The following is a 144,179-nucleotide window of genomic DNA, read 5'->3' on the forward strand; positions in this document are numbered from 1 at the left end:
ACAAATATGTAAGTGAAACTGACGAAGAATTAAATACTATTATGTGGAATTTCTTAATTTAAAAAATCAACACATGACCAAATATTAAACCAATACCTTCTAACACATGTAAAATATATAGACGTGAATATTATTCCATATCTTATAAACTGATTTAACTATACATGTCAAGAGATTACATTTAATGACTCATATTTCTGATTTAAGAGAATCGTATCTTCAACAAGATAAATATGTTTCAACAGTCGTCAGTGTGAACATCAATGTCTTTCCCTTAATCTGTATGAACATTGCGAATATCAGTGTACTTCTTTTTCTTTGAATGAGCAATGTGTGTTACTGTGTAATGCAAGGTGGAAGCCACAACATAAACTTTTATATTACGGTTGCTTTGAAAATTGTAGTATTTTAGATAAGCATGAATGCATTACTTTAGACTATGATATGTTATGCTATAACACGTTTCGTGCTATAGTTAATATACACACCTTTGATGACTTATATGAAGAATTTGTATCATTGCATAGGGATATTGAAATTGATGATTAGACATTTACATATGCATTATATAATATATTATTAAGTAAGAATTATATTCAATTAATTACGGAGTTATTCTTACAAAAGAATTTACAATATAATATACATTTTGAAAGTTGTAAATAATAATGGAAAATCAAAACTCTTCTGTAAATCAATTACAAAATTTATTAAATACTGAAAACAATGTGTGTAATTTAATAAAAAAGTGATAAAAGACTCAGCATTAAATTGGCCAGCACGTAATTGTACATATCTATATATATAAAAGAGAACGTACAAATCCTTTGTGAACTCATCACGCTAATACGGCTGAACCGATTTCTTTCATTTTTGGGGGGTTGTTAGGATTTGGACCCTAGATGGTTTTTATCATATCACTTTAATTTTTAATTACCAGTGTCTTGAGATAATGGACCATTCAAGTCTCCATAGTTCATCATAGGTAAAAATAAACGTATGTATATGCAACCCGCATGACCACGTGACTCGGCGGGTTAACATAAATGACAGGCGCTTGCAATTTGAAAGCGAAAAAGTAAAAATTATCTAAGTAACAAAGTTTATTGCGTTCCGGGGTGACCGCAGCGAAGCGGGGTGAACGCTGCTAGTAATATTATAAATATTGATTATGTTAAACAACATTTAACCCTTTGGGGATCCTATGGTACAATTTGTACCATACGCGTTTTTCATGGTACATTGCGTTATTTCTCTTCTATTTGAGCTTTTTCGTCCGGTTTTTTTTTTCCAAGTCCAGAGGCCTTGTAGAAGACATTACGTATGGTTTCAGACTGTCCTGCGTCCAGACATAGAGATGATGACGTCATAAGTCAAAAATTTCTTTTCTCATTTTCTAAGCCTATGTTCAATATTTTTGGCGGGCTTATTTTTCTATGTAGAAGATTGAAATTTTGCACAAACATTCAGTCCACGAGTAGTATTTACCAGATTTTTTGTTCCGATGTCAGTGCTAAAACAGGGGGGGAACCAGAGGGGCAAAGGGGTAAAAAAAGGGATTTTTAACCCCAAAAATCGCGTTTTTCGTCATTTTCCCGCCTTACATAAATGATAGGACCACGTGAGTCATACCGTCTGAAAGACAGTTCCATTCTGAAGAGAACGACGGTCGAATTATTATTCTAGGGTAATTAGGACCGTCTCAGTGAATTTTTATTCAAATATACTTCTGTATAGGGTAAAAGTGGGGCATGGTGGGGAAATTTTTTCTGGCGGGCCTATTTTTTCACGTAGAAGATTGAAATTTTGCACAAACATTCAGTCCACCGAGTAGTATTTACCAGAAGTTTTTTTTCCGATTTCTGCGTAAAAACAGGGGGAGTCCAGAGGGGCAAAAGTTGAAAAAGGGAAATGTTGCCCCCAAAAATCCCTTTTTTCAGGAATTTCCCGCCTTAGATACATGATGGAGACATGTGAATGGTACCGTCTGAAAGACAGTTTTATTCTGAGAGAGAATGATTGGCGGATTATAGTCCTAGGGTAATTAGGGATGTCTCAGGATTTTTTTCCCCTGAGATCATAGTGTTTTATTGTAATTTGGGGCATTGTGGGAATTTTTGATAAAAATTCTCCCGCCCTTACTATTCAAGATAGAAACTTGAAATTTGGCACACACATTCAGTATACCAAGTACTATTTATCAGATTTTCTTAGATGACTACGATCACACAGTGGGGGTCCAGGGGGGGCCAAAATTCAAGAAAAAATTTTTCCCTCCGAAATTTTCACTTTGACATTTTTTTCCGCTTCTGGTATATGATATGAGCATGCAAGTGGTACCATTTGAAAGCCAGCTCTATTCTGAAGAGAATGAGGTATGAACCATGATCCTAAGATAAATAGTGACGATACAGTAGCTGCTTGACTGAAAGTCTAAAAAATAGCCCAAAAAGCCAGGATCCTTTAAGGGTTAAAGGAATGTTATATGAAATTTGTAAATAAAAATTTTATTACTTTATATTACTTTTTAATATTATTTTTATTTACTTACATGACTTTTTAAAAGTTTCTTATGTATGTATGAATACGATTTACAATATCGTATTTGAAAAATTGTGTAAAGGATTACTCCTTGCAACAAAACTTTAACATTTGTATATGACAAAGAGTTTTCTGCATTTTATAAAGCAAGTATATATAAAGATAAACTCCTAAGACCAGATACGCTGTAAAATCTACAAGTAATTCGTGTTATTTATAATCTCATTCAATGTTAGTTCATAAGAACACTCTATAAGTGTGAGCCAATAAACAAATATTTCGATTTCTGTTTGTATTTCGTTAAAAAAATCAATAACAATTTTAATTGAATTGCTTCACCAGAGGGTCTTTGTTAATTATTAACTGGTTCGTTTACTACGTAAACCCCTAACATCAGCTGTGCTATGAACGAATAAATAATTCGTTTTATTTATTTTTAATGGTTCACTTGAATACTAACTTATTTATTGTGTCGTATGCACAGAATACTCGTTGTTTAAAATTGCGAAACAATAAAGTAGTTGTTAAATGCATACTATAAACTTTTAAATAATTCAGAGTAAGAGCAAAAAAATTAAGAAAATAAAAAATAGTCATCAAACTTGCAGGAATGAATAAAACCGTGTACCATAATTTTAAGGGTATAAAAATAAACTTATGTATGGGAAGTTTCACTTTGTAAATAAAAATCATATACCAGTAGTATATATATATATATATGTTCTTTTTATTTGGGAAAAGTTTTTTAATAAATAAAAATCAAGAAATGAATTTTCTGTATATATACATATTTATTTATTTGAATATAAAGACATAATATATATATATAAGTAAACATACGAAAACAATATATATATATATATATATATATATATATATATATAAAACAATAATAATACCACTATAGAAAAAATAATATATACAAGTATAGAAAAATAATGTGTACATGCACAGAAAAAAGGAAACAAAACATTATCATGATACTATATACAGAAAAATTACACATTATAACTGACTTCTGTCTTTCTCTAGAGTAAATTTACCAAATCTTCAATATATTCAGAATTTCTTAATAGTTGTTGATATTGTCCATCAAACATGTGTCCACTTATTTCACTATTCAAATGCGATTTGACATAAACATTATGCACTTCGTTTCTCATACTTTTACTTGGCATAATATGCCAGGCTTCTGTCTCCAGTGTTAATTTGTTTGTAAAAGACACCTGTGTGCAAACTGGTTGAAATGATTTAAGCTGCAGGAATCACAAAGAAATACACTCTTTGCTTTCCAACTTATAACACAATTTTAAATACACTTTTCATCTACAAAATCACTGTCACAGTTGCACCGTTTAGATTGTACACGCAAATCGAATGGGAACTTTTGTGGTGAGGGTGGATTTGGAAAATCCACTGGAGAAACAGTTGCTTCTGGCGAGTTCGGCTTGCAATTATCCAGTTCAGCAAATAATCGAAGAATTTCTTCTTCATCCCCGTCACTAAATAAGTCAGGAGATGCTGCTCTTTCTTCCGCTAGGGTCCATTTCATTGTATGAATTTGTGTTGGTGGTGGTGGTGCTGCTGGACCTACTGCTGGAGCTACTGGTGTTGGACCTACTGCTGGATCTGCTGCTGATGGTGATCCTGCTGGACCTACTGCTGATAATACTGATAGCGGTGCTGCTAGATCTTCTTCTGGAGCTACTGCTGATAATAGTGATGGTGATGCTGCTGGTGATCCTACTGGAGACGTAGGAATTAATATATTGTCCTCACTTAAATCTATTATCTCCTCCTCTATAATAATGACTGGAGATTCCTATTCCAATGAGGACTTCTTCTTCATCTTCTTCTTCGCGGATTCAGTACATTCAAAGGGTTAATCCATCCCAGTCAATTTCAGAGCAGAATGCTATGTCACGTCCTGTTTGACTGAAAGACTCCATGACGATTCCATGCCAGTCTTCTCTTCAAACCACATATATAAAGAAAATTTTACCTACGACGTCATAACACGTGATACATTATAACGAATTTTTCAAACGGTTTCCCTATTACTATGTTTAAAATATTTTTTTCAAAACAAACAACTTTCACTTGTACTTTGTCAATTCTCTATACAATTTTCATAACTATAGGGTATAAGGAAAACACATATTTACATTTCATTTATACGGTTACTTCATGCCGTCATATGTTATTCACGTGATCAGGCCAATTACTTATTCTCTTAAATCAACAACATTCCATGTTTAATATTATTCACATCATGTTCTGTTCATTCACATCTTTTCAAAATTAAATCTATGCTACTCTATTACAACAACATTCCTTCATTTTTGTAATTCAGGTAAACATATCGTATCCCGTCCATTCACATGTTCTATTACAGCAACAATTCATCAATAATGTTATTCACATGATCATATGCTCCCATCATTCAAATATCATCCATTTACAGATAAATGGTTTACATGTTTTCAAAAGGTAATCTATGTTATTCTATACCACCATTAATGTTATTCAGGTACAAATAAGTTTTTTTTTACAAGTAATAATCTTTTAACAAATTCTTTTACAATACCAAACTTCTTTTCTATTCCAGGTCAGAATTCTTTGATGTCTACCCATTGCGGTGCCAAACTTCTTTTCTGTTCTCCGTTGATATTCTGTGGCATCAACCTTCTTTTTATTCTGCACTGGTATTCTGTCATATCAAAGTTCTTTTTTATTCCCCGCCGCACAGTGCGAAATTTCAGCAATCTAGCAGAACTTAAATATTGCGTGCTATTTTCACATAGTCTTTTATGGGGTTCAGAGAAATTCATTGTATAAGTAGTTTGGGTATATTTGGAAGCTTTATATGTGCAGATACATACATGCAGTTCTCTGCGATAACTATGCATCATTTGGTCAGAAACCTAGACTTTGTGTTGGGTTATGAAATACACCTGCAGATACATGATGACTATGTTATAAACAATATGAAAGAAACTGAAGTATCAATAGGGAGCATTGCATGCTTGTTGTCTAATGTCCTGGATAGAATAGTAGGATAAAAGTGATTGATGTACACTTGAAACAAAACAGTATTACCTTTATAGATGAGGAAAATAATTGAATACAGTATTATTTCCAGTTCTTGTACACCATGGCGTATATGTAACAGTTATTCAGAATCAGTAGTATCTGAGTGATCTAAGGGCTCGAAATTTCCATCATCAACATCGTCAGGGAGGTTGTAAGGCGGTTCTTTTAACAAACACAGAACGTGAGACACGAGTTTACTCCTTTAAGTCTTTCGAGATACTGGATGCAATTAGCTAAGGATAGAAGTCAGTGGAGAGCTTTTGTGAACGCGGCACTGAACCTCCGGGTTCCATAGGCCATAGAGTTAGTTAGTTAGTTAGTTAGTTAGTCTTTCGAGATATCCGGAGACGGTTGACAAGTAGATCTGAAGTAAATAGTAGTCGATGCATTAAGTCTGTATTAGTGTCAAGTCTATTTGTTTCCCTCGAGAAAAGTTCACGATATTTCCTATAGTTTTTGTTCCTTGCCTCTAGACCTTCTTCCGAATATTGTCCTATTGGTAGTATACTAGCTGATATTATATCTTTACAATGAAACAGCACTTTATGCACAGTCACGGGCATTAAATACCAAGAGTAATGTTGTAGATACAAATTTAAAGTGTCGTTAGTATGATCACCAAATTTATCTGCATCTACATGAAACCCACAGTTCCGGCATTCCAAATGACGTGCAAATGTTTTATCAAATCAACAGGAATACCTGTTATTTCTGCGGCTTTTTCTGCATTTCCAAAAAACTTTCTTGCCGTGTTGCAGTCATTAGTATTTACAGTGTCTTGTTTTGGCATATCTAATAATAATTCCAGTTCGCTCCTGGCCTGTTCTTGTACTTGTTTCTTTTTCTGTTCCATTTTTGTTTTCATTATCACCGCTAGCTGGCCATAATTCAAAGTCCAGTCTGTATGAAATGTGCAAAAATACATTTCATAAAGTTTATCCAAGAGTGAAGAGGTGATAATCCAAACGATAGTAAATTCTTATCCACGCATTTTCTGGAAAGGATATGTAAGGAATTTATGTCACTGGGCTTTGCGCAGCACAAATAACATGTTTGAGACGAAGCACAAGATGACACAGCATTGCAAACTTTGCCATGAATCATGCAGAAGATCATTGCGGTACTAATAACAAACGTTTTATCGTCCACAGTTACAACTGTTGAAAAGAAAAATGAAAAATGAAATGAAATATTTGAGTTTTACGTCCCACGCTTATGCCGGTTAGGCTAAAGGAGACGGTGATTATGAGAAATGAATGAAAACGGTGGAATGAAGAAAGTGGGAGGAAACGGGAGAACCCCGAGAAAACCCACGCACGCGGTGTTTGTCCACCACAAAGTTCACTTGGCGGGAGCAGGGTTTGAACCCGGAACCCCAAGCACCAGAGGTGAACGCTCTACCACTGAGCCACCGCGGCCCCTAACTGTTGAAAAGAGTTCAATAATCTGTTGTTTAATTTTGTCTACTTCTACAGTTATGAAATCAACAAGCTCTTTATGGAAGTCAAATTTTATGGGACGACAATATCGCGTAGAGGATGGACCCATATTTTGTCATATTATGGTTCTTAAGTTCCTATTTACAGAGTACATTTGAATTGGTACCAGAGCTATGCTGAAAAGGCTTTCGTCAGTAGATTGCCTTTCAGTAAAGTTCTGTTTATACCTACTTTCTTGTGCACCACCACATCACCACTTTACAATCATCTTCACATTATCACTATCGCACAAAGTCTGGAAAACGTTTTCTTTCACTTGGCTTAGTCGTGTCACAGTGTATTGCATTGATACTTCCGCTGACGTTTCTGTTATTAGTATACCAGTAGATAGCACAACGTTTTACTTCTCTAACTTTATAGTAAGGAAGATATAATTTTCACTTAATTTGTTCAGCTTGCGTGCGCATAATATTGTATTGATTTGAGAAGAAGATCACAGTCGAACAATGGCCCTACATGTGAGGAACTAACTAACTAACTCTATGGCCTATGGAACCCGGAGGTTCAATGCAGCGTTCACAAAAGCTCTCCACTGACTTCTATCCTTAGCCAATTGGATCCAGTTTCTACTTTGTATTCCAATAACGTTTCTACTTTCTCCCATTCTAGCTACATGACCTGCCCACCTAAGCCTCCTAGACTTGACGACCCTAACAATGTTGGGTAAACCGTGTAAATTATGTAGTTCCTCGTTATGAAGTTTCCGCCATTCCCCATTCCGGTTCCTCTTGAGTCCGAATATTCTTCTCAGGATCTTGTTCTCAAATGCTTTCAGTCTCTGTTCTACCCTCAGAGTAAGCGGCCGTGTTTCGCAACCATACAAAACAACAGGGATGATTATCGTTTTATATATTTTAAGCTTCAAATTCCTCGACAGAATTCGCGATGACAAGAGATTTTGAACCGAATAGTAACACGAATTCCCTGCTTTGAGACGACATTTAATTTCTTCGTGAATATGATTTTCGTCTGTTAATATTGATCCTAAATATTTAAAACTATCCACTTTATCAAAAGTATTATTTAAGATTTTAACGCATCCACAATTTGCCGTATTACGGTCCCGACGCACTTCAATGTATTTAGTTTTCTCTGCATTTACTTCTAAACCCATGTCCCTGCAAGCGTTTAATAAGATCTCTGCATTTCTTTCTATTGTTCTCCTATCATTCCCTATTAAATTTACATCATCAGCATATGCCATAACCTGGTGAATGCCGTTCAACTCTAGGTCCTGGTTGCTATCTTTGATTGAACGATGTGAATGAGAAAAACTTTTTTTATTGCTTATAGCGAGGGCGGGGCTGAAGAACCAGGGGCAGATTAAGCCCTGAGGTTACCCGGTCACGGGAGACGAACGCAAGCCTGCTTTCTCTGGTTGCATTTTTTGAACAGAGTCATCTAACGGGAAAATGCTGAACTTTTTAAACAGTAATTACTACGAGAATATGCACTCTTTAATTTAATTAGCATTTTCTCTGTACATCATAATTAATAAGAAATAAGAAAATTATAGATTGATTAAAGACAAATCAAATATTATGAAGGTATGCACCTTAATTGGTAATTCTCATTACTTTCTCTAAAAATCGGAGTCGAGTTTAGTGGTAAATCGTTATTTCCTTATGGGAAATTAAAAAATATTACTAATTTTGTGCAAATTACACACACATACTTTATAAATACTTCATGAATTTCAAATGAGCAGTGTAGGACGTAGTATAACGCAAAATTGAAAAAATCCCATGTTAAATTTGTCATTTTTTTCACGGTATCCTAGCATAGCTCCAGTCCACTCTGTAGCCTACGTGAATTATGTCTGAGGACAATAATGCTGATCACCTTAGCTCAACCTTACTATATGGTAGATAATGGAAGTGATATATATATTTGAATTTGATTTCGCTTCTACTGGATGTACACCTGTGACAGGACTACAGCAGATTCCAAGTGATTTCAAGTTCTTATTTGGTGGATTTATAGTGTACTTGACTTGTGTACTGTTCACCACATTTTATTTTTTCCGTGTGTTGTGTATTAGTGAAAGGTTTTTTAATTTTTTTTTCTCTTTCGTCGCTGCCTAACATGGCAGCCTCATCAGACGGACACGTACTTCGATCCACTAATATGGATACTTCTCCGCCTACAAATTCTTCCAATTCTCACGTACCAAATGTGCCCTATGCACATACTAATAATAACAATTATAAAGAACATAATTCCTAGGACCTTATGTCGTCCACGTTTCCTCCACTTCTTCTTTTAGCAAACAGCATCCTATGAAACTAGATAGACTCTTATACAATAATAATCTTACAGATGTAACTGATATTCGTACTCTTGGCCCTCAGGGCTTAAAGGTCTTTTTTCGTACTGGCAAAGCTGCCAACGATTTTCTCCAACATCCTTTATTGATGGCACATAATTGGCGTGCTTACATTCCAAATTATGCCGTTTCTTGTCAGGGTTTATTACAAGGAGTCGATCCGTCCTTAACGGACGATGAACTTCTCATGCGTTGCGATGTAGCGCTCCAATTTTACATGTTCGCCGCATGTTTCGTAAACGTTCTTCCTCTGATGAATCCTCAGTTCCCCCTACATCTGACACTTCTTTACCTCCAACCTCCCATTCTCTCCCTTCTGTTACGGACTCTACCTCCTCTTCCATCCCCACCGGAACAATCGTATTAAATAGTTACTTTCGATGCCAACACTCTCCCCTCCCATTGCACCCTTTTCTATTTTCACCTTCCCGTTGAAACATATATTCCCCGGCTAAAGCAATGTACCAACTGCCTATTTTACGGCCTTTTTAAGCAGGTCTGCCGTGGTAAACAATCTTGTGTCACGTGCTGCCTACCCGGCCACCCTTCTTCCTCCTGCTCTGCACCTCCCAAGTGCAAGCACTTTGCTGGCGACCACGTGGCAACTTTCCCTCAGTGTCCTGAACGCCTCATACAAATTCAAATTAATACCCTGAACCGATGCTAAACGACGCTATTTGACCACGACTCCTGCACAACGCTCCTTAAAGGAAGATCCACCTCCCCATTCTACTTGGACCTCTCTTGCCACTCCTAGCTTTACTTCGTCCTCTATCCCTACTTCTGCTTCCTTTTCATATTCAGCTGTTATCTCTCGGCCTTCCACTTCTCATTCTCCTTCCGGTGTTATAAAAAAGTCCTAAGTCCTCACTCATTGCCTTTTCTTTCTGCCCGGTCCCCATCTCTTCCAACTGAACGATCCCCTTTAGCATTTTCTCCCCTTCCCAGCACCGTCACAGCTTTTCAGAAACCGTCACATGCGGCAGATCCTATACCTTCTTTTTCCTCTGCTGTTTCTTCTATCCTTTATATTTAAAAAAAATCTCAACATAAATTTTCTCCTCCCGACTATAAATCTTGCATCACCATACTCAAGCTATTACAATCACATTCACTATAACATCATCTGGTCACTCTTTTCTAATCTCTTACAATGGAACATTAGGAGTTCTCCCAGTAAAATGTATACCTTATATCACCTCATATCTTTATTCCATCCATCTTTTCTCTTACTCCAAGAAACTTGGCTTACAAATTCCTACCGTTTTAACATCCCTTCCTACCATTGGCTTCATGATGCTCGCCCAGACGCTTGAAGTGGACTCTCTCTCGGCATTCATCATACTTTACCTTACGTTCTACACCCTCCTCCCATCCAATATCCAGAAGTTCAATGCCAAATGTTCACCGTTCCATCTCACCCTGGTTAACCTTTATATTCCCCTCACGTTCATCTTCCTGATCATCTCTGGCTCTATCTTTTTATTTTCCTTTCCCCTTCGTGGATTGTTGTCGGTGACGTAAATTGTAACCACCCGTTCTGGAAAGCTCTCTTTCCCAACCCAGCTGGCTCTGCCCTGTATCGCCCACTTCCTACCGTACCCCGTACTCTTTTGAATACTGGCACTCCTACACGTCTTCCCCGTCCCCGCGAACTTCCTACCGCTCCTGATCTTACCTTTTGTTCTCCTGCTTACTCTAGCCATCTTACATGGACTGTTTCTTCCGACTCCTACGGCAGTGGTCACTTCCCCATCATTTTACACAACTCTACTTCTCCTCCCTTTCCTTCCTTATCCCCTATAGGTCGCCCATATTCTACTAACCTTGATTGGTCCCTTTATTCTTCCTGCTTTGATCGTTTCTCTCCCCCTCCCTCGTCCAGCGATCCTTTACATCTTCACACTGCTTTCTGTTCTAGCCTTTCCCAGGCAGTATCACACTCCCACCCTGATCTCCCTCCCTCACTTCGTTCCTCCATTGCCCATTCTCCTTATCCTAAATGTGGACTAGGGAATGTCAGCAATGGATTTTCCGATGGCGTCAAGCCCTTAAAACGTACCTCGCCACTCGCTCCTATTCCAATTTCCTGGCATATCAACAAACACAAGCCACCACGACCCGTATTCTTCAAGAAACCCGTCGTAATGCCTGGCGACAATTTTGTTCTACCTTACGTTGTGGTTCCTCTTTATCCTCCATTAGGAAATTCTACCGGTCCCTTCGTAACAAGGCGTGTCGTCTTCCCTCTGGTGAATCTATTTCCTCTCCCTGGCTCCATCAATTCCATTCCCAATTAGCCCCATTAACGTGCCTCTCTGGCTGTCTCCTCTTTTTTCTCCAGAACCATCCCCCCTATCCATCTTCCTTTCACCATGTCTGAACTCTCTCTCATCTTATCCCGTCTACCCAACTCTTCAGCTGGCAAAGACGGCATACATTACCGACACCAACATCTTCCTCCACTGTACCAGCAATTCCTATTCACCCTACATAACACTGTATGGTCTTCTGAACGAATTCCCCCTCCGTGGAAAGACTGCATTATTACTCCCATCCTCAAGCCCACAAAACAACCTGGTATCGCTGAACATTACCGCCCTATTGCCCTCTCCTCATGTCTCTTAAAGGTTTACGAACATCTCCTGAAACAACGCCTCCAATGGTTCTCTGAACACCACCTTTCATTTTACAAACAACAATACGGTTGTGGACTTGTTTCCAGCGTTTTTGACTGTCTGTCTGTTCTTATCTCCGATATTTTGCTTGCTTTTTCCCGTACCCAGTTTGATTTTGCCGTATTCATTGACCTTTCTCAGGCTTATGACTCTGTTCCCTTTTATGACCTCATACATATACTTTGGCAACAAGGCATTCCTCCGAAATATCTCCGTATTATTTACAACCTTCTGGTGCAACGTACCTTGTTTCTTGCCTCCGTTCCCAACTCTCTGAAGGTTGCACACCTTTCAAGGTCTTCCTCAAGGTTCTTTATTATATCCTCTTTTGTTCAATCTCTTTCTGACCCCTGTTCTTCGCCAAAGAAGTAACACTGTACGGGTTCTTTCCTATTGTGATGATTTAGCCTTCCATATTACTTCTCCCTCCCCTCGACTTGCTATACCCCAACTCATTTCAGCTCTCATCACATTCTCCACCTGGTGTTCCAAACATGGCTTAAGAATAAACTGGAACAAAACCTCCTTTCTCGTTTTTACCCGCAAACGCACTCCCTTCCTACCCACCCTTACTTTTACCGGTATTACCCTTCCTCGCCGTTCCTCTGTTAAATTCCTCGGAATCGTATTAGACTCTTCTTTACGCTGGACCTTCCATTAACAACTTCTACATCAAAAACATCATCCTTCTTACGTTTAATTTGCTCTATTTCCACTTCTACTTGGTCTACAGATTTCCGTGTCCTTCTCCTGTTATATAAACAGGTTTACTTACCGATTTTAATGTATGGTATTTTTTTTCTATCTCAGTCTCCTTCTAGGGTCTTTCAAAAATTCCAATCCCTTCAATATGTACTCTCTGCTGTACTCTTAGCCTTCCTTCAACTGCTGCTGCTATTGCGCATTATTCCGAGACTCGAGTTCCACCCTCAGCAATTCAGTTGAAACAAGTCTCCGACAAATTCTGTCTTCAACGTTTCCAGTTTACCCGATCCGCTCTCCTCCCGAATTTCACTCTGCTCCGACATCTTCATACAGCCCGTAACTGTTCTCCATATTTCGCATGTCTCCCTTTCATATACACCAGCTACCTAGATCTTGCACCACCTCTATTACACATCCAGCGCACGTATACACTCCCTTGCTACTTGCATGACTATCCAGTTTTTTTCAATCTTTTTCTATCATTTTCCCCCAATACCCTCCAGCCCACCTTTTAACTCCCGTTTCTTACCAACATTGTTTCTCCTCATCCATTCCTCCTCTCCCTTAGCACATTGTGCATTTGTACTGCGACGGTTCTGGCCAGGGCTTGCATTTGGGATCAGCCTTTTACGATTGCTCTCTTCAGCAATGTTTCAGCTCTAAACTGCCCCATTATGTCTCTACCTTTCTCACTGAAGCTTATGTCTTGTTTGCGACTCTTCTTCATTCTCTTCAGCATCAGTATACTGTATATCTATCTGTATCGCCACTGATTCTAAATCTCTCCTCCAATCTCTACAATTTTCCCCCTGGACTTTAAAATCCTCCTGGATTCTTTATGAAATTCGTCTTCTTCTATACCGCCGGACTTCCCTCAGCTATACTACTTGCTTAATTTGGTCCAAAAGTCATGTCGACATCCTTGGGAATTCTCTAGCTGATCCCGCAGCCCGTATCGGCGCCCTGCACGGCACTCCCATAGATCTTTCAGTCTCGCTTATTGACCTTTTTCCATGACTTATTACACTTCATTATCAACGCAGGACTGCTTATAATGCCTCATTTACAAAGGCACGTTGGTATTGGTACCATCCTTGTTCTCTCCGCTCTCCATCTTGGTTCATTCAACATACTTTCTCTCCCTTTTACCTCCATTTTGTACTCCGTAACAGACTTCACATTCTGTATACTCCCCAACACTTATATCTGCTCCGAAAACGCACTAATCCACTTTGTAACTGTGGTCTCAATACAGGCTCCATCAATCATCTCATTTTCTCTTGTCCTCTCTATCAACAATATCGCCAGCCATTTCTCTCTATTCTTCACAAATTTCACGATTGCGGTCCATTTAATGTAGATTGTCAATTTTCACGTTATCCCCACCTGTTCTTACTACCTATTACCTTTATTTACAATGATCTACATTATTTAGCATCTTATAAGCATAGTAAGACTATTCATGGCTTTGGATTAATTGTTTTAACAAAAGAGACACTGACCAAAGCTTAAAACTTTACTTTATTTTAAATTATAATTTGTAACTGTTTCGGATATCTAGCATATCCTTCTTCAGACACGATCGAAATTAATGAAAATACAGACATATATATAAATGTTGTTATAACAGAGTTTAAATTCTTTAACCGTCATATATATATTCATTGTTATAAAAAATTTTAAATTCTTTTAACAGTCATATATAGAGTCATTGTTGTACTTTTTATTTTTATTTATTTATTTATTTTTCTTATTTACCGAGGCCTTCAGCATCTTTAAAGATTCATCTCAATTCGGCATCTGTTTCATTTGGAAACACCGTCTATAATTTCCGGGAGAGCATTCTTCGCTAAGACAAGTACCAACTGAAGAAATAGAAGAAGAACCGCAGAAGAAGAAGAAGAAGTTCTGCATTGTAATAAACAGCAACTTTTATTGTTTGTTTATAGAAGTATTTTAAAAGTTGTGATAATTAAAATGGGATCATCACCATTTCCAGATAAGTCATGTCGCCTATGCCTGATCGAAAAAACAGGTGTGATTATATTGTTCCCTCAAGATGTTTCCAATACACGGTGGTCTTTGTTGAAAATGGTTGAAGAGAATCTTGGGATAAGTGTAAGTAGTGGGATTCTACAAATTTACATGTAATAATTACAAGTATAATAGGTTTGAAACTGATTTTTTTTTTTTTTTGGGGTGAACTTTACAATACAAGCTCCAGTTGCCAATAGATGTTTCATGTGTAGTTTTAGCGCACCACATTTTGGAAGACACAGGTAAAATTCAACACTTTGCATGAAAAGACATGTTTATAAAGAACAAATTTTTGCAGGCGACAGAATTAAATACAAAGTACTATAGGTGTATTTTATGTTTACATATGTAGGATTACTGGTGTTAAATCATTACACGTGGTTTACGACGGATAACATAGGTGAGTTCATGATATTAGATGCTATTTTCTCCCGCGGCATGTTTCTGTACAGTACAGAACCTGTATTTTGTGTACAAGTAGAGCATTACCAGTATGAAACCATGATAAGTGCTATTCAAACTCGTATCATTGCCAACACCCACTTCTTTCCACTACCCGCGCTTGCACACATGCCCACCATCGCTGACGTGCGTGCTCCTTTCACACACACCAATAATACGTAGCCCAAAATTATGACTTGAGTTTTAAACTTTATTTTTTTTTTAATTATAATGTTGAAAGTTTAGACAGTGACCTCGAATTGAACAAAATGACATGCTTGAAGGTAAAAAGTTTCATTTCGAAAAAAACGAATATTTATGGCGCTGAAAATATGTCGTTACTTGCCAGTAATAATTGGTTTCTGGAACACGTATTTTATTTAATTATACAGGGTTATTACAAATGATTGATCCAATTTCATATGTTCACTGTCCCAAGGAAGTAGCCTGGGACCTGTAAGTTAGGTACCACCCCGGCATTTGCCTGGTGTGAATATGGAAAACCTCATTCAGGGTGGCTGGCCTGAAAAAGTGCTTTACAATTTTTCCACAAAGTGTCCCCACCGGGAATCGAACATGGGACCGCTCGTACCGAAGGCGAGAGCGTTAAGGATTACGCTACGCGGGGCCACCAAGTAGCTGGTTGTGTCTGTTGTAGTCTTCTAACGGTGTTGTACATACTACTAGTAACTATACTGAAAGGTACAATAAAGGAACTACTCCATTGTTGCTCTTGTTCATCTTTGCTAATCTCTTTGTATACTTAGCCATTTTCTTATTATTGATTGGACACGGATGTTAGCGTAGTATTCGAATTACGTGAGTTCTGTCGGGAAACAAACCCGGGTTTCCCGCAATAATAATAATAATAATAATAATAATAATAAAACTTATGATCAGCATCATCATAATGTTACAAGTAGTATATCAGGTACTCATGAAACAACTGAGTTGATATTTTGAAAGATCGTGATAATGGGAGCTTGTGGAACTCTATTAGTAATTGAAATTACTTAGGAAATTTATTTATTCTTTTTATTAGATTAAGAAGGAGGACTTTTACCCGAAAGTGTTGTGTCTAAACTGTGTGACAAAACTGCAAAGAGTGCATAGTTTCCGTCAGCAATGCCAAGACAACCAGAAGCGTCTTCGGGACATAGCCAAAGCGAAAGGACTCCTAAAGGAAGATTCCGAAGAAGAGGGAGACAAAAAGGTTGGTAAACAAAAAGAAAAGAACAGAAAAAGGATTCTAATAGTACATTAACTATTCATATTTTAGCTTATTTCTTTCTTGTTTCTGTGATAATTTTTCAGTCAGTTTTGCCCATTTTGAAGTTAATTCCGGCAATTCGCTACGTAGGAAATAAGCACATAATACTTAGCTATAGATATGCTACATTGACTTGATCCATAGTCTTCCGTTGCAAGCGCTACTATCGGCTGAAGGAATTCCACTCGCTTTCTCTCGCTTAGCAACAGCTGAACCCTTATTGGCTCAACGCGTGGGTGTGTGAGGGTGTGAGCGTTAGTTCGCATTTTTGCCACGGCTCAAGACATTCTGGCAACACAATAAATACCGTATTGGCCCGAATACAATACGTTGTTCTTAATATTAAAATAGTTTCGTAAAATCTACAGTCGTTATCGCAGCCAAGCTATTTATATTTCAAAACAAACTTTATTTTATACTACGCAGGATTGTTCCATCTGTATCATTCTCGTACGACCGTGGCGTACCGTGGCGTGATTCGTCAAGATCAGAAATAGGAAGGTAGGAAATTGGTAACAGTAATGCGTCGTGTTATGATTCGATTTGTTGACTCCTCAAATTTGATATTAATATATTTTCAATAAGGAACTCCTTCGTGGCTAAGCGGTTAGCGTACGCGCCTTTGGCGTGGGACACCCGGGTTCTATTCCCGGCGGGAGCTCATGTGGCTCGGATTCCACGTTAATCAGTTGGTCCACGTCTTTTATAGCCTCGCTGTTGAAACGGACGTTAAACTCAAAATCATCATCAACCACTTATTTTCAATAGGCTTCCACGGGGCAAAGTGTGTGTGTGTCATACTGTATGCCGGATACTTTGATTTTTTCATTAAAAGTATCTCAAAACTTTGTAGATTCTAACTGTATTCTGGCTAGGGGACACGGTGGCTCAGTAGTAGAGCGTCCATCTCTGGTGTGTGGGGTCCCTGGTTCGATCCCAGTTCGCGCCAAGTGGGTTTTGTGGTGGTCAAACACCGTGTTCGTGGACTTTCTCAAGGTTCCGTTTCCTCCTACTTTATTCATTCCGCCGTTGCATTCAATTCTCAACATCACCGTTTCCTTTAGCCTAACCTGCATACGCGTGGGACATAAAACTGAAAGATTTCATTTCATTGTTTTTGTATTCAGGCTATACTGGAAGTCTCTGAGTTTGAATGTTTTCCAGTCTGACTGAACCATGTCTTAGGTACAAATTAAGAAATTACCTTTTTTATTATTCCTTTTTTATTTGATACCTACAAGCTTACAAAGTGGAAATAAGAGATACTACAATTAATATACTACAGAAAGTGATTAACAATTTTTAATACTTTATTTGCTTTTCACTTACGAGTGATGATGGTGATCTTAAAACAATCAAATTCGAGATTTTAATGCATTTATACGTTTCATCGCTCCTCTGTGTCAAGAAAATTATATATATATATATATATATATATATATATATATATGTAATATCTTTATGTGCTCGTCCATTTATCCCGATGCGTCTACATTCGCCTAGAGGTCATACTGTTCAATGTATCTGGACCATTTTTAAAGTTAAGGTTTTTATAACATTCCGTAGAGGAGTTCTTGCATTTCTTTCTTACCGCAAAAAATAAAGAATAGTTTACTGGAAAGTGAAGATAAAATATGCGATTTAAAAAAAAAAAATACTATTTTGTTTCGTTTCGTAAGTCAGGATTTCATTAAGCTACGTACAACATGGTGTAAGTAATTTTTCTATGGAAAATCCAGAAGTAATTGCTTTATTCTTTGTAGTGAATTATGTCAAGATGATTGTTTCAAAAGCAACTCATGCGATTTTGTTCATATTTTATTAATAAATGTTTCATAACCAATCCCACAAAGAAAGCGTTTCTCCTGAAAGAATGTTCTCGTCTTCTCTTTGTAGTGCCAGGTTTTGGGGATGAGTTATTTTCTGAAACTGTATTTCATTAATAAGTTTACAATCAGTAATTTCTCTTGAAAAAAAAAGTAATTTTTACTTATTGAAGCTATAGGATGTTTAACATTTAGAGGAGAAAATACTATTCGCACGTTGCCTCCTGGAAATAAATAAGTATCCAGAATCGCTGCGCCTTTGTCAATGTGTCTTCTTAACACTGTTAGTGAAATTGCCTTCTTCTTTTCTGATATTTCACAATTAACGGCACTTCCATAAAGCACTTAGTTAACATTAAGATGTGATATACTTTACTACCTTTTATCGGCTTTCTATGGGATGCAATTCCAACATTTTTAGCAATGTATTTAAAAAGTGTGGTTTAAACTTTCTTATTTTCTCTTTGCAAATGTGATGTTCTTTCAGATAAGCAGCACTTACCTCTGTGTTTCAGTTTGTTAACATAGCAGAAAAAGATACATTGATGAAACTACAAGCTGTGGCTTGAAAGTTATTTTGCTACTAGCGTCAATTAGCCGCTTCACTGGGTTGAAATAAGAAAAATTAGTAATATGTTCCGTTAGTCAGTCACTTTTTACTATTACTGAAGCGCTGTCTGATACAATAACTAGCGTCAATTACCCACTTCGCTGGGATTAAAATAAGAAAAATTAATAATATGTTCCGTTAGTCAGTCACTTTTCACTATTACTGTAGCACTGTCTGATACAATAACTAGCGTCAATTATCCGCTTCGCTGGATTAAAATAAGAGAAATTAGTAATATGTTCCGTTAGTCAGTCACTTTTTACTATAACTGAAGCGTTCTGTGATAGACAATGTTTTCTGTCTTGCATTCTTCAACCAGAACATATAAATTTTTGGGTTTTCCAACTGAAGACATTGCCACATAAAGTTGGCCATGTGAGAAGCAAGTTTTCTTTCCTCTCCGCCTTCCCCAAGTTACGTCGTTGAATTTTTATTTAAACGGCATCGTAAGTGTCACTGATCATCTCAGCGACTCTGAAACTTGTGGATTCGGGACTAATATCGTTCATTTTCGATCATTTATATATATCTCCTTTCTCCCTCTCCCCTAACTTGCACCGTCAAAGTGAAATGTTAAAAAACTATCCCAGGCCCGAACCTCATGTATGTTGAAAATTTGATCGAGATCGGTCGGGTGGTTCAAGAGTTATTAAGACACAAATACAGTCACTTTCATTTTTATTTATATAGATTTATTTTCAAGATGCAAGATACGAAAGATTTTTTTTTTCCTCTATATATCCACAAGTAGTTTACTTTTACGATGAGTTTCTCTCTTTTTCTCGTCTTTGTCCGTGCCTCTGCTTCCAAAACGAATTAGGCTGTTTTGTTCATATTTCGTAAATAAATATCTTACTAATAGCTCTACAAAACTGCACTTCTCGTGGGAATTTCCGCAAGCGGAGTTTTTTTTCTTTCTTTCGTTTTTTTTCTACTGGCTTTTCTGTAACAGGGTGTCTATCGGTCACGAAAGTAATGAAAAAGTCACGAAATCAGAAAACGGTCACGAAAGTCAAGAAATTTAGCTTTTGGGTCACAATTTTTTTTCCATCTGTACAAATATAAGTAGAGAATTTAATATTTTGTTCTATAAAACGTCAAAATTCACCGTCAGAAATGTCTATGGTCGAGTTTAGCCTACCAAACCGCAAACAAAGCACATTTCTATCGCATGCATAAAAATTCGGCCTAATTCGCACCTAAATTCGCTCTTGAGATTGTTCTTTAGCTGGCATCATTAAGAGGTGGCGATGCAAATAGCATCGCATCGCCGAAATCACCCACGCATCTAACTAGTTTATTCAACTGTGAGAAGACACCAAGTTTTTATCGCTCCGGAAAGCAGCCTGGATAAGTGCTGAGGTACTGTTCTTAGTTTTTGAATCTCGAAACTTTATAGTTTGGTAAAGAAAAGGTTACGAAAAAGTCATGAAATTTAATTTTGGAATTTTAGTAGACACCCTGTTTAAACGACTCAGCTGATTTTGTTTATATTTAATAAATATTTCATTATAAACCCTATAGAGTAGCTTAAGTGAATTATTATGAAGAAATTCACGAGGTGTAATTTTGTAAAAATAAGTCGTTCACTTCCCCTTTTTTTGTATTTATTGCGTCTCAAGTTTAATGTACTATTAAATGCACTCAGTTGTTTCGGAATAAACGATCAGTTACATATCAGCATGCAAGAATCTGTTACATTAATATCACAACGTTTTGTATACGTCGTAGTTTTCAGCAAAATTATTTGGTTACAAACAGTGGTTGTGTCTAGGGATGACAGTCGTGATAATAAGAGATGATGTATTTAAAGTGATAATCTTGATACTTCTATAAGATGTGTCTTCTGATTTTGCTGGTAGTCAGCTTTATTTATTTTACCACTTAGGGATCAACTTTTATTAAAAAGTAATCCAAAAAAAGTCATTTTTAAAAAAATTTCATATTTTAAATCTTTAATAAATATGTCTTTTCATGACCAATTCTAATTTTCATTTAGAGTGAAATTTAGAGTATTTAGCAGCTGAAAAAAATTGCTGGATTGTTTCGAGTTATTTCTGATAAATTAAAAATACAGTAACTACAAGAATAGAATGAAATACGCATTGAAAAGAATATCTATCTTTGGTTAAAAAAAAAAAAAAAAAAAACTTCAGCCATTTGTTATTGAATATAAAAAAGCAAAAGTACATTTTTAACAAACCGCTCGAAGGAAAGAGTATCGCTAATCTTCCTGGCTACGATAACACTAAAGAGTAGCACAGATTTTGTTGCAATAAGATGCTTTCACCTGGTGTTAAATTAACAAACTTCAACTGAGTGCATAAAGCCGCTGTGTGCAATGATTTATATCATAAGAAAATATTTCGAATTAATTCAAATCAAGACGTAGAATTAAACAATGCTCAAAATTATTTTTGTTGATCCATTTTCAACATATGTTGATCCATTTTCAAAGAAAAGAGTATCGCTAATCTTCCTGGCTACGATAACACTAAAGAGTAGCACAGATTTTGTTGCAATAAGATGCTTTCACCTGGTGTTAAATTAACAAACTTCAACTGAGTGCATAAAGCCGCTGTGTGCAATGATTTATATCATAAGAAAATATTTCGAATTAATTCAAATCAGGACGTAGGATTAAACAATGCTCAAAATTATTTTTGTTGATCCATTTTCAACATATCTGTAAACATAATAATTCGGATTAATCCGGGAAGTGGTTAAAACGTCAGTAATTTTCATTACTTTGTTGGGAGACTAAATTCTCTTTATGTGTAATGTTGGGTTTGTGGTTCTGATGTGTAAGTCTTGTATGTGAGCTGCTTTGTAAGGTTTAGATAAGTTTCTAATTCTATTCGATCCTAATTATTATTTAATTATTACATTTAGGCTCAAGTAGTAATTTTCTGAATTGATCTTTCAGTGTAGCGACGATTCCGATTCCGATTGGGGTTTTAGTGATTCTGAAAGCAATGAACCCCCGAAAAGGAGTAATACTCAGCCGATTGCTGTAAACGACTACCCTTCTTCCGTTAAGAAATTGAAACTGTCCTCAGAAAAAACAGCGGAGAACACTTCGACGAATACACGTATAGAAACATTGTCACCAGAATCAAACAGTGGTAGTAAAATTACTAATACAAAGACAAGTAATAATCAAATTCACAGTATATCTTCACAAAATGCAATAACAGTGCCATCTGGTAACGTGAACGATAGCAAGAAGACAAGTGACAATAGTGAAGTGGAATGTGTGTTTAATCGTGACCAGAATAGTGAGAAGCAAAATAATTCTGACAATATAGTACTTGTGTCACGAACTAATGATACTGATTATAATGATAGAAACGAAGGCACTGCGAAGGTAGGAACGATCGAACCTACAACAGAGACCTCTGCTGAACCAACTGAAGACATGATAACTGAAATCAAAGTGGAAATCGAACCGATAGAAATGACTGAAGAATTAGAAGTAGGCGATACAAGCGAAGAGCAGCAAATAGCACCCGAACCTTGTTCAGTGTTTTTAGATTCGATCAAAGAGGAAGAGACTGCTCCGGTTCTTTCAGATTCTGTCAAAGAAGAAGAGACTCCCACGACAAAAGATGATTCAGAAGAAGCCAAACTTGAAGGTGAGCTATTGTGCTTATTTTATTTACTTTATTTACTTGTAACATATATAAGAATAATGATTTAATGCTTTGATCATCATTTTTTTTTTTTTTTTTTAAACTTCTGAGCACTTTTTGGCATACAATAATAAATGAAAGTGCCTTATCATTTTTAAATTATGCTTGAGGATACCGTAGAGTATAATACCAGATCTTTGGAATAATAATATTAATATATTATTTACACATTTCATTAAAAGTAAGAACCTGGCTGATATGAGAACAAAAAGTGATTGTTTGTTGAATTCGAATTGAAGGTTCATTTACATGGATTTGAAATTCTTTTGTTGCTACATATTTTCAATATGTTCCAGAACATAATTTTTCTAAGAAGGTGGCTGTTAGGATTGTTCGTATTTTATGTAAACTACTACACAAGATCTTAAAGGAATGCACCAGGTTACACGGAATATTACAGTTGGATGAATTTGGTGTTGAACTGATCCTTTTCTCCATATTTGGAAATTTATGTCTCCGCTAGCATGCCACAATTATGAGTAGCATCTTACAGGTATATTACGGTTCAACATTATAGCGCAGCAGTAGGGCCAAGGTGAAGCATTCATCCTATTGGATCATGAAAAGTAGGAAAAAACATATTCCACAGATATGTATATATACAGGGTGTCTCAAAAGTCTCCCTGACATAGGATAAATGTTATTATCAGAGTTACAACAGAACGTAAGAAGGGAAACCGTCTCCAAATAAGTGAATGAAATTACTGTCTTTACGTTAACGTGTCGATGACCAGTCTCCATTTCAAACAGTAACTTCATTCACTTATGTTATGGTCCCAGGTAAATGGCAACGTTGCATTTTTATTTAATATTGGGCGCTTAAAGGGTATACAGCCCAAATGGCTCGTCCAATTAAAAAAGAAAAAAATCCTTCACTTTAGATTGAAAACATCATATTTGGAGAGGGTTTTCCCTCTTATATTTTGTTGTAACTCTGATAATAACATAGTTATCCTATGTCAGAGGAATTTCGAGACACCCAGTATATATATATATATATATATATATATATATCGAACGAGCGAATTGTGTATCATTCACAGAACCGTTGATAACTGAATAATTCTCGTTGCTATGGTAACGATAACAACAGTACATTTACAATCCGCAACAAAGTCAACGTTACCAACAATGGAATTTGTTAGAAATTCCTATGCACATAATAATAGAACACTGTCAGAGGTGAGCCTACATCATTTTTGCCACTTCGAATTTCGGATCACACACTGATATGAATACCAAAGAGTAGAAGGAGCTCAGTGTTATAATTTGCTCCTTAAAGAACGAAATTAAAAATTAGTTCAAAGTTTTTAAGTATCAAAAGTATGAATTCTCTAAAAGAATGAAGAAACATAACAGTACAGCAGTTCCTCCGAGTCGAATTCTAATTGCTAATCATCACTGTAAAATCATCGTTTTATTTTCACAGAAACTTGAACAGTAACTCTTACATATCAAAATAAGATAAATGCACGAAACTTACAGGCTGATAAGGTCGATGTTATGAGACTTTAGGTTTGTGATCGCTAAACCTGGCCCGTCGCGGGTTCAAATCCCTCTCAGACCATAGGTGTTATGTATATCCCTTCGCTTCAGTGTTGTCATTCGTTTCGTATCGTTTCATTTACCCTAAAGTTTTTTAAGGGAAGCCGTACTCCCAGCACCCTCAAATGTTATAGTTTTTCACTTGTGTCGTCTGCAAAAGAGTTTTCATTTGGCTGTTACAATACTATCGCACTCAGCGTACTTCCTGGGAACTTCAGTATCAAATTCTTCCGACGGATTAAGAGACGAATAAAGAAATGAGAAAATTGCACAGCAAGCCAAAAAGAAAAGTAATCTTCAAAATAACTTAAAATAAAAGTATTACTAAGTTTCACTGAACTTTTTTTTTTCATCTGCTGTTAGGCCTCGTCTTATATGAAAATAGAAAATGTGTACGCTTATTGGGATAATAAAAAAAAAAGTAAATTGTTTGCCTTATATATATGTAAAATAATGTTTACAAGGTGTATACATTATCAGGGAAATAACAGATTGGTCAGGGAAAAATCAATTTAGATCGATTGTTCAGTTATTGAATTTATGAAATAGTAAGTGTAATATCGGCCAAAGAAAGAAACAGAAGTGGAGAGAGCATACGACCAGCATTGGGAAAGGGAGACGGGGGTTTCTTTTTCTTTCTTTTTCCTTTTTTTAAAATTATTCAGTTGTCAGGGAAATCTGAAACTTTGGTCATGGAAAGTAAGGGATTTTTTCGCCAAATTTTATGAACACCCTGTGTTTAGATACAACTACTATCCATTTCATAAAGATAGGCCCCTGACTTGGCGGTGCTGCCGTGACGTCCAGTCATAACTTATATTACATTGTCGTACCTCGTTGGAATTGTTGGAATGTTGTCTTTTCAATACTTAAGACATACAAATTTTCTTTGTACTGTGTAGTGAGAAAAAAATAGAAATTAATGAAAAAGTGCGTATTTTTTCGTACTTTTTTGGTAAATCAATGTTTATAGGACTATATCTCGGAAAGGAGATAACATAAAATAATTTCCTGTGCACCATATGTAGATGCATATGTTACCTGTAAGTTGTGAAAATTTCATTACTGAACACGTAGTAGTTTTCTTGTTATTCAGTAAAAAGTGAGACATCATTATCTCTGAATTGCTGTGGTGTATTAACAATCTTAAAAAAACTTTTAGAAAGATCTTAAAGTAGCTTTTTCAACCAAACTGTTTTGACTTGTTTTAAAAGATAAACAATCACAAATATGACATTATGATTTTCTCAGCTTTGCGCCCTTCGCTATCGCAGTTTATACGGAGTGCTACGTTGCCACATTTTCCTGGCGCGTATACACTCTCAGACGGACGGGTATTTAAACTTGTCACGCACACTGTCCGGCACTTTTTAGATATATTTTTAAAATTTTATGTCTCCACAGATTTTAAACCAATTTCTTAGAAATTAACAGGATATACAGAAAATGTGCCAAATGTTCAAAATTAGAAAAGCGAACTCTTATTTTGTTGTGATTTGCATGTGATGGTCTTCGAAAATTTGTTGCTTTTTGTCAGTTTTTCACTTACTGCACGCAGTACAAAATACACTTGCACAGAAACAAATACAAGCATAAACTTTATTATATGATACAACCTTAGTTGATATGTAATATTGAGTTTACACTTCACAGAAGATCTGTTCCACCACTTGACAGACATACTAATAGCTCTTGCGTAGTTGATTTGTAAAAATCGCGTAAAGCTGGCTTCCGTGCAAGGCTTATGTGAATAATTAGTGTAAAAAGTTCCTGGTTTTTAATTAAAGTAACACGCTTTCATTTAGAAAACAAAGATTTTTGTTTTAGTATTTTTTCTTTTTCTCAATCTGCTGTTTTGCGTATTGATTCATAACTTTTACTACTATTCCTTGAGAGCTCATGTAGTTTGGATTTCACGTTAATCAGTAGGTCGACGTCTCATATAGCCTTACTGCTGAACAGGACGTTCAACTCAAAATCAATTCAACTTTTTTTTTTTTACTATAAAACTTCATCGGTAAAAACAGCTGAAACACTTTATATGCGGAATTCTCTGTAGATAACCCAGCATTTTGATCAATTCCCGGGATACCACTAAACAGGGGTTTTGCATTTACTTGAATTTTATCGCTCCAAGCTACATCAGAATCTGTCTTTGAATAGGAACGACACGTTTTTTCTCTCTTTCCCGGCGCAGCCGCAGGTTCACTTGAAACAGAGTTACTATCTTGTTCACTCCCGAATACGCCACTGAACACAGAATAATCAATGTCATTACTATTCATTACTAACTCATAACCGTCTGAGTCGGAGTCATTCATCAGTTCTGCAATTTCATTATCGCTAAAAATTTTGCCTCTTCTTTTTGTAATACCGCCGCTCGTAAAGGAATATCCATATATATATATTTTTTAAATCAAAAACCACGACATATACTAAGGAAAATATAAATGCCCATTCGTCCGTCTCATTGCAATGAACCCATATGGTGTGAGTGCATGTCTAAGTTTTTGACGCCTACGAACCGAAGGGAAGTGTTGAAGGCGTAATCAGTGCAACGTGATTAGACGCAAATACAGCCCTCGTCACCTACACATTGCATAGTTTTCTTTCGTTGAAAGAAAACAAAGGACCCATTCTGTGTTATTGTATACATTCGGCAGGGGAATTGATCGCAGAACTTGGGTGAACACGTGATTGCCAAGGATACATTTCTTTTTAACCTTTATCATGTTCGTAAGCTGGAAAGTGTGTATACTGATAGATCTTGAGGTAAAAATGGAGCCATTGTTAATAAGTGTACAGGAAGATAACAGGAGCAGCGATGAGTCAACAAACCCATTACGACAGTGAATGAAGTAAATAGATTAAGAGATGAGTTTTTGGATGTTTTACTTCAACGTTTTATTTCGATTAAATTGAGATGTGTAATGCATTATTATTATTTTTATGATGTTGTGAAAGGTTATAATAAATACTTTTTCCTATTACATTCTTATGAAGTAAGCTTCGCGCTACAAGCTTCCTGAACGCGACAACACTGCACGACAGCGTTGCCGCACTTCCACTTACTGTATGCTGTTTCTTCATATAAGCGCGGGGAATTTAAAGATTGGGCTGCAACATGGCTCACCGCTTAACGCAGAGAACATGTTGAAGTAAAAGAATTTTTTTAAAAAATAAATACTCTACAACTAAACCCTTTTTTGTTAATAGTTCCAAATATTTGGAACACTAGACTTCCAAATTTTCGAGCAGTGTTTTGTACGTTTCTCTAACTACCATGGTAAAGGAGATCAGAGCGTCGTACATTTGTTTTAATTACACAAAAAGTATCAAGTGATGAAAATTGAAATTCTCACAACTTACAGTTAATGGATGCATTTACGTATTGTACACAGGAAATTATTTCACGTGATCTCTTTTCTGAGATATAGTACTATAAACATTGATCTACCAAAAAAGTACGAAAAAATACGCACTTTTTCATTAATTTTTATTTTTTTTCTCACTACATAGTACAAAGAAAATTTTTATGTCTTAAGTATTGAAAAGACAACATTTCAGGAATTCCAACGAGGTACGACAATGCAATATAAGTTTTGACTGAACGTCACGGCAGCACCACGAAGTCAGGGGCCTATCTTTATGAAATAGATAGTAGTTGGATTTGCAGGTAATATAAAAATACCATGACAGGAAGAGACTGGATAAAATTTGCTAAAATGTTTCGCATTTAGCCCTAAGTCAGTGATAGCCCAGTTCTTCTAAATGAAGTGTGAAGGTTCAGCCTTGACCAAAGTAAATGGAAACGAGTAATGACAAACAGCTATTTGGGGAGTATCTGGCGATTTTCTGGAAAATGAGCTTTCCATTTCTACAAAATTCATTTACTATGGCGATAACTAGAAGAATTTCCCTCTACAATAGTCCTCTTCTATTATTGTACGTAAATTAGCTCATAATTACGATCTTTTTCTGCTTCTAATTTAATTATTTGATGCTATTACTAAACAAATGTAATAAAAATGTATCTTCCAGTAATGTTTACTTTTTTTGAAGTCTTGTTATTTATCTTGTTCAAAGTTAGAAAGTTTTGAATAAATATAAAAAAAGGAAGGTACTTTGGAAAACTTTTTTACAGGATACGCGATTTTTTATTTATTTATTTAGTTTTTTTTTACACGTAAATATACTGTAATTCTACAGGCAAGAAATTCAATATTTTAAATTTAAAACCATAACTTTCGGACTGAATCGGCTGCTTCCAGATTTGGTTGGTTGCTCGCGAATTCTCGGTAAAATTGAGGAATGATTGTAGGTAGGAGGTAGTTTATATAAGTTGATTTGTTTTGCAAATATATGACAATTATTTAAAATTAACCATATGACTTAAAGAGCTTGAAGATTCATTGCCACAGAAGTAGAAGCTTTTTATTGAATTTCACTTTACGTATAGGAATCTTAATTTTAGAATTATTAAAATCTTTCATGCAACGTTGTGTATGCTTACTTTATCCTTGCATATTTCTTGGAAAACCAAAGATCTGTTTTATCCACTTCCTACGTAAAACTGCAAGTATCTTTCCACCTAAAAAGAAATGTATTTACCCGTGTATGTTTTTAATTTCATACGTGTGACATACGTCTCAGTTGAATATCTATATTACATTAAGTGCCGCTTGAAATAATTAAAAACAGTCTACTGTAAATAATCATGACGAAAGATAATTATTAAATATAAATTTCAAAATAACTAGCATCTGTGACAGCATTATATTTCTACTCCGAATATCACTTATACAGGGTGGCCCAAAAGTAGGTATACAGTCCGGCTCATGACATTTTATAAAATTTTCTTATTGTTATCCATTCAGGTAGTGACTTAGTTTCTTAATTATTTGTTGGTAACTATCTTCACTCATACCTTAAGCTTGAAACAGACAGAAGCAAATAAACTAACTATCTTATAAAAACTAACATGTCATACTTTGTAGGATTGTATATCTACTTTTGGGCCACCCTATATATTACATATCTCAGTGGCGTCAACAGAAATTCTCTCTCTTAACGGAATTAATCTTAAATCATGCGTACTCCTCGTCCTCCTCTAAAGATGATTACCTGAAACGTTCTTATGATTAAAAGGACCTTCACATCATCTTGCAGAGTATGTGACCACGAATGACTCACAGGAAAGACAGGTTGCATAAGAATCTGTGATATGGGTTTTATTTTGACTAGAGAAATAAGAAACAAATGTATATAGTTAAGGCCTAGATTGGCAACATCAATGTAATATCTCTGAAAAGATTCGGATTCTCAATTCCTCGATTTTTTTGTCCGATATGTTAAGGGGGCAGACTACTAAATATTTTTCAAAGGCTAACAATTTTTCTTGTGCCCGTTTTTCCTTAAGTGAAAAAAGATAATGAAATATAACTTACCATGATGATAGATAATGTTGTTCTACACCCGAAAATACGAATCGGAAGAATTTTTTGTGTTGCCATCCATAGAAATCACAGTGTGACCAGAATTTGAATTACCCAAAAATCTAGGTTAAGGCAGCGACTAGAAAAATGAACTCAACAATAATTGATGACTTATCATGTTGTCTTAGTTCCTTGTTAATTAATTTTTAAATCACATATGGGTTTATTTTGTAATAACTTACATAAGTTATTACAAAATAAATACAAATATTATTTAAAATGTGGTTAACAAGGAACCAAGACAACATGATACGTCATCAATTACCGTTGAGGTCATTTTTCTAGTCGCTGCCTTTACCTAGATTTTTGAGTAATTCAAATTCTGGTCACACTGTGATTTCTATGGATGGCAACACTGAAAGTTCTTCCGATTCGTCATTTTTGGGTGTAGAATAACATTATCTATTATTGTGGTAAGTTACATTTCATTATCTCTTTTCACTTATGAGAAACGGGCAAAAGAAACATTGTTAGCTTTTAAAAAATATTTAGTAGACTGCCCCCTTAAGCTAAGCACTACAATATGTATCAGTGACTGTACAGTGTGCACATTGTCTTATTTATTTATTTTCTAATCGATTCTGCAGCATATTTGTCGGAACATTCATCTCCAAAGATTATGTATAGAGAAGAGAAAGAGAGATGCAACGTTTATTTGATCACTGAAACACTATGGAAATTAGAATATTCTAGGTAAAAGAAATGAAGCAAGAACTTACAGTCAGAACGCTTAATATTTGTCCTAGAGAAGCACAAATATTAAAATTCTCACTATAATAATGTATTATAATAATGTATTTTCTCTCTTTTCGTAAATTGTACTATACTTATCTAAGCATTCTGCACTTAATACATTTCTACTTGAAGACTTAAATAAAAAATCCCTACCAGGCTTGAATATACGACGTTTCGATTTTTAGTATTCACTGGCGTGGCGTCCCAGGTTCAGTTCCCGGCAGGTACTCATGTAGTTCGGAACCCACATTAAACTGTAGGTCCACGTCTCATATAGTCTTGCTACCGAAAGGACGCTAAACTTAAAATCAACTCAAAACTAGTCCAACACTACACCCCTGAGCTAAATACAACTGTGCTTTGCGATACCTCAAGTATAATAATCCGTCATGAAAGCGTATTCGGTATTCCGTGTGTTCTTTAAACATGTATTGCTAGCTTGTCAGATTTATCGTATTTATCATCACCTATTCGCAAAATGGGAAATTTTATTAATTACTTATTACTCTGTAAGTTGGCCACCTGTCTATCTTGGAAGTTGACCGCAGTGAAGTAATGTTTACCCTATGATGATAATGTTAAATTTACTTGCGTTTCTTAGTCACGCAAAATACTGTTTTTTTTTTTTTTTTAAATTTATTTATTTAACTTTTTTTTTAACTCTTTCGTATTCCCATATAAGACGTAGATGTTCTGTATTTGTCACTCAGACAAAGAAGCATGAATTTCGACGATTTGTTCTTGAAGATCAATGGCCAGAACACTGTCCTGATAAAGGGATGGTAAAGGAAGGTGTTTATAAGAAAAAGCACGTATAGGAATTCAGAAAATAGTTATACTTATTTGTTTACCCTGTCTGGTTTTCCATACAACCATTAGCTATATTGGCTCCTCTCATCAGTGGGGAGCTTTTGTAATTCCGGAAAATTCTCAAGGTTAAAACTAACCATCTCAATTGTCAACTATTGGCAGCTGATGGCTTGTCGAAAGGTAGCGGTGGTTTTGAAATATGAATCCCCTAAAGATTTTTTCAAAACATCTTTTGCTCCAAGGGAAACACTTGTAGCTCATTAACAAGAGGTAGACGATACTATACAAGAACTACAAAATTAGAATATGCATATGTGCCAAAAAGAATAAAAGATGTACAGTACATTATTTAAAAATAGCTGTCGTGCCATTGCTTATTAAAATTTGACAATCAAGTAATACTAAAAATCCTATTCTAAAAATACACTGATCACACTTATTTTCTATGAGTTGGCCACTTTTGAGTGGAACCGATGGTGGCCAACATAGACAGTTTTCACTGTATATTTGATTGTCCCTTATCTCCCCCTTTTACAAACAGAAGTTTCGTAATCGCTAATTACGTATTGAATTATTTTTTAGATAAGAGGTCAAAATTGTTTTCTGAGTAAACAATGGAGAAAGTTTAACGTTGTAAAAACTGTTACCTTTCACCCACTTTGAAACGGAAGTTTCGAAACCGCTAAAGCACGTATCCCGGTTATTTTTAGGAGTTTTAGTGCCAAATTTCACACCTCCAACTTCACCTAATCTTTTTTCTTCCTTTTTTTTTTTTTTTTTTGTTATTGTTTTTAAAGACAAAAAGTATTCACAAATGCACGCTTCCATAATGAGCGTGTATGAACGTCAGGAAGCTCTCCATACGAAAGTTGACAAAATTATGGAATTCCTGTCGAGAATCACGGGCTATGGAATTGAAGAAAAAAAAAGAAGAATTTGGTGACGAATTATCAATTTTGCCCATTAATTCCGTCGACGGGTTTGAAAAAATGTGCAATGCAGTTGAAACAAACAAGAAGTTTGCTAAAGTATTGGTAAGTATAGATTATATTTACAAATCTTATTGTATTTATTTAGAACTAATAAATATTGGAAATCTAGATTGTACTCCGTCTTTCGGGGTCCACCAGTTATTTTGATCTACGTTTGAGATACCTAATTATTGCATTTCCCTGCTGCTTGTGCAATTGAACACGTCTATAATGGGCTGTGGTTGTACAGTTACTCAGGATAATGTCTTTTTCTTCCACAATGTTCACCATATCATTACATAGCACCTTCTGGAATGAGTTTCTGAATACAGTGTCCGTAATCTATTAAGAAAAATCAACCACGTACAATTCTCCGTTTCTTTCTTTAAGCTCTTCAGGGTCAGTTTCGAAATATTGCATCATCATATTTACAACGATGAACCACATTCACTGTATACCGAAAATTTGCTGGTTAACCCTCTTGGGATTTATGGTGTATATGTCCACGAATAATACTAAGGCCCGTCTCCTGAAGAAACCAAGGCAGATAAAAACATGAAACCTTGTGTAACCTTCAAAGGACATAAAAGACATTATGCTGATAAGCAGAACCCCCCATGCGGGGGACCCAAAGGGGTTATGGGGGGTAACTCCAAAATTTTAAATAATATCCCCCATCGTGTGGTAGCTCGTTTGAAAGGTTGAGATGAGTTGAATTGATTTTGAGTTTACATCTCCTCGCCTGCAAGAGAAGCAGTTCGTCAGTAGCGCAGTGGTAACGCGTGCGTTCAGTGCATGTGCGGTCCGAGGTTAGAGCCACGGAGGGTGTTTTTTTAATAATGTTATGGTACTCTCTTTTCTATCCGTTTCACTTCAATTTGCATGTTTTGTATTTACAATACTGTTACACTGCTAAATGCGTGGTACGTGTATTGTGTGTTCGTTCCGAACTAGGCTTACGTTAGACTTTAGAGTTGGTTGTGAACATGGTCTGATCTCTACATGTGATTACCTTTCAAACGAGATACCACACGACAGAGGTTGCTATTTCAACTTTTGTAGTTACCACCCGTAACCCCCTTAGGCCCCGTTCATAGGAGATTCTCCTTATCAGCATAATGTTGCCTTTTATGTCTCTTGAAGATTACAAAAGGTTTCATATTTCTATCTGCCTTAGTTTCTTCAGGAGTTATTCGTGGAACGCACTATAGATATATATATATATATATATATATATATATATATATATATATATATATACCATACATGTATATTGTTTTAAAATGCTCATTTAACATCTGTTGTTGCATTTCATGATTGTTCAGTTGTACATACATTGCGAAACAGGTCACGTGTTTTGAGGAGCTGGTCAAGTTGATGGGTGTCATGACGTCATCTATTTGACCTTCAAGAGTACAACGCAAAAGGCTTATTTTGTTTTCCCGCAAATGCTGTCTAAAATGTTTTATAGAATCCAAGAACACATATATATGTCGTCGACATGACCATCAGAGTACACGTGTGATGGATTCTTTTCTCCTTCGTCTCTCGTTAACACAGGGCCGGTCCAAAAGTGCCTAAACTTTTAAAAATGGATTTTTCAGAATAAATTCCCTGTTTTTCTCTAATTCCTCTTTTCAGGTGTATGATACGAACATGCAAATGGTCCTGCTTTATTCTGAAGAGAATGAGATATGAACTAGAATCCTAGAATAGTGATAATGCAGTAGCTGTTTGATTGAAAGTCTAAAATTTACCTTTAAAAAAGTCCCAAAAGAATAAATCTTCATACCAAAGGAACAAATCACTCTTTAACATGGGTGTGATTTGTAATGTTTCGAAGTTGTCAGATATCGAAAATCCACATTTTAAAAAAATATCTGGCTTGAAAACAAGGACTTTATCAGTGACAGTTCAAGGACTGAGATTTATCTCAAGATGTGTTCTAGAATCTGTTGCCAACTGCGATACGAATTTTATAAAAGAAGTGTCAGTACTTAGTTTTGTTTCAGTATCTAGATATCCTATATACAAATTTTGTTTCGCAAGCAGTGGGAGATTCTGAAACATGGCCATTAAAGTCCCATTCTTTTTTTCTTTTTTGTTGTTTTTTTTGTTTTTTGTTTCACTTTGTTTATTTAACGTCACGTTTTATGTATAAAATAGTATGTAGAGTAGATTTGTGTTTTATTTTTAGTGATTTCAATGAAACAAATTTATTAATTAAATTGGACCTGTCTTGTACTTTAAATTAAAATTATGGCATGTATTACGTTGATTTTTAAGATTTAAATCTTGGTTTACGTTCATATTAAACTATTAGTTTAGTTATTCTTAATGTTCCTTATTTATTTTTTATTTTTTATTTTTTTTAACAGAAAAATCACTTGCTGCTGGGGTACGTGGGAAAGAAGACGAGAGCATTAGTGAACCGCATATTGGGAAGACTCATAAACAATGAGTTCGCTTTGACTATGTCCTACTCAGGAAAAGGTCATGGGAATAGATTTGGAAAGAGGCAGTTTGCTAGAACACCTCTTTGCAAGAAAGTACTGGGTAAGTTTACTGATTACTTTATTCCAATTTTTCTTGTACTCTGCTGGTGTTCAATTACCCACTCTTAATATTAATTCTTTCACTTCTATCTACAAAATATTTTCCACCGCGATTGTAAAGACTATTTGCCAATTATATATATATATATATATATATATATATATATATATATATATATATATATATATATATATATATATATATATATATATATATATATATATATATATTGTTAAAAACCTGGTAATTTTTAGTGCTTCTATGATTAGATTCTTCATTGTTTCTTCCTATTTTTACGAAGTATAATCCAAGGGGGGTCTTTTCGTTGTATTATACACTTTCTACAATTATAAAATTAAAGGTAGTTACATGCGTACTATATCATGTGTTTGTCGTGCCTTTTGAGGCTTACTGGATACTATGTATTGTTTCAAGGTATCAAGATGATTTCTTTTGACAAAATCTTTAGTACCTATCTCCAACAAAGTTGTTTACCATTTTAAGAAAATGGTAAAAATAAGTTCAGATAAGTGCAAGATGTAAAACTCAAAGTTGTGAAGTTAACACGATGACACTTGTACCATTGTAACCTGTCATAATTTATAATGTGAAGTCTAAAAGAAATCAGTTTTCTTTTTCCATAATTAGGAGAGCTCAATTTGTAGCAAGGTAATCAAATGTAATCAAATCGCGGTGGCTCAGTGGTAGAGCGTTCGCCTCTGGTGCTTGGGGTCCCTAGTTCGATCCCAGCTCGCGCCATGTGGACTTTGTGGTGGACAAACACCGTGCTCGTGGATTTTCTCGGAGTTCTCCCGTTTCCTCCCACTTTCTTCATTCCACCATTTCATTCATTTCTCATAATAACCGTCTCCTTTTGCCTAACCGGCTTAACCGTGAGACGTAAAACTCAAGGATTTCATTTTATTTTCTTTAAAATTATAAATAATGCGTTTTTTCTTTCAGTTTTCATACTATTATGTATCTTCAATCATGAGCTATAAAATCACATATTTAAAGAAATGCAGCGGATGTTGAACTGTAAAAATGAAGACCTCGATGCAAGAAGGAGGTAGCTCCAATTTTACTTGATAAACATAAAGAAATAAAAATCTGTTTAATTTAGTATAAAACGGAACGTCAAGAAATAGCCCCTAATATATTAAAGAAAAGGTGTACCACTGTTCACTCTTAGGTGAAAACGAGACTGCTCTCAGAGCTATTCCATTCTTGCATCAAATCTTGTATAAACTGGAGCTGTCGTCTTCTTGTACCGACGTCTTCAATTTAGGAAACCACACTCACTCAGAGCTTTCAAAAATTAGCCATGTAGTGTACTACCGAAAGAGGCTTTTAAAGTTGTTAGTCATTTATAAATATATATATATATATATATAAATAAAAGGCCGCGGTGGCTCAGTGGTATAGCGTTCACCTCTGGTGCATGGGGTCCTTGGTTCGATCCCATCTTACGCCAAGTGAACTTTGTGATGGACAAACACCGTGTGCGTGGATTTTCTCAGGGTTCTACCGTTTCCTCCCATTTTTTTCATTTCACCATTTCATTCATTTCTCATCATCATCGTATTCTTTAGCCTAGCCGGCATAACCGTAGGACGTAAAACTTAAATATTTCATTTTCATGTTGTTTAAATACCTTATTTCTAGTCGTAGGGAGGGTACTCGAAAAGAATATCTTATCAAGACCTTAAGCGTAATATAGTTAGCCTAATACTATAAAATAAACCGGAACGTTCCGCAGACAATTAAAGCCCCAAATGACCACTAATTAAAATCAAATAAAGCCGCAACTGAGGTATGAGCAGTGTTCCTGCCTTCTCGACCACCTCTATCGAATGTCGAGAAAAGTGACATAAAAGCGAGCCAACAATCTAAAAGAAGTACAGGTGTAAGACATGTTGTTTAATAGAACAATTTGTTTCCATACTCATTTTCTCCACACTAAATATACTTACTTTCGTGTAGATATCATGGCAGCGAGAACAGAGGATGACACGGACAGGCATAATGTAAAAGTATACATCCAGTGTTGGTTTCAGCAAGCACAGAGCAGAATAAATACAATGTAAGTGTTCGACGTTATGTTCTTTCCGATTAGAAATAATTGTCCATATATATATATATATATCCATGTTCTATGTGATGCACTGTAGTAAGATACTTGGGCTTAAATAATTACGTCATCCATTCTGACTATTTTTTTCTCGCCATCGAAACTGACGAGGTGATCGGCTCATTGTTCAAGTCAACATTCGTTAATTTTATTTCAGATTTATCTCTCTCTCTCTCTCTCTCTCTCTCTCTCTCTCTCTCTCTCTCTCTCTCTCTCTCTCTCTCTTTTCCTTTTTTTTCCTACAGAACATGAGCCCTGGTCATTAATGTGGGTAAGAGAGTAGAGTAGAATACCTTTGAAAGTTTGAATTGTTTTCAACACATTGAAGCACTGACAAAGATTGATCAATGGTTTATTTTTAAAGAAGAAAAACTTGAATTTTATTCCTGGTATTACAGTTTCATTCTTTTTATCATTTAAAGAAACTTTATATGGTTAAGTTTATTTCGTACATGTGTAAGAGAGGGTTTCAATTTTTTATATACTGACTTCCAACAATATTCTTCACTTAGGTTGCATCCAGGTATAACGAGAATTACGTACTAATTTTGATTTGAAGGTATTGTAAAGAAAAGCCAATCAGTGCAGAATATATAGTTGGGTAAAGGTTGGAATCTTTGTACGCTGCTGTTGCATATTTGACTCAGCCTGCCAATAGGGTAACAGCACAGGAATGTATTGTGCATCAAAAAGCTGACTCAAGACTTACGCTTATCGTACGGCCGTCGCAACTTATCATTTGTGACCTGATTATATTTCTTGCTTTTATGCTATTATTTGATGTTTAAAAATCGGTGTACGACAAGAAGGGAGGGGTACAGTAACATGTGTATAGTTTTAATTTTTTTCCAAGATGTAAAGATTAAGTTTTTTCTCTCCCCCCCCCCCCTTCCCATGCGAATTTTTTTGTGGAATGAACTTCATCATTGGAGCAGAACTTGTGGAATCAATTGCATGGAACTCGTGCTAATCCTGTAAAGATTTGCAAGAATAAAACTAAATTATTATCCAAATACTAACTATTGATCAAGATAGCAATCTTTTGATTTTTTTTTTTTTAATCATTCCGAAAATTCTTGTCATTTGTTCTGCACTGAGTTACGAGACAGAGACATATACAGTAGCTGGTATTCGAACTTCTGTAGCGCGTTCAGAAAATTCCCAACTGGAGTCGATCGGATATCATGTATAAAGACTGGCCTTTGGAAAAGCAACGTAGACTAGTTCCAAAAAAAAAAAAAAAAAAAAAGTAAATTTGAACACGATAGTTATAGGTAGTTCCATCGTAACTTATTTCAGAAAAGAAGTTAAAATATACTGTAAATGTTGAAGAGGTTGCTTTATTTATTGGAATTTCTTATTTTTCAGGTTGAAAAGACAATGAGCTGCTTTTCTTCGTGAAGACGTGAAGATATAATGTGTATATAAATTTAAATATTTTTAATCAAAATACAATGTATATATGTATATTTTAAAATTATTTTCAAAATAAAATATAACTCAAAATTCTTTTTCGCTTGATTAAACGTTGATTTAACCATGGATATAGACGCATGGCCTTGTTTTAGTATTTTTTGAGTTTCTGTAGGTTAAGAGTGGCGTAAAGTTTTCAATATAATACATCGTTGGCTGACCTTGAATTACGTTCAATGAACTCGCGAATTGAGAGGTGTGATCGAAAAAAATTGATAAATCACAGGAACAGTTTTTTAAAGCCGTTTGAAATTTGAAATTAACGCGCAAAACTGCATTTTCTTAGAACCTGCTCGAATTTCCCTTCAATATTACTTATTCAGGGACTTTGTGCTTAAATTTTTAATAATTATTATAATGATTAAATTATTGTCAGGTAAAATGCGTTGGTAGATTTTGAGTACAGTGGGCTATCAAGTTTCTAGACCACACTTCACCTCAATTCTCATTACATAGTACTGGAATGAAGTTGTATTTTGGAGTTAATTGAAATCATTCTGTAGATGTAAAGAATAATACTAAGAGAGTAAAAGGCTTTAAGAAAGTTTCAATTTGCGTCAAAACTTGAAGATATCTTTGGATCGAAATATTAATGTATTGAAAGTCTAATGCTAAGCTTTTAGGAGCCTATAAATATACTGAAGTTCAGGGATAGCTTCACATTAGCTGTTGAATGTGGGATAAATGAGGCCAGCTATGGATTATGTATTAAATTCTTGGAGAAATAAATGCGTTTCCAGTTTAGCTACAGGGTTCAGGGAAGCTACAGGGTATTCTTTAGCCTAGCTGGCATATCCGTGGGACGTAAAACTCAAAAATTTCATTTCATTTTTCATCTTGGAGCACGTGGGTTGTACCAGACCCCTGCTGTGCTTGGACAATCCTGTGTTCATATATCGAGCACCTTATGACGGTTGTGATTTCAAACATACTAACGAAAGAAGGAAACAACTGATAATTAATTTATACACTAGATCCTCTATAGGTGTGAATTCTAACGCAAAGAGCGAAAAAGTGGCTGACTGGACTGAAGCTCGAACCCGAGACTTCTGGCATACCGGCACACTAATTTTATACATATTTCGTAGTGGTTAACGTATCGTCACGGTAGGATGGACATGTAAGTAAACGCCAATCCTACAACAAAACTTGGAAGAAGCAGAAAGGGCACATTTTATTTTTTCTCAACTTCAAACGGACGTTGTAGCTTTCATCATCACTGGAAAATGGCTGATCGTTCTTAATGGATTATTGAGCTTAGCTTATTTTCGAATTCTGTTTCTGTCATGATACTTTTCATTAAAATGTGTGATAATGAGAAGGTAGTAGTTTAAGTGTCTCACGAGACCCTAAAGTGAGGGAGATGAAACCTGATTTCTATAAAATTCCTTATTAAAATTAAATGGATAAGTACCCTAGCATTTTTTAAAATTCCATTTCTAAGAAGCTATGTGTTTAATATTTTGTAAACATATAAAAATGACAACGACCTTGTCTGTGTCATCATCATTTGAAAACAACTGAATCGTTTGAAATGAATTTCCGAACATAGCCCTTGGCTAGGCAAGGGCTTTTATTATGCAATTTCTATTAAAATGCGTATCCTAAAGGGGAAAAATTAACATATACACCAAAAATTAAATATCTCAGGAGCTTCTCATTTTAGTGAGATTAATCTAGTTAGGTCAATTCCCAATTTAAAGAAGTGGCCATGTTTTCGAACGTTCTGCTCGTAAAGGGGGTAATTTTCTAAAATATTTTAATTTCCCATTTTGTATTCATAAAATGACCGAAATGTATAAGACTTTGAACCGTTCCGTTGAAACTTAGTTTTTGACCATGATTAACTTTTTTTATAGTCAGCTTATCTTGATTGAAGAAGAAAATTATCTTAAGGGAAGAAGAAAGTTTAAATTACTTGCACTGCATGAAGTGCACTTCTGAAGATAGTTATCACTTGATAGATAATTATCGTTGTATTTTTTCTTTCTCTTCTCTGTACCTTATCTCTGGAGACGAATGTTTTGAAAAATAGACATGCAGTAGTAAGGGCCTGACTATAGGAAACTTTTTGGCCCCTGGGTCCCTGCCTCAGGACCCATGGTCCCTGGCCGGGGTCAATGACCTAGGGGTACATAGGACCACCCCCTCTAAATTTTGGCAGGGTACCTTGGCCCACCCCCTAAATTTTGGCAGGGGTACATAGGACCACCCCCCTTAAATTTTGGAAATTGCCAAATCTAAAAATTTGGTGTGGTAGCCTAGGACCATAGTATGTACCTCTATCAGTATTGGGTGTCTATGTCGTTCCCTTTCATGGGTAAAAAATTGCCAAAAATTTAAATTTCGGGTTTTTTTGACCTAATTTATCCCCTTTGATGAGGTATTATTACCCTATATAGTTATATGGGCGTATACAGGGGTCCATTACCTTTCATAACATATGGGTATATTAATGCACCCCTTGAAAAATTTGGGAGGGGTACCTAGGCCCACCCCTTAAATTTTTGGAAATTGCCCAATTTAAACATTGGGTATTATAGTACAGGACCCTAATATGTATCATGATAAATTTGGGCGGTCCACCTCGTTCCCTTCTAGGGGTACAAAATTGCCAAAATATAAACGTAAGCAATACGTTATACCACGTGTTTGGTTTTTGGTCGATTTTATCCCCTTTGATGAGGTGTTATTACCTTATATGGTTATATGGTCATGTATAGGGGTCCATTACCTTTCATAAGATATCGGTATATTTGTAGACTCCTTTAAAAATTTGGGAGGGGTACTTTGGCCCACCCCTTAAATTTTGGAAATTGCCCAATTTAAACATTTGGTATTATAGTACCGGACCCTAACATGTATTATGATAAATTTGGGTGGTCCACCTCGTTCCCTTTTAGGGGTACAAAATTGTCAAAATATAAACGTAAGCAATACGTTGTACCACGTGTTTGGTCTTTTGGCCCAATTTATCCTCTTGGATGAGGTTCTATTACCTTATATGGTTATATGGTTATGTATAGGGGTCTATTCCCTATCATAAGACATAGGTACATTTGTGCAATCCTTTAAAAATTTGGGAGGGGTACTTTGGCCCACCCCTTAAATTTTAGAAATTGCTCATTTTATATATTTGGTATTATAGTACTGGACCCTAACATGTATTATTATGATAAATTTGAGTGGTTCACCTCGTTCCCTTTTAGGGGTACGAAATTGCCAAATTTTACTACAACCACGTGTTTGGTATTTTGGTTCACCCCTTGGATGAGGTCCTATTACCTTATATGATTATATGGTTATGTATATTGGTCCATTCCCTATTATAAGACATGGGTATATTGATGCACCCCGGGAGGGGTACCTTGGCCCACCTCTTTATTTTGGAAATTGCCCAATTTAAACATTTGGTATAATAGTATAAGACCCTAATATATATTACTATAAATTTGGGTGGTCCATCTCGTTCCCTTTCATGGGTACGAAATTGCCAAATTTTAGTACAACCACGTGTTTCGTTTTGACCTAATTTATTCACTTGGATGAGGTCCTATTACCTAATATGATTATATGGTCATGTATAGGGGTCCATTTTCTATCATAAGACATAGGTACATTGATGCACCCCGGGATGGGTACCATAGCCAATCCCTTAAATTTTGGAAATTTTTCAATTTAAGCATTCGCTATCATAGTACATGACCTCAATATGTATCATGATAAATTTGGGTGGTCCACCTTGTTCTCTTTCATGAGTAAAAAAAAAAATGCCAAAATATAAACATAAGCAATATGTTGTATCACGTGTTTGGTTTTTGGCCCAATTTATCCCGTTTGATGCGGTCTTATACCGTATATGGTCATATGGTCATGTATATAGGTTCATTTCCTTTCATAAGACATGAGTACATTGATGCACCCTTTAAAAAATTTGGGAGGGTATCTTGACTCATCCACTCAGTTTAGAAATTGTTTAATATAAGCATTTGGTATCTTCGTACAGGTCTTCAATATGTACCACTATAAATTTGGATGGTCCACATCGTTCCCTTTCATGGGTAAAGAACTACCAAAAATTAAATTTCGGAGGTTATTGACCCTTTGATAAGTATTTAGCACGTTATATGGTTTATTACCCTTATATGTTTATGTGCCCTTTTAAATTTGGGAATTATCAAATAACAACATTCTAGGACCCATTGGTGTTCCTCTTATGGCCAAATATTCAAAATTTAAAGGTTATTGACCGGCTTTATTATTAAATGCGTACAGGATTTATTACTTTTTCATAAGACATAGGTGTATTTGTGTACCAATCTTAAATTTTGGAAGGGATACATTTCTTATTGTCATATCAATAATTGGTAATTGTTCTTTGGGTAAATCATTGTCAAATATGAGTATGATCACGTGATCAGTTATTGACCTATGATGGGATTAGGAGTCCAGGACATTGGTACATTGAAACTTTGTAGGATAATTTGAGAATGCGTCATTGGTATTGATTATTACAGCCAAATATAAACGTAAGCAATACGATGTACCACGTGATTGACCTTGATGAGGTAGTGTACAGGGATACATAGCTAACCTTATTGAATCTTATGACTCATAGTCTTAAGGGAATACATGCTACAACACTGGCAAAGTTATTGTTGATGCAATTTCATTGGTTGATCACTATCTTTCGTGCAATCTGATTGGTTGATCACTATCTTTCGTGCAATCTGATTGGTTGATGAATTTCAAATCTTTGCTGTATTCAGTTTTAAGTTTTGTTTAACATTTAAAAATCTTGGTTTCATTCAACATTTTGCACTCACTGATAAATATGATCAAAACCGTTTATTTGTTAACCGAATAATTAAAAAACCGGATAAAGTTTGACGGTTAACCGTGAAACGTAAAATTTTTAGTTTGAAATTTTTTTGCTTGAAACTTTTTGTTTGAATTTTTTTTTGTTTAAAATTTTTTGTTTGAAAATTTTTTCGTTTGAAATTTTTTCGTTTCAAAATTTTTCGTTTCCAAATTTTTTGTTTAAATTCTTTTTGTTTCGAAAGTTTTGTTTGAAATTTTTTTTCGTTTCAAAATTTTGTTTAAATTTTTTGTTTGAATTTTTTTCGTTTCAAAATTTTGTTTCAAAGATTTTTGTTTGAAATTTTTTGTTTCAAAGTTTGTGCACTCATTAGTAAAGAACCGGAACTGTTTAGAACTAAAACCTCTGGCAACATTGTGGTGCAATAGTACACGTCAGAACATGATAATGAAACGTCATCAGTTTTGCGTCATCGTTCGCGTTAGTATTCATGATAACATCATCATGGCTACTTGTCTGCAGTTTCTAAACACACGTGATGTGATGAAATCATTTACCAAGATTACTGATTTACAACAGAATGTACCTTATAGAATCTTAGCTAGCCAAATGATCCCTACAAAGTTTGGATTAAGAATCGTAGTGAAGCTTGAAAATGATAAGAATATAATTTTACCAGCAAGATATTTATCCATGGAAGCATCAAAACAAGAAGAACTGCTACGTTTCTTAAATACTGGATCTGTATCTTTATGTTACAAAGGATTCTTGGGTCGAAGTCATCAACTTGAATTTAGTACACAGCCAGATTCGTCAGCCATTGTGATGAAATCATGAATCATCACGTCAGACGTAGTTGTATGAATTTGGTTGGTCGGCATGACGTCAGCAACTGTGATGAAATCATGAATTCAAACGTCAGCACATTCCTTACCAATGACGTCAGCAATAACTATAAACCAGCAAATACAGTGTCATCCCACGAAATCATTTGAGCAAGTGCTTTTCAGGAGGAAAGATGTGTACTTCTAACGATAAAGAGTTCATCTTCGCAAGCTATTATCCAATAAATATATTTCAAACAAAACATGTGATGATTGGTATCAGTGCTAGAACATTTGAACCTGTGATTCGATTGGGCAAAGCAGAACAATTTGGTGTACAACTGACCTGTGAAGAATGGCAAATATTATGTTCACGAATCGACCAAATGAACGATTATTTTCATGATGAGCTAAATGTGACCATAGTCAAATCATTAGGCTCAAATCATGAAGTGGTGCTGCGTACAGTCCTCGAAGAGAAGATGGTGCTGTTACGTAAAAAGAGTACATTTCATGTCCCTCGCAATATGGTGTATCTAACACAAACGGAATGGAACAAATTTATCAGCGTATTTCAGTGTGTGAAACATGCAGTGGAAGTGTGCAACAAAACAAGTATATTCTTGAAAAAGTACTATTTTGAAAAATGTGTTATGCATATTGTACAACATGTATCTAGATATTGTGATGGTTGTCAACATCGTTCGTGGGTGCATACCTGTATTGATAAACAGTTTATTTGTGATCAAATGGACATTGAGTTTCCACCAATTGATATTGCATTAGACCTTAAAAGACTTCAATTGGAGTTAAAATTATACGCTAAAGACAAACTAGTGCAAGAAGTTCAAAATACATTGTATCGACAATATCCAGAACCACTATCTGGTATGGATGTATGTGGAGTGGAATAAAATGATCCATTTCAATGAATTGTGTTTTTTCATTTCAAGTACAACCCCAGGTTCTGACGTGTACTATTGCACCATAATGTTGCCAGAGGTTTTAGTTCTAAACAGTTCCGGTTCTTTACTAATGAGTGCACAAACTTTTAAAAATGTCAAACCAAACTTTGAAACAAAAATCTTTGAAACAAAATTTTGAAACGAAAAAAATTCAAACAAAAAAATTTCAAACGAAAAAAATTCAAACAAAATTTTGAAGCAAAAAATTTTCAAACAAAATTTTGAAACAAAAAATTTGGAAACGAAAAAATTTCAACAAAATTTTGAAACAAAAAATTTCAAACAAAAAATTTGGAAACGAAAAATTTCAAACAAAAAATTTTAAACAAAATTTTCGAACAAAAATTTTCAAACAAAAAATTTCAAACGAAAAAATTTGGAAACGAAAAATTCAAACAAAAATTTTAAACAAAATTTTGAAACGAAAAAAATTTAAAAAATTTCAAACGAAAAATTTTTAAACAAAAAAAATTTTGAAACGAAAAAATTTCAAACGAAAAAAATTTCAAACAAAAAATTTTAAACAAAAAAAATTCAAACAAAAAGTTTCAAACAAAAAAATTTCAAACTAAAAATTTTACGTTTCACGGTTAACCGTCAAACTTTATCCGGTTTTTTAATTATTCGGTTAACAAATAAACGGTTTTGATCATATTTATCAGTGAGTGCAAAATGTTGAATGAAACCAAGATTTTTAAATGTTAAACAAAACTTAAAACTGAATACAGCAAAGATTTGAAATTCATCAACCAATCAGATTGCACGAAAGATAGTGATCAACCAATCAGATTGCAGGAAAGATAGTGATCAACCAATGAAATTGCATCAACAATAACTTTGCCAGTGTTGTAGCATGTATTCCCTTAAGACTATGAGTCATAAGATTCAATAAGGTTAGCTATGTATCCCTGTACACTACCTCATCAAGGTCAATCACGTGGTACATCGTATTGCTTACGTTTATATTTGGCTGTAATAATCAATACCAATGACGCATTCTCAAATTATCCTACAAAGTTTCAATGTACCAATGTCCTGGACTCCTAATCCCATCATAGGTCAATAACTGATCACGTGATCATACTCATATTTGACAATGATTTACCCAAAGAACAATTACCAATTATTGATATGACAATAAGAAATGTATCCCTTCCAAAATTTAAGATTGGTACACAAATACACCTATGTCTTATGAAAAAGTAATAAATCCTGTACGCATTTAATAATAAAGCCGGTCAATAACCTTTAAATTTTGAATATTTGGCCATAAGAGGAACACCAATGGGTCCTAGAATGTTGTTATTTGATAATTCCCAAATTTAAAAGGGCACATAAACATATAAGGGTAATAAACCATATAACGTGCTAAATACTTATCAAAGGGTCAATAACCTCCGAAATTTAATTTTTGGTAGTTCTTTACCCATGAAAGGGAACGATGTGGACCATCCAAATTTATAGTGGTACATATTGAAGACCTGTACGAAGATACCAAATGCTTATATTAAACAATTTCTAAAACTGAGTGGATGAGTCAAGATACCCTCCCAAATTTTTTAAAGGGTGCATCAATGTACTCATGTCTTATGAAAGGAAATGAACCTATATACATGACCATATGACCATATACGGTATAAGACCGCATCAAACGGGATAAATTGGGCCAAAAACCAAACACGTGATACAACATATTGCTTATGTTTATATTTTGGCATTTTTTTTTTACTCATGAAAGGGAACAAGGTGGACCACCCAAATTTATCATGATACATATTGAGGTCATGTACTATGATAGCGAATGCTTAAATTGAAAAATTTCCAAAATTTAAGGGATTGGCTATGGTACCCATCCCGGGGTGCATCAATGTACCTATGTCTTATGATAGAAAATGGACCCCTATACATGACCATATAATCATATTAGGTAATAGGACCTCATCCAAGTGAATAAATTAGGTCAAAACGAAACACGTGGTTGTACTAAAATTTGGCAATTTCGTACCCATGAAAGGGAACGAGATGGACCACCCAAATTTATAGTAATATATATTAGGGTCTTATACTATTATACCAAATGTTTAAATTGGGCAATTTCCAAAATAAAGAGGTGGGCCAAGGTACCCCTCCCGGGGTGCATCAATATACCCATGTCTTATAATAGGGAATGGACCAATATACATAACCATATAATCATATAAGGTAATAGGACCTCATCCAAGGGGTGAACCAAAATACCAAACACGTGGTTGTAGTAAAATTTGGCAATTTCGTACCCCTAAAAGGGAACGAGGTGAACCACTCAAATTTATCATAATAATACATGTTAGGGTCCAGTACTATAATACCAAATATATAAAATGAGCAATTTCTAAAATTTAAGGGGTGGGCCAAAGTACCCCTCCCAAATTTTTAAAGGATTGCACAAATGTACCTATGTCTTATGATAGGGAATAGACCCCTATACATAACCATATAACCATATAAGGTAATAGAACCTCATCCAAGAGGATAAATTGGGCCAAAAGACCAAACACGTGGTACAACGTATTGCTTACGTTTATATTTTGACAATTTTGTACCCCTAAAAGGGAACGAGGTGGACCACCCAAATTTATCATAATACATGTTAGGGTCCGGTACTATAATACCAAATGTTTAAATTGGGCAATTTCCAAAATTTAAGGGGTGGGCCAAAGTACCCCTCCCAAATTTTTAAAGGAGTCTACAAATATACCGATATCTTATGAAAGGTAATGGACCCCTATACATGACCATATAACCATATAAGGTAATAACACCTCATCAAAGGGGATAAAATCGACCAAAAACCAAACACGTGGTATAACGTATTGCTTACGTTTATATTTTGGCAATTTTGTACCCCTAGAAGGGAACGAGGTGGACCGCCCAAATTTATCATGATACATATTAGGGTCCTGTACTATAATACCCAATGTTTAAATTGGGCAATTTCCAAAAATTTAAGGGGTGGGCCTAGGTACCCCTCCCAAATTTTTCAAGGGGTGCATTAATATACCCATATGTTATGAAAGGTAATGGACCCCTGTATACGCCCATATAACTATATAGGGTAATAATACCTCATCAAAGGGGATAAATTAGGTCAAAAAAACCCGAAATTTAAATTTTTGGCTATTTTTTACCCATGAAAGGGAACGACATAGACACCCAATACTGATAGAGGTACATACTATGGTCCTAGGCTACCACACCAAATTTTTAGATTTGGCAATTTCCAAAATTTAAGGGGGGTGGTCCTATGTACCCCTGCCAAAATTTAGGGGGTGGGCCAAGGTACCCCTGCCAAAATTTAGAGGGGGTGGTCCTATGTACCCCTAGGTCATTGACCCCGGCCAGGGACCATGGGTCCTGAGGCAGGGACCCAGGGGCCAAAAAGTTTCCTATAGTCAGGCCCTTACTACTCATGCATAATCGATTTTTAAAAATTAAAAAAAAATATATCTAACCAGTTACCGATACATATTGTGGTGCTTACCTTAACGTATCAGACAAGAAATCGAGAAACTGAGAATCCGAATCTCTTCAGACACAATATTGCACCGATGCTGCGAATCAGAGGCTCCGCAGACTTGCTCCTTAATTATCTAGCCAAAATAAAAACTATATCACAGATTTTTATGCAATCTTATCTGCCGAGACGTAAGTCGTAATCACATACTCTGCAACAAGATGTGAACGCACTTTTGATTGTGAGGATACCTGATAAATTGCTCAAACTGTAACAATATTATTAATATATATGAGGTGGTATCAAATAATTTCGAGACTAGTTCTGTAATACGTCAACAAATGGCAGCAGAAAACTGCACGCACAAGCACAGGGAGCACCGACGGGGAATGGTTTTGACATTTTCGGGTGTTGTACTCGTTGAAGGTTGTCCTGATTTCCGGTGGTCTTCCAGTGATGTTCTTCCACTCTTGAAACACGTATGCCACTCAAATCATCTCGAACGATTCATTGCAGTAGCACCGTGCCCTTGAATCTTGTGAAGTGGCTCTGTGGTGGACTTGCCTAGTTTCACGTCCGCTTGTCTTTCTAACTTGCTATCCATGGTGAAATCGTAGACGTGACGTGATAACGCATATGGTCAGAATAACACCAGCTGCACATCTCCCGATGTATACAGGACAATATCTGGTGGCACACTGACTTATGAAGGTCAATGCTCCCTGTACCTGTGCATGCATCTCTTGGCATGTTACAGAACTATTTTCGAAACTTTTTGACCACTTCGTAGTTACTTCTTTAGTCATATTTATTTTAAAAGCTGCAAACTTTGGTCAGGCACACATACTTGGATATAGGTCTTGTTAAGGCAAACATCGTGTGCGTGCGCTGTCTCATGACTCTTCCATTTCATGCTACTTCCTTCATTCTATTCTTTCATCGCCATTTCCTTTAGCCTACACGGCGTAATCAGGGGACGCAAAACTCAAATAAAAGTACCACCAGTATATTTTGCGTTATACGCCCTTATAAACACGTTCCCTAGCGATACTTGTGTTTCTTTACATAGGCAGATTTCCCCATCGTCTTCCCAGTAATTCGAACACTGAGTACAGTATTTCGATATAGCGTTTATTTACATTTATAGTGATTGCGTTTACTGTATACTGCATACAAGTGCTCATAAGCTATGAGTAATCTATATTTGTAACCTCTGTGGGGTGGACAAATTTCATTTATGGATAAGTAATCACGTTCCACCGATTTTCATCATTCAAAGATTTCGCTGTATAAGTTCATAAGGTTTGAAACATTGTCAGTCAGGTTATCTTTAAAAATATTGTATATTTCTGTAGAAAACTGAAAATTTTCAGCACCCTTTCGTATAAACTAGAATATTCTGTTCAATCAGAGTAACTAAATTTGTTTCTGTATACACATATTTATTTATATAATAGAGTAATAAGAATGAGAAAAACTGTTGAAGTATGTAAAGTAGCACTTACCTTAGACGCTGAAGAGGGACGTCCCGGGAAACTATAGTGTAAAAGGTTCGAATGAAAAAATGAAGATCATTATATTGCTAATTTAAGAATAAGTAGGAATCAAAGGTCTATTACCTTTGTAATGTATTCGTGTATTTTCTTTTGTTGCAAAATTACCAGTAATGCTTCCTTTGTATTTGCCAACAGACAACGGTCGTGCAGTGCGGCACTTCTCGGTCGGTGACTGGGAAAATATTAAGAAAATTATTCAGAAAAATATGCGTCCAGAAAGTAGTGACTATTATAAAATGCATAGGTACCTGTTCTTCTGCCCGTACGTACAACGATTAACATGCCAAATTTGTGATTTAGTGATTGAAGGACCTGCAAAAAACTATGAAAATCATGTTTCCAAGGTGCATAACGTATCACCAGTAACATACCCTTGTGAAGTGTGTGGAATGTATTTGGCGATGGACTCTTACGTCACGCATTGGTGTGAACATCAGATGAAATTCAGGTAAGTCTGGTTAATTATCACTTTGATCAGTTACTCCTTGTATAGTGAGTGGGAATTGCATACTCAAGTTTCTCGAAGAGACGAAATATGTTTTATATTCATATAGTTATGAAAGCAGAACTCGTCTTTCCCTAATAATTCAAATTTCTAACCGTTGAATTAATAAAGAATCAAAGAATCTTGTGATAAAATCTTCCATCTAAGACGCTTAAAAATAAGGCCAAATATAACCTTAATGAAACGTAAAACTCATAAGAAAAATATTGACCTTATGTTCTATTACATAGCTGTTACTTTCCAACTAACTAAATACCGTAACAAACTTGGAAGCTTAATCACCGTAAAAACTGAAGTTCATCTGTTCCAAGGTAGTCCGATTATTATGGTTATTACCCACCTGCCTAAAGCATCTGTCTATTTATTCTTGCATGTTCTTCCTGGTCTACCTAAAAAAAAAAAAAAAAAAAAAAAAATCCAAAAGGCTACCCAGCTAGAATTTACCTGTCTGTCAGATTTCTCATGTATCTTGCCCACCTTAGGGTACAATTATACCAAAATTTTCCCATTTCACCCTTTCCTTTTCCTTCTTCAATGGGGCGGAAAAAGCAAAACAAACACGTTGTTTTAAATGAAACTTGTTAATATCGTATGATAAAGTGGACAGCACGCTGATTGGCTACTCTCTCTTATACACACACACACACACACACACAGATGAACAGCAGTTATGCTTGCTCAGTGACATGTAAACTAGGGTTGCAGGTGTTCTCTCTACTGCAGATATGCTGATGGCACCGAACCGCTTTGAAGCCAACCCTGATTTGTCTCTCAGTGAGAAAAATTGGTCGCTAAACTCGACATAAACACGCTGTTCTATGAAGGATGAAGGGTGATTCAAGATAGGAAAATTGAAAAGAGAATGATGAAATAGGAGTATTTCGGTATAACCTTACCCTTAGATGTTTCACAAAATATACAATAACGTTTAGTCTTTTTTGAAAACAACCTGACCACCCATCTTTCCTTAGAATAGTGTATTATCTAACACATTCCGGACGAGCGATGCGCTATGTCCCTCGTAGAATTAATGTCCACTAAGCATGAGAACGGGCATAGCCTTCCCTTTTCTTTTCATTCTTATAGCAAGCTTTGTAGTTTTCAAAAATGTCTTTAAAATAAAAATTATTTAAATGGGTCTTTTCTGCGAAGAAATAAACTGTCTGTTGGGAAAAACGTTCGTCCGTAAAGTGCTCTGACATGCCATTACATGTTACTTAATTGCTTTTACTTGTTTGTAATTTGTCCCTTTTCAGCTTCGAGGTTATACGAGACGTTTACTTTCGATTTAGTGTAGCATCCAATGCATATATTCTAACACTGGAAATCATATCTGTACCTCATAGATTAAAAGTGAGAACTTTAACCATTTAGGCATGAAGAGGCTCTTGGTGCTTATTTCTGATGCGTTTCCAAAGTACTGTGTCGTGCAAATCATTATCAAATTAAACGTGACTCGATGGAGTGCGATGTTGGTCTATCATCGTCAGGGAGCCGGTAGTGGTAGCGGTGGCAAGGTTTGTAATTATTCATAAAGTATGATATTATCAGTCCGTTACTAATGTCAAGCAAAATAAAACAAAGAAGAAAATAAAACTCACGTATGAACTGATCAGTGAGGGTAATTAATTACATTCAGTCGGGGTAGAATCAAGTTTCTGTAAAGTAAATAAATAAATAAAATAAAATAAAAATAAAAACTTCAGAATCAAGTTTAGAAGGTATTTCATAGAACAGTGCTTTTACTCTGTTGAAGAATATGTTCAAAATAATTCGTATACGTAAAAGTAAAATGTATTATAAGGTATTAGTGAATGTAGAGTATTCTAAATGTAATAGTTGTATATATGTTTATGTATATTGTGAAGTTCTCTTTTAGGGTAGAGCATAAAAATAGTACACGAAAATTTCGACTTTCCAATCACCTTTTATTATAAAATTCCTCTTATGTATAATAACAACAATTACAGTGTCAAATAATAAATCTTCTTTAGATGTTTGATGAGATTTGTAGGGAGCCAGATACCGAGCGTCCTAGGGTGATAGGGTCCAAAGTTTTTTGGCAAAGGAGTAGACGTAAGGTACCTCTCAGAGATCGAGCGTCTAAAGAGGACGATAAAACTCAAAGACCAGACTGGTAAGGTTAATGGAAGGACGAGGCGTTCAAGCGAAGGATCTCTCGAAGATCGAGCGTCCTAAAGAATGAATGCTGAGGTTATTGCGAGGACCAGACGTCCAAGCGAGGGGAAGCTATCAGAGACCAAGCGTCTTAGAAAGTAGTGGCAGTGATCAATCGGTGAAGATTGATGCTTTTATAACCGCTACCAGGTTATAGAAGTATTTTTTGTGGACGCTCTGTATATTTCGTAAAGACAGTGATTATTATTTCCGATTTATACTTTATTCTGCGATGCAAATCAGTTCTTTCTTCGGTGGGAATTGCTTCTTTCCCACACAACTGGACAAAGAAGTCTCTCATTGTTTATTCATATATATATTTAAAACATTGCTTTTTGGTGAGAACATTTCACTGAGCGACGAACCTTCTCAGTGTTTCTCCCTGACTTATTATATGTACAGTATATATTCTGCAGTTATTTGGAACTGAATTAAGTGCTTTCTTTAATCATTTATGGAAATACTAGCTACCAGATCTTCATACACCAGAGAGACGCCAAGTTCATAGCTTTTGTAGTTCCTTATCTGTACTTTCTCACGCCCGAGTTATCGCAATGTCTCGTGCATCGTGGCCAGTTGACTAAAATTAACATAAATTATTTTCCGTATTCTGTTTGCATGTGCATACAGGTGCTTTAACTGAGTGGTTTTTGGAATGAACTGCCAACACTCTTCAGTCAACCACTGCAGCTCGTATTTAGAACTTTTGTACTCAGCGAGTTTGACTCCGGAATTGTGTGCAGCCACCACGCACGTTGCGTCGGGAATTAAGTCTGACTTTGTGTTAAGGGCACAAGCTATTAGCCGGCGAAGGACGTTTTATTACGGCTAGCCCAAACTAGTGAAGTCCCAGGTTCACATACCTTGTGCGTACCTGTCAGTTATAAACGTGCCCTCCAACATTAGCATTCTACTTTGGATACTTTTTTTTTTAATTTATCCTAACTCATCTTAACGCTTCAGGATTGTTTGACGCAGCAACTGGATTTCTGCGTGGGATTATCCTGGCAACTTTTCCCTCAGTGCTAATCCCCCAAGTGCGTCAATGGTGTGAGAAAAGTATTTATAGTGTAATCTCAGTCATAATCTCGTGTATATATATATATATATATATATATATATATATATATACATATAATAAAAAAGGCTACAGTGCATTAAAAAGGCAAAATGTGATTTTAGTAATGAAGATTATTATGCATATCCTGTGTTAAATGTTGTGTTCATTTCTCTTCGTTATTTTATTTTTTTATATAATAGTATTCTAATAAATAAGTATAGTGTTATTTAATCCAGTGTGTTTTCGTTGTTTGTGTGAATGATGTTTGTGTGCGTTATGGTCTGGATGACCGTCTGATCGTTCGTGAGGTTTTCGAGACGAGATATCCGTACCTCTCGGCGCCTAATGCTCATCTCATCATTGAGACCGACGAGCGATTTGGAAACAATTTGTGATCCCTTCTTGGAGAGGTCCTTCATCGTCCTATCCAGGTAAGATCACGTCTCAGGAGAATACTTATTGGCAGGACCACGGAGGACAGAACCACGAACAGCGACACGATCCCCGGGTGGTTACAAATAAAACACACAGAGACCACGAACCGAACTGGTTACACTTTCTGCGGTGCTGTATCTTCTTTTATCCTAAAATGTCGGCTGACATCGTTGATCTTCGGCGATGGTCGACAGCGTCTTCTTCGTGGTTCTCGTCTGAAGTTGTTTACAGCTAACACGTGTAGAACATTGCAATATATTTCAAACTGACATGTCCAGTTTTGTTGTATGACGGTTAAGTGGTGCAATAAATCAATGAATATGAGATTATTTCTGAATATAAAGAGAACTACATATAACAAGGCAACGTAGGGTAGTGGGGCACAGAAGGGACTCAAAATGGCAATTACGGTCAATTCAGGAGTATCAAAGTTTTTTTTTTTTTTTTTAAGTAAACGTATAATAGATAAAGTGAAAAAGGCGTATTTCGCAAAACTACTAGTCTACTACTTTACAAACTATAAGCTGCGAGTTTGAGTTTGACAAGTTTTTGTAATTTGTGTTTCTCAGAAGTTTTAAAAGAACTTGTGAACACAATAACCTTTTCACTAGACACGTAATCAAATCTACAAGTCAGCTGACAAATACGTAGAAAGCCTAGTACTGCATGAAATACTGCCGGTTTGGCTATTTCCTGTGGTGCTATAGATATACCACATTGACTTGACACTTAGTCTTCCGAGTACTGCTATTGGCTGAAGGAGTTACACTCCCTTTCTCTCGCTAAGCAACAGCTGAACTCTTATTGGCTCAGCGCGTAGGTATGTCGAGGGTGTGAGCTTTAGTTTGCATTTTTCTCACGGCTCAAGACATTTTGGCAGCACTATAGTTAATTCATTTTTTTTTTAAAAAAATGACATGATTTAAAAAAATGAAAAACTGAAATCTTTGAATTTTACGTCCCACGGTTATGCCGGTTAGGCTAAAGGAGACGGTGGTGATGATAAATGAGTGAAATGAAGAAAGTGGGAGGAAACGGGATAACCCCGAGAAAACCCACGAGCTGGGATCCACCACAAAGTCCACACCACACAGCACGAGCTGGGATCGAACCAGGGACCCCAAGCACCGGAGGTGAACGCTCTACCACTGAGCCACCTCGTCCCCCCCATGATATGATTTAAGTCAAATATTTGAACGTGATCAGAGAATCAAAGGGTAGTCAGTTTGGCGCGTTCTTTAGTAATTTTGACACAAAAAGATGAAATAAAATGGATAGACAAAAATATTGAGAAGATCCAGATCTATGAACTCGTTGCAGCGCACAAAATTATTGGGGACATGTATAGCAAACATCATTAAAAGTACAGCAATAAATATTAATGCTATTATCTGGGACACGATATATATTTATCATAGCAAGCAAATAAAAAATAATACTAAATGTTTTAACAATTTTGATAGGCTGAATTCCAGTTGCTTTGCCATAAATATCATGTAGCTACTCGCAACATTTAGAAAATAAATGCTGTAAAATTATTCCAAATCTTCACTTTTCTTTTATATATATATATAAAACTGGAATTTGAAAATTTTAAACGTAAAATTAAGTAGCTACTTGGTATTGATATAAGGAACAATTTTTTGCACACATCAGAAATAAACATTAAATATTAAGGGGAAGATAAAATATAAACTTGCGTAATTTGTCACACTGCAATACGCAGCACCTTAGATAGATTGTATATTAGATATTTAAACATCTAATTACCGTAAAAGGAAGCAATCTCTTTTAAGAAAAATCCATTTCCTCCTCGCATTTCAAATAAGCACGACGAAAAAGACTACGTAGTTCGTCTTTTTTTTCTTCAGGAAAGTGGATACGTTTATGTATAACAATGTACTCGTAGGATTTAAATTAATTTTGGTTTCTTTATATTGATATTATCATTATTATTTCAGCTGTCCAGAATGTAGTAAACGATTTCCAGATAAGGAACTCATGGTGCAACACTCAAAACAATTTCATGCGAACAAATTTCTTCGGTTAGGATGTGATATGTGTGGTGTTAAGTTCCGATGTGAAGAAGCCCTCCAAACCCATATGAAATCTCATAGGAGTACAAAAGAGTAAGTTTCATTTTTCTTCTTTATTTTATTTATTTATTTATTTATTTATTTATTGGAATGATTGATTGAATAGGGGATTGAATTCTGGATCTAGTTTACGGAAGGTTCTCTAGCTTGGCAGCATTCGTGGGACGTTAAACTGAAAGAAAGATTTTTGAGTTCTAAAATTTATGGGTCAGACTGTGTATGTTAGGACACTCACTCTGGCAAAATTTAACCAAAGGTGCTGATAGCCAGCCTACGTTGTACACAAGTGTGATAGATATACCAGGTGTAATGAAGTCAGTAGTACTCTTACAGAAAGTCTAGAATCTAAATATAAGCTGAAAGTCGATCCTTTAAGCATGTAGCCTCCCATATACTTTAGTGACTTCATCGCCTAGTTTTAAGTTTAGTGTGGGTATTTAAAGGAACGCGTGGCGTGTAATAGGAAACTTAAAACCCAATATTTTTTATATCTGTAACATTCACTTCCATGTTACGTGAAGACATGTAATAGGTTGATGCGTAATTCCGTAGCGTTTTAAATATAGGTTTGTTAAGTTTGTTTGTTTATGTTTTATTTATGAAATTCAGTAAAAGTCATTTACAAACTTGATCAAGTCAAAGAAGCGGTTATTCAACAATGTAATCTCCGTCATTGCTAATAACTTCCTCCCAACGTTGGGGTAGTTTTTGGTTCCCTCGTCTGTAGAAGTCTGTTGGTTTTGAGTTTAAAAAGTCTTCAATCCAAGTTTGGAGAGCAGTTTCATCTTCGAAGTTGTGTCCTTGAAGCACAGCAAGAAAATGGAACGATGGTTGCTTGGTCACATTCCATCACACTAGCCAATTCTGTGGTTGTCTGGCGTGGATTTTCGCGGATCAAACTGTTTAAACGTTCCTCATCAAAATCGGATGTTTTTTCTATGCGTTTTCCATCATGCAAATCAAACTGATACGCTTTAACCTACTACGGGATATTTCGTTTTCGAAATACCCTGTTGCTTGTCTTAACTACGGATATTTCGATTTCGAAATGGTACTACAATAACGTTTATAACACTTTTTGTTTCATGTGTCTTCGATAAATAGGAGTGAAGAAATGGACTTCTTTGTAAACCCTTACGAAAACGCTTTAAATATAGTTTAAAGGTTAAATGTAAATTACCTCCGTAGTTTAAAGGTTAAAGAATTTACCTCCGTAGTTTAAAGGTTAAAACGAGAAAAACATTTCCTTCCCTGTGCTTTCACCGACGGCATTAGTTCCGTACGCTTTACAGATGTTCCTAGCTGCATTTGCTGCGCTTGGACCTTGGTTAAACTTGTACAGCAGAATATGTCGGAAAATGTTCTCTTTTCTCGACCTGGCACTCCATCTTCAATAGCGAAGAAATAACAGTCGTTTGTAATAATCTTGCTGACAACTCGTATTCCACAAGACAATACTCCAAAGTAAACAGTGGCAATATAAAAATAGTAAACAAATGAACAGCAGTGCAGTGTTACCAGGTCAAATCATAACGCTACGGAATTATGCCTCAACCCAATATTATGAATAATCATCTGCAATATTTGAAAGTCTAATCGGACAGCAAATAATTCTGTGAATTTTACATCTTTTTATCGTTTCTTTGATTTTGGATTCGTTGAAATCCGTAGACATGTGTATCTTGTATCAAACGTGCGAAGAAGACAAACATATTAATAGGTTCATTGTTTCCAGTTATACTTCTCGTCACCAGAATTGGCGTATGGCGTCAGCCAATAAGCTCGCAGTGCGTTGTTACTAAACCTTCAGGAAGGAATCTAATCATTCATAATTGTCCACAAATACGAACAAAATCAATTGTGAATGATTAGATTCCTCCCTGAAGGTTTCATAACAGCGCACTGCGAATTTATTAGCTGATTCCATACGCCAATTCGGGTGAGGAGAAGTATAGCTGGATAATAAATGGAGAATATAGTTAGATAATAAATGCAAATTATTATTTTTAAAATAACCACTTTCTACACAGCAACTGTTATATATTTTTTAAACGTTTTTAATTTTTTTTTCAGTTATACCGCACAGTTTAAATTGGAAGTAATTCATCATGCAGAAGAACATGGGAATCTGTCTGCAGAACGCGTCTTTGGTGTTCCAGAATTTCGCATACGATATTGGAGAGGACAAAAACGATATTTACAAACAGGGAGACGAGTTTCATACAATGTACGGAAAGAAGTATTGTCACGGTACTTAGAAATGGATTCTCAGAGTGTTGTGAAGTAAGTGCATTGTACTGCGCCTTCATGCTTTATTTTTCAATATTAGGAAGAAGTTATTTGATTAGGGAGCCTGTTTCTCGCAAATAATAATAATAATAATAATAATAATAATAATAATAATAATAATAATAATAATAATAATAATAATATGATGATGATGATGATGATGATGATGATGATGATGATGATGATGATGATGATGATGATGATGATGATGATGATGATGATGATGATGATGATGATGATGATGATGATGATGATGATGATGATGATGATGATGATGATGATGATGATGATGATGATGATGATGATGATGATGATGATGATGATGATGATGATGATGATGATGATGATGATGATGATGATGATGATGATGATGATGATGATGATGATGATGATGATGATGATGATGATGATGATGATGATGATGATGATGATGATGATGATGATGATGATGATGATGATGATGATGATGATGATGATGATGATGATGATGATGATGATGATGATGATGATGATGTTGTTGTTGTTGTTGTTGTTGTTGTTGTTGTTGTTGTTGTTGTTTGGAATATGCGTTAAGCTATAGATCCACCTTCCATGTAGCTGAGGTGTTGAAGAGGAACGTTAAACTCGTAGATATTAATTCATTGAAAAGTTTAACTCCTGTCAACATAAGTGTGCAGCAGATACCTTGATAAGTTAACATCGGCTGTTTGAACATGACATTCAAAACTAAATGACTGGTGGTAACTGTTCTCGGCGACAATTCTGCAGTAATATAATCAGGAATATGCAGATGAAATTTGAGTTGAGTTGATTTAAAACGTCCGTTTCAGCAGCGAGGCTATATGAGACGGGACGAACCCGGGTCTGCCACACCAAAGGCGCGTACGCTAACCGCTTAGCTACGAAGCAGAAGAAATTCGAGTATATCATTGCAGGCAGAGTGCACCTGTATTTTATGCGAACTTTACCCAATTTTAACGAGAATTTACTTTCCATAAAAATAACATTTCTTAGACATGAATTACTCAACACAGCATTACATTATTGTTCTGAGTTGTTTCATTTCTAGAGCGTAATACTGTACCTATGTTTTATCAGTAGTATCCATGCATAAAATCACTTTGATTTTTGTTAAAATAAGTTAACTTATCCTTGCATTTTTTTTTTCTGATCCAATTTTGGTCAAATGCCAACATCCGCAACACTCACCTTCCAAATAGTTTTTCATGCACGATTCTTAGGTCAAAATGTAAAATACTCTTTCACTTGTGCCTAGAGCATTTACAATATCATCCACCTTTAATCGTCGATCCTGGAGTACCTAAAGAAGCAGCAGACTTGAGTGGCAGGACAGTTTCTTACTTTAGTTGGCCATTAATTTTAATACTACTACGTTTCATATAAGGTTAATTATGGACTATTCTGTATGAGAATTCCGTCATGACTACGTCGATTTTCGTCCGTTGATCGACCGAGAAAGAGAGCAAGAGCTTCTCTGGAAAACTTATCGCTGTGATACTTGGCTTGTATGTAAAATACTGGCAACACGGTCAGGAGGCAAGGATACAGCATGATCATGCGTGTGAAAGTCTGAAAAGTAGTAGTTCGAAATGGTTCTGGTGAACAGTACAAAAAAGTCGGGAAAGCGAATAATTGTGGAGCTGCTCGTAATTGATGGGGCCAGGTGCCCTAAAGCATGTTTTCAAAACTTTAAGAGCATTCTTAGATACAAAGACAGGTGGTTCGTGGCCAAAAACTGCTGTTAGTGTTATAAAGGAGTGCAGGAAGGAATTATAATGACGCGCTGGCGTATCAGAAGGCTGCACGGTGAGTCGAGGCATTTCGTTCAGACCAGAAGAAATCAGCAAACTGGACTCGTTGGAGTCAGCATCTGTTACGTTGTAGCAAGTGGTCGTCTTAAAATTGAGTCAGTAGTTTTGAAAAGGTCATGAGTCAGAAAAATGAAGTCATGAGACACTGGAAAAAGAAATTGTTTAATTTTTGAAACTCCTGATAGACATGAAATGATCTACTTCTGTTTGAAGAAAGTAGAATTTTCGTCATTGTACGAAATGAACAATTTGTTGTGAGCAATTGGGGATCCAAAATAAATAAATAAAAAGTTGGACTAAAGCAAAATCGCCATTGTCTGACTCATGACCTTTTCAAAACTACTTATTCAGTTGCAGCAGGGAGGTATCCGCAGAAGTTGAGCGTAGTCACCAAAGTGTGTGACTTATCCTGAAGGAGACACTGCAGTGCTCCTTGTCTCATGACAGGTACACAGTGACCTAATTGTTTGGGAGGTTTTGGAACATCTGCTATACCCTTTAGACGATTTTGTCCTGCTTCTACTCCTGAAAGAACCTATCCAAGGCACCAGGTTTCCAGATATTCTGTTCTTACGACGCACTGTAGATAGGTTCATCGCCGAGATCAATAAAAACAACTTCACCGACGGCATGAGACAGCTGCCACGGGTTTGGAAAACAGTACAAAGCAACGTAAGAAGTTTATCGAAGGCTTGAAATGTGATCGTCAATATCCGTTCAATGTTGCCAGTACTTAATTTAGAACCAACGTAAATACATTGGCATTTGCATTATACAGTTAGTTTTATTATTTAGTTAAGAAAAATATGCCACACAATTTCTTTATTTCGTTGTTTTTTTTTTTAAATGTTATTTCAGGATTAAAAGACCAGAAATTGTAGAGCGGATACACACAAAGTATTTTTTCTGTGATCTTTGTAAGAAGACTTTTCCAGATGAATTGAGCCTCAAGACGCATATGAGAGAACATTTTAATTTTAAACCTAAACCTTTGAAAGTGGTTGTTGATACTACGAATTCAGATGAAGAGGTAAGTTGTCACAGCTAATCACATGTAGTATGATATTCATGCCAATATACTGTTATAAAGTCGCGAAATAAAGTTGTTTTGCGGTGTCCTTTGAAATAAGGGACTTCATCTATAGTATATTCGATATTAATGATAAAATTTTCAACTGGTGCTGCAGGTATGTATATTTAATTTAAAAACTACTGAGTGGGTTTTAATGAAACCTTCATGATTTTGGTAATTGAAATCTCTAGGGCAGTAGTTCTCAAAGTGGGGTCCGCGGACACCTAGAGGTTCGTGGAACCTAGCCAGGGGGTTCGCGACGCGTAAAATTGAAATGTGTTGTAATAAAATGGAACTCACATCTCTTATGCAATAATTATTTTCTCAGTTACTAAAAACAAAGAAAGTATACCTACATTTGTAAATTTAAATGTTTTCCTACTTCACTAAATTTCTGCCTTGAAGCCGGTCAACCGTTATATAAGACTACTTCAAGTGGGAGAAATTCGTTCTTTGTTAGGGCACTTTTTCAAAAGTAGTTGTACATTAAGCACGACACCTTGGAATTTCATGGATTTCATTTTCAAGTGGCGAAAAGCTCCCACCACTACCACCAATTCCAGATTAAAAAAAGAAAAAAGTAAATGTTAATAATTTCTATGCTTATAAACATCAAGCCTCCCCCCAATTCTGGGAATTCTAAAAAAAAGAAGAAAAAAAGATGAGAAACCGCCCCAAAAATATGTTCGTAGATCCGCCACTGCGAGTAACTCTTAACTTAAATTACGTGCTGTTAATGTAAAATCGTTTTGGAAGATAGCAACAGAGAAGTAACATTGTTTTGATTCAATCAATATGTGAAAAAAATTAAAAAATAAAATATATATAAAATAACATACACATATTGGTTTTTAACCGCTTCCTTTCCAGCAAAGGTAAGAACAACTCTGAAACAATAATATTGCACAGAGATATTATTATTGTTGAAAAAAATGATTTTCAGTCTTGAAAGTAACCGTGTTTTCTATTGAAATTTCGTTCACTAGGAAACAATCAGGCATCTTTAGAATAAATTACTTATTGCATTATTTTTTTTAATACCATGTGAAATTTCAGATAGCATTGCAAGGGGGGGGGGTCCTAAAACACTTTCCGAATGAACAGAGGGGGGGGGTCCGTGTTATCAGAAAGTTTGAGAACCAATGCTCTAGGAGAATGTAAGAACCATTACGCTCTAGGAGAATGTAAGAACCATTACTTCAGTGAATTCAAGCCCCATAAATGAGTTTCCCGAGTTTGAGAAGACATTGAGCAGCTGGTGGAAAATGGGACCCGGTACTCCAGTGTATGATTAAAACTCACATCAATGAGTTCTCCATGTTTCAGAGAAGTCGTGTAAGGGAAAGATGGAACCTGGTACTCCTGTTAATTCAAACCAGCACCAGGACATTAAAATTATATATGTTTCAAGTGTTTTTCATTTAAGTCACTCGGCTAAGAATAAACATTTAAGTTACTGTAGTAAAATGGGTGGATTCCTGAGAGAATTTCGGGCCTTGTGTTCTCTTCATCACAAGTTAAATGATATATCCTTGTGTGAAGGGCAAATACAGGATAGAAAAATATATTATAAATGAAAGAAGAAGAAGAAAAAGTAAGAAAACAACCTGTGAACACTGACGATCTTCTTCATTTAATAATAGACACCTATATATGGTGTTACAAAAATTTGTCAATATTTCGGGAGCAGATTCCTCACATCAAAGTAAAAGTAAAGTTCATATGAGCCTGTGCTCAAAGTGGATAGTTTCGGAGGTATAGAATGCCAAAAACGTGACAAAATGAACTTTAAAAGTTCCAAGCTCCACTACTGTGGGACCTATCTGAATCAGGTCAAAACATCACTGAGGAACTGGTATGTGAACTATCCAAATATCCATGTTTAAGACTTGCACACCAATTTTTAGAGAGGTCGTTGTAGAGTGATGAAGTACTCCCAAACAGCCTCTCTAAAAATGAGTGTGCAAGTACTGGAGATTCTCAAAGATAGATATTTGGATAGTTCACATACTAGTTCCTCAGTGATGTCTTGACCCGAATACGATCGGTCCTATAGTAGCGGAGCTATGTTTTTTTAAAGTTCATTTTTTCCCCATGGTTTTAGCACCCTGTAACTACGAAACTACGCACTTCCGACCACAGGTCCATGTGAGGAATCTATTCCCAAAATATTGTGACAAATTTTTGTAACACCTTCTAGACATAAGGTGTTATCGGGGTAAAGGAAAAACCTAGGGAGGTAAGTATATGTAGTTATTATATGAAAAATATGTAAACATACGGATAAAAGCATGGTGTCTGATAAAATGGCAAAACCTTAGTAAATGAGACTAGACCCTTTAGAGGTGTGGAAATGTAATTCTCAGTAGTTTGACAGTTGTGGCTGATTATAATGGTAATGGGATTTTAAGTACATTCAGCGTATTTGTAGTTTTGTAATCTCAAAGAGGTAAAATAGAGTTTTTAAGCAAGTCTGGAAAAGAAGTCTACTCATAAAATGGATTCTAATACATCGCTGTTCATAAGAATGTAATTTTGTTCCAATGGAAATCGATTGTGATAACATTTTTCTGTGTATATATATTGTGTGCTTGTTATTCGTACGGTAGCTCAGAGAGCCAACCTCTAGTGCAAGGGGTTCCTAGTTCGATTTCACGCCATTTGAGTTTGTGATGGACAACATGTCCATCGGTTTTTCTCGCGGTTCTTCTGGTTCCTTCCACATTCCCACTTCGCAATTTCTTTCATAATTATTAGCTTTCATTTATCATCAGCCTGCTTTAACATAAAAGACACAAACGTGCACGTTGAAATTGGAGATTTCATTTTCCATCTCATTATATCATCTTGATTTTAAGATCCATAGGAATATTGGGCATTTACATATATATGCATATGTATCTATCTGTCTTTATCTGTATATACAGAGTGTCCTAAAAGTAATGGCGAAAAATGAATGTGCTGTACACCCACATCTATGCAAGTGCTAATCGTAGCTGCAGTGAGTTCCTCCTGGTGTGTTGCGTAACTGTTCACAAGCATGTTCAATGCAGTTTTGTAAGTCGGCAAGTGTGTCAGTAGCAGAGTTGTAAACAACGTTTTTGAGGTGTTCCCAAACACAAAAATCAAGAGGATTCAAATCCGGTGATCTGAAAGACGAAGCTATAGGGCCACTATGGTCTCTCCAGCTCCTATCATTATCCCGATAGGCAGGTGTGAAGTTCCTTTCCCCCACATTCGAACCTCTCTAGCTCTCCCCTGTCCACTTCCGGGCTACATGTCGTAGAAACTTTTTTGCTTGTTTTGGTGCCAGGAATCTGTGGTTTCATTTTTCGCCATTATTTTTGGGACACCGTGTATACTCCGTTTATTATTAAGAAGAGCTTAATTATTATTGGAAGCATGTTGCTAAGTTGCTTTCTACATATATATATATATATATATATATATATATATATATATATATATATATATATATATATATATATATATATATTAATGAACTGATCTAATTATTTAGTTTCTCTTTGGACAAAGTTTCAACATCTATCTCTTGAATTCTGCTCACTTATTATAAATATTTTTGCTCCATAGAAAATACATTGGAAAAGAGGAGTGCTGCAACTTATATCCGATTGGCATTCCTTAACACACACCTTGACATGTCCTCAAAGGGTGGGAGGTTCAAGTTAGTTACGTTGGATAAACGAAGAGGTTAAGCAATTCGTTGATCATTCTCGCTAATTCACTGTGAGGAACCAGTGTAACGTCACCGGAAATAAACAAGCAACACTGCACAAGAAACTCGCTTTTTTCATATGGAGAATAAAATGTATTGTGATATTTTCTTCCTAACAGGGATCATAGCTTCACCTATAAATATGAAAGTGTTGTAATAAATAAGTAAATGCATAAATAAAATTTGTTTCCCTTTATGGAACTTTATTTTTCTGAAATATTTTTGTCTTGTTAAATAGGATACACCGCAGGATAAAGTGGATCAGGATGACAATCTCAAGACGTAGTGGGAACTTTGTATTTCTAAAAGTCGGAAATATGCAAATGAATTATCTGACAATGAATTAAGTGCCTTACGTAATGGTATATTAAAATAGTGTATAGGTGAGTCACTTGAGTGCCTAAGAATTTGTATAGTCATGTGATGTGATAATCTGTGACACAAATCCTCTTAAGATTTTTTTGAATGAAGTGTTTTACAAGTAACTGTAGTGAGTGTAAAGGAAATACACCGACAAATTTTAGGTGTTCCATATAGATGGAGGAAAAATCTAATAAACATTGATAGCTCGGGGGAGGTCTAATAATCATCGATCGAAAAATTCGTACAGAGTAGCCATTCTGTAGTTTTACAAACAATTGAAAATCTGGAATAACACCAAGGAACGTGCCTTAGTACGAAAAGTTGAGTCATTTACATGTGTCCAAATTTGAATTCAAAAGTACCTTAGGAAAAACCATAGTGCCAACCATCTCTTGGCCGTAGTGTGATCGCGTGTGCCTTAACAATGGCCCTCCTGTCCCACAACTTCCATTGTAGCACAGGAAAGCAAATCTTTCGCCATTCCTCATTACAGGCAGAGAAAAGTGGCGATATGACGTGAGGAAAGTGCTCTCTTCAGGAGACCAAACCTGCATTTAGGACTTAAGCGGTATGTCTTCAAATGGAAGAGCCTTGATACCGTGGTTTCGTTCCATTCCTTCCAGAAATCTGTGTGTAGATTTTTTTATGTGATGAGATCTTGTCTTGGTACAAGCGGACTCACTATTTCCATACAGACGAGGTAGGTCTTCTGCTTAAATAGGTGTCAATATGCGTTGCTGGTTCTGTATGCAAAGTTGATTTTGCAGATTTTTGGCACCTGACGAATAGTGAATCATTCATTGTAGCATATCCCGCTACGATCATAAAACCTTTCGAGAAAGTTGCCTTACAATGACGAATGAATGCTGGATGGGAGTATTGGTTGGCCGAAGCGTAAATTAGGGCGCGAGTTTTACCACAATCGGATAGATAGATCCAAGCTTCATCCAGCGTAGCTACGAACTTCTGCTTGTCATTGAATATATGACACTCATAGTCGAAGAAGCGTTTGCAATTGGACCATCTCTCTGAACATGGGCCTTACTTAAATAATGACCTCAAACTTAAATACCTTCCGGAGATTTAATTTGTTGCGCAAGGTACGGTGTACAGTTCTGGATACTTGTAGTTGTATGGCAATCATCCGTTGTATAGAGCGGTTTTCCTATAGGACCATTCGACCTAACTTCATTTGGAGTCATTGCATCACAATCACATTCGACACCGTTGATGGATGAACTAATAGCAGGAACCTCTTGGTTTTTATGTTGCTTAATTATCTTCGTGATAGTGGTTGGTCCTATAGTGTGGTTCACATTTCCTTTGCACTGTTATTGAACTTTAGACACCAAAAACTTGGCATACAAGTGTCACGACATAGCCTTCCCAAAACTGTTTACTTCGGGAGTCATGATGCGCACAAAGTAATAAAAGATCATAGGTTGGTGTTGACCTTCAAACAACCCGATGCGATCGACGATTCCCGGTGGGGTCACTCGGTCGAAAAAGTGTAACAGCTTTTTCAGGCCAGCCACCCTGAATGAGGTTTTCCTGGGTTTTCCTCATTCACACCAGGCAAATGCCGGGGTGGTACCTAACTTATAGGTCCCAGGCCGCTTCCTTCCTTTCCCAATCCTTTATTCCTTCCCTTTCCCCGGATTGTGTGCTCGCCGAGGGACGTCATCCCTCAAATCGTGAAGGACTAAATGGCCTTAGATGCCGAAAGCCCAGAAATCCAAATCCTAAATCCTAATCCGATGCGATCGATACTGTGCGCATGCGTGGGGGTTGAAAGAAATAAACTTTGAGAGCCCAAAATTGTCCACTTCGTAGAGTGGGGTGGAGGAATGAACAAAAATTTTAAATACGAAAGAGATCGGGTGAGGTGGTGGTTCAAAAGTCCTGATGAAAGAAATATTGTGGATAGAAAGAACATATTTACCTTGTAGTTACAGCAAAATGTTTCTATCAAATGATATATTACCCAAGCTTCATTCTATGTAAAAATTTTGACTCCAGGGGCGGATCCAGACGGACTTCTTGGGGGGAAGGGGGCGGTGGGTTGTAATACTGCTACTTGGAGCTACTTTTAAGAGCTCCAAACTCTGGGATGGGTTTTATTTATATAATATAAGAAAGTTTCCTCTTCTGGGGGGATTCGTCCCTGCTTCACTCTCCACACCACTTCTGTGAAATGAAGTGGGAATGAAAATTTTTTGGCCCGTGTAGTTAGACTTACGGTTCTTCCACATTTTTAGTCGTCTCTGAGATCCTGGAATAGGATACAGACTTCCTGAACCATGTATCTATGGGAAAAAAAGGCGTTTTTCGACCACATTCTGTTTTCTTAAAAGTATTTATTATGAAAATTATGTTGAGACTACATCTCAACGATTTTAGGTGTATTTCCTTTATACCGAAATCAGTATATTGATCAACAAGGGATTGAGATAATATTGTTCATTATGAATTAAACATGTTAGTTATAAAAAGTTGCTCGTTGTTAATTTTTTTTTAAATATTTTTTTTAAGAAAGAGAGAGATTTTGTAATGTCATACATAAACATACACAAAGTTGTATAATATGGGCCTCCTGACTGATAACTTCGTATGATATAGTTTTATCCGTACATCTCCAGCAAAATGATAACATCCGCACCCATCGGCATACTCACTTTGTTAATAACTTCAGAGAAAACAGAGACAAGATCTAGTAGAAGTTAATTTTGTGTTTTTTCCGGAAAACTGCTCAATATGATTTGCTCGTTCCTAAGTTACAGGATCCACTTCTAGATCAATATCTGCTGTAAATACGAGGGTCATCCAATAAGTTATCTACCTAGACACGAAGGAATGCAGATAGGCTCACTTGGTTATCACCGTTTTTCGATGGAGGTCTACGCACCGTCGCCACTTTGTGGACAGCGAAGAAATCCAAGAAAAAAAATAGTCTTTCTCCATGATCTTTCCTGTAGAAGGTTGTGTACGGAACTTCATCGGGGGCAAGGAATCGTGATGTTTCCACTGCATGGACTCCTGCTTGCTCTCAGGATCCTAATGGTGGATCCAGGTTTCGTCCCCTGTCACCAGTTGAGCCATGAATTTGTCCTGTCCTCCTCAAAGTAGTGCAACAAGTCTTCTTACGTAACAAACATTCTGGTCACGACCAGTGCGTTGCTTCGACTGATCTCAAATTGCGCAGCGAGGTTCCCCATCGTGGCCTTGGCGTGCGTGTCAGGCGTCAATTATGCTCCACCCCTCTCTTCCTGTTTAGGTAGATAACTTATTGGACGCTCCTCGTAAGTGCATGTGTTCGAAAATATGATCGAATAATAGAGTCGCATTGAAAAATTTCAGAAGTTATTATTGCCAGCTCTTACAGCTACGTGAAATGAAGTAATTTAATTATTTTTACTTTCGAAATCGTAATTACATTTCGTGAAAGTTATGAAGACCGTAATTTTCGCACTTTTCAATAAAATTATTGTTATCCCATTGTTTGTCCAAGCCACCTCTATCCAAATCTAATGTTACACTCTTGGTCCTAATATAAAATGATTCAAATACATTTCTTTCAACTAATGAAAAGGTTGAGGAGTATCGAAATCATTCCCAGTCTGCAGCTGAGAACATAGTGACCATTTTCAATTTCTAACCAAACCAACCATTTCAGAACTAATTGTCGTTCTGAAGAGTGAATCTGAGATTAATTGTTAATTTCATCTTAAATCGCTCTTGTGAATTGAAATAGCGATTGTAACCGTTATTCAGTGCAAGGATAATCGTATTCGAATAATTTATCAGATTATTTGTTTACACAGATAAATTATTTGAACACAAATTTTTGTTCTACACAGAAGATTAGGACAGTAGCTCGTCTATAGTTCTGTACATTGCTACAGGACACACAAAAGTTTATTTTTTCAAAACAAATAATTGTTTTGTTCGAGAAAGGAATATAATGTTGAATAGTAATAATGTTTTCTTTTGCTGGTAACTATACCAAATAAAATTTTATATTGTATTTTCTCACAAAATATTTTTATAGGATGTCAAAATGTTACATTTGTATCGTATTTCCTTACAAAATATTTTTGTAGTATGTCAAAGTGTTACATTTTTATCGTATTTCCTTACAAAAGGCTTTTGTAGAATATTAAAATATTATATATATATATTAAAATCCTTGTTCGAGGAATATATTAAAAGTTGACAATTATATAGATTCGTATTGTGAGCGTTTATACTTACTGAGTTTATGTTATGGTGCAGAAAGGAACAAATCCATTTCGAGATTAATATTATTGCACTCAAAAACTTAAATTTGTGTTTCTTAATCAATGAAACAGGAAACCCTTCCTTAAAATAATGACATTATTTTGTTGTAAAGCATGTTTCAATGGGCATTCTACTTTCTGATTGTAAATTCAGTGGCTAAAAACCATATTGGTAATAAGTTTAAAATTGAGATAAGTTGATGAATGGCAACTACACACCACAAAGTTCGTGGTAAAGTTATCTAAGCAGAATAAGGTTATACCACATATAGAATTATTTCTAATCACACTTCTCGTAAGAAACTTATGGGATTAGCCAACTTGAAACTCATTATTCTCGGAAACAACATTAATGAAGTCGTACTGTTAGAGTTTTCACCCATTCAATTTGTAATCGTGACAGTAATTAATATGTTAGTCCATTGACATATCGTACAAAATATGGGGAGGTTTCTTCATATGACGGGAAATGATATCAATAAACTCACGTCGATTTTACTTAACTGCATGTGTGTTGTATTTCAATTTCTCTACGCGGTGGAGAAGGACAGTGGTTCTGGAGCTTGGTTTGTAACTTCCAGAATATGTTAATTCTTAAATACAAAGATTTGATGTTCAGAATGCTCAAAGAATCAATAGATCAGAAATCCTTTGAAGAAACCATGTGAATACTGATGTTAACATTTTTGGTCTTCGTAAAACAACCGCTAAGACAACAGCTATCTAATACTTACTTCCAACATAATGGTTCCTCAGATATACTGTTGCACATATCAATAACTCCTAGTTGAACCGTGTTTTCCCGAAAGATTTACGAGAAAGTTTGGTAAGTCCATGACTTTGAAATGAGAGGAAGAAAAAAAAAGCATTTCGTACTGAAAATCAATTTATTTTTAGACAGTCTCCTTTTAGCTCGAGACACTTTGTCCAACATTTTTATGCCTTCCAAGAAATGTGTGGTGAATCCTACAAAATATGTATTTGTGTCAAGCGTGATCTCATCACGCGCAAATATTTTTTTTACCGAAATAGGTCCTAAAATCTCTGAACAGAAAAAAGTCAAAGAGGCTAAATCTGAATAATATGATGGATGAGGTAGTAGTAGTAGTTCGTAGTGTAATTGACAGCTTTGGGAATGGCAGTTGCAGAGGAGAGGGCAGAGTATTGTCCTAATAAAGGAGATTTTCTTCTTCGCTATATGGGATTTGGTTTTTCATCAATTCTTTGTGAAAAGATTAATAAGGAGGCGTAGTATTGACGAAAATGAGGCCATGGGAATTCCAAAAAATCATTGCAATGGCTTAAAACCAGCCTATGGAACAGTTATTGCCTTTCCTGAACCACGTTCTCCGCTTGGATTCCATTGCTTTGTCTATTATTTGCTTTCTGGTTGTATCTAGTATGTTTCATCAACAGTGACATAACGCCTCAAAACTGATTTGAGTTTCGCTTCGTGTCGGAACATTGTCTCGAAATGCTCATACGAATCTGCTTTTGATTAACAGTGAGTCGTCATGACATCTATCCTGCCGACAGCTTCCTCATACCTAAATATTCATGTAGAATACTAAAAACACGTTCGATTGCGATGTTTACCATTTTAGCTGCCTCGCATCCTTCACTCGACAATATGTCAACAGTTTCATGAATTATCCACCATTTCCTCAGATGTGACTTCGTTTAGATGCCTCGATCGCTCAGCATTGTTCGTGCTTGCACAACCACGATCAAATCCTGTGACTCACTTTTGTACTGTTCCATGAGGAGGAGCAAAAGTCTTCATAATACGTTTCAAGTTTTTCTTTTGGTTCCTTAATAGTAGTATTTTCCCTTGTAAATACTAGTGCTTAATCAGAATATAAGATTCATTACTTTCCATTTCAACATACTAAATACACACTTATCAGTTTACAACGCTGTCAACAACAGTATAACAAACAGAAGACAATCGAAATTCTCAGAGATTATTTATTAAAGATCGTGATTTTGAACTAAAAGTGTTGAATTTAGTGTAGTATTATAGGGCCTTATGCATAGTAGTTTTGACGAATGATTAGCTCCGTAGTAATGGTTTGACTAACGCATGATTATCAGAAATGTATTCAGAATCTCTTAATTAGCACGTAATAGTTAACTAAGTTAATCACATATGAGTAATTAATTTAGAGCAGAGGGTACCCTGGTTTAGCCACAATAAACTTACATTATGAGAATACGAAGGTAATTAACTACCTATGTTTCTTTTCTTTCATCTTATCGGGTGAAATTATCTATGAAGCAACTATTAGGCCGAGTCCTCTACAATAGCAGAACTGTTTCTTAAAATGAATAGTGAGAGATGAGTAGAGAAGTTGTATGTATCCCTCAGAGAGTTTTCTGAGGGATACATACAACTGATCGATAAATTATCTTCCCTTATAATTACAACATAATCCTTCTATTGTCACTAATATTAATTGACTTTTACGTATTTCCTCTATTTATAAATTGTTGTTGATGTCAAACCACAAAGAAAACATTTCGAATTTCGTATTTCTATACGTATTTTCATTTTTACAGGCTACGCATGCGCACAACTAGATTTCCGTAATTACCACATTTATTTCTCTCATTCGTGGTGCTGAGGTTATATTGGTTAATCATACCCAAATCAACTTATTAGCTGAACCCAAGCAGACTGAATACCAAAAAGCACCCTCTTTAGTACAGAGCTAGTGGCTAATGCTTGATTAACGAATTCTTTCTGAATACCAGCCATAGTGTCTATTTACAACTATTTTACACTGTCAGATTACATAGTGTGCTTGGTTAAAAGTACTGTTCGTCTTTCTTCTGTAATGTAATTGTGGATATTAGGCAGTGCAGACAGCATATGTTTTCGCGATTTACCCTAGCCATAGGAACTAAATACACGTTTCTGATCGGCGGGACTTATCTGTTGGCCCGCCCCCGTAGTATACATATTAATCGAAGAAACCCACCCGAGTGTGTGACGTAATGTCACGTGGTATTATGGGGGCAAAAATGAAATAAAACGAGCCCTGCGGGGCTTCTAACTCCCTTCACTCGCTCAGCTGTTACGTAACGTAAATAAATCACTTTCTTAATCAGTAAAGTTGTGTGTGCAAAGTGGACTAATTACCACGTGACATTACGTCATGACTGGATGGTGCAACTTGAATGTAAATTTAACTACATCCCAAGGAAGCGTATGCCTACCATTTCCCTCCTGATGCCTCGGGCACCTCCCCCTCTCTAACTTCCCCTACAAAACTCCTTGCTTCGCGAGAGCCCCCATTTCTTACTCTCCTGTTGGTTTATAACGTCATTGTATATAAGGGCTATTAGAAATCTCTAGGTAGATGGTGGAAAAAGCACAATTTATGCATTATATATTACGTATAAGGGCAAATGAGTATTGTTTTCATCTTATTTTAATAATAAAAATGTTATAAAAATTTTAAAAAATAAAAGATTTTCCTTGGGCCGGGTTTGAACCCATGCCAAAAGCAATTTTCATTACTAGACCGCTAGCTAGCATGCTCTGCTATGAGGATCGACAGCATTTGGCCTTTGATTTATGTTACATGTATGCTACGTGGCGAGAAACTGATAACTCCATCCAGTCAGAACTGTGTACTTAGCTCCTATGGCTAGACTCGAGCGTGATTAAAATAGATGTATGCAGATATGGTGTTGGAAGTTACGTACAATCGACAAAATCGGACCGTTTTTGCCCATTTTAGTTCGTTGAGACAAAAGATGTGTGCATCGGAAGTTACGGACAATTAGCAACATCAGACCCCTGCTGCCCATTTTAGTTCATTGAGACAAAGATGGGTGTATCAAAAGTTACGAACAATCGGCACATCGGACCGCTTTTGCCCATTTTAGTTTGAGACAAGAGATGGGTGTAATTGTTCCATGCTTCTACATTGCCGATGTACTGCCATTACCATTTTGTTTGATTTGCAGAAGTTAATTTCGAACCTTCCTTCATCTATCTATATCTTTTATCTCAGATTTTATGAATTTGTTCCTTTTTGCATAGTTACATCCAGGTTAATGTTTACTGTTAACATTTTAATAATCAGTCATGAATTGTTGAGCAGTGTCAGTACATTACATAATGGATTTTAACTAGTTAACATGACAGATAAAAATTGTACTGAGTAGTCAACAGGTGTAGCCGCGGAAGAGGGAGGCAATAGGGACCCGAATCCCCAAATAAAGTTCATCTGTTAAATGTTCATTAAATTTGTTTAGTACAGCAAATGATGAATGTTTATAATAAATGTTGAAGAAATGTTTTTTTTTTTTTTAATAAATAAATCACGTTAACCCGTTAAAATAATTAGAATAATTGAAATTAATCATCCACTTTGTGCAATCAACGACAAAAGTTCTTTCCGAAATAATAAGGTAAAATTTATTTCGGCAATAACGATGGTATGGCTGGCACGTATAGAAAATTACATTGTTTTTAATTTACTAAAAACTACTGAAATTGCCCTTCCTTTCTGAAGTTATGTACGAAACTAATTTCATCAAACTGAAAGAACTTTTGTTGCTGACTGTACCCTAATTTGTCTAACTGGATTCCCATATTTGCGAATTCATTACTCTACTATTGTATAACAGTGTCTAAGTTTGATCTTATTTTTTTATATATAAAACATTTACACCCGATAAACATAGTCAAACAAATGGACTGCCATAAACAGTGTTCGTTTTATTTAATAATAATAATAATAATAATAATAATATACATATGTATGTATATGGTGAAGTTATTAATGCTTTCATAGACTGAAAGAAAACTTTTAGTTTTGCTTTAGCATGTAAAAAGCTCGGCGTCCTTGCAACAGCTTGCTGGCTACACCCCTGTGAGTAGTATTTCGTGGTATATTTTATAATGCCATTGTGAGGTGTCACTTCCAGCTGTACTCATATCAAACACAGTATTTTGTGAAGTAAAATTGGTAAAGTTGGGCTATCACTAGCATTACGTTTCCCGTAGTTTTGTGAGAGTCAACGGTGGTTAACTGATAAAGCAATAGGCCGTTCATAATAATATAGTTTGTAAACTGGTCATTTACATAATGTGGGCTTTTTTTGTTGATATATATATATATATATATATATAACCAGTAATGACCTTGATAAGTTTTACTGTATTTGTGTTTTGTATGGTGAAAAAACTGTATAGGGGTTACTGTAGAGGTTTCACAATTGCCGAGTTATAAATTAGCCAGGTAACAGCATTTGAGGTGCAAAATTGAGCTGACGTAAGAGCAGGTGTGATAGATGGCTGCGGTACTTTTATGTCGAATGTAATGCTTCATGAAAAAAAAAAATGGCAATTGTGTTCTGCTAGCATGTCTCAATACAATCACAAAGTCAACGTATAAAAAACAGTATCATTCTTGCTTTGTTTCTGTTTACCTCTTAGGCAGTTTTATTAGTGCATTCATATACTACGTGGTCGCCAATACATATCAGTGGGAGTCTATCACTGATCTAATGCACATATCTTTGATGCACGGGATCGTGGTAGGAGAGTATCAAACCCAGTGCAGTAGTTCTGATTCCACTTTAGACTGCACATTTTTATCTATACAGCCCAGCTACTGACAAAGAATACATCAATCAATTAGTATCACTGGCAATCCATATTTCAGTGTTAGTCAAATGCAGAAATTTTGGGGCCAATATTCCTCAATAACACGTTCAATCAAAGATGTCTATTTATATATCTTAAACATGTCTGTTCTCTGTCACTGTGGACATTGATGATTTTTGATTCTTGACTTACAGGTGATGAATAAAACACAAAATGAACGCATAAGAGCTATTTAACTCAGCTCGATAGTAAGGTAACCTCTGTTTTTGCGAAAGTTTGGCAAAAATAAATAAATAGAAAAAGAAAATTTCAAGTGTAATAAATTTAGTTACTTTTATGCCATAAATAGTGCACGTTCAAGTTAAAACTAATTGGAATTGAAAGTAGCTACAGTTAAAATGCTGTATAACATACAAGTGTAGAGTTATTAACATGTTCACGTAAGACAATGATCTCAGCAAAATAAAAATTCCTGGTTTAGAGTACAAAAGAATGTATTTTTACAGGTATTCCAATAATAATTTGTCCATCATGTAACTTCATTTATAGAATCAAATTACGAATGAACTAATTTTGAATAATGATTTGTATTTATTTATTTATTGCACGTTCCTCTGTAACGCCGAGGTTATAAAGAATGGCAACTGGCAAGTCACGACTACTGTCGATTTTTTTTTAAATATGGCGTGTTCAGTGCATAACGGAATCAAGTCTTTTCTCTATTTCTCTCTCTCTCTATATATATATAAATATATTTTATCGCTAAGACCTCTATTTGAAGCTGCTTAAACGATTAATGTCCAAATACTGTAAACAACAGTGCTAACTTTTCCATCTACTTAAGTGTACCGCACAAACTTAATCTCAAAAGCTTGTTAATTGGATTTGATACCCTTGTGCTCTGAACGCCACATGTTTACTTAGTGAACCAGAGATGCAGTCTCACTGAAGAAAAATAAAATGTTAAATGTTAGATAATTTAACAGTTTTTGAAGTTATGACTTCAATAACATGGTGTTCTTGGATTTGTTTTAGGCAGAGTTTATAATACATGAGTTAATTTTGAGTCCTTTAGTCTTGGTATTTTTTTAAATGAATATTTACATTACAAATTTGATTTTTCTTCTTTGAAATTTTCACCTAAAGCTCCTTCCTCTAATTATTACTCAACGGAAAAGATCGTGCTTTTTTTTAACAGTGAAAGTAAACATTTTAAAAAATAACTAAACAAAGTCACTTCACTAAAGCTGAGCTGCTGATTAACCCGTCATTTTCCAAATGAAACTAGTGTTAAATTTTGAACTTTTCGATAACGAAGGATTTTATTTTAGTTAATTTGTCATCGTTCAATAGGTGTAGATCCTTTCTATATTTCAAGTTTGGCGCTGCTGTCGATATATGTTTTCCCGTACCTCCCTCGAAAGAACAGGGACAAGTTGCTCTGTCCGAGATTCTTCAATAGTTAGGTGTGCACAGGGTTGCCTGATTGACAGGATTCGCTGTGCACTGTTTTGTTGCGCTATTCTAAGTAGCCTACGATCTTCACTTGCCCAAAACCAAACGACTGAATGACAAATTGGCAACATAGCCAAGATCATTCACTTGTTTTCCCAAAGCAAAGGGATAGTTTCCTCCGTAAGAGGGCGGCGGGTTGAGGCCGTAATGTTTCACATATTTTCCGAAGGCACATTTGAAATAGAAAGGTTCTAGATGATAAACTGTGGTAATTTTCTTGAGCCACACATGTAGGTACAGTCCGCAGCTAAAAACCTGCAACATGAGCATGTAAGTTTATTGTGAAACTACACCTAACAGTACAGGGAATCAACATAACGTCTAAGTAGCACGAATCACGCCAGGAGAAACCTCGGCGTCCTTCCGTGTACCCTTATTTTGGAGCAAAAGACTTCGTCTTTGCACAATAAGCTTACATACTCATGTTGCAGGTTTTTTGCTGCGGACTGTACAAAACCTATATTTTAAGAAATTTCTAAAATTATTATTATTTTGTTGTATCTTGACTTTCACAACATTTCTACACTTAAAAAAGTCCACCCACCTCCATGTAACACACACAACAGAAGACACTGTTAAGGAAAAAGCTGTTAAATAATAATAGCAAAACGTAATACCAATGATCTTTTTATTAAACAAGTTTGCATGACACCAGATTTCGTACAACGTAGCCTTGAAATTATTGTTGTTCTTGCACAACGTGTCGCCGTTTTTCCGGTATAAAGGGAACCGTTCCAGGCTTCGAATGTGCACGACGATTGGCTTCCCTGTAATACAAGAAAGGAACCACATTTTTATTATTTTTGATCAAATGGGTTATTTTACTGCATTAAAAATATTTCTTATTCTCATAGTTGGAAGTTAAAATCAATCAAAAATTTCATTCTCGTACTTCGCATTTGTGCATTGAAACTAATGCAGTCTAAGTGCAATATAGAACATAATCTAACACGATACCTACTAAACACTTTTTATACGTATTTGGAACCGATCCAGCATAAGAAACTAACTGGACCGGTATCTGGGTGAAAATTTCGCTTAACCAGAGTTTTTAAAAATAAAAACAAAAAGTCATAGCCACAATGTGAAACAAAATCAGAATTAAAATCTTAGAATTTCCTTTTAAGTACTCACTGTCTGTCCGTCCAAAATCTACAATACTCAGTTTCAAGTTCATACTGACTCAGTCTTCTGGTATATTACGGAAGCTACGAATGACTATAGATAAAAGCATACTAGTCATAAGTCTAAAAACTCTCTGAAATATAGAGGTCCTCTCGGCTCGTGTACTATTTAGGACGTGGTCCCGGGTTCGATTTCCAGTGGGAGAGCACGCAAAATTTAATTTCACTATCATATACTTTCATTATACGGTTTGCAGATGATAGGGCGCATGTTGCGGAGTCTGAAGAGAACGTCAGGAAGGGCTGTGAAAAATATGCGATGAAAATAAATGTTAGGAAGACAAAAGCCATGGTGATTGGAACGAAGCGGTCAGTGTCAAATGTAGGAGGGGAGAAAATAGAACAGGTGACTAGTTTTAGATACCTGAGTAGTATTATTAGTGATGATATGAAGTGTGAAAGTGAAATAAAAGCAAGAATAGGAATGACGAAAGAAGTCTTTAGGAGGAAGAAAAGACTATTTTGTGGGATCTTGAATAAGGAGTTGAGAAAATGATTCATAAAATGTTTCGTGCGGAGTATTGTGCTGTATGGGCCACAAAAAAATGGACATTACACAAAAATGATGAAAAAAAAAACCAACGAACCTTTCGAAATATGGGTGTGAAGAAGAATAGAGACAGCTGGGTCGAGCGGAAAAAGAATAAGGGGGTCTTAGAAATGGTGGGGAGAAAAGAACAATTTTGGATATTATTACGATGAGGAAGAGAAACTGGTTGGAACATTGGCTAAGAACGAACTGTATTATATGGGACGTGCTAGAGGGTATGATGGCAGGAGAGAGGGGAAGAGGGCGAAGAAGACTACAATTAATGGACGATATCAAAACAGAGAAATCGTACGTAAAGACGACGAGGATAGCGGAAGACCGTGGAGCATGGAGGCTTCTCAGTTGCAGCAAGTGACCTGCCAATAATGGCAGAATACTTGGATGATTAATGAAAGTATAATAATCATTATCATCTGTTTCTTTTAACCGAAAGGGCATAACCGTGTGACGTTAAATCTCATTTCATTTCTTTGAAAGTAGGAAGCGTGGTTGCTCAGTGGTAAAATTCACACCTCTGATTCAAGAAGTTCCTGGTTCACGTATGAAAATGTTAAAGTGTTCTGGGTCACAAATTCATTCCAAAATTTAACCAACACTTATTCCCCTAACAACAGTTAGACTGTTTTGTGAAGATGACATCCTTTCTAAGAAAGAAAAGTTCATCCCACTCTCGAATAGGCGATATGCAAGAGTCATTTCGTTCTGGTGGTGCACTTGGCACTTACAGTCATAATCTGGGATAGGCGGAGTCGAGACTCGAGATCTCCTCAGTGGCATTAGTAAGCTCAATTTTGATCATTCGAACGTGATTCACTGGTAGGACGACTTGTATTACGCGTATCATGATCATCCACTCGTATCTTCGGATGAACTGCGATGAGATGAGAACAATAAGGTTTCACCATAGTAAAGCCTTAGATCAACCTAGGCACTGAAAACTTATCGCCTTAAATTACAATCGCAACCCCTGACTTAGCACCACTTGGCTCTTTCCAAAATTGAAAGCTACTTTAAATGGACACTGATGAGATTCCGGACACCCAGCGCGCGACAACACACATACTGCGCAGCATTTGCGAAAATCAGTTCCAGGAATGTTATCTGGACAGACACAGTCGTCGCTTCAAACGGGAAGCAGCTGTTAGTGCATAGATAAGCCAACATTTCTTTTTACAGCCGATTCCAGAAATTAAATAGTCAGCCCCAACACTTCAAATACAATAATTTTTGTTTGATGTCTCTTACATATGTATCAATTATGTTCTGAAGCTTTACAAGGTCTTTTCTTTTTTTTTCTTTTTCATTTCTATCTGTAGATATTTTTCCGCTTCTAATCTCCGATGTTAGGTATATAAATTATTCACATTCCTCGGAAAAATTTCAATATGGTGAAGGATGGCACTCAATTTGTATTAAATATCCATTCAACTAAATTTCAAATGATGAACTAATTTAGTTTTCACGTTTGCTTCATGTCATTAGCATGAATATTAATTTTAATATTCAGACAGTCAGTATATGATAAGTAAAGGTACACATGACAAATAAAAATGTTCCGTTTCCATCCTTATACCATCGATCATGCTCGACGTGGTGGCCACTCGCACGACATCACAATTCCACTTCGTTGCAGCTCTACCAGAGGTATAATGTCCCACTCCTGCTTGCAAGCTTTCCAGAGGCTATTTACCGTGCGAACTCGATGTGATAAAGGCGCCATCTGAGCAGTCCAAAACCACAATAAGCCATGACACTAGCATCTACTCTTTAACAAAAATATCCTCAAACGGAGTAGCGTGGATTCCAGTTCCAGCTGTTACGTGTCGACAGAATGCCAGTGTTGTTTCGTTCGTTCGTTTTATTCCCCTGCCCTGGTGCAGTTCCACACGATCTGTACCGCTGCCAAACAATACTGGTAAACTTACAATAGGACATATTCTTGGTAATAAGCAGCATTGATTCTGATATTTTTTCGACCTTACGAGTCTCGAGCTTCCCTCTGTCGCAAAAGGCAGCAACAACCATAAAACCTTTTGAGATAATTTCTTAGCATTGACAAAGTTACATCGGTCTTTTTAATCAAGACCTCTGTAAAAGATTGGCCCGAACTTTTCAATAGTTACTTAAGTAGATCCAGGCTTCGTCCGTTAGGACATCAAATTTCTAGGCTTTACTCTTTCGCTCCGCGTTATTCCGTGGGTGTCAATGCATGCACTTTGGCTTTGCGGATAATTTGCAGGATTTACGATTGATAGGGCCGCTATAATTTTTTGTCCAAAACACATTGTAGTAATTAATTCCCACAGGCTACTATATCCCGGTCTTCGCACGCATACATTTTGAGTTTCATTGATGTTCTTTTTGAATGCGATCTCGTTGGTGATGCAGGTTGTGGAAGAGGCTATTGTGCATAACGTTTAATTGTAACATTAACAGTGGCCCGTCCTACCGCAAAGTCATTGTTTCGACAGTTCTATGTGGGACAGTTCCGTGTGTTTTGTGCGGTAAATGCTCGTTTCCATGGAAAAAAGCTGTGACGTACCATTTCCAAAAGTGATATTTTTTAGCGGCATTCTGTCCATTACAATACCTTCACTCTGCTACAGAATGGCTGAAAGACTGATACACATGTACAAACAGTTTTGTTGTCCGTAAGACTCGATTTCATAGATGTCGCTGTCTGCAAGTTCGAATGGAAACGGATTACCCTCTATAAATTTGAGCAGCCCGGGACTCGACAAATATTGCAACTATTTGTGAGTAACAGAACCGTCTGCTTCAGTGAAGATACATTTCTATAGCGGTACCAATCCTTGATCTTAAGTATCAATACATTTAATAAATCATAACGGATAGAAAAAATATTACAATCATGGCAAAAGATGAAAGAACTGAATAACAGTTATGCAAACAATTCAATATGCAAGTGTTCTCTTTTTAATTTTGCTGTTTATAATTTCATAGAACCGTGATCTGTTATCTGATTTCTGAAGAAGTTTTTGGTAGAGTGAAAATTGAGAAACACGTACTCAGAGACAAAACTTTAATTCAAAATCGGTAAAGAATACAAAAAAGACAGATCTGGGAAAGGTAGAATAAGTACGTAGAAATTTAAAATTTTAAAATGGCACTCTAAGAACGAAAACAAAGTGTAAATCGGCAAATAAAACTAAAACTATATATAAAGTACTATAGTAGGGAGAATTGTTCAAGTCAAGACAGAAAGATCATGGAATCAAAATCATATATACGATATTGAAGTATACACCAAAGTAATGTAAGTAAATGCATGTATGCATGCATAGAAAAAACGTACAGTATATGAATAGTAATTGTGTAAAAATGAATGGTGGGCCGCCGCAGTCCGCGTTTGTGGTGGGTAACATCATGTCCATGGGTTTTCTCAGAGTTCTCTCGTTTCTTCCCACATTCCCATTCCAGTAATTACTTCATGATTGTTCACTTTTATTAATCATCCATCTCCTTTACTCTAAAGTGCACAACCGTGGAACGTTAATTTTTAAAAAGTAATGACTTTGATTTATCAACTAAACCTCCTTTATACAAAAGTAGGTATACAGCTTATTGTTTATATTATATAATAATTATATTACAGTATATGTTTATTATATTTATTATTTTTCAGATAATCACGGCTGGCACGCTAGCTCACTGGTAGAGCACTTACCTATGGTACATAAGGTCCCTGGTTCAATCCCCGGCCAATTAAGTTTGTGATGAGACAACATCGTGTCTGTGGGCTCACGGTCCTCCCACTTTCTCATTCCAACAATTATTCCATCATCATTCACTTGCTTTAATCATCGTCTCCCTTAGCCTAACAGGCATAATCGTGGAACGTTAGACTAAAAGATTTCATTTTTATCATGGCTATGGTTTACCCAACATTGTTAGGGTCGTCAAGTCAAGGTGGCTTAGGTGGGCGGGTTATGTAGCTAGAATGGAAGAAAGTAGAAACGCTTTCAAAGTCTTAACTGGAAGACCAATCGGAAAACGACCATTAGGAAGACCTAGGCGTAAATGGGAGGACAATATTAAGATGGATCTCGCAGAGATTGGAATACAAAGGAGAAACTGGATGCAGTTAGCTAAGGATAGAAGTCAGTGGAGAGCTTTTGTGAACGCGGCATTGAAACTCCGAGTTCCATAGGCCATAGAGTTAGTTAGTTAGCACTTTAAACATTGACAACCGGAAATGGATAATCAAGCAATATTGGAAGACAGAGAATGCTGAAAAGGTTCGACGGAAATGCGCTACAGAATTTAATATACCTCCTCCAAGTAGACTAACAATTTACAGATTACGCAATGAATATGATGAAACTGACTCCATCTGTAATAACGCCAGAGTGATCGACCGGTCAGACTTACTACCCAGGGCAGTGAAATGTTAGTTGCGCAGGCACTTACCCAAATAAAAAAAAAAAAAAAAAAAAAAAAAAAAAATCCAAAGAGGAGAGCATCTCGTGAGTTAAACATTTCCCGTAGATCTCTGGGGCGTCTGATTCAGCGTTTAAGTTTGAAAATGTATCGGTCAAGATTACTTCTTAGATATTAAGAGGATATTCGAGATCGCTGATTACAATTCTCCGAGATAATGTTGAAGATAAGATGACAGCATCATTCGAAAAGTGTTGGCCAGACGAGCAAATTTTAATCTTCCAGGCGTTGTTAATAGACATAACTATTACGCAACAGAAAACCCCACGTAACACTTGAACAACAATTGATTCAACCTGGGATTACAGTTTGGACGAGGCTTCCAAGTAAAGGAGTCATGTAAAGCCCGCCACTTTGAAAACCTCACAGATTGTACTTAATTGTAATTTCTATTTCATCGTGATTGTGACGTCATAAAGTTACCGTTTCTTGATAATCAAGAGTTCACTATAAAGCACTAACAAAGAAAAAAAAAGAACTCTTATAACTGTATACCTACCCCCCCCCTCCCTGTACATTTAACCAGTGTGTGTCCACGAGACAAAAAGTATCAAGAACTGGCAGTTAGGGATGCAGAGGGTGAAAAGTTAGAGATCGAAAATGAAAAATGAAATGAAATCTTTATGAGTTTTACGTCCCACGGTTATGCCGGTTAGGCTAAAGGAGACGGTGATGATGAGGAATGAATGAAATTGTGGAATGAAGAAAGTGGGAGGAAACGGGAGAACCCCGAGAAAACCCACGAGCACGGTGTTTGTCCACCACAAAGTCCATATGGCGCGAGCTGGGATCGAACCAGGGACCCCAAGCACCAGAGGTGAACGCTTACGTTAGAGATCGAATTCGTTGATAGAAGTGATCCATCCGCCAGAACGCTTCCCTACGCGAGAAGAAAGAAAGAAAATAGTTCATGGAGAAATTTTTATGGAGAAATTATTTTTCTCATACAGATGAGAGGGCTAGATACTGTATTTATCTTTGACTAACCTAAAACACAAACTCTCCCCTCCTAATTGCTCTGGACAAGTTAGCAGATTATGAGACTCAGAAATTATAAGCAATAAAATAAAGATGATGAGCACTTGGATATTGTCGAATTTTTAGAACATGTATACTTTGCCTACTTTTAATAAAAATATAATACTTACTTTCTCTTGGCTTTCGTTCTGATGACGCGGAGCTCTTTCTGGGAATTAAGAATATGTTTGGGAACATGTCTATGGCGAGCGATGCGACGGATTTGAGGGTGACTACCAAATTTCTCCTTCAACGCCTCATTGTACTGCAAAGCAGATTTTTCTCGAGGTCTCAACTGAAACAGAGAGTTTATTTAGTGTACTTTGCTTCTCAGTTGTTTGGTTTTCAATATTAGAAAGAACTTACAAATATTGCAATACCAAATGTTATTATTTACGATTAGAAGTATCCATTACTTCTAAACATATTATTTTGCTACATACGCTGACCTCAGAGTAATAAAAAAAAATATATATATATATATAGAACTTACAATATACTACAATAGGTATATATGGCACTTGCGTCACCGAGTACCTAGATATAGAAACCAACAATCATCTATACTTCACTACATATATTACTTTCGTCAACGACCTACCACAACTGGCCAATTTGAGTTTTCTTATGTCAAATCACAGTAAGATTGACCTAATATGCCCCATGCTATTCCGTAACAAGAGTAAATTCAATATTTCAGACACACATAGATCATGTACGAGACTTGACTAAAAAATAGGACTGGCAACCCTGTCAATAGTATACGTGCAGCAGTGGGGAGCGCATACGCTTAGAACCACTTTGAACCTTCGAGACGAGAATTATATACACGAGTTGCCGCTCTCAGTTGGGTTTGATCTGTGAAAGCGATTGAAGAGAGAGAAGTGTGCAATCGTGTTGCCGGAAGAATGGCAAATGTGAAAGTTGAGCCGCATATCACCTTGAAATTCCTTGTGAAATTAAAAAAAAAAAAAAAAAAAAAAATCACCGAGTGAGCGTCTGAAACTGTTGCAAGATGTGTGTGGTAATACGATGTTACATACCCAAAGGTTTGAGTGGCACAAATGTTTCAGCGAGGGACGCGAGAATGTTAATGAAAGACCGTCAGGTCACACCAATAGCAGAGGGAAAATGTGGCAAAAGTGACTTACACTGTCTGGAAAGGTCACAGGCTCAGCATTCGAATATAGCAGACATTGTAGGCATCGATAAAGAGTCTGTCCGCGCAATCATTTGAACATACGCGAAATTTGCATTAAAATGTTACTAAGAAACTTCACGCAGGAGCAGAAAAACTTCCGAAGCACGTACGTAGTGACATATGGAGCACTTGGAAAGAGAACCGGACTTGTTCACAAAAATCGTCACTGGTGATGAGACGTAAATCTTTCAGTATGATCCTCAAACGAAAAGGGAATCCATGCACTGGAAAACTCCCTCATCACCGCAAATGAAAAAGGCACGCAAAAAGCAAATCGAAAGTGAAACCCATTTTCTTTGTGTTCTTTGACATCAATGATCTGCTTCTGATTGAATGGGTATCATTAGGTCAGATAGTAAATAAGCAGTATTATCACCAGGTTTTGGTGAAGCTGTGAGAACGCATAAGAAAGAAAAGGTTCCCTCTTGTGAAGGAACAATGAATGGATTATCCATCATGGCAATGCTCCTTCGCATACTGCTTTGACCGTTAAGCAATTTCTAGCAGCAAAGAAGACTCCAGTGTTGAAACATCCACCCACCTTATTCGCTGGACTGTGCGATTTTTATCTTTTTCGGAAATCCGCCCTCAAAGGAACTCATTTTCAGATGGTTCAGCAGAAAATGGCAGCGGTACTCAAGACGGTGACATCTGAAGATTTCCACAACTGCTTCCAACAATGGAAAATCCGTATGTAAATGTGTATAAAGAGGAGAGGGGAGTATGTTAAAGGGGATCACCTTTAATTTGTTAGTTTCTAACAATAAACCGTAGTTTTGGCACCAGTCCCGTTAATTATTAGCCAGACCTCGTTGTTCGTCTATTCCTATTCACAAACCACATTTGACCCATGTCATAACATCTCTGTATCCACATCATCGTCAATAACACAAGATCCATTCAATAAATAACCGGAAAAAAATGTATAAAAAATACAAAACTTCGACAATTTAAAAAAAAAATATTTTATTTTTATTTGTTTATTATTACTATTCAGTGTTGGGCAAAATCAATTGAAATCAATTGCAATTGATCAATCAATTGAAAGTAATTGCTCTGAAAATCAATTGCAATTGATTTCAATTGCAATTTATTTCAATTTGTAATTGACAATTAATTTCAATTGCAATTGAATTCAATCATAAAATTTGCAATTAAATTTTCGTCAATTGTTAATTGTTAATTGGTCACCAGGCAATTGAAACTTTTAATTGTTAATTGTCAATTGCAAAGGGTGCAATTGAAACATTTAATTGTTAATTGCAATTGAAACTTGTAATTGTTAATTGTAATTGTCAATTGCAATTGAAATCAGCAATTAAAACTGAAGATAAGAAGATGTGTGTGTATTGTGTTGTCCACTTGTTACTGTTTCACATATTTCAAATAAGGTACTTATAAGAAATGCTGGATACCTACCATCCCTTCCCCCCCATGGGAAGAAAGCCGGGAAACTAAGTATTTTTTAAAATATATTATGTTTATGGTTCTATCCCCCTCGAAAGACTCTATATGCCCGTCATGCATACAATAGGAATGGGCACCAACGAGTTCGAGCGAATTTTCTTTAAAACTCGACTCGACTCGAAGCAGACATCTTTGAGCTCGACTTGAGATCTCGGCTCGAAAAAATTCCCCCAACTCGACTCGAATTCGGATCGAGTTTCCAGTCGAGTCGAGCCAATTCGAGCTAAATTCTTTGTGTAGTTCCAAGTACTACTATCTTCAAGTATCCTACATAGACAATATAATTATCAATGATACTACTACTACTACTATAATTAATTATCATTATAACACCGTGTACCTGTATAAACATGGAATATAGGCGGTTTGTATCGGAATACTAAAAATTAGTTGACTGTTGATCTCGGTCGTCAAGAAATCTTCAGGAAGCAAGGACATCGGTCACGAGGTTCTTGGTTTCAGTTCAGGAGGAGCAAGTATTCGGGCTCGAGCCAAAAATTATTAAAAGTTATGGGACTCCAGCCAAACATGTTCAAAACTGCTCGACCCGGGTTTAGGGTTGTCAACAGCTCAAGCGGCTCGCTCACAGCTGATTCACTTATCGAGCCGAACCGAGAAGTGAGCCGAGCCAACAGCTCATCCAACCGAGCCAGCTCGAGCCGATGGCACACACGAGCCGAGCCGAACCGAGCTGATTGCTTACCCCAACCGAGCCGGTTCGAGCCATCGGCTCAGTTAAGCTGACTCGAACCCAGCCTATGGACTCGTTTCAACGGAGCCTGTTCAAGCCATTGGCTCAATTGAGCCCAGTCGATGGGTAATCCCAACCAAGCCAGTTCAAGCTGTACGCTCAGTTGAACCGATCCGAGTCGGTTGACATCACTATTCCGGTTGGGCTTCTACTTTGGCTAAAAAAATGGACCGTGCAGTTCTCAGCCTTGATGGTAAGAATTACAAAAAAATGATATGAAATCTTTAGTTTTACGTCCCACGATTATGCCGGTTAGGCTAAAGGAGACGGTGATGATAGGAAATGAATGAAATGAAGAAAGTGGGAGGAAACGGGAGAACCCCGAGAAAATCCACGAGCACGGTGTTTGCCCACCACAAAGTACAAACTGCGCGAGCTGGGATCGAACCAGGGACCTCAAGCACCGGAGGTGAACCCTCTACCACTGACCCACCGCGCCAACTGGTAAGAACTACAGTATATACTTATATTGGTGCTCACGGCGTCATTAACTTGTTCCGCCACCAACGAATTTCAAGGTACTTTGTTTTGCATCTTTTGTGCGTGTTTTGTGTCGCTTTATGCGCCTATTCCCACATTTTGTGCATCACCGGAAGTGGGTCAAAATGGGCCTACAAATATGGCGGAACACATTATTGCTCTTCCGCCACCAATGAATTTCGAGATCGTTTTGTGCCGTTTTGTGCGTCTACTTAAGTTTTGTACGTCGTGGGATGTGGGTTAAAATGAGTCCCCAAGGTGGGACGAAAACGATCAAGAGTTCCGCCACTATTAAATCTCGAGGTCGTTAATTTTACATCGCGTACCCTTTTGTACGTCTATTTCGACGTTTTGTGCGTCACTGGAAGATGGTCAAAATGGGCCTCGAAGGTGGGACAAAAATGACCCACTGCTCCGCCACTACGAATTTCGAGGTCCTTCCTTTCGTATCGACTACTGAATTTTCGTGTTGTTTCGTGCCCCCATTTCCACGTTTCGTGCGTCACCAGAAGTGGGTCAAAATGGGCTTCCAAGATAGGACGAAAATGACCCACTGTTCCGCCACTATCGAATTTCGAGGTCGTTAATTTCACATCGCGTACCCTTTTGTGCGCCTATTTCGACGTTTTGTGCGTCACTGGAAGATGGTCAAAATGGGCCTCGAAGGTGGGATGAAAATGACCAAGAGTTCCGCCACTACTGAATGTCGATATCCTTCCTTTTGCATCGACTAGTGGATTTTCGTGCCGTTTCGTGCCCTTATTTCTACGTTTTATGCGTCACCTGAAGTGGGTCAAAATGGGCTTCCAAGATGAGACGAAAATGACCAAGAGTTCCGCTACTATCGAATTTCGAGGTCGTTAATTTCACATTGCATACCCTTTTGTGCGCGTATTTCGACGTTTTGTGCGTCACTGGAAGACGGTCAAAATGGGCCTCGAAGGTGGGACGAAAATGACCCACTGCTCCGCCACTATACCTACCGAATTTCGTGGTCCTTCCTTTCACGTCAACTAGTGAATGTTTCGTGCCCTTATTTTCACGTTTTGCGCGTCACCAGAAGTGTGTGAAAATGGACCTCCAAAGTGTGACCAAAAAGGACCCATTGTTCCGACACTATCGAATTTCTAGGTCGTTTCTTTCGCATCGTTTAGTGATTATTTTTTAAAAAGTTTTCTGTGCCTACTTCCTCGTCTTGTGCGTCACCGGAAATGAGTTAAACGGGCCTTTAAAGTGGGAGTTAAATGGCTCACTATTCCGTCACTATCGAATTTCGGGGTTGGTTCTTTCGCATCATTTAGTGTGTATTTTGTACCGTTCTGTTCGCCTACCTCCACGTTTTGAGCATCACCAGAAATGCGTCAAAATGGTCCATCAATATGTGAGAAAATAGAGCCATTGTTCCGCCACTATCGAATCTGGGGGGTCGTTTCTTTCGCATCGTACAGTGCCTGCTTTGTACCGTTTTGTGCTCCTATTTCCACTTTAGTGCTTCTATTTCCACTTTAGTGCGACAACAAAAATGGGTCAAAATGGCCTACAAGTATAGCGGAATAACTTAATGCTGTTCCGTCACCATCAAATGAGGTCGTTTCCTTCACATTTTTTATACACGATTTGTGTCGCTTTGTGCATCAGTGGGAGAGGGTCAAAATGGACCTTGAAAGTGGAATGAATACGTCTTTCTCTGCCATATTTGTAGGTCGCCTTTGACCCACTTTCGTTGGCCTACAAAACGTGAAAGTATGCGCAGAAACGGTATAAATATGCACTAAACAATACGAAAAAAGCGACATTGAAATTCGATTCTCGTGGGAGAGTGGATCAGTTTTCTTCCCACATTGAATGCCCATTTTGACCCACTACCATTGAATCACAAAACGTGGAAATAGACTTACAAAACGGTAGAAAACACCCACAAGACGATGTGAAGGAAACGATCTCGAAATCGTTCCTGACGGAACAGCATTAACTTGTTCCGCCATATTTGTAGGATAACATTGACCCATTTCCGGTGACGCAGAAAACGAGGAAATAGGCGCACAAAACGACACAAAAATGGAAATTTAGCTTAATTACATGGAAATTTTAAGTTTGTAAGCTTAATTATATGGAAAATTTTATACATTTTTCTCTTACGTTAGTCTACTTTACGTTGATTTGGGACTTTTAAATTTTATTCATTTTTCCACTGAAAAGTATGTATAATTCAACAAGTTGATTTGATTTTGAGTTGGTTTTGGGGTTTAACGTCCCGGTCAGCAGCGAGGCTATATGAGACATTGACCTACTGATTAACGTGGAATCCGAACCACATGAGCTCCCGCCGGGAATCGAACCCGGGTCTTCCATGCCAAAGGCGCGTACGCTAACCGCTTAGCCACGGGGGAGCTCTATAATTCAACAACGAAATAATTATTAGTTATAATTATAATAATTATATATATAATTGAATTCATTGTAATTTGGTCCATAACAAACACTTTACCATTTCGTACTAGCTGTTATGCCCGTTCTTCGAACGGATCAGATAAAATATCAATGTAAACAAACTGAACAACGGGAGAACAATTAAGAAACATTTCTAACATTGGATATATTTTGTGTGAATATATATCCAACAACGTATATGTGTTTTCATTGGGAAGGCCGATGGGGGCTGAATTTGAACGTAAACACTATCGGGGGTTTCACTATAGGTCTGAGCAACCCCGATAAATATGGATTCGACACAAATTCTACTACTTTTACATGTCCCGGTGAACGCCCCCTCAGACCCCCTTGGTTCGTATTGTGAAAAAATCTCCTCTGACCCCCACCAACCCCCAACTAATACCGCGAAAACTATGAATGTGACACTAACATCTGCCATTTTCTACTACTTTTTACATATGCCGGTAAAAGTCCCTATAATCCTCTGGTTCCAATTTTGAAAAAAAAAACAATGCCTCTGGCCCGCAGCCGATGGGGGCTGTATTTGGAAGTCAACGCCTGTGGAAGTATCACCATTCATCTCAGCGACAGCGAAAACTATGGATTTGACACTAATATCGGTCACTTTCCATTATTTTTACATGTCTCGCAATTCCCCACCCCCGGTGACTCCCGGCCCGCATACAATGGTGGCTAAATTTGAAAATCATCGCTAATGAAAGTATCACCATTGATCTCAGCGACCACGAAAACTACGGATTTGACATCGGTCATTGTGGATTATTTTTACATGTCTCGTGATCCCCGTTATAATGCCCCCGTTTCTTAGCTGATGTGGGCTAAATGTGAAAGTAAACGCGGTCTTGAGTTTCACCAATGAGCTCAGCTACCCAGAAAACTATGAATTTGACATTAATATCGGTCATTTTCGATTATTTTTTTACATGTCTCGGAATTCCCCCCTCTGGTGACCCAAGGCCCGCATACAACGGTGGATGAATTTGAAAGTCATCGCTAATGGTAGTGTCACCATTGATATCAGCAACCGCGAAAACTATGGATTTGACACTAATATCCTCATTTTGGATTACTTGTACGTTTCGGCATTCCCCCCCCCCCCCCCCCCCCCGTTGACCCACGGCCCGTAGCCGAATACGGTGAATTTGGAAGTTAATGCGATCGGAGTTTCACCATTGATCTCAGCGACCGCGAAAACTATGAAATCGACACTGATATCGTTCATTTTCTACTACTTTTACATGTCCCGGTAAACGCCCCCTGCTTCAAATTTTTTTCGAAAAAGCTTTGCCTTGGTGTGGGACCTGGACCAAGGTATCTTTGACCAAAATTTGGTAACTCTCGGTCGACTTGTCTGGTCCCCAGGCCGGTCCCGGTAAACGTCCCCTGGAGACCCCCTAGTAAGGAATTAAAAAAAAAAACTCTTCGTCTTGGTCTAGGGCCTAGACCAAGCTACCCGTGACCAAATTTTGAAAGTTTCGGTCCACTCGTCTCGTCCACAGGTCGCACAAAGATAGACAGATAGACACACGAACAAACTCTATTTTATTTATATTAGAAAGGTCAGATCCGCCGTTATTGTATTAGTGCGGTGCTTGAGCTATTGATCGTAAAAATTCAAACTCCGATGAGTGATAATTTTATAGGCTTGTTTTATTACAAGTTTAAACTCTTTAGTCAGTAGAGAAGAGGGCGTGAATCATGGGCCAGAGTTGATGACAATGGGTTTTGGTGAGTCTGTGGGTCACAGTGGGTAAGAGTGGTTTATGGTGGGTGGTGGGTCAGAGTGGGTCACGGTGGGTCGTGGGTCACGACGGGTGGTGAGTCAATTGGTCGTGGCTAAAGTTTTCATTGCCCCACGCCCTCTCTGAACTACAGTGTTGAAAATTAATCAGTAAAAATCAATTGCAATTGATCAATCAATTGAAAGTAATTGCTGTGGAAATCAATTGCAATTGAATCAATTGCCAATTAATTTCAATTGCAATTGAATTACAGAATTCAATTGCAATTACTTTCTACTGCAATTACTTTCAATCAATTGATCAATTGCAATTGATTCTCCTTTTTTAATGTCCAACTGCAATTAACAATTAGCCATTACTTATTTCAATTGTTAATTCCAATTAACAATTAAATTTACAGATTAATTGTTAATTGTTAATTCAATTGAAATTTGCCCAACACTGTTACTATTTAGTGGTGTCCTACAACTATTATCAGATAATCTGGAACGCCTGCCTCTCGAATGGGATGCTGGGAATCAGTATAAAAAGTTCACTGCCATCCGACGGTGAATTCCCAATTGGTTTCAACCCTTCAGCAAACAGAAACTTAATCCGACACTCCGCTGCTCCATGTTGGTGCAAACCTGCAAGAGTGCCGCCATTATCTTCTTTCATTGATTCCCAGCATCACGTGCCAGGCCCATCTGATAATTGTTCTAGGACATTACCAAAAAATAACAAAGCAGCACAAACTTTGTCGAAGTTTTGTATGTTTTATACAACTTTTCCGGTTATTCAGTGGACCTTGTAACTTCGCTACTCGTATTACAGAAATCGTTCAAAAATAAATAAATAAATAAATAAATAACAAAGCAGCACAAACTTTGTCGAAGTTTTGTATGTTTTATACAACTTTTCCGGTTATTCAGTGGACCTTGTAACTTCGCTACTCGTATTACAGAAATCGTTCAAAAATAAATAAATAAATAAATAATAAATAAAATAAAATAAAATAAAGAAAGAAATGACAATCAAGCCGTGGATATGCTTAGACAAACCTTGTTATGAAATACAGAACTTTTTAAGTATTCATTCTTGGCACAAATATATTGATTGGCTTAACGATGTACACTCATGTCCAAAACGATTGTCGCATATATATAACTGTCTTCTTGTAAGAATATAATTTGATAATGATTTCGCAGGGTACTTTTAATACTGATACTATGTGAAAATGAAATGAAATTTTTGAGTTTTACGTCCCACGGTTATGCCGGTTAGGCTAAAGGAGACGGTGATGATGAGAGATGAATGAAATGGTGGACTGAAGGAAGTGGGAGGAAAGGGAAGAAACCCACGCACACGGTGTTTGTCCACCATAAAGTTCACTTGGTGGGAGCAGGGTTTGAACCCGGGACCCCAAGCACCAGAGGTGAACGCTCTACCACTGAGCCACCGCGGCCCCACTGATACTATGTGTATAATCGGGAAATGTATATTTGTGGTGAATTTTATAGGAAAAGAATCATAAATACGAAAATTAGAATGAGTAAAGCAAAATGTTGCTAAATGAACAAGAAAGTTTTATTTCCGTTTTATTGTTCTTATTTACTGTTCTTTTAACATGAAACTTGCCACATACATGTCTTTGCCGATTATACACATACTAACATTATAAGAAATACCGGGCAAATTCCTTATCAAATTATATCCCTACAACAACATATTTATAGACATGCGACAATAATTTTGGACATGAGTGTACATATATACATACATAGAGAGAGAGAAACAATGTTTTATAAAACTACCTAAAAGGTGCAAACACGACCTATGTTTTAATGTAGTGACTTTAAAGATTATGAAGAACACTTATCAAAATTCTTTACACTCATTTCCATTCTCTAAAGACAGATAAAAGTGAATAAACTTCTGTCATGCTTCGAAAACTACTTCGTTCTTCTTCTAGCAGTAAAGGGTGCTACGTTTTATTTTACAAGGTCTTATTCCTTACACATTTGGATATAGAGATTTCTTAAGTATGTGCACCTTCTGTCAGGCGTACGCAATGACTTCAAAGATAATTGACGTTAACTTAACCTATGAACTGTAGTTTTCAATAATTTTGATTAATTCGCATTTTAAATAAATAGTTCTTCTCTTAGGTACACTTAAATAACTCATCGCTTTTTTTTTTTCCACTTTAAATACATACTCTTATTTCTCAAACTTTTTTTATTAAGCTATTTTATAGTATCGTTGTTAACTGGAGTTTTTTCAGGCTTCAAATAAACTATGCTATGACCAAGTATTGGAAAGCCTTATAGAACGCCTATGTCCGTCTGTCTAACAGGTACCAAAACAAAAAATGGTATGGTATATCCACAAGCTGCTTCTTCGAATCCATTTAGCATTCCAAGAAAAAGTTCTATTTTATTTGTAACCATATTCAACCCAGAAGTGGTAGAAATTAACCATTTTCGGTTTCAGCGTTGATTACTACAGAACAGACACGATAACAGATAGTGACAAGCGATTTTCTAGAATCGATTCAAGAAAAAAAAATACTGTCTTCACCAGCATCTCACTCTACTAAAACCAGAAATGCCCTCGGTTTCACTATTGATCTTCATAGAGCAAAAATGGTAGAAATAGCGAGAAGCTTTTTTCTAAACCGATTCTGCATCCGAGAAGTAGACTCCCTTCTACTCTTATCCTTTTTTTAACACCGGAGATTTACCCAATATTGACTTGCATAGAGCAAAAACAATATATATACTAGGGAGGGCCAGAAACTAAGGTTACAAGGCTGATATTTCTGGAGGTTCAACTGTTACAGAGGCATGAGGAGTGTGCGGTAATTTCACTACATGGAGTTGGCAACTGTGCAGTTTCAGCCACTCGTCACCTACAATGCTAGTTGTAGGTAAACACAAAATGGCGACTCGTTTGGAAAACTGGTCTCGCGAAGAAGTCCGCTCATTTATTCGATTTCTGTGGGCGAAACGTGTTGAAATTCACTGGTAGAGCTGGTAAAGGTTTACGGAGAGACTGTAATGTCTCGTCAGCATGTCGCAGAATGGTGTCGAAAGTTTGTGACCGGTAGAGAATACGTTACCGACGAGAAGCGCAGTTTCACTGGAACATCATCAATCACCCTCCCTACAGCCTGGACCTCGCTCCAAGTGACTTTCACCTGTTCCCGCACTCTAAAGAGCACCTAGGAGGTCGTCGCTTCGCTTTAGATGAGGAGGTGAAACATTTCGTGACAACGTGGCTAAACATGCAAGGACAGGATTTTTACCAACAAGGAATCTCCAAACTCATCCCACGATGCAACAAGTGCTTCAACCGATATGGAAAGACTGTCGAAAAATAATCTAATATATGTACTATCTGTTGGATGTATTGGTTGTAAGAAATAATAAATACACGTTTCACTGCAGGATTTGTAACCTTAGTTTCTGATTACTCCTCGTGTATATAAATAAAAATAAAAAGACAGGCTTTTTGAGCACAGGTCCATATGAACTTTTTTCTTATTTTGATGTGAGAAATCTTAGAGAGAGAGAGAGAGAGAAATATTATTCCATTTACTTTCCTCACCATGTTGTTTCAATTCGTAATTTTCTATAGAAAGGATCAAGGAATTACATTCGAGAGCTCGAAGAAAAGAAAGAAAAAAAAATCCTAATGAAGAAATTCAAAAAGAAATAACAATTTCCATCTATCATACTGCTTATAAACATTACGTCACCAAAAGCTACTCAACTTAAAATTGTGAACTCCGCATCATGTCAGATACTTACAATTCCAAGTTTCTCTGCCGCTCGTGCCTTCCATACTCTAATGTTCATTTCATCTGAGCCTGATAGAATGTACTTGTTGTCTAATGACCATAACACACATGTCAAACGCTGCATTCGTTTTGTGTGGTAGATCTCTCGGGAATGGCCCTGAAAAAAAACGAAACTAACAGTTATCAGTAAAAAAATATTTCTCGCTGAAAAGCACGCCAATAACAAGTTTTTATCAGCTATAGTCCGATTGGTCATTGTGAAAGTTTAATTGAAAGTGCACTTTGGGAGAAATGCCAGTGTGGCAACTGAAATGAAATGAAATGAAATCTTTGAGTTTTACGTCCCACGATTATGCCGGCTAGGCTAAAGGAGACGGTGATGGTGAGTAATGAATGAAATGGTGGAATGAAGAAAGTGGGAGGAAACGGGAGAACCCCGAGAAAACCCACGCACACGGTGTTTGTCCACCACAAAGTTCACTTGGCTGGGGCTGGGATCGAACCCGGGACCCCAAGCACCAGAGGTGAACGCTCTACCACTGAGCCACCGCGGCCCCCAGTGTGGCAACTGAAAAACATTATTTTACTTACAGGTAACTGTAATTCCTGAAAGGTTACAAACAGGAGAACAGAATAATAAAAATACCAGGAAAGTAAAAAGAACAGACAATATATTAACACGTTCAGGAATTTACACTCATTTTACTTGTGATGTACTTACACAACGATTATAATAAGAATTTCTGAGCGTGTTAATATATTGCCTTATGCACATGAGTTTGGAAAGAAAGAAAGAAAAGAAAAAGTTTTAAATAGCCTAAACCTACCTTATCAACGGGATAAATTCTGATGGTTTTGTCATAACTGCCACTGACAAACTCCCTTCCTGTGGGTGAATAATCGATGTCCGTAACAGCAGAAACATGATCCATGTGCACATTCACAGGATACTTTAATTTTCTCATGTCAAAGGTATACAAACTGAAATTAAGTATAATACTCGACTAAAATGCTGAAAATAACTTCAGGGCAAATGTACAGAACAGTATTTACAGCATCAAATGCAACATACAGAACAATTTGTTAGATGGAACTACAGACTAAACTTTCCTTCTTTCTTCTGAATAACACAATATAATCTGTTTGTATTGTCAGTTGAAAAATGTGAATTGTTTTTAAAGATAAATTCTGACAGGACTGGTATTTTCAATTCTGTTTGTATGTAGCAGAAAGACATGGAAGTGCAAAATCTTACAGATTTATTTAAAGATTCAAGCCTTCGGCTCATCTGCGAATTGCCTGTATGCTAACGACATCGACATCTATAAGTTACATCAATAATAATAATAATAATACAAAAAAGTAGGGCCTATGAGAGAGAGACACATTATTTAGTGTTCTATAGGACTCTCATATTGTTAGTATATTCGCTGTAAAAAAAAAAAAAAATCTAAACAGCCTCATATTGTTAGCATATTCGCTGTAAAAAAAATATCTACACAACATCATATTAGATATACGCTACAAAAATCTATCTAAACAATCTAAAAATTAGCATATTTGCTGTAAAAAATCTATCTAAACAACCAGTTAATCAAAAGGATTATTTCAATTTTAGAACTCTTGCAGTGCAAAATGTTTTTATAGACTAATTCGATCTTCATATGAATGACTCAAACTGGTGAACAAGGCTACAAAATAAGTGGACGAAAGCCCACGGGAAAACTCTTACAGATGCAATCAACGAAGTAAGTGTTTTACTTAAATCTTTAATAAGCTCTGGTAAAAATAGTAGATTACGCGAAACTTACATTCGTGAAAGAATCTACAGTGGTTGCTGAAGCATTCAGTAATAATCATTGTGAAGAATTCAATGAACAAGAACATCACTCGAGGTTTCATATACCCTCTCATACCCCAAGAACGATATTCTAGGTTTCATATACCCTTTCAGACTCCAAGAACGATACTCTAGCTTTCATATACCTTCCCATACCCCAAGAATGACACTCTAGGTTTCATATACCCTCTCATATCCCAAGAACGACACTAACTTTCATATACCCTTTCATACCCTAAGAATGACACTCTAGCTTTTACAGACTCTCTCATACTCCAAGAACGATATTCTAGGTTTCATATACCCACTGATACCCCAAGTACGTGAGGCTTTTATCTCACCTATATATTTCAGATATAATGAAAAACATGTATTAACTTGAAAAATATTTTCAACCTCAAAATAGTTTTACCTTTTAACCTAAAATAATAAATAACATCAGCACATATATCTATGTGACATGGATAGCCACCGTTAGAAGCCAGAACTACCCCTAAATGTGTTAACGGATTGAGTTCATTAACGAACTCAACCGAGAAAGTCGCTCCGTCTATTGCAAACAAAATATATAAATAAATAAAGTAAAGTAAAATGAATTGCTTTCCTTCAAGACTTTCCTGTACAGTAACCGAGGGACGGACTCTCATCCTGTTGTCAAACTCCCGCAAATAATTCAAATAGGTGTAGATTTTGATATTAACCTATATTTACATGTATAACTAATGTATTTACTTCACACTGCATGCAATCACTCCACGATCTGTGAGTAATCTAAATTTGTTGTAGCCTATCCGTGACGGACACATCTCATTTATGGTCAAATGATAATGTCCTATTAGTGTCCGTTATTCAGAAATTTCACTGGATTACCGTTACAAATCATTCCAACTGATATTTGGAATAATACAGTGATCTTTACCTAGAGTTTCAGAGCCAACTTTATTTATATTATTAGTTTTCATGTGGATTCGTGTTTCTTCTGGGTAGTCAAGCATTTCAGAATATACACAACTAATAAGTCTTCAGTTCAAGAACATCAAGTCAGAGATTATCAAATGAGCGCTCTAGTCACAGTGCTCCCATAAACAGCAAAAAATTAGATGTTAAAACAACTCAAAATAACTACAACTATAACGAGTTACTTGTGTGTGATTTCAACACCAAGTACATTGCCTTCGGAGCATATCATACGTAACTAGTAACTGGCAGTGAGAATTTGCATTAATTTTTTATTGCTTGCTATGAGCAAAGCTTAATACAAAGTATTGAACATCGTATTATTGCACTAAAAAGTAACGAACAACGTATTATTGCACTAAAAAGTAACGAACAACGTAATATTGCACTAAAAGTAACAACGTATTACTGCACTAAAAAGTAATGAACGTATTATGCACTAAAAAGTAACGAACAACGTATTATTGGACTAAAAGAAACAACGTATTATTGCACTAAAAAGTAACGAACAACGTATTACACTAAAAAAGTAACAAATAACATATTGCACTAAAAAGTAACGAACAACGTATTATTGCACTAAAAAGTAACAAACAACGTATTACTGCACTAAAAGTAAAGAACAACGTATTATTGCACAAAAAGTTTCGAACAGCATATTATTGCACGAAGTTTCTAGCACTTAAGAAAACACATGGCAGCACTGCTACTCATGTAAATATTGTCAGAAATTCATAGGCTTACAAAACTATTTTCGTGAGCGCTTACAGAAAACTTAGTACGTTGTTCGTTACTTTGTATAAATGTCAAATATACTGCGTAAGCTTTGCTTATAGCAAACAATAAAAACCAATGCAAATTCTCACTGCCAGTTACTAGTTGCGTATATGCTCGGAAGGCGATGTACTTGGTGTTGAAATAATACACAAGTAACTCGTTACATGGTAGTCATTTTGAGTTTTTTTTTTTCTTTCTTTCTTGCTTGCTTGCTTATTGTGTAGAGCTTCATAAAAATAAAATTAATGAGAAATCACACTAAAAACGAACGAAAAAGGAATCTTACTTGTAATCTTCATTAGCACAGGTGAAAGTGAATGCTTCCATAGGGTTCCAACATAGATTGTTGCTGCGTAGTTCCATGACAACCTTCCTAAGAGGATTAGCCTCTCTCATGTCATACAAAATGATGGAACGATCACTCGCACACGCAGCTGCAATACAAAAATTGTTTCATAGATTTAACTTATGGTAACAGCGAAAGATGTTTTAAAATACTGGCCCAATATATTGGATGTAACAAAGAATACGTTAAATTGGTTAGTACTTTCTTTACAAAAAAATCTGCTGCAAGGTAATTTAGGCTTTGATATTGTTAAGGATTACAGTCATACTTTGGAATATGAACTTAATGCGTCCCAGATCCCTGTTCGAGTTTCAAGACAGTTTTAACAGTTTTTTTTTTTTTTTTTTTTTTTTTTTCCTTTTAAATAACAGAAACTGGATTAATCCGTTCTAAGGTCCCACAAACTCGAATTTTCAAAATGATTTTAGAAGTAAAGACACGGGATTTTAAGATAAAATATATACTTGAATAAAAACCTTTTATAATCCATAGCTAATACGCTACGTTATTTTATATATATATATATATATCGTCGCCTGAGATTCAACACCGCGTAAGTAACATTTCACCAATTTTACAGGAGAGACAAAAAACTGTTTGAAAACTAGCTTTAGCCTCATTATACGCGGTACTACTTTTAAGGGAATAACAGAGCCATTCGTCGTGATATAGGTGTACTACTTAACCAGATTGTGCGCCATCATATACTGATTCTAATGGCATCAAAAACTCAAATTCGTCAAAATTGGAGATACGTGGTGTTGAATCTCAGGCGGCGATATATATATATATAATATAGGGTTTTTCAAAACAACACCGACAGCGTTTGGGAGGTGATTCCTGACACCAAGATAAGACAAAAAGTATCGACAAACTTAGGTCCAAAAATGCTTCTTTTCGGAGTTATAGGCTGCCGAAAACAAGAAAAAATGAACTTTAAAGGTCTATGGCTCCAAAACTATGAGACCTACTATAGTCAGGTCAAGACTTCACTTAGGAACTAATATGTGCCCTATCCTAAAATCCATGTTTCAGAATCCTAAGGTAGTCACGCAACAATTCTTATACAGGGAGTTTGGCTACATGTATATAATTTGAAGTGCTCACCAACTACCTCTATAAAAACTGTTGCGGAATTACCGCAGAATTCTGAAATATGGATATCTGGATAGGGCACATACTAGTTCCTCAGTGAAGTCTTGACCCGACTACGGTAAGTCCCATAGTTTTGAGCTATGGACCTTTAAAGTTCATTTTTTCATGTTTTCGACTGCCTATAACTCTGAAAGGAAGCATTTGTGCACCCAGGTTGGTCTATACTTTTTGTCTTAAATTGGTGTCAGGAATAACCTCCCAAACGTTGTCGGTGTTGTTTTTAAACATACTGTATAAACACAAAACAGGTACAAATGGATAAAATTAGCCCAGAAAGCACATGAGATGCTTTCAATATAGCTTCCGGTAACAAACTTAAATAAAATCTTTCAGTATTAAATCCCACAATTAAGCTATGTAGGTTAAATGAGACGAGATGATGAGAATGAATGAAAGGGTGGAAATGAAGGCAGCAGGAAGAAACGTAAGTTTCCAGAGGCAATTCATGCACACGGTGTTTCTCCATCTCAGAGCCAGCCCGAGCTGGGATCGAACCGCCCTGGGCAACGAATCGAACGACAAAACGTATTGATGGACCAAGCATAGGAGAAACGTACGCACAAACACACACGAAAAATACCTTGGGCGTTCGGATTCCTAAGCAGCGTTTGTATTCCTGGGCAAAGTTTGCTCGAATTTTTCGTTCATACTTCATGCAAGATGTTCCAGTTCTGGGGTGTTCGTATTCCGGAGGTAATACTGTATTTCAATTATTTCAGGATGAGTGCTGAGTTTATGGCAACGTATGCTAATTATTTTACCATTCGGAACAGGAAACGTGCAAGTAAGGATGTTCATAACGCTACTGACCACTTTTCTGAATTTTAATGTGAAAATGAAATGAAATCTTTGAGTTTTACGTCTTACGATTATGCCGGCTAAGCTAAAGGAGACGGTGATGATGGGGAATGAATGAATAAAGAATGAATTTTAGTGAAAATCTTAAGAATAATAAACAATATTAAAAATTTACAAAATAAGCCATATCAAGCTCTTATTAAGTAAACTAGTGGAAGTTTCCAGGTTTTTCATACACGTCAGAAATCTAGGATTCAATTTATGACGTCACAATTAAAAAAAGTAAGTGTTTTGCCGACTATGCCACAATGGATTTTTCTGTCTTACCTATCAATTTTTAATACCTCTCTAACCCAAAAATATCGACGAAGACGCCGGTGTCATAGCTGACTGCATATTTCATGTAAGTATGTTTTTAATGTAGTTATTGTATTAACGTCCAGTGTTACAAATGGAGCAATGCAGAGTCCTTAATTTGTTCACGTAAGCTTCACGACATTTACCATAAAACAATGTTGAACAGCATAATTTATACGTGGGTGATTCAGAAAGTAATGCCTCCAAGCTCACGACTTGACCAATAGCACTGCAAACTTTCTGAACTTTCAGTGCACTGATGTTTAAGCTATAGAATGTTACTTGTTTCACCTTTCTATCTCTTCTCGTTCTAGAGTAATGGAGTAATCCATGGGTTTCAGTAGTGACGTCCGGTTGAAACAACGGCTGTCATTGGATTCCTGACTGCGTAAGGTTGTTTGTTCGCCCAGGAACATTCATCACCGGCGTCGATATACCATTACGACCCGAAAACGAATCGTCAGTTGATGGAGTACCGCCACACGCCCTCTCCTCCGCCAAAAATTCAAAGTTGTCCCATCTGCTGACAAAGTGTTTTGACATTCTGCCTCATTCTGCTTATAGTTCGGATCTTGCGCCCTGCAACCTTTGGCTCTTCCCCAAACTTAAGGGCCAACACTACAGTTGTGATGCGGAGGTGGAAGTAGTAGTTCGGCAGTGATGTCGCCAGCAGAAACTACAATTATTCGCCATCGGCACGAAAAAACTTGTTTCGCGTTGGCGCAAGTGTGTTGCCTGTAATGGGGACTATGTTGAAAATTGATGTCACCATTTGTAGCTGATATTGCAAGCTTTCCACTGATACCTGTAATGGTGCTATCTTCTAACACAAATAAAGGTATCGCATTGGAGGCATTACTTTCTAAATCATCCTCGTATATTAGAATCTGTTGTAGTATACCAAAATTATAATTTGTAAATATGCAAGTTTTGTGTTTCGTAAATTTATGTAAATATTTTAAGTTTGGCTTGAATATAAAAATACCAACTGTTTGAGTTGAATGGGCTAAGCCAGGGTTGCTTTGAAAATCTAATTTGGACTACTGAGACAAGCCTAAAAATTATTTAGTTTTACTACGCGCGTGAAGCTCTCAGACAAAGAAATACCAAAGGCACGAGGAACACACATTGAGACACATATAAAACGACCCTCTGGATTAATAACATTGTTCAATCCTTCGTTCGCCTTTTGGTTCCAGATTTAAGAGAATCATTACTAGTCTACAGTGACGTAAGTCTTCGTGTAGCTCCGCGTTCGAATCTACTACAATCTCCTACAGCTGCCAGTGCATCACAATGTAAGTCCTTTTACATATCATCTTTTCAGATTGTTTTAAGATCACGTGCCTCGTTTCCAAGCACACCATCTATTAGCTTCTGGCGAAATCATAGGCAGCTATAATTTCACTCCAGGTGTATGTGTGTTATGTATGTAGTACTTTACTTCTCGGCAGCTACTGGCCAGATCTGAACGAAATTTGGTGGTCACCTAGCCCATAGTCTAATGAAAGATCACTATATTTGATGGCTAAACGTGTGTTCATTATGTTGAGAATAGTAAATAGCATTAAAATTCCCTCAGCACTTACTTATTAGCTTTTCCATTTTCCTCATTACACTTGTCTCTACCTCTTGGAAAATTCTCTGATTAATTAATTCAAAACAGTAGTGAGACTTGCCTTATTATACGGAGTGGAATGTTGGATAACGAAGAAGAGAGAGGAATAGAAGTTGCATGCTGCAAAGATGAAGTTGTTGCGGTGGATGTGTGAAGTCATGCGGAAGGACAAAATTAAGAATGAAGTGATCCAGGGAACAGTTTAAGGTAAAACCAGTAGTAGACAAACTGCAAAAACGTAGACTGAGATGGTTTGGGCATGTAAGAAGACCACCTTTGAAATTCCTAGCTCACCGAGTAGAGTGGGAAACGAATCCGAGGCCGGCCAAAGAAGTGGGGAGATCTTGTAAAGAACAATATGGTGCAGTGTGGTAACACAGTGGATATGACACAAGACAAAAATAGGTGTATAACGACCACTAAATGTGTATTACTATGAAAATCACCAGTTTGTAATTAGCTTAATGCTTGTTTTGCATATTTTATATGTCGTTATAGCCCTCAGTACGTATATTTATATAATCTAGGTTACTGTTTTATCAAAACCCATCTAAACACTTCATTTAGATATTACCTTTTCTTTATTTGTAGCTCGTAATAAATTAAACATTTACACACTTTTAAATATTGTACATGTATATATCACAAGATGGATTCTCTATATATTATATGTTTTTCGTTGCTATGACGACTTACAAAAGATGTCATATCACTATCACAACAGAACATCAATCAGAATAACAGAAAAGAAATTACATCTATTTCTCTTTATATTTTCTTCTTCTTCCTTTTGAACAGCTTGTGCATATTTTAAAAGCACATTTTGCCCGTAAATACAAGTTATTATATAAAAATTACACAATACCGTTACAGGTTGAGGACAGAGATCCAAAAAGCCGACCCCAACTGGGAAAAAGGCTTAGAACAAAGAAGAAGAAAAGTTTTGGCAGATCTAGAATCGACAACTAGGAGATCGATTATTGGTTAACGCTTTAGCATTTCGTAATTTTTACATGTTAACTTTGTATAAGACACTTTACACTGGCGAGGAAAACTGGAGACCTGAATTTCGTTTCTCAACCCAGTCACCTATTTTCACTCTGTGAAAATTCTTTTTCGTTATATTTATACCTAGAGAGCATTTGGTATTATATATATATATATATATATATATATATATATATATATATATATATATATATATGTATGTATGTATATATATATATTTATACAATAGCTTAAAATATATAAGTGGCTTAAAATTTAGAACTAAATAAACGCTGCACACCAAATAGAATTCAATGCCTTTACTAACCTAAAACATCCGTTTCGACGTTATTAAATCGTACACAATACAAACTATCAACACCCCACTGAAACGTTTTGATGGGCTCATTGCGAGTCTCTTCCCAGATCTGGCATGTTTCTCCACATGTGGCGAACACATCCAATTTGCGATGATGGGTAATACTTGATAGTACAGTCTAAAATATATATAAACAGAGAGAGAGAGAGAGAGAGAGAAAAAAATTATTATACTTAAAAAAAGCATAAGCAAATTTTGTTAACGAAACTTTAACAGTCATATCACTGAATACAATAAATAATTTTAACACAGATAAAGCCTGGCATATTTTTATTAAGATTGTCAATCAATAATTTTTTATGTGCATTGAAATGCAAGGGATGAAGATTCTGCGATTTCTGGCTTGTCAAAACACACCTTAATGAAGGTAAAATTTGGAAAACGTCGTCAGAAGTAGAAAGAAATATATTTGAGTCATATTAAGGCTAACAGTCAACGTTAAATTTGTATAACAGCAACCTCCACAGAAACTGGGATTATATATAAATTTGGTATATCAACATGTTGTTACGTATTTTAAACTCTCAATTATAACATAAGTATCACACACTATTACGTCAACCCACAAAATATATCTATGTGACAGAGCACTTAACTGGTTACATATTACAAATTTCATATTTCCGTATCTTACAGGTGTATTCTAAATACACTTCTGTGAAGTTCTCTTAACATGTCTACTACACTCAACCGACGACATCTTAGAAAGTAAGGAGCGATTCATTGTAGTCATATCATACTGTTTTCCATATTGGTGATTTTTAGTAATTTACCATGAATATACTGCAATATCTCCCCCCCCCCCCTCCCATACTGTAAGTCTCATATTAGTAAATACAAACAACGTCGACAATGGCCTGAAACAAGGAGATGCGTTGTCGCTGTTAATATTCAATTTTGTTCTTAAGTACGCTGTAAGGAAAATGAAAGACAGTAACCAGGGTCTAGAGCTGAATGATATTTACCATGACGTAAATATAATTGGGGGACGATAGGAGAACCATAGAAAAAACATGCAAAGGTTTTATTAAACGCTTGCAGAGACACAGGTTTGGAACAAAATGGAGAGAAAAGAAAAATACACGGAAGTTTACCGGGATCGTAATACTGCAAATTATGGATGCGACAAAATATCAAATACTTTCAAATATCTAGGATCAGCATTAAGAGACCAAAACTATCTCCACGAAGAAATTAAATGTCGACTAAATGCAAGAAATTCGTGTTATTTTTCAGTTCAACATCTTTTGTCGTCGTGAATTTTGTAGAGGAATTTGAAACCTAAAATATATAAAACGGTAAACACCTGTTGTGCTGTATGATTGCGAAACATGGTCGCTTACTCTGACGGAAGAAAGCAGACTGAAAGTATTTGAGAATAAAATCCTGAGACGAATATTTGAACCCAAGAGGAACAGGAATAGGGGAATTTCATAAAGAAAAACTGCATAGTTCCTACTGTTTACCAAATATTGCTAGAGTCATCAAGTCTAGGAGGCTCAGGTGGATAGGTCATGTAGCTAGTGGAAGAAAGTATGAATGCTTTCGAAATTTTAAGTAGAAATCCAATCGGAAGACGACCATTAGGAAGACCCAGGCCCAGATGGGAGGACAATATTAAGATGGATCTCGCAGAAATAGCAATACAAAGTAGAAACTGAATCCAGTTGACTAAGGATAGAAGTCAATGGAGAGCTTTTGCAAACACAGCAATGAACCTCCGGGCTCCATAGGCCATAGAGTGTTAGTTACTATTATAATTTTTTTATTTACTAGGTAGCAAACAGCATACACAGCCACAGGTGCACCCGGACAGCAACTCATGCAACCAAATCCATACAACAATGTCACAAAATATCTGGCAACAGGCAAATTACACACGCAACACGTAAGTAGCAAATGCAGTCAAAATCAAAATTTAACATATAATAAACTCAGAAATGATTACATACTAGGATGAAATATGACAGATCATAAATTAAAAAAGGAGGAATTACAAGTAAATGAATTAATACAATTAAACAGAACACATTTCAACTAAAATTAAAAAAAAAAAAAAAGGATGCAGTATCCGATCATGCAAGAATTTTTTTTAAAAAAACTAGAAGATAAAGAAAAGACGAAAGGGAAAAAAGAAAGAGATAGTTAAAATTCAGAACAAACCTTACAAAGAAAGAAAAAAGCTCTTGAAAGGCAGCACCCTAAATTAAATACGTAACATTCTTTAATAACTGAATAAGTTCTGAACGAACTTTAAGAAATTTAGTTTGGAAAATGTCTAGAACACAATAAAATTTATTTGCAGTATCAATGGTTTAATAAATAGATGGTTTTAAAGTAGAAAATTTAGAGACAAAAGGGCCAAAATTTCTAGTGTTACGGTAAGGGATTCTTACGGAAATAAAACTATCAATAAAGAAACCTCGATGAAGAATATTATTTAGAAAAATTAAAATCGAAAATATATCGCCTATCACCTAAACACAAAAGATGCAGTTCTTTGGATATACTAGACAACTAGATATTATAACAATAATGGGAAAAGTTTTTCACATGGCTTTCAATCAAGTCCTTTCAAGATCACAACTTTGATAGATACATCACCGTCTGGTTTACATCTGCGCTTGCACACAATTGCAAAATGTAGACGGTTTTGAAAAGAAGAAAGTAGACGTATTTTTGAGAAGTGAGGTTATCTACTTTGCTCTAACGCAGAGTTCTCAACCTAATTCCTATTACGATCCCCATTTTATGACATCCTCTTGCCAGCGACCCCTTTATAATTTCTGGTTTGTAATAACCTTATGTGGGATTTTTAATATACCTATTGCGGAGATCTCTCTCTATTTCTATAATAGTAGAATCCATTTCTTGCATACAGAGGATATAGTAACTTCCCTAAAAGTGAATAGACTAAAACTAAATTTGGTCAGTTCATTCATATTACAAATATCGAATCCGATCCTTTATACTGTTTCAAAATTGAGGCCGTTTGAAAATTTTTACAACTTCGTAACTCCCTTAATTTTGGAACATATGATTAAAAAAAAAGTTATTTCTAATTTTGGTTTAAAAAAAAAAAACTTGGGCAGTTTTTAAAAAAAGTTGTTCAGTATTTTAAATGACTTAATGTGTGTCACGAAGATTGAACCGGACATTGCCGCACCAGTGAAATTATACCATGCTCAGGTATCTCATTAGCTTTTAATTTTATTTCAATATGCAGGTTTTGTTGCATTTGTATTTTTCTTATATTTCAATATGCAGTTCTCATTAGTTTCATATCGTACCTCTTTCATTTAAATTGATTTTTAAACAACCCTGCACCCGTATTTAATAGACCATTTTTTGTTGTTCTTAACAGTATGTATAAAAATAAAAGTACGCCTATCAGAACAAAATTCAAAATAATACTTAAAAAAATATTTTCCGGTATTACATTCTATTTATATTTATCTCTTCCGCTTATCGTCGCGACTCCCAGGTTGAGAAACCCTGCTCTAACGTATGTGTAAAGTTCAGTAACCTCTAGATGTCATTGATAAAAGTGCCAGAGAGCACTGAGTAAAGCATAAAAATACGTAATACTAGGTAAGACTATTCATATTTGATTTATGTATCTTATAGTATTTTACTGCACTTATCTTTAAAAGAACTAACTTTACCCATTTACCCGATGCTGTCTATCCGAAAAATAGTTAAAATAAAAGTGAAATTATAACTTTCAAGAGATCTTTCCAATGAACACTTACCTTACTAATAACAGTATTAACTGGTTCATCATCATCTTCGGAATGTGTGTTCCATGTCTTAATTGTTTTATCATCTCCAATCGTCATGAACTGCTGACCGTTTGGAGTAAACACGCTTCCTCGGACGTAGCCTTCGTGCGCCTGGAAACTTCTTATACATCTTCGAGACGGGATGTCCCAAAGTCTTATCTAAAAACACATTATTTTTAATTATTTCATACAAATGACAATCTCAGAACAAACAAAGTAAAGAAAAGAATATCTCAAATAGACGGTACTTTGTGGCTACCTCGTATTTCAAGAAAACATTAACTTTATGTCCTTTTTTAACACGATTTTTTTGGTGTGTGTGTGTGTGGGGGGGGCTCAACAGTGATAATTGGGTAAAATTTTATCGATACGTGTGCTTGCCTACTTTTCCCAATAGTTACAGATTATTATTCTTATTTTACTACATAACAACATTTATTTACTAGCAGAATACTTATTCTTTGCATGGGGGATAATACGTTTCATTTTGGACATAAAGAATTGAATTGGGATTTAAACGGCATCGGAAGTATCACTGTTCATCTCAGCGACCCCGAAAACTGTAGATTCGACTCCCTCCTCTATGTTGCACCGTAAAAGTGAAATGATGATAAAACATCCCAGGTCCGAACCTCATTTATTTTGAAAATTTGATTGAAGTCGATCGGGTAGTTCAAGAGGTGTGATGTCACAAACATAGTCAGTTTCATTTTTATATAGAAAGATACATATTTCTGGGCATTACCGGGATCTATGGCCTTAAGCCTGTCATTTATGAGGGATGAAGTCCCTCGGCAAGTACATTATACGGAGAAAGGGGACGGAAGGAAGTGGCCTGAGATCTGTATGCTAGGTAATCATCCCAGTATTTGCCTGGTACGAGTGACAAAAACCCAGGAAAAACCTCACTCAGGATAATCGGTTGAGTTGATTTTGAGTTTAACGTCCCGTTCAGCAGCGAGGCTATATGGGACGTGGACCTACTGATTAACGTGGAATCCGAACCACATGAGCTCCCGCCGGGAATCGAACCCGGGTCTCCCACGCCAAAGGCGCGTACGCTAACCGCTTAGCCACGGAGGAGCTCTCAGGATAATCGGCCTGAAAAAGCTAATATATCTTTTCGACTGAGTGTTCCCACTGGGAATCGAACCCGGCACCGCTAGCACCAAAAGGCCAGAGCGTTACTGAATACACTACGAGGATTCACTTACTATGTAACAATATATGCATACATATAACAATAAGAGTAACCTATAATTATTGGGTAAGGTAGGCGATCAAAAGTACTGATAAAATTTTACGCAACATTTATAAATCATCTTTGCTGAGCCGGAAAAAAGAAGTGAATGTATTGTGAAAAAAATGACTTAAGTCAATATGTGCCCCTAAGTCGAGAGGCCGAATTTCTCACTCGAAATATTGGAGGAAAAATTGACAAGTAAGATTAGTATGTAAGTAATTTGAGGTATTACAATATGTCATATACTCTTCATAATTAATTAAAGTAATAAGGTTTATAACGCATTAAGGTATGCATTTCAACGAACTATATTGTATTAAAAGTCAAAGCCGCGTCTCCGGACATCCTTTTTAATAACTTTTTGAGCTTAAAGAATTTTTGAAACGGTATATTGTCCTTCTGTAATAAAAGGTGAAAGATAAAAACACAAAAGGATTTCGTATTCACTGCTCTACCACCCTGCTACCACGAACATTGCAAGGGTGATCGAACGTTCAGGATGGGATATTTACATCTGAATTTATCAATTAGGAGCATTTTTACCCATCAGATATGTTACAGAAGCAATTTTTGAGGTTTTCTTTGTAAAAGTAATAATTGAGAGGGTGACTGGTGAAATATATGCCTAGCATGAGAATAGAAAAAGCAACTTGTGACGAAAGAGATAACAATATGACGCACTCAGGGAGCATGCAGAAACCCAACATAAATTAGGATTTAACATGCCTCATTTAATAAATATTCTAAAAGAATTACAGACGATCCCAATAGATTTTTTATGCTCTCCAATCAGTCGCATTTCTCCAGTCGTGAAAACCGGACGAAAAGAAGAAAATTCTGCCGATGTAGTTACAGGGCGTCACGCTTTTCTTTTTAATTGCACAATTAAAAGCAATTAGGAACGTTACCCTATGAACAATTAAAACAATACTTACGCTCGTTACAAGAAAATTCAACACAATGACTAGTTTTAGCTTTTTTTAGGGTGGTTCTTAGTGTAGTACTTATTATTTTGAACATTGCACATTAAAATTTTTATCACTTCTTCAGGACCATGATACGAAAGGAAGTTGGCACAGTCCTAAATTTATGGTTGGCACAGTCCTAAATTTATGGTAAGTCCAAATAGGCAATGTTAAAAGTAAAGGTACAAGAATTAAACCAGAGGCTACCAAGATTTCGAGCCGATTCGATTTCTGGCGAACTGATTCCTCGGAACTGTTCCAAAGAATCAGTTACGAATCGATTCATGGAATGAATTGCTACAGTCAAGAATTTCCCTCACTCGTGTATTTTTTATCAATGGATATTATAACTTACCTCACCGTCGTATGATCCGCTAAGAAGTACAGAAAGACTGGTGGGATGCTTGGCCATACAAGCGACGCCATCCCGATGCCCATCAAGGTTTCCGACGAATGGCTTGGCAAACACACGTTCTAGCTTCACAGCATTTAACGCTCTTGTGTACTCCCTTGGAGCCTCGAACGGATGCAAACTAGGATCATAGTTACGAGGAACTGAAATTCAGAAAATATACACGGAGCTTAAAATTTTGTATAAGGAGTTGTTTAAAATACTTATTAAAACCCTGATGCTTACCGAAATATTACAGTAGGTATCGTTGTTAAAATCACTATTAAATGAGTTTCCATGGACTTCAATCATTGCAAATAAAACAGAGTCCACTTCCTTAATTAATGTTGCTATGCCGGAACGTTACGAAAATAGTGCCGTTGAGTCTGTTGTGTGAAGTTCACAATTTTAGATAGCTCAATAAAAATTAAGTAGTAACAGTATGCTATACCAGTGCTAACATTGCTATTAGTTTCTACGTATGAGGATTATGGAGAAACCTCCCCCTCTCAATTGCCTAGATTAATTCATGATTTTAGTGTGGAATTTGATATAGAACGGACTTACTTTTATACTGCTGTATTTTTTGTTTGTTAAATATTTTCAAAATATCGACCCTAACAGGTTTACGATCACGAACATTTTACTTCTTGCTGTAAGCTTGCTATTTCCCCATCCTATATTATTGTGTAACGTCCTATAAAAGAAAATGAGTCCCAATTATTCCAAGGAAAATTTATTTCACTTTTAACGCTTATGTATTTAATACTGTATACATTCATTGACAAATTGAAGAGAAGAAGACAGTTCTTAGCAACGGCTGGAATGGTTCTAAAGTGCTGGTCCACATGCATAGGTGAAGACAGGTTCGTTCCTTTCTTTATACTCAATACATATAATAATATCGCGAGAGCGACAGCGAGTGAAGGCGGGTTAGTGGCCAGGTTGATTTCTTTCTTTATTACAACTCAATGGATATTTACCAGTGTTCTAGAAATCTGCCACAACGACTTTTGTACTAAGTAAGCGTTAAAAGTGAAATAAAATACTTCCAAAAATACTGTTCAGGCTATTTGTTTTGGATTTCCAGTTATCAAATCTAAGACTGAAATTTATAAATCTTAAAACAAAGCAAACTTGAAGTTAATGAGTTCACATAGTACAATCTATCTTATTATTATTATTATTATTATTTCACATATGCATCCTTCAGAAAACGAATACGTAGTACACATATATAAAATTTCGTGCATTTTTATTGCACGGATAAATAAATGCACTGCATATATACTTTTTATTCAATGATCGACTCTGTATCTTAACAATTATTTTTGGGGTGTGGACTTGCATTCTTCGACGCAGTTCACTTTAGAACGGCTTCATAAAGCATTTATTAAAATAGCGTGGTTTTAATATTAAAGTTGAAGCACGTTGGCCAAGTCAACTATTACATTACGGTTTCAGTGAATATACACGATAAGAACTGTTGTGCAAAAAACACTAACCAATTTGTGGTAGTGATCACTAAAAAGAACAAATGCTATGTAACTGAGTCAAGGCAAGAGTGTAACAGGGGAGCCCGAGTGGACGCACGTCACTGACGGTGGGTATAAACATAAACGATGATAACAGAAAAATGCATATGCCATAAAAACACTTACCTTACGTGTTGGATTATGTATTTGTACGTCAGAAATGACGTTAAACGTAATATTCCAGTATGCTTTTGTTGTTTGTAAACTTGCATTCCAAAATAACATAACACATTACTAACGAAAATTTCACAAATATTTGTATTCCGTAACTCTCAGACAGTTTCATGGTTGTGCCATGAGTTAGAACACTAACTTCACATCGTACATGCTTACTTTCGGCACACCACTTGAAATAATTGTTGAAAAATTACAATTCTTTCCCTCTTATTGTCTCCTAAATGATCTTCACTGTGTGATATGATCATGCTTGGCATAGATAAAATTCAAGGGGGCCATCAGAAGTGATTGTTGAAAAATCACAATTCTTATACGATTTGCATACATATACGGCGTCCAGATGTATGGAAAAAACTACATAGCAAAATAAAACATGTACTAGGTGGGCACTAAAAGCACGAATGCTATCTAAACCGAGTCAGGGCAGGGCGAAGATGGTAGTCCCGTGCGATAGAACAGGGGTGAGTCGGAAGGGAGGAGACGATCTAGCGAAGGCGAGTATACGCATAAGCGAGGGTAGTGAAAACAGGTGGGTTTCAGCAATTATACAAATTTCAATAGCACACATCGTTGGTGCAAAAATAGGGTGTTAACATTACAATGCCCGCTCCAGCTACTATATTACTCAAACGAAAAATTACACATGATTAATTTTATGAAAATGGGTCAAAGTTTACCTAACCTTAAGCTAACCCGTTCCTACTCCTACCCTACTTATAAGTATCTTACTCTACTCTACCCTACCCTACTCTGCTATACCCTTTTAAAGCAACCCTACTTATCGATGAGCAGCTGAAGTGTGTATTGTAAAGTTTACTCAAAAGGGCATATAATACAGTCATCTTTCATATGCACTCACTTATTGTATCTGTCGTAATGTACCTGTAATAATTTTACACTAGTAACAGTAAAATATAGCCGTACTGCTTTGTATTTAATTCTATCATTTGCAGAAATTTGTTTTCATAAATGATTTTTCACGCAAAGTACTGAATTTTACCTGTAAATTTTCCAAAATGTAGTGTGCAGAAAGTAAACCATCAACCTTTTATTCACTTTGTACATCGTTGTTAATGGCTACCTTATGGACGAATCCGTGCTTAACAAGTTAGATTTTCATTGATGTATTTCTACGTACATACACATCTCACAGGTGAGAACACATTTCGATTATTTACACACTGGTCAATTTAAATATAATTGCCATTTATCTTGTAAACTTTACAAATATTTAGGGAGTAATCAATAAGTAGGTCCGCTTTAAAAGGGTATTAATAGTGTAGAGTAGGATAGAGTATGGTAGAATAGAGTAAGATAGGAATAAGTAAGGTAGGGGTAGGAACGGGTTAGCTTAAGATTAGGGAAGTTTTGATCCATTTTCATAAAATTAATAGAGGGTAGTTCTCGTTTCTGAGTAAGTATACCAGCTGGAGTGGGCATTGTAAAGTTAACCCATATGTGGGTCCGAACAATAAATCTATATTTGACTTACCTTTAAAGATATCTTTCTTCGTTTCACGCAAATAATCATCCGGGTTTCTGCACAGAACCTTAACTTTCATTCTTTCCACTAAATTTGCACTATTTTTCTGCTGTCACACCACGACCACATGCTTTCTGATTTCTTCTTCTTTCTCTTTTTTTTATGACATTCCAGGAAGATATCCAATGAGCAGTCCAAACAGTAAAATGGAGAACTATACATTTAAAGAAATAATTTCCAGAATGGATTCGTAAATGAAGCGATGGGACTGGATCGCACCATTAAACCAGTCATATTAAGCTGAACACTAACTATGGCAGAGATATGATACACCACACACTACTATGAATAAAGAGGGCACTCCGTTGTTGTACACTTTGACCACATTATATATTATTTACTATGTAATATTAATGTCCTTATTAATGAAGCTACTGAAGCATTATTTTGTGATGTGCTTAGATCCCATGATTTTTATTACATTAATAATCAGCCCACAAGAAAATATGTATGTTAGATTATGTTTTTACTAACGAAGAAAAATGTACAAGTATGAGGTTCGGCTGATACGTTCTCGACCCGACCCCCTTCCGAATGTACTACTCTAATGTAATTGATGTCATGTGAAATGTTGATCTTTTATATGTTTAAGTACCAAATTTCACGATTCTACCATGAACGGTTTTTATTTTACAGGTAATTGAATGAACCATGGCGGAGCCAGATGTCAAATTCACCAGAGGAGTTGCGAGGTGTGATGAAGTCAGGGGTGTAGCCCAGGGGGGCCCATCGGGGCCAGGCCCCCCAAATGGTTTCCAGACAACGCATGGGAAAACACTCCCAGCAGAAACAAGTATCAAGAGGTGGTACGAGAAGTTCAAAGAAACGGGAAATGCCTACGCAGTGCCTTAGATTTACCACGCAGTGGAAGACCAGGAACGAGTGACGATGTGATTCACACGTTGCAGGACAGCGTAGCCAGGAGTCCAATGAAGTCGCTTCAACGTAGGTCATTGGAACTGGGAATACCGAAGTCAACTTACACAAGATCGTACGCAAGAATTTGAAGGCCTGGCCCTATAAGTTAAAATTTGTGCACGAGCTGATAGAGGAAGAGTGTGACATGAGAATGGAATTATGTTAGTCCATGCTTACCCGCTTACAAGAAGATGGTGACCTTCTGTCTCGATTTCTGTTTTTAGATGAAGCTACATTTCATGTGTCGGGAAAAGTAAACAGGCACAGCTGCCGAATTTGGGGGATGGAAAATCCATGTGAATTCGAGGAGCACAAGCGGGGTAGTCCCAAAGTTAATGTATGGTGTGCTGTTTCAATAGACCACATTATCGGCCCTTTTTTCTTCGAGGAAGAAGCGGTAAATGGTAACAATTATCTAAATATGCTACAGACATTCCTTTTGCCAGAACTTACTAGGATAGGCATCCTTAATGCGGTCCACATGCAACAGGATGGGGCACCGCCGCACTATGCCCTTCAAGTTCGACAATTTCTTAACGAAGAATTTAAGGAGAGATGGATTGGCCGAAGAGGACCCACACCTTGGTCTGCAATATCACCAGATTTGTCGCCTTGTGATTACTGGCTGTGGGGACACGTGAAGACCCAGGTGTATTCGCAGAAACCAGCTCATCTGCACGATCTCAAGAACAGAATAACTGTTGTGAGTTTGATCATTTCAGACAAAGCACCGCCAACACGCAATTGTTGGTTTCCCAAAAAGACTGAAAGAGTGTTTGGACGTGAATGGTGCACAATTGGAGGTTTGGCGATGAACCTTAACTAGCTGAAACAAAACTTTGAACCTTTCTGTAAATACCAAAAAGTATTTGTTAATACACTACGTAGTTTCCAAGTTATAGAGTTTTACTTTCCTGCAGGACTTTATGGACTCTCTGTAATTGCCCGCCTCTGGAAACCACAACATGGGCTCCCTTGCTTGGGTCTACTCCTGTTGCACATTCTATTCATATGAAAGAAACATATGAAAATGTTAAGTGTTTGCTAGATTGTGTGAACTTCAAAGAACACCAATGGCTTCTGTGTGGTGATTTTGAAAGGCCTCCTACTGGGACATCAATCAGGCTACACAAAAAATCCTTGTTATCTCCGCAAATGGGACAGTCGTGCAAAGGTAAACATTGGGTCAGGAAAGAATGGCCATTCCGAAAATCGTCAACTGGTGTGAAGAATGTTTAACATGAATTTTTCGCGGAGCGTTCTAAAAATGCAATCCTCCCCTGTATATAAAGTCAGGCATCATCATACAGTTAGTTCGTGCTCTAAATAAGGACGTAAGTGTTTTAAGTACATATCCAAGGTATTCAGTATTATGAGCATCGAAAACCTCACAGCTGGTATATTTACTGGTCCACAGGCAAGAAAACTTCTCAACGACAAACTTTTTCAGAATACCACGACCCAAATGGAGAAGAAAGCATGGCAAAGCTTCATAAATGTTAAGAAGAACTTTCTGGGTAACATACCAAGTCCTGACTACGGACATATTGTAGAAAAGTTGCTGCTAGATCTTAGAAATCTTGGATGTAATATGAGTGTCAAACAACACTTTTTACACATTGTAGATCCAGTAGTCTATAAAATCCTCGAATTTTCCCTCTCTTTTAATCAAATTTACTAAAATAATATTTTTGTGTTGGGGAATTAGCAAACGATAGTATGACTAAAAGCCTTGAGCGCGATTGATTATAATATATTCTAGGGAAACACATTCTGATATCCAGAAAAACTTTAGCGCTTCATACTTCTGACGTTACTCTCCTTTCTTCATTTTACTCCACGAACAAAATCATTTTCTTCTTTTTTGTACATATCTGATAAAAACATTGTTTTAAATTATTTTACAATTATTATTAGGGTTAGATTTTTTTTTTTTTTTTTTTTTTTTGTAACGAGATGGTGAAACTATTTCAAATATATACTGTTCATGCATATATGATATGGAACTAAATATTTCATTTTCAATTTTCAATTTATTAAAACTTGTGCGTTATCTTTCACTCGGTCTAATACATAATTACATTGTCAACAATAACAAATAAAAATAAAAAGAATGAAATCTTTGAGTTTTACGTCCCACGCTTATGCCGGTTAGGCTAAAGGAGACGGTGATGATAACTAATGAATGAAATGATGGAATGAAGAAAATGGGAGGAAACGAGAGAACCCCGAGGAAACCCACGTACACGGTGTTTGTCCACCACAAAGTTCATTTGGCGGGGGCTGGGATCGAACCCGAGACCCCAAGCACCAGAGGTGAACGCTCTACCACTGAAATAAAAATGGAATAGAAAAGTAAAAAAAAAAAAATACTGAGTATGGCAAGAACATTGAAAAGAGAATACATTTAAAAATACAAAAGAAAATAATAAAGAGTAATGATCATATATTAGATCAGGGATGCAAATAACCACTGGGGTCATCGATGCGGGCGAGAATTTAATATCATACCGAAGATAAGTAACTGATTTCTATTGTGAGATGTGGATTAGTATCTTTTTTCTTGGGCTAGTACAATTTTGTTGTTTATTTGCATCCCTGTGTTAGATAGAATATACATATATAAGTATTGATTTTGTTAATTGTGTTGGTAAGTCTGAAACAGGATGTAATTTTTGAGTTGATTTTTAAACATAGCTATAGAGGATGACTTTCGAATATCTTCTGGAAGATAATTCCATAATTTCACGGCTGTGACAGTGCATGAATTAGACACAATACTAGTTTAATGTCTCGACAGAGAAAGTAGTGGCGTTTCGTTACTCCTGGTATTGCGTTGATGGGATTCGTGCTGATATTGAAAACGTGACATTAGTTACTCTGTTTTTTCTTTACTTAGGCCTATTAATGTCTCAAATAATATATCATATCTACGTCGTACCTCAATTTCATATACAGCGTGTTCATAAAAATACTATCATACGTAAAAGAAAAGATACTGAGTATGGCAAGAACATTGAAAAGAGAATACATTTAAAAATACAAAAGAAAATAATAAAGAGTAATGATCATATGGTGGTATTACGTCGCTTTGGGTAGTCGTATTTAAATGAAATTGATAACATTCGAAAGAAAAACTGAAATGTTTTCGTGCATGTCAACTAACGGACAACAATGGCAATAATGAACGAGGTCAAACACAGAAAAAGTAAATTCGCTCATGTTTACTTTGTGATTAGTCGATATGGGTTCATTGTTGGATATTTAGCAGGCAGTTGCTGTTTCTGCTAGAGGTCGATTGAGAAGCTTTTATGATTTTCTACTGTTATGCCGTAATGTGCTAACGTAGCTCCTTGCTGGCATTTACATGTTTGGGAATATCTGAATGAGCGGCTTCCAGGAAGATGGATTGGACGTAAAGGGAAATGATGACGATATCTTCTACAAGTGGCCTCCGAGGTCACCTGACTTAAAGGTATGTGACTTCTTTGTATGAGGTTACAAAAAGGATTGTGTGTATATACCTCCATTGCCGCAAAATCTGCAAGAAATGCAAGTTCATATCAGTGCTGCCATCCAGTAAATTTCATCAGATATGTTGGAGCGTGTGTAGAGTGAATGGAAATTTCGTCTTGTTGGCTGCATTGCCACTGGTTTGGCCTACATTCAATGTCTATGAGGTATAGTAAAAAATATTTGAGTTTTTCTTTCAAATGTAACCAATTTCATTTAGATACGATTATCCAAGGCGATGTTGCACCACTTTAAAGTATTATAGTATTTGTGTGGACAAGCTGTTCTTCTGCTTTTCAAAACAGCTGGTTAAATGATCTGAATATTTCAAGTTAAATATATAAAGGGCGAATGTATTTTGAATTCTTTGCAGTCTATTCGATACATGATCACTTAAGTCTAAGTAAACCGTATTGTAATATTCAGTGGCGTATTTACGATTTTGTTTCGGGAGGGGCTTTGCTAACTGTCGGGGGGGGGCTTTGCCTGAAAATGTGAAAATTCTGCAAGATATTTCATATGCTTGACTATAGTAAGATTTCGGGGGAGCTTAAGCCCGGAAGCCTCCCCTAAATACGCCACTGGTAATATTCTATTCTAGAAAGCCCTAAGCTTTCCACTACCTTCTTTTTTTATGGTGATCGGTAGAATTTTTTCAGTCTCATTATGGAATGAAAAGAGGTGAAAGCTTTTCTGCATATGTAGTCAACGTGACTTTTCCAGTTCAAAATGTTTATCAAAAAAGAGCCCCAAATATCTTACTTTATCAACAACAGGTATTATTATGTTATTTATGGATACACTTGGGATACCATTCAAGTTTATTTTTGACATAATTCTCTTGGATCCAATGAAAATAACGTATAATTTATTCGGGCTGAATTCGAGTGTGGTTTTTGTTTTGACCACATCTCGATGTTTTGCAAGTCATAACTTAATTTTATATATTTGGTGGATTTGCTGAGACATAAAGTTGGATTCATCCACGTATAGATAACATTTTACATGGTTTATAGCTTTGTGGAAGATCATGATCAGGGCAACCAACTTTATGCTTTATATGGCTGTATATTATGCTTTACTTTTCTTTACATTAGCTTTATTGTGGTCTTTTTCTAAATTATGTCTTAATATGCTGTTCCTTGAATTATACTTTATTTTTATCCATTTTTATTACATATGGTTTTATTTTACTCGTTTTTATTACACAAGCATTAAAATATATATATACGAAACTATTCATTTTTCCCACTAAAAATACATCAATACAGCATACTAGAGGAAGGTGCACAGAGAGAAGGAATTTGAAGTTCCCATTGTTACGCGTAAAGGCAATTGGCAGTTGATTTCCATTGTTTGCGACATTGATAATGGTCTTTGTTGATCATTTTTTCTTTGGCACAAAATATATTAACATGTTTTTTTTTTTATTGTACACATACACTGGGTTCTGGAATTAAAAGCATTAAGCATTATGCTTTATGCTTTATTTCTGCAAATTATGCTTTATTATGCTTATAAGATTAGCAAATTTGGATATCTAAACTAATCAAAATCCCAGATATGGTACCAATCATAAGTGAAATATTCCATTATGCTTTTACTGCTTTTTATGCTTTATGTTGCCCTAATCATGAGTATATAATAAATAAAAGAGATGACTAAATACTGTACCTTGTGGTACAACTTGTTGTAAATATAACCATTGAGATAAATCTTCATTTGGCATTACTGCTTGTTAACGATTAAATAAATATGAGCTTATCCAAGTAATAGAGTTGGAGGAGAAGTTAAAATAATATATAATAAAATATATAATAGAGTTGGAGGAGAAGATAAAATAATTAGCTACTAATATACCAAAGTCAAATCTCTGGAAGGCTTTTGAAAAATCTAAGAATATCACACTTCTTAGTTTTCTTTCCTCAATTGCATCTCTTTGTATCATCGGATATTTTCCTGGCAAGAAACTAATTCTTCTTTGACAAACCGGGAAAGCTACTTGACGAGAGGAGGAGTCCTTCCTCATATTGATTCGAACACTGATTATTATTTTAGCCCTTCATTCGTAACGGGGATCAATCCTCAAGCAAAAACTTGTCTTGTCGTAGACCATTATCGGTCAAATAGGTAGGTGCATCGGCTCACTAGTCATATGTGCTACTAATGCAAAAATGGTCAAATGTGTACCTCAAACAGAGGATTTATGATTCAAAAGCAAAATAGAATAAAATACAGGACACAATCGGGCAAAGGACACAAGTCGGGAAAAAAGTCAAAATCAGGAAAAAGGCAAAGCCAAAGTCAGGAAAGGAGTTCAGACAAGGAAAGAGGGCGAAAAGCCAAGGTGAACAGGGCAAAAAAGTAGAGGAAAGTGGGAAGTGTAAAATGAAAATAGAAAAGAGAAAGAGTGTAAAAAAGAAGGGAATGTATGTACGTGTAAATGGAACAGAAAGTGTAAGTATGGTGTAGGTGTATCACTGGGCCCACTTAACCTCCTTCCTCACGGAGCATCACTAGCACAGCCGCTGTCGAACTCCCCAACCAAAAACTTAAAATGTGTGGAAGACATAATGCCCAGTAGTGTTATTCAGCTAGTTCACCTGAACCGGTTGTTAAAATTTCGGTTTCCTGGAACCGGCTGATAAAATTCTCTCCACATACGGAAACCAACAGAAAAAATAAAAATAATTCTAGTACAATAATTGAGAATCTAATACGTATTTATCTTTCTCTTTCCAGCTTTTAAGGAGACGATTTCGTCCCGTAGTTATGACATGGCACTTTAATTCTCAGCAGCGTTTCATCGATGGAAATGTAATTTTGTCTATATACTATTAGTTTTCTATCAGAAGCGCAAAGTTTGCGTTGTTTTCACTTAATCCTAGTCACTGTTACTAGTACTACTGGAATAAATCTATGGTGACTCCTGAGAGAAGTCAAATAAGTAAAAATTACTACATCGTTATACAACCTAAGGCAGCGTTTCCCAACCGGTGTGCCGTGAATGGGCCGCTGGTGTGCCGCGGGGAAATCCAAACAAAATTATTAATTCTATAAAAATCAAATTGCAAGACATAAGGGAAAATGTATATTTGTATTTCACATTACTATGAACCTCTACTATGAATCTACAATTTTAAGTTTCATACCGTGTTACTCTTGTGTACAATTTTAATGTTGAGAAAAGTATTTGTAATCATTGTTGTGACTATTGTTGTTCCCTTATTGTTGCAGACTATTTCGTAACTTGAAATTTTAAAATATCATTCAATACTTTCGACAAAGCAAACATGCATACAAATTACCTAGATTTGTGTATGAATCTACAATTTTAAGTTTCATACCGTGTTACCCTTGTGTACAATTTTAATGTTGAAAAAAGTATTTGTTATCATTATTGTGCCTATTGTTGCTCCTTTATTGTTGCAGACTATTTCGTAACTTGAAATTTTAAAATATCATTCAATACTTTCGACAAAGCAAACATGTATACCAATTACATAGATTTGTGTTTTAAAAGTAAGAGAGATTTGTTGTTTGTCCGTTCGTTATTTGGTGATTTATCTTCTTAGTGAATGGTTGGATACAGTCTACGAAAAAGAAAGCGTAGTTTTGCAAACCTGAGTCCAATATGTCATTGAATTGTTTTCTATTTTTAAATAAGAATAAAAAATAAGCATAATGATTTACCACGGGGCAAAACCAGTGATCGAGCTTTCTTCTCTGAGGAGATCAGTAATCACAGAAAAAATACCACGGTATTTTATATTTACAAATAACAATGAGTGTGCCGCAAGAATTGAAGTTACACCCGCAGTGTGCCGCAAGTTAAAAAAGGTTGGGAAACGCTGACCTAAGGGAAGAAAAATTATTTAATGGTCGTAATTCTCCTATCGCCCTTCTAAGTAATAAAATAAAAATGAAATTTGTAGTTTTTACGATTCTTTAGGCTGAAGATGATGGATGACTAAGAAAAGCGAATGATTAGGCCTATGCAAGAATTAGTGGAATGAAACGAGAGAGCCCATGGATTCGATGTTGATCACCACAAACTCGCATGCTCTGAGGAATGGAATCAGTGATCTCTTGCAACAGATGTCAGCACTGTGCCCCCAAGAATAGTAATGTAGAAATACATGATAATATAAACATAAAGTAATAATATTATGCCAACTTTCCGTACTAATCATAAATTTGAATAACACCAATACCAAACAACTTACGTCATTGATCGTAAAATAACGGCTTTCCGTAACATATAGATCAATTATCATTATTAGGAACACTTGTGTTTATTACTAATATTCCTCTTCAAAAAGTGGTAACCAATACTTCCGATCGATTGTTCATTCAATCGATTAATATCAGCTGTGACGTACCAGACGTCAGAACAGCTGTTTTTTGAATTCCTTCCCGTTCCTCATCCTGGGTGCTTCTCCACGCCATTTCTTCGAGCACTGTAGTCCAGACTGATCAAGCCAAGGGTGTGCAGTGCTACAGATTTGGTAGGGGTTTCTACTCCACCTTGACTACTATCCGAACGGGTAGTCAGACCTTTATCATACATTACTTCATTATCATCTTCTATATCTGAAAGTCGCTGCTCATACCTCCTGGGCTTTTGCCCACCGATTTGGATATTACGATGGCGGACTCAGGCAAGACATCTGGCTTAAAGAGCAAAGGTCGTCATTCTAGTCTCCCGCGCGTCGTAGCCGGGCCATCCGTTCGTGCCGGAAAGGCAGAACCACGGAAGGACTCTGGTGCTACACATAGACGCCAGCGGCGAACTTCACAGACATCTGTAGGTTCTACTGTCTCTACTGGCTCTGTTCGTTCTCGGTCACCTCCAGAGAAAGAAAGCTATGCCGCCCGCCTCAGCACTTCGCCTCCATCGAAAAAACAACATCTGCACTCCGATTCAGACTCAGATGAAATGGTCATTGCCGATTCTTCAGACGAGAATTCTAAACGTACTCCACAGCAAACTAATCATTCTATGCTTCTAACCAATTTTGACAGCAAGTTTTCAAATTCCAAATTTGTTGCACTTCAACTTCGAAAGTATTTACCACGCGCGGCCATCTCCGAGATCGTTAATACCCGCAATGGTATCATACTGAAGACTACTGATCAAACACTATTCCAAACCATCAGAAACAAAGTGCCTATTGACATTTTTGGCAAAAACGCGCAATTAACCTCACTTCAAGACACTCGCCGTAAGCAGATGCCTCCTCCTAGACGCACACCATTACTTTCCGTTGTTATTAGAGGGGTAGATCCCTCATACACCGATGAAGAAGTGCTAGAAGAACTAAAATACGAAGGGCACACCATCACAAAGGCCATTAGGATCAAGAATGATCGAGGCCCCACCTACATGGTTCGGGTGTTGACATCACACCAAGCAACCATCGACGATTTGCTAGCGAATGGTGCTGTCATCTATCAACATAAGCATCGCGTGGAACCATCACGTTCACCACCACCTTTGCCCGTGCGCTGCGAAAAATGCCAGGAATATAACACACATTCAACTTCCGAATGTCGGAACGCGCACAAGTGTGGTTATTGCTCCGGCCCACATTCTACCCGTGCCTGCACAAACCTAAAGTCTCCTCCGACTTGTCCCACTTGTCAGGAGCAACATCCTGCTTATAGCTATAAATGCAAGGGCAAACCAGATCCACAACGGGACCATCCTGAATTGGTAGTACCTCTTCGTACACCAGAACAACCTATCACACATCATCATTCTACAGACGCTCCGATAACCCTTGACCAGCTTCTGACCTTCTTCACTTTGGCTATGCAGAACATCCAACCATTCCAACGACCTCACATTCTCCAGCAAATCATTCAAGCCGCAAAGTCCACATTCCATGTTAACTTTACTGCCACTTATTCTGGGAACACTGTCCATTTTCACACCTTATTGCCAAATTTTCATTCTCATGGCTCGAGTGTTCCTGTTTCTTAATATCCGTTCATTTCGTCAAAACAAAGTTCTCTTTGAAACGTTGCTCCTTGAAGAACACGTTACAGCCTTTCTGTTGAACGAAACGTTCTTAACGCCATCAATGGTTTTTCGTGTACCTGGCTATACCTTACTACGTGAGGATTGCAAACTACTTGCCCAACGCGCTCATGGTGGTACGGCCGTTGGCTTCCTTCATAAAATTCCACATCGACGACATATTTGCAATACTCTTCATCTACCAGAATACGTCCTTACTTCTCTATATTTTCGAAACATCATCATCACCGTCGCAACTATTTACATTCGTCCTGGACACCCATTACCAACAGCGTTTGTTCAATTTATATCGAACACATTCAATCACTACATCATTATGGCCGATTTTAATATGCATAGCCGGCCCGATCACGAAAGAACTAACTTCAAAAATTTCCTTATCACCCACACGACCGGTATCATACAAGATCTACCGAAACATACTAGGCCCATTTCAAATACAACGCCGGACATAGTCATTTTATCAACAACTCTAGTCTCCCATAGTCTTGTCGAAATTTTAGACCCACTTGGTAGTGATCATGTGCCAGTAAAACTGACCATTAACACTCACAGCTCTAACACAACTCAAGCGCAACCAATTCTCTCGACCAGCCTTCGTTTTGATAAAGCAAACTGGAAGAACTACAGATCATACCTTTCTACCAACACAGATCACCTCACAGAACCTACAACGGAAGACGAGCTTTACACTGCAATAGACACTATAACTGTCGCAATCCAAGAAGCTAGTACACGTTTCATACCTACAAGTACCTCCCGCCCATATCAGCCCACTTTGCCGCCAAACTATCTCACCATGATAACACGTTCTCGACAGCTATATCGTGAATATACTCGCACACATAATCCAGATGCCCTTCGCCATCATAAACAGTTACAACGCACAGTTCGAGGAATTATATTCGTGCTTATAAACTTAGATGTTGGATTAGAACATGTAATAAACTTTCAGATACTAATCACCCTTCAAAGTACTGGAAACGTTTCAATGCTCTATGCGGCAAATATACAAGGACTCCATATCCTATTTTAATCGATAACTCACCAGCACAAGGGGACGTAGACAAAGCAAATGCTTTTGCAAACAATCTCCAACGCATCTTCACACCTCTACCTTCCGATGATTCTTCCCATCCTGCCGAAAAAGTTAATGTGAATTCTTCCGTTTTACAACCTAACACATGCCATTCCCTTTTACCTGACACACCGTTAACTTCACCAATTACAATCGATGAACTCAGAGCTGTTGTCAACCGAAAACGTAATTCTGCACCCGGTTTTGATAAGGTCACTTACCGCCATATCAAAGAATGCCCGTTATCACTATTAACTCTTAATAACCATTTATACGTTCATTCTCCGCACTGGATATTTTCCAACACCCTGGAAAACTTCGAAAACACTTATGTTTCCTAAACCGAACAAACCGTTAGATGATGTTTCATCATACCGTCCAATTCAGCTTACCTCCACATTTAGCAAAATCCTCGAACGGATACTGGTCAAACGACTCCATACATACCTTGCTCATCATCACATTCTTCCGGTATATCAAGCCGGCTTCAGACCTGCTTTCTCCATCAACGACCAACTTCTTCGACTTACGAATCTGATCACCATACATTATAATAGCGTCAAACCCTCTTGTCTGGTACTATTCGATTTAGAAAAAGCATTTGACAAAGTCTGGCATCTAGCACTCATTTACAAACTTATGCGCCTTCATATTTCAATACCTTATATCAGATTTATTTTCAACTTTCTGACTGGCCGTCTTGCATACGTTTCCATAAACGATCATCTATCACATCCGATCTTTATACTTTCTGGTGTCCCTCAAGGTTCTGCGTTATCGCCTCTTTTATATCTCCTCTTTGTTACGGATATGCCTCAACTTCCAGACAAACTGCACATGTTTCAGTACGCTGATGACACTGCATTCCTTGCCCTTTGTAATACAGTCCAGGAAATCAATACACTTTTACAAACAGCCATAGATAATTTCTATCAGTGGTGCAAAAAATGGCATTTATTAATTAACGCTTCTAAAACTCAGGCCATCGTCTTCCTACCGACGAAAAAGTCAACCAAAGTACGCCGTAATCCAAACCGCTTAACGCTTCAGGTAGATGACGTTCCAATACAAGCCAGTAAGATAGCGACATACCTAGGTGTAACATTCGATCGGCATCTTACGTGGAAGAAACACCTTACTACGATTACTAGTAAAGCCTACAATCGCTTAAATCTTCTGAAGCGTTTAACTGGCACAACCTGGGGCTTAAAACCTGCCACTGTACTCAATACTTACAAAGCCTTCTTGCGCCCGGCCCTTACACATGGCCATACAGCTTGGGTATCTGCTCCAGACAGTTTTTACCAGAAACTACTCATACTTGAAAGACATGCCTTCCGAATTGCTTACCGGATTAAATTACCCAGTCCCACACAATACCTCTACAGTCTGATTACATTTCCTACCTTACAGTACCACATTGAGAAACTCCGGGTAAATTATATCACTCGACGTTACCAAGATCATCATCCTCTTTTGTTGGATACGATGCATTATTCAACAGTACACCCCACACCTTCTCGCTTTCTGCACACACCCCTGTCACTATTATTCACACTGTACTGCTACACACTTCCACCGAATCATCCTGATCTTACTCTACTTGACGATTTTCATACTCACCTTCATCACCCTCTCATCTTCCCATCATATAGTGCACAGTGACATTCCCTTTAACTAACATGGGCTTCCCTCTGTCTCCATTATAGCCTAGAGTAGCCCCTAAGCAAGAAGATGGTTTCATCTGTGTTCTTACATAACCTGCGTGTTGTGGCGTGATTTGCACCTCATCTCATTCCTCATCTCCATAATCACAAGACTTATTCCTATATCGAAGCCTTTATCTTATATATAAACATATGCCGTTAGCATCATTTTCACATCATCATTACTTTCCTTTCATCGATCACCCTTGCTTCATAATATGAATAATACTTTGTTTCTTTTTCAATATGTATATGTATATTGTGTAATTTCCTGATTATGTGTATCACAGCATATACTGTATTTATTTTGTTTGTTTCTTTGTTTTCTTTTCCTGTACCATCCAATATGTTAAGGCCGCAAATGGCCTTAAGTCCTCTGTTTTGTTGATATGTTTAAATAAATAAAGATTTTCTACTTCATAACATCCCTTAGACCAACCATTATCCTTGATCCAATAATTGGTCCAATTTCCCTTACCTAAAAGAGGGCGTAACCCTCTAACAGGGTGCTAGCCGTTGGCTAGCTTATAAAAAAAAGTGGTAACTAGCAACATAAACTCAGAATTCAGAATCGATCTTCGATTCATAGGTCTGAGAAGAATTACTAACGGTCTGTGAGCTACTAATATTCTTTTGTCCACTCAGGGAGGATTGTTCTGCTACAGACAATCGACATCCCCTTGAAGTCCGTATTGTTGACTCAAGTGGGAGCCCGTGGCCATCATCACCTATTCTTTTCATCATCTTTTTTGTGGAGGGCCAGTGATCGCACTGACCGACATCTCCGCGAGGACGTATTGCTGCCTCAAGTGAGAGCCACAGTGGGCTTCCCCTAGCACCTCATTTCATTGCATTTCCTCTCATCTTCATTGTCAGAGTCGTTTAACATTTCAAGGGATGGCATCAGGTGGCCATCCGGGACTACCACCGCAACCTCCGGGTCCGTCTCTTGAACCTATCTCGGTGGGCAAGGGAGCCGACCGCAAGCAGAAAGCGTCATCTCAAGGGAAGAATACCGATAGATCCCGCTCTCGCACTCCCGACAAAACTAACAGCACTTCTCATCAGCCGCCATTTATACGCCACCACACTGTTAGTGACTCCGAACAGTCTATTAGTTCAATGAATCTAGACGACGACAAAGAATTCCCATCTCTTCAGGATACCTCCAAACCGTGTCTGTATTCATTTTTACTGACCAATTTTGACACCAAGTTTGACAATACAAAACTAGCCTTCCAACAACTGGTAAAATATCTGCCACGCGCTTCTGTAGCACAGATAGTTCGCACTCGTAACGGAATAATATTCAAATCTTACGATTCTACTTTTTTAACTACTGTGAGAAATAAGTGCAGCTTTGAAATCTTTGGTAAGCACGCCAGTATGAAGCGCCTGGAACCCAAGGCATTTCGACAAGCACCGCCACCACGTAAAACCCCGGCTCTCTCAGTTGTCATTAGAGGGGTTGACCCTTCTCTAACTGACGACGAAGTCATGGAAGAACTTACTCTTGAGGGACACTCCATTCTAAAATGTCTTCGTATTAAAAACGATCAAGGAGCTACCTACATGGTACGAATATTAACCAACTCTCAAACTACTATTGATGACCTTCTCACTCATGGTGCCCTCATCTATAAAAAGAAACATCGAGTAGAGCCATCGAAATCGCCACCACCTTTACCATTGAGGTGTGAGCGCTGCCAAGCATACAATTCACATCCAACATCGAAATGCACCCAGCCAAGCAAGTGTGGGTACTGCAGCGGAAACCACGAAACAAAAGCTTGCACTAACCTGACGAAGCCACCTCAATGCTCTACGTGCCCGGAACAACACCCCACATATAGCTATCGCTGCAAAGCACGGTCAACGGCTGAACCTTTAAATCCGGAGCTCACTGTTCCGTTGCGACCCGTCCTACCAGAAGTTCAACAACATGTAGCACCACAACCTATTGATGAAGCGATTTCCGTACAGCAACTCCTTTCATTCTTTACCATCGCTTTGCAGAACATTCACCTGTTTCTACGTCAGCATATTCTTCAGGTGGTCAATCATGCAGCCCGCATTATATTTAAATATTCTTTTCAAGCTACTTACTCTGGACCTCATGTTTATTTTCACGCCACCCCTCTTGAGGAATTACATGTCTCCTCCGCCACTTCCAACACTACTGCTGCACCTTAATCATGGGTATTTCTTTACTGTTTCTTAATATTCGATCACTTGCTTCCCAGTACACTCTCTTCGAACAGCTCCTTCTCGAAGAAACTATTCAGGCCTTCCTTCTGAACGAAACTCTTCTTACTCCGTCTATGACGTTCAGGATACCTCGATACACCCTACTCCGTACTGATTCTACCATCGCAGCACGCCGAGCAAATGGGGGAGTGGCCATTGGCTTCCATTCTTCGATTAGTTACCGTCAATATAATCCTGCATTGACTAATGTTCCAGAGTATCTCATTACGACGTTGTACTTCCACTCCCTTTACGTTACCGTAGCTACCATATATGTACGCCCTGGACACCCCATCCCACGCTCATTCTTTCTTTACATCTCCAATAACTTTAAATATTATATCATAATGGCCGACATCAATATTCACAGCCGTCCAGATAATCAGAAGCAAAGCTTCCTTGACTTCATTACTACTCATACCACCGGCCATGTTTTTGATATACCTAAAGCAACCAGGCCCATCACGAATACTACACCTGACGTAGTTATTTCTTCTGGCAATCTCTTCCAGCGTTGCACTCTTGAAGTGTTCGATTCCATAGGTAGTGATCACCTTCCCATCAAACTTCATATCGATCAACCGCAGGCTTCTACTCTTCGTTTGCTCCCTGAACCTCGTCGTGTTCCACGATTTGATCAAGCAAAGTGGGATGACTATCGCCCTACTATTGCTGAAGATTTGGTTACCATCGAGCCTCCTACTACCGAAGATGATCTCTACGCACGGGTCTCTGAACTCACTCACTCCATTCATCACGCTTCTGACCTTCATATACCCACAACTGAAATATCCAGGTACCAACCACGTTTACGGCCAAACTACCTACCTCTCATACATCGTTCTCGCGAATTCTTTCGCGAATATCAGCGCACTGGTAATCTAGAAGCTCTTCGTCATCATCGCCAACTTCAGCGCACTGTGTGTAACTACGTCAAGGCACATAAGCTTCGCAACTGGGTGAAGACGTGTAACAACTTAGCTGAAACTTCACACCCTACTAAGTATTGGAAGCGATTTCATATGTTAACTGGGAAGCTTACTCGCACACCATATCCGCTGTTAGTTAATAACCAACCATTACACACAGATGAAGAGAAAGCAAACGCCTTTGCAGACCACCTGCAGACTACCTTCACCCCGTTCCCATCTGATTTTGTTCAAAGACATCCTAGTGATCGTTTGAACTTATCATCTCCCTATCTACAACCCAGTGCAGCACACACTCTTCCAGACGACAATCCTCTCACAGCTCCAATTTCTACATCTGATATCGCCACCGTCGTAAACCGCAAGCGCAACACAGCTCCTGGTATCGACCACATAACTTATCGTCATATCAAAGAGGCTCCTTATTGTCTTCTTCTGCTTCTTTCATATATATACTCTTTTATTCTCCGGACCGGCTACATCCCTTGTGACTGGAAGACTTCTTCCACTCTTATGTTTCTTAAGCCCAACAAACCTCCAGATTCCGTTGCTTCTTACCGTCCAATACAATTAACCTCCGTATTTAGCAAAATTCTTGAGCGCATCATTGTCATCAGACTACATCACCATCTTTCTCAATATAATCTCTTGCCTGTACACCAAGCTGGTTTCCGACCTAATTTCAGCATTAATGATCAATTGCTCCGACTTCTCAACCTCATCACGAATCATTATAACACTGCTCGGCCTTCATGCCTCATTCTTTTTGCCCTAGAGAAGGCTTTTGATAAAGTGTGGCATTTAGCCCTCATGTTCAAACTTCACCGTTTTAGGTTTCCGCTCTCCTACCTCCGTTTCATATTCCATTTTCTTTCTAACCGCCTATCTTATGTTACCATCAATAGTTCCTCATCACATCCGATCTTTATCCATTCTGGTGTACCTCAAGGCTCCGCTCTCTCGCCTCTTCTATACCTTCTGTTTGTAGCTGATATGCCAACCCTTCCTCCCAATGTTCATACTTTTCAATATGCAGATGACACTGCCTTTCTTTGCACGGCCAGAACTATTCAACAAATCAATTCTGCTCTCCGCCTAGCAATAGACTCTTTTCTCCGATGGTGTACTAAGTAACGCCTTCATATTAACTCGACTAAGACTCAAGCTATCGTCTTCATACTACCTCGAAAACGTTCTCGGGTTCAGAAAAACCTCACTCTACTCAATCTCGAGGTTCACGGCACACGAATATCACCTACTAAACAGGTTATCTACCTTGGTATCATCATCGATCATCACTTAACTTGGCGGCCCCATCTTCAAGCAATCATTCGCAAAGCGTATGCTCGGCTAAATTTACTAAAACGTCTAGTTGGTACCACATGGGGATTGCAACCCCCTACAATCCTTAATACGTATAAGGTATTCTTACGCCCAGTAACTAACATATGGTCATCCTGCATGGATTGCTGCACTACCTTTTTTCTATCAGAAATTACAAGTTCTTGAAAGGCACGCATTTCGTCTGGCTTATAGGATCAAGCTTCCCAGTCCGACGCAGGAGCTATACGACCGCATCACTTTTCCTACCATTCTCCGTCACCTTGAACAGTTGAATAAAATTGAATAAAATGCAATAAAAAACAATAAACTGAAATTATGATCTAAAAATAAAATAAATGAATTTTCCGTTTCTCTTCAGTTCCCATAGACCATCTCCAATATACTTCCTTCCCCAGTCTCTGCACTTCTCACCCCGGATAGAGGGCGTAACCCTCGCAAGGGAGCTAGCCTTCGGCTAGCAATAAAAAAATGGTAACTAGCTGACTACATCAAAAGATATTCCGGCATTTTTTGTTAAGCCGGTCAAAGGGTCTTCAGGACTAGGATTAGAGGTATAGGGAATTTTCTTTATTTATAGGGGGAATTGAGGGTTTCGAGCATTATTTTATTTTATTTTATTTCATTCAGTTGTGGGCATTTTTAAATTTATGTATATATATATATATATATATATATATATATATATATATATATATATATATATATATATATATATATATATATATATATATATTTTTTTAAATAATATATCCTTGGAGACACCAATTTGCAGTAGGTAGGTTTCATTGATTATTCACTATTGCTGTAACTGGAGGCCGGGCTATTGGTATGTTATGAAAGATGAGATGAAGTGCAAGTGAATGTCACAAAACACAAGGGTAAGGTTAGTATGGACGAGTGAATGGTTATCTTCTGCCCTGGGGCGTCACAGGGCCGATGAAGACAGATGAAGCCCGCTGCTAGCAACATTGATGGAACACTAGCGCAGAGATGGATAAATGCATGGACTAAGATGAGGTGGATGGTAAATGGCAAAGTCGGCCTTTTGAGGGTCATCGTCGTCTAAAGTGTTATGATATAGAAATGAAATCTTTTAAGTCTTACGTCCCACGGTTATGCCAGTTAGGCTAAAGGAGACGGTGATGATGAGGGATGAGCGAAATGGTGGAATGAAGAAAGTGGGAGGAAACGGGAGAACCCCGAGAAAACCCACGAGCACGGTGTTTGTCCACCACAAAATCCACACGGTGCGCGCTGGGATCGAACCAGGGACCCCAAGCACCGGAGGTGAACGCTCTACCACTGAGCCACCGTGTTATGGTATAGAGTGAGAAGATGTTGTAGAGGAGTGGCTTGGTGACGTGGGGGCGTATCATGTATTATGTCCTGTTGAAAGGTGTCTAGGAATATCGGATTTTGTTCTGCAATGACTTTTGTAATATATTTAGTGCGAAGTGTTTCTAAGTGCGGAAGTATGGGTGGAAAGTTGATTCGGCGATAGAGGTCGGCAGTCGGTGCTGGTAGTTTGATACGATAAGCAAGTCGGAGAGCATGTCTTTCGGAGATGGCGAGTCTTATATAGTTCATCAGGGGCAGAGATCCAGCAGATATGGCCATGTGTGAGAGCAGGTCGGAGGAATACTTTGTAAGTCGTAATGACGGTGTCGGTATGTAAGCCCCAGGCTGTGCCCACTAGCCGTCGAAGGAGGTTTAAGCGGTTCGTTGCCTGTGATCGAATCTTTTGTAGGTGAGGTTTCCAACTGAGTTTAGAATCAAAGATAATCCCAAGGTAGGTAACTTGTGATGATGGGCGGATGAAAGTACCATTTACATGAATGTGAAGAAGTGAAGGATTGCGATGGATTCGTGAGTGGCAACGAGGTGGGAGAAAAATAAGAGCTTGTGTTTTGAGAGAATTGATGGTGAGGCGTCATTTTGAACACCAGGAGGTAAAGGCGTCAATTGCCTGCTGAAGTGTTCTGTTGATGTTTTGAACAGTATTAGATGTGGCAAGAAAAGCGGTATCGTCTGCATATTGGTATACTGAGACATTTGGTGGGAGAGGGGGCATGTCGGCGACATATAAAATATATAGAAGAGGTGAAAGGACAGATCCCTGAGGGACGCCACAGTGAAGAAAGATCGGATAGGAAAGGGATTGGTTGATATTAATATAAGTCATATGATTGGAAAGGAAAGACAGTATACATCGAATGTATCAGATAGGAAGATTGAAAGAGTGAAGTTTTGCGATGAGGCCGGCATGCCAAACTTTATCACAGGCCTTCTCCAGATCGAAAAGTAACAGACAAGATGGTTTTGAGGTATTATAATGATTTGTTATAGCAGTGGTGAGGAGCAGAAGCTGGTCAGAAATACTAATATGTGGGCGAAAGCCGGCTTGATGTAGGGGGACGAGATTATGGTCGGAAAGATGAGTATGCAGACGGCTGACTAGAATGCGTTCAAAGATTTTGCTAAGGACTGATGTTAATTGGATTGGTCGGTATGATGAGAGTGCAGTAGGAGGTTTGTTTGGTTTGATGAAAAGGAGAGTTTTTGAGATTTTCCATTGGGGAGGGTAAAATCCGGTGCGAAGAATGAAGTTGTAGATGGTTGTGAGAAGTGAAAAGAAGATGGGAGGAGATGATTTGATGAGTTTATAGGTAATGTGATCAAAGCTGGGGGCTGTGTTTCGTTTTGATCGGATGGTGGAAGAGATATCTTCAGGAGTTATGAGATCGTTAAGAGGTGAAGCGGTAAGTTGGTGGTGAAGATTGGGTTGGAGTTGAGGAGCGTGCGGATTTGCAAGATGTGCAGCACGGCGGGTAAGAGTTGGATGAAGAGGTTGGACGGTTGGGGTAAAAATGTCTTGAAAGAAAGAGACGAAAGCATTTGCTTTGTCAGTATCGGTTTGAAGAGAGTTGTTATGTGAGATGATAGGGTATGAAGTATGACGGTTCTTGCCAGTTAACTGATGGAATTTTTGCCAGAATTTGGTAGGGTGCGAGGCAGTGGATAGTGTGTTGCAGGCTGAGATCCAAAGTTTTCGTTTATAGGCATCTAGGCAATTGTGGAGCATGCGATTCCAGCGACGATGATGTTCTAATGATATAGAATTACGTGTACGTTGGAAGTCACGGAAAGAGCGTCTAGAAGCAGCAATGATAGATCGATATTGTGGAGGTATTGGAGGTTTGTGCGGATGACGTGCACGAAGAGGGATATTATTTTGGGTGGCTGTGTCAAGGGATGTTGTGATTTGGTCCACAAGATTATAGAGTTCTTCTTCACTAGTGTGCTCCTGTAAATTTTGTAATGAAGTTGTGAGATCGGTTTGAAAATTAGCCCAGTTTGCACGAGTGTAGTCAAAGAAATGAATTGGCGGGGGTTGTGTTTTGGGATGTGCGGTGATAATTAGATCAAGGAGTATCGGAGCATGATCACTGCCGGAAGGTGGTAGAACTCGGAGATTGTGAATAGTCAGAGAAGGAGTACTGATAACAATGTCGGGTGAAGTATTGCTTATTGGGCGTGATGGTGATGGTAGATGATGGTAGTCGACGGCTAGAATATTAGAAACATAGTTGTGAAAATGTGGTTTCTCTGTCTGTGGGCGACTATGAATATTGATGTCTGCCATGATTATATAATGTCTGAACGTATTGTCGATGTATTGAAAAAATTCGTAGGGAATAGGGTGGCCTGGTCTGACATATATGGTGCAGAGAGTAATGATTTTTGTGCGAAGATACAATGTGACTATGGAATATTCTGGGAGATCATGTGGTTTTGGGAAAGTATGAGGACGCACAGGAATAGTATGATAGGTTCCAATTGCTGTGCCACCATTCGCTCGTTGATAAGGTCTAGGACAGTCATGACGTTGTAATTGAAAATGAGGAATGCGGAGAGAATCGGTAGGTTTGAGATAGGTTTCATTTAGGGTAAAAGCCTGTACTTTTTCCTCTCGGAGAAGTTGTTCAAAAACTCTTTTGTGAGTAGCAAGAGATCGAATGTTAAGAAAGAGGAAGGTGACTGCCATGGTGATTGATAACATGAGAAAGGTTGTTTGGATGGGTTTTGTATTTACAGGGATGGCCATTCTGGATCTGTTTTGGTACATGTTATGGAAAAGTGAGCGTGTGGACCTGTATAAGTGGCAGTAAGTTGTAGGGCAAATAGTTGTTGGGCAATGTGATCGACTTGCATGAGAATGTGTGGGCGTAAGAAAGGGTGGATATTCTGAAGAATAAGCGTCGTGAAGCGGAGCAAGTCTTCTGCCGTAATGGGTTCTCGTAAGGAATTAGCGGGTGGTGTAGCGGAATCGCTCGTGCGGATTGGAACGGATAGGTCAGGTTTATCAGTTGGTGGAGCAGGTTTTTGATGACATTTGTAGCTATAGGTTGGGTGCTGTTGATGGCAGGTATTGCATAGAGGTGGTTTTTTGAGGTTAGGACAGTTGATAGTAGTATGGTCCTCATTGCAGTGTCCACAGCGAGGTGAGTTTGGACAGTTTTTAGTCAAGTGAGAAGCATATGTTTGACAGCGTTCGCAGCGGATAGGAAGTGGTGGTGAAGTGCGAGATGGTTCTACTCTGTGTCGTCTGCGATAGATATAGGCTTCATTTTGAAGCAGATCGTCTACTGTTTCTTTGGATGCTGTGAGGACTCGAACAAGATAGATGGGGCCTGACTGACACTTGATACGAATGCATTTATGTATTTCATAACATTTGAGTCGTAATTCATCAAGGATTTCTTCGTCAGAATAGGCCGGTGGAACGCCTTTTATTACTGCTGAGAACATGGGCTGACGTCTAGGTGGTGGTGGTTGCTTTTTTCTGGTTGATGAGAGAGCTTGAATGTTGGCTTTGTAGCCAAAAATGTGAAAGCCTGCTTTGTTTCGGATCGTAGTAGCGAAATTTTGGTCTGGAGATTTGATGATGATTCCGTTTCGAGTGAAGACTATTTCTGATATATCGGCTCTTGGATAGTATTTCATCAGTTGGATTAGGATATGTTTTGGATTTGAGTATTTAGTGTCAGCATTGGTCAGAAGAAAATTGAAAATTGGTGGAGGTTGGTTTGAAGCAATGTCCATATTTTGATCATCTATGTCACTATTGGATGCTTGACTGCAAGGAGATCGTGATCGAGTTTCTTTCTTCTTACTTTGTGACTGTAATGTATCACCTGATCAATTTATTAGGAGAATTAGGAATTACCGAAGTAACTTCTACTAATACTCCCACCAAAAAATAATCTCGTGGTCACGAGATTTCAATTGCAGGTAGTCATTTTGTATTCCGGCACTGTTATTCTTTAATTTATTCTTTTGTTTCTTATTAAACGCTATGGGTTTTGGAATATTGAGTATAATTTTGTAAAATATGTTGCAAATTAAATTTGTTACACTCCTTTCTTCCAAAATGAAGATTATCTTCTATCAATTATGCTTTTATTACTTTTCAATAGATTCTGTGCCTTGAAATATTTTTAAATATGAGGCAATTGCAATTATAGTGTCATCTATCGAGCATAAGAGATACTAAATACGAAGAAACTGTCACATGAGTTAACATTAGACGGACAGTGTAATGGCTATATTCCGTATTTGTCTTCACAAAATACTGGGTGCAACACAATGCAAAAAATTTTAAAAGAAAGTCATTATATGCTGATCATCGGAAACTAAATCGCAAATTTTGCTTTGCTTTGACGCAAACCGTTACAAAAAAAAAAAAAAATGCCCTTCGTAATTCCTGCTACCAGCGCATTGCCAGTTGAAGTACAGTGAAACTTGTCTGTGTTGACCACCATCGGTTCCATTGAAAACTGGCCAACTTATAGAAAATAAGTGTGATTGGTGCATTTTTAGAATAGGATTTCTGATATTACTTGATTGTAAAATTCTAATAAGCAAGACACGACAGCTACTTTTAAATAATGTATATACAGTAATCATAACAATATAGGGCTACAGTACTAGAAAAAATTACTACATAATGTTTTTATATATACTGTTTAATTTTCTTTTTGGCACATATGCACATTTTAATTTTGTAGTTAACTACCTCTTGTTAATGAGATACAAGTGTTTCCCTCGGAGCAAAAGATATTTTGAGATTTTTTTTTAAAGGAGAATAGGAAAATTGACTCATCAATTCAATATGTTGCTGGAAAATTATAGATTTTTCCTGCCTCTTAGAGGGTTACGCCCTCTCTGTGGCATGTGATTTTCTATACAAATGTAGTTTTTGAAAGAATGGGATGGGCTAAGTGAAGTTTGATTAGTTACAGCGGTATTTGTGCATCAGTATTGAGAAGGGTTATAGCATCATTTGCATGTTTTTCTTTTCTTTTTTTCTTTCTTTTATTTCCATTTCTGAACTTTATTTATTTTCATTTATATTTTTATGATAAGGTACACAAAAGAAGTTAGTACAATGAAAATACCACATGTGAATATACAACGAAGGACAAATAAATTAAATAAGGCAAAAAAATTATAAATACAGGTTATCACGTGAATAGCGAAATATAATTGAGAAGAAAATAGGTGCAAATGTGCAAGAATACCAATATAATGTGAGATAGTGCTGATGTGAAAATGTACGATAATGAAAATGAAAGATGAGATGAAGTGCCGTCACATCACAAACAGATAGAAATTAGTCAGACAGATGCAGGTTAAATCTCCTGTCCCGGGGCGACTCGGGACTAATGATCACAGGGGGAAGCCCTTGTTAGTTGTGAGGATCTCTGTGTTAAGATGGAAAAACATGAGGAATATGAGCATGAATGATATAAATGGCATAAATGTCGCGTTCTGCTACTGTGAGGTCTGTATGGCGGACATATAAGGAAATGAGTATATTCAATGGGGTATGCTTGTAACGATATGCGGCATCAGTGAGAGCGTCAGTTCGAAGAATATCCAAGAATAGTGGATGGCCCGTTTCAATGCGAGACGTAATGTAACGATTTCGTAGTTGTGCAATATGGTCTGTGATCTTCGGAAAGTCTATATATTCATACGTGAGCCACGTAGGATACGGAAGTTTAATCCGATGAACTAGTCGAATAGCATGACGCTCTAATATGCTAAGTTTTTCGTAGAAGGAAATAAAAGCATTGGACCAAGCCGTATGTCCGAAAGTGAGAATAGGTCGGAGAAACATCTTATAGGTATGGAGTAAGACATCGAGTTTGAGGCCCCAAGATGTGCCTGTAAGACGACGTAAAAGATTTAATCGAATAGTAGCCTTAGCTCTCAGTTTTTGCAAGTGTGCATTCCAAGTCAGTTTTGAATCAAAGACGACACCCAAGTACGTAGCAGTGTTGGTAGGGCGTACAAGATACCCATCGACAGTTACTCGCAAGAGTGTCGGATTTCGGTAGACTCTGGAACGTCTGTTAGGTATTAGGAAGACCAGTGCTTGCGTTTTGTCATTGTTGATAGTTAAATGCCATCTCTGGCACCACTTGATGAAGTTATCGAGAGTTGTTTGTAGAGCACGGGTAATATGCTGGACAGTGCTGCCAAGTGCAAGAAAAGCTGTATCGTCTGCATATTGGAAAGTGAAAACATTACGTGGTACTGAAGGAATGTCTGAAGCGTAAAGAATATATAATAATGGGCTGAGTGCAGATCCTTGTGGAACTCCAGTAAGTGGAAACATAGGCGAAGAGAGTGTATTACCAACTGCAACATACACAATCCGATTTGTAATGAAAGTGTAGATTAACCTTAAATAGCAGATGGGGAGTTTAAATGACTGGAGTTTTTGAATTAGACCATTGTGCCACACTTTATCGAAAGCCTTCTCCAAGTCCGTTAGAATGAGGCAGGAAGGAAAACCTTTGTTAAACTGATTTGTAATTAAGGTGCTGAGACGTAAGAATTGATCATGGATGGAGAAACTAGGCCGAAATCCTGCTTGATGAATAAGTAGGAGACTAGTAGTTTCAAGGTATTTATGAAGTCGGCAGACAATGATTTTTTCCAAGAGCTTGTTGAATACAGAGGTGAGTTGGATTGGTCTGTATGAAGAAACAGAATGTACAGGCTTATGAAACATGCAAACTTTTGAAACTTTCCAGTCAGGTGGATAGAAACCAGTTTGGAGTATGAAAGTATATATTGTTGCCAGGATGAGCAGAAATGAGTATGGAGCTTCTTTTATGTGTCGATAAGAGATATTATCAATCCCAGGTGTTGTGTTCTTCTTCCTCTTTAATGCAGTATGGAGTTCATCTGTAGTAATGGGGGCAGTGAGTGGATGCTCCGGATCAATGATATGATTTGTTGAAGGTTGTAAAGCGGGAATGCAAGAGAGGTATTTTCGTTCAGAGCGTTTAGAGGCCGCTGTTGGTGTAAAAGCAGTCTGGAGCTGTGAAGCAAAGGCATTTGCTTTTTCTTCGTCGGAGAACAGAGGAATGCCATCTGCAACTAACGGATAAGTTATTGTGGTGTTCTTGCCAGTCAGTTGATGAAATCGCTTCCAGTAGCGAGATGGATGCGCTTCCTCGGATAAGGTGTTACATGTTTTGATCCAATTGCGGCGTTTATATGCAACAAGGTAGCTATGAACAGCTCGTTGCCATTGGCGGTGCTGCCGAAGACATGCCTCATTCCCGGTTCGATAATATTCCCGAAGTTGATGTCGGGCTTTCTGGATGAGCGTAAGATATGATGGTGGTAGGGCCGGTTTATGAGGCTGTACTTGCTGCAACGGAATGTGCTGATGGGCACTGGTTTGAATTGCTGTAGTAATAGTAGAAAGACAGGAAGCAAGTTCAGTTTCAGTAGTTGGAGACTTTATGCTGGAAATAGAGTGCTCTAGTTCTTCCCGGAAATGAGGCCAATTCGCTTTATCATACCTCGGAATGAGACGAGGTGCATATACAGGGCGTGGGGGTTGTCCCCGAGTGAATGTTAATTTAACTGGATGGTGATCACTTCCAATAGAATCTAGTACTGCAAGCTGGCAATCGTCAAGGAGATTCATAGAGGTAATGACGACATCCGGTGTAGTTTGACTAATAGGTCTGGTGTGTGCAGGCAAAACATGTAGATGGAGCTGAAGATCGTTACTTATGTACTCCTGAAAGTCGGATTTTTCGCGATTAGTTCGATTATGGATATTAATGTCCGCCATGATTACAATATTGCGAAAATTGTTGGCTATATATCGGAAATATTCTAATGGTATAGGTTGACGTGGTCTGACATAGATTGTACTAAAATTGATAATGATTGATGGAAAGTATATGCTGATAAGTAGGTACTCTGAGAGATTAGCTAAAGCATGTGGAATATATGCTCGAACTGGATACTTAGGAAAATATCCTATTGCTACTCCTCCTTGGGCCCGTTGAGCTTCATCTTGGAAGTCGCAGCACTTTAGTTCATATCCAGGAATACGAGCAAACATACTCGGTTTTAAGGCGGTTTCGTTTAAAGCAAAAACATTAATTTGATCTTCTAGTAATAAAGTTTCTAGTAATAGTTTATGTTGACAAAAAGATCGAATATTGACAAAAAGAAAGGAAATCCCCATTATGAAGAAGACTGTGCAGATGGTTTTTAACATCGGTTTCCAGGGTTCCAATGTGAAAATGCACATAATTATTAGAATAAGTTGCATGAAGATTAATGTTAAAAATTGATTTAGCAGCAGAAATGATGTGTTGAATAATAAGAGCTCGCTGAAAAGGAAAGATGTTTTGTAGCACCAGGCTAACATAGCGTATGAGGTCTTCGACAGTTAGCGGAGGTAATATTGATTGTGTAGGTGGTGTGGTTTTGTCAGCTGTTTTTAATGGAACAGTTAGTTTCGGATGCTCAGGTATGGGTGCTGGTTTACCCTTACACCGATAACTATATGTAGGGTGAAGCCCACTGCCACATGTATTGCATTTTGGTGGTCCTTTTAAGTTGGGGCAGGTTTTAGTGTCATGAGGCCCGGAGCAGTAACCACATTTAGGTTGATTACGACAATTGGCCGTAGTGTGGTCCAGTAGCGTAACTAGAATTTTTCTCAGGGGGGGGGCAATGAAGGGCACAAGAAAATTTTGAGGGGGCCATCTCCAATGAATGAATTTTTTCATATATATATATATATATATATATATATATATATATATATATATATATATATATATAGGGTGTTTAATAAGTGATGGTCATAAATTAAACCGTAGATAGTACTCGCCAAAACTAACTAAAAAGTCTTAGTAAACATATGTCCGCAAACGCTTCGTAACGGAGATAGGAGCTGTCGAAAGTGTGGGAAAATGAAGTTTAGAGACGAATATCTCAAAAAGTATGAATCGGACAGAGGGCGATCCAATGAATGACTATCGAAGTCAGACCTGCGCTATGCAGAAAAGCATGGTTGATTACTCTGCAATGCGCGCGCAAGGAATTCCGCAAAGAAACGGAGGGATTCACGGAAAATTGTCCAAGAAAAGGGGGCTCGAGATGAACATCGAGGAAGAGTCTACCCACCAGTAATTCATAAGTCGTAGTACCAGGTCGAAAGCTCGAAAAGATACAAAATGGCGGACAATGTTTACGTGCCGTGTGTGGTTGCATAACTAGCAGGAAATGATAAAGCCTATGAAGAAAGGTGGTGATGCATGTTGTGAACTAGTTCAGAGCACATTCTTAAGACGAATGCACATGTACAGGGTAGTCCTTTACTGTACCAATACCAAGGTAAACAAACGATGCGCGAAAATAATTGGAATGACCAAAAGGAACACTGGCAGAACATGCAAGCCAGCTGGAAATACTGAATCTGAGTTCCAACAGACGTTGAGCTCACCTTGGGTGCATGATGTTGCGGGTTCAAATCCGCTGAAGTGCCCACTAAATGCAGTGGTTCTGATCCCAGATTTTCCAAATCGTAGGTCCCATCCTTCAAAGCTCCTAAGCTTGTTTAAAGCAACAATAACTCAATCAATCGAGCGCATGTAGGTTGCTCATTATTTGGTTTCCCCTGTACGTATACGTAAAGAAAAAAACTGTGCACGCAGTTCTTGTCAATCAGCTGGTAAGCCAGGAAATATGGAATGAAAGAACACTACATTGTTTCGATTACAGACGTGAATTGGAAACACGCTTGCCTTTCCACGTTTGTTTATTATGTTGCCTGAAGAGTTCTGCTACAGGTCTACATGCTTTCGTCGTACCGGAGTAGTCGCTTGGGAGAATGATTCAGAGTGTAGAGGTTCGTTGTCTTCACTTGTCTTTCTCGCCTACAGTGAATGTAGTAGTTCTGTGTATTGAAGAGATGTCAAATGCGCCCGCCTTTACAGTGTTGTGGGTGTACTTACTTCACCGTATTGCAAGGAACAGTGCAATAGTTTCAGTAGTGTT

The 144,179-nt window shown here is 37.0% G+C and overlaps 3 protein-coding genes across 5 annotated transcripts; 2 read left to right on the top strand and 1 right to left on the bottom strand.

Annotated features, from left to right (window-relative positions):
• Nucleotides 1-14,701: 14,701 nt before the first annotated feature.
• On the top strand, nt 14,702-75,084 carry LOC145684187 (uncharacterized). Of its 3 annotated transcripts, none has more exons than XM_081756204.1 (8): nt 14,706-14,960; nt 16,363-16,533; nt 21,953-22,661; nt 50,227-50,539; nt 56,231-56,398; nt 58,439-58,648; nt 61,345-61,516; nt 65,536-75,084. In XM_081756204.1, the coding sequence occupies exons 1-8, from the start codon at nt 14,820-14,822 to the stop codon at nt 65,581-65,583; spliced, it is 1,932 nt and encodes a 643-aa protein (XP_081612330.1). In that variant the 5' UTR covers nt 14,706-14,819; the 3' UTR covers nt 65,584-75,084. The 3 variants fall into 3 exon arrangements, with proteins under 3 accessions (XP_081612331.1, XP_081612330.1, XP_081612329.1); XM_081756203.1 differs by lacking the exon at nt 65,536-75,084 and adding an exon at nt 65,153-65,477; XM_081756205.1 differs by lacking the exons at nt 16,363-16,533; nt 65,536-75,084 and adding an exon at nt 65,153-65,481 and having other exon boundaries at nt 14,702-14,960.
• Nucleotides 75,085-77,685: 2,601 nt separating this feature from the next.
• Nucleotides 77,686-115,228, bottom strand: LOC145684188 (DDB1- and CUL4-associated factor 13). The gene is made up of 9 exons (XM_081756206.1): nt 114,963-115,228; nt 111,723-111,922; nt 109,130-109,318; nt 105,327-105,495; nt 100,024-100,171; nt 96,991-97,144; nt 96,174-96,320; nt 84,419-84,582; nt 77,686-77,842 (listed from the first exon to the last, which is right to left on the bottom strand). Exons 1-9 carry the CDS (start codon nt 115,030-115,032, stop codon nt 77,755-77,757), a joined length of 1,329 nt encoding a protein of 442 aa, XP_081612332.1. The 5' UTR covers nt 115,033-115,228; the 3' UTR covers nt 77,686-77,754.
• A 15,238-nt stretch (nt 115,229-130,466) lies between these two features.
• LOC145683171 (uncharacterized) lies at nt 130,467-133,211 on the top strand. The gene is made up of 2 exons (XM_081754536.1): nt 130,467-131,829; nt 133,150-133,211. The coding sequence occupies exons 1-2, from the start codon at nt 130,467-130,469 to the stop codon at nt 133,209-133,211; spliced, it is 1,425 nt and encodes a 474-aa protein (XP_081610662.1).
• The last annotated feature ends 10,968 nt before the right edge of the window (nt 133,212-144,179 follow it).

This window comes from Thermobia domestica, chromosome 4, assembly GCF_964235325.1.
Source record: "Thermobia domestica chromosome 4, izTheDome1.hap1.1, whole genome shotgun sequence".
Classification (NCBI taxonomy): Eukaryota; Metazoa; Arthropoda; class Insecta; order Zygentoma; family Lepismatidae; genus Thermobia; species Thermobia domestica.

Excerpts from the sequence above, each read along its gene's own strand:
- LOC145684187 (XM_081756203.1), top strand. The coding sequence starts at position 14,820 with ATGGGATCATCACCATTTCCAGATAAGTCATGTCGCCTATGCCTGATC. Across the intron at positions 22,662-50,226 it reads AGAAGAAGCCAAACTTGAAG|ACAACGGTCGTGCAGTGCGG; the intron begins GTGAGCTATTGT and ends ATTTGCCAACAG. Across the intron at positions 58,649-61,344 it reads GATTCTCAGAGTGTTGTGAA|GATTAAAAGACCAGAAATTG; the intron begins GTAAGTGCATTG and ends ATGTTATTTCAG.
- LOC145684188 (XM_081756206.1), bottom strand. The coding sequence starts at position 115,032 with ATGAAAGTTAAGGTTCTGTGCAGAAACCCGGATGATTATTTGCGTGAA. Across the intron at positions 100,172-105,326 it reads CGTCGAAACGGATGTTTTAG|CTGCGTGTGCGAGTGATCGT; the intron begins GTTAGTAAAGGC and ends TTTGTATTGCAG. Across the intron at positions 97,145-100,023 it reads TGTGCTAATGAAGATTACAA|TTTGTATACCTTTGACATGA; the intron begins GTAAGATTCCTT and ends ACTTAATTTCAG.
- LOC145683171 (XM_081754536.1), top strand. The coding sequence starts at position 130,467 with ATGGGTATTTCTTTACTGTTTCTTAATATTCGATCACTTGCTTCCCAG. Across the intron at positions 131,830-133,149 it reads CAAGCGCAACACAGCTCCTG|TTCCCATAGACCATCTCCAA; the intron begins GTATCGACCACA and ends GTTTCTCTTCAG.